General features: G+C 46.1%; 1 protein-coding gene across 1 annotated transcript; it reads right to left on the bottom strand.

Moving 5' to 3' along the window:
• Positions 1-5856: 5856 nt before the first annotated feature.
• RAB11FIP4 (RAB11 family interacting protein 4) lies at positions 5857-74171 on the bottom strand. Its single transcript, XM_030208380.1, has 13 exons — positions 73986-74171; positions 47590-47798; positions 36819-37010; positions 32275-32409; positions 28495-28530; positions 27087-27186; positions 26778-26881; positions 23241-23381; positions 22616-22697; positions 16714-16851; positions 13588-13746; positions 12544-12687; positions 5857-7501 (listed from the first exon to the last, which is right to left on the bottom strand). The coding sequence occupies exons 1-13, from the start codon at positions 74061-74063 to the stop codon at positions 7385-7387; spliced, it is 1635 nt and encodes a 544-aa protein (XP_030064240.1). The 5' UTR covers positions 74064-74171; the 3' UTR covers positions 5857-7384.
• Positions 74172-127409: the final 53238 nt, after the last annotated feature.

Below are 127409 nucleotides of genomic sequence, written 5' to 3'. Positions count from 1 at the left end.
CCAGCACAAAATTCAGAGTGATTCTCTAAATATATCAGTATTTAAACATACTGTAGGATGCAGCTTTTACTGCCTTGGAGAATATTAAAAGGGAGTCGGAATGAGAATTGGTGGTGAAGAGCCAACCATTCATACTTTATATTCATGACAATAATTAACGTTAACTTAAAGAATAGCAAGTAAAATGTACACACGCTTACACTGATAGGTTTGAAATCAGGGCCGTGCCTAGGGTCTCCGGCGCCCCCTGCAGTTGGCCTCTCCGGCGCCCCCCCCCCCCGAAAACGAGCGCTACACTACCCGCGCTCTTCTCCCCAGATCCTTTTTTTTTTTGTTTAAATTTACCTCTCCGGCACTTGCAGCGTAGGCAGCGTTAGTGAGAAGGAGGCGGCGCTCCCCCGCCCCAGTTGGCCTCTCCGGCGCCCCCCCCAAAAACGAGCGCTACACTACCCGCGCTCTTCTCCCCAGATCCTTTTTTTTTTGTTTAAATTTACCTCTCCGGCACTTGCAGCGTAGGCAGCGTTAGTGAGAAGGAGGCGGCGCTCCCCCGCCCCGACGTGTCTTGCCTTCGCTGTGTCCCGCCTTCTTCTGACGTCAGAAATGACGTCAGAAGAAGGCGGAACCGAGCGAAGGGAAGACACGTCGGGGCGGCCGGGGGAGCGCCGCCTCCTTCTCACTTACGCTGCCGCGCGCCGGAGAGGTAAATTTAAACAAAAAAAAAAAGGATCTGGGGAGAAGAGGGCGAGGTAAGCATGGTGCGGCGGGGCGCCCCCCAGAGGATGGCGCCCTCCTGCCATGCTTACCTCGCTTACCGCATCGGCACGGCCCTGTTTGAAATGATATCCAAGGTTCTGTGTCCACTGGGATTTCAAAGCTCCTGGAAAGGAACATGCTTTTCTGGCTTTTATTTTCTCAAGTCAGCGAGGAAGCACCTGCGCCCCTAGCCTCAACTTGAGAATCTAACACGTGTTGTCTGCAGTACACCTGAACACGATCATTGTTTTCTAGTTCCAGTATTTAGGCTCATGCATACTAACCTAATTGGGTCCAGTGTTCAGCTGGACTTCTCCAAGGAGACCAGTCATTCTACGATCAGGTCAGAGAGGGGTTTTCAGAAAAGAAGGACAGTGTCTGAAATTATGACTTAAGTATCTATAGCTCTATATTTTACAAACCCAATTTCTAAACTATTTATGTGGAAACAAATTTAAAAAGTAGTCAATCCAAATGGGAGGAATACCAGATGGCCTATTATTGATAACGCCTAAGATATTGTAACGTGTAAAACTTGATAGAGGACTGTATTTAGGAGAACTGTAGTGTTTCAAATCTGGTTTTGTATAATTTTGAAAAATGTATAAATAAAACATTCAAAAGAAAAAAAAAAGTTGTCAATCCGTTTCTTATGTGTCAGTGTAGGATCTGGACTATCATTAGATTTCTCACTTTCCATTTCCAGCGTTTGCAATAACCGTGGATTGACATTTCTGTACCAAAGAGGAAAGAGCATGTAAAGAGTGTGCTCAGCTGGATGAGAATGGCAGCCATGTTCAGAAGCATTCTTCACACCTAAAACCAGGGGCGGACTGACCGGGCAGTGCCTGGGGGCCCAGAGGCTCTAGGGCTCTGCCCGGATGCCTGCCACATACTACAGCCCTCCCCGGTCTTACCTTTAAAGGCACACTGCTGGCTGGTGATCTAGTGGCCTCTGGTGGGGTGAGAGGCATGTTTTTTTTTTTGTTACATTTGTACCCCGCGCTTTCCCACTCATGGCAGTTCCCCAGGACCAAAGTCCACCACCCTAACCACTAGGCCACTTCTCCAGCTGCCCCAGTTCTTTCTTGCTCGTTATGCTGCTGCTATTCCCCCATGCCCAGCATCGCCGTACTTTAAAAATGGTGTCCGCGACGAGACCTGTGAGACTACAGTGGAAGTATCGGCTGCCATTTTGAAAACTCTGCAGTACCAGCAGGCAGGGTAATAGTGGCAGCACAGCGGGCAGGAAAGAACATGCTTGCCACCCCCCCCAACCCCACAGAGACCACTAGACCACCAGGGCCCTTCAGGTAGGACCGGGGCAGCTGGGGCGTCAGCTGCGGTGGTAGTGGGGCAGGGGGGGCCCAGGCCACTCTCAGTCCGCCCCTGCCTAAAACCTGGATAAGACCACTTTTCTCTAAGCTACACCCACTGCAGGCCAGCTGGTCCCAATATGCTACACACATTCCTTTCATGTTAAGCAACTCATTCTCTGCCTATTGCAAACATCTTAGGGCACCCCCAAAAATGTGTTAATAAAAATTAGGTTACCTGAAGTAGGGCATTGTGTTTGCACCAGAAAGCTGACAAATCTCATCTTTTCATTTTTAATGATCCTAAAATAATCAGTGCTACCCTTGCCTGGTGATTTTTATAAGTCCTGATGAGAGATGTGGCTATTAACGTACCTGTAACAGCAGTGGGTTCTGGTTGCTGTTTGTAAGGTTTTGTGCATTGCTTCTGTGGTTTGTGTTTTTATCAGTTTAAGGATGGCGCAGTTTTTTTGATTGCTATACATCGGATTGCGGGGGACTGAATCGTCGGATTTCAGTTTCTGCCTTCATTTTGGTTCCTGTCTTTGTGCATACAGGCAGGCTGAAGTTTCAAATTAAATACCATAGGCAATTATTCAGACTTCAGATATCTTTTTTTTTTTTTTTTTTTTTTTACTTTGGCCCCATCTTCCCTCCTGAGAACCTGGATCTGTGTACACTCTATTCACTTCATTACTTTGTTTGGGACTTGATGTTTATGTATTTGCTGTATTAATTTATTTATTTGAATTAGCTCACATTTTTTTTTCAGTAGGAGCTCAAGGTGAGTTACATTCAGGTACAGTAGACATTTTCCTGTCCCTGGAAGGCTCATAATCTAAGGGGTCCTTTTACTAAGCCACAGCAAAAAGTGGCCTGCGGCAGTGTGGGCCAGGGGCGTAGTTATGGGGGGCCCCTGCAAATTTCATCCGGGCCCCTGGTTTGGCTGGCGGGGTCCTCAACCCCCCCACCCGAAGCCTTGTTCAGCGCAGTCTCCAGCGCAGCCGTGTTTGCTGCCTGCCCCCTGCTCTTTCTTCTTGCTCCTCTTGTGCACGCTGACGCTGAGCAGGGGGCAGGCAGCAAACACGGCTGCGCTGGAGACTGCGCTGAAGAAGGCTTGAGCTGGTGAGGATTGGGGACTCCCGCCAGCAAAGGTATTTGTTTGTGAGAAGGCGAGGCATGGCGGTGAGGGGGCGGCAGGGTGGCACTCAAAATGTGCCCCCAACCTCAGGCTCTGGCCCCCTCCCAGCATGGTGTGGGTGAGTGTTTTTTCACCGTGTCTGGGGAAAAGGACTTTTTTTCAACGGGCCAGGAAAAGGGCCTGCGGTAAAATTGAAACCAGAGCGCCTATTTATGGCCTGAGCCCTTAACGCCACCCATTGATCTAGAAGTAAGGGCTCAAGTGTTACACGTGCAGTGACCAATCGGCGCACACCAACTGGCGATTAACGCCGGAAACGCCATAATTTGTCCCAGCAGTATAGGCATGCACCAAATCCAAAATGACCGCCGGGGGGGAGGGGGGACGGGGACAGTAGCCTGGCGGCAGTCTCATTTCGGTATGCGCTGCACACGCATAGAGCCTACCACACCTTTGGAAAAGGGCTCCTAAGTAGCTGGCTTTGCTGGTTGCCCGCCTGGTCCTCTAACCTCTAGGCTACTCTTTTATCATACTGGACTGAGCCATTCCCATCAGGATCTATTTTGTGTAATCCTGGGTAGAAGCTTAAAACTAGTGCCTTCTTTAGTGCATCCAACATTACGCACCCTAGGCAAATACTCTTGTGCCTCTGCTGGTTACACACTTACCTAATATCCTTGCACTGGTCCTGCCTCCAATCTCCTCCTGCTCTCACCTTTTTCACAATCGCCATATCTTTCTGGGACCTCTAGGGCGGCGACAGCAATGGCAATAACAAAGAAGAGTGGTGCGGGTGTCTCGGAACCCCTGTTGCTGCACTCAAAGTCCGGCTGGTCCTGCCCCCCTCTGACACAGACTTCCTATTTGCATCAGGGTGAGACTGGCTGGAGTGCAAAAGGTGACCCTGTTATAACCACTGGGGCCCTTAAAATATTGTGGGAGCTGTAAAACACGATAGTGCTTATTTTAGTGTGCTCGTTGTTCCCCGCACTAGAGTCTCTGAGTATTCTGTGCTCAGTAATGCAGTCACTAGTCTGGAGCTAATTGCTTCCGAGCTTCAGGGCCAGTGTGTTTGATATTTCAGTTGCACCAAGTCACACATTTGCCTTTAATCTTGGACACAATGCAGTCAGCTACACTTGAATGAACGGCACTCTAGGGCAATGTGTTTCTTTTTTACGGGTATAATCGAAAGCAATGAGAAATTTTTATTTTTGCTTCTTAAGAATTATGCATTTTGGAGATACCTTTAAAAAAAGCATTTTCACAGGTAATGCAGGATTCTCTTTGGGCAAGCATGAGCCACACATGGGTGATGTCACCAAGCTCGAAATGCATTCTTGGGAGATGGTGTTGGGAAGAGTTTAGCGATCACTTGTTAAAGTATGTGCTTATGCACATAGAATAAGTAGCGACATTTCTAAATAGCAGGTGAAAATATGCCCACATACTTTCTGTGGTGTAATTTTCAAAGGGAAAATATGCACATGTAACTTATGTGAACTTATGTGTACATCTGCTGTTCAAGTTAGATGGGCCAGAGGTGTAGCCAGACTTGGTAGTTTGCATGGGCCCTTCCACGTGCATGTGCCCCCCCCCCCCCCCAAACCAACCACACACCACAAATATCGTCCCAGAGCTATTTGTTAAGAACATAAGAGGGCTTTTTCCACCTACCCCACATCTTCTCTGGCATCTGCGCTCCTGTCTCTGAACTCTGTCCTTCCCCTATGTCGGTACAGGCGTCCTTTGGCGCCCGCAGCGGTTCACTCTCGCTGCTCGCGCCGGCCCTACAGGCTTCCATCTGCCATGTCCCATCCTCGCTGATGTCATTGCCTGTTTCCTGTCTGGCGGAACGCAGCAGATGGAAGCCTACGGGGCCAGTGCAAGCAGCGAGAATGAATCGCTGCAGGCGCCAAGGACACCTGTACTGACACCGAGGAGGGAAGGTGGTTCAGAGACCGGAGTGCAGATGCTGGGACGCCGGGGAGAAGGGGAAGAGAACAGTGTGGCGCTGCAGCTCCACCCAGGCCCACCCGCAGCTACGCCACTGAGATGGACTGTTATAAAGCTACCCTCTCTATAACCACAATGAACTGAGAGATTCCGACAGCTAAACCGATGCTTCTTCAGGTGCTAAGAACGACTGGACATTGCTATTATGCCTTTGTCTGATGTACAGTATTATATGTTTGTATCATGCAAAAAAAACAGCACAAAGGGCCTTTAAAAACAAAAGGGAACACAGTTTTTGCATTAAAAAAAAAATCCTTTAATAGTGAACTTTGATTGAAGAAAGACCCGACACGGGCCGTGTTTCGGTGCTACCACTCACGCTGCTGCCATGTGAGCTTCGCACTACATTTTATCCGGAGGAATATATCACACAAAATTTTGGAAAGCATCAGCCTTTTGAAATTAGTCTATTGAAGCCTCCTTGGTCATTGGTGTGACCCCTGACGCAGGTGCGGTAGCACCGAAACACGGCCCGTGTCGGGTCTTTCTTCAATCAAAGTTCACTATTAAAGGATTTTTTAAAATGCAAAAACTGTGTTCCCTTTTGTTTTTAAAGGCCCTTTGTGCTGTTTTTTTTTTTTTTGCTTGGTCTTCTTTTTCTGTACTGTGCACACACAGAGAAATTTGTGCCTACCTGAAACAATTTTTCCCCATGTGCGACACTGGAAAACATCAAGTTTGCTCTGTTAACTAGGTTTTTACTATATATATATGTAAGGAAACTATTATAGCACTGGACAGCAGTTAACCAGCTCCTTAAATGCAGGATTCTATATACTACGATACTGAGACGGAATTTGTTTTTCAGGACTAATAAATCACTAAAACCATCCAAGTGGACCATCTACCAACCAGAAGAAATGATCTGCTATGTAATTTTTAAAGAACTTTTGAACAAGTTTCATCTACGGGGAAATGGCACACTGCAGTTAAGTGGTTTGAATTATTTAAAGGGTAGCAAGAGGTTTTTAACAAACAACGATTTGATTTTTATCACCTTAAATACGTTAGTAAATAGTCATCTCTTTCTTTGCGTGTCTGTTGAAATCTGTACATTAAGAGGCTCGTTTCAAAGCACATAAGTCTTAGAAAGTTACATATGTTACTATGAAACTCTGCGAGTCTATGTGCTTTGAAAATGAGCGTCTTAAGTCTCCAGTGCATTACCTATCGTTTCATTTTCTTATTTTTTTTTCAGTATTTTTCATCGTATTTACTTTTTTCCCTACTAGTAAACACTGCATGTGATAAAATATAAGCAGTGGAAAAATATATATTCATAACACATATTTTTTCCATATATATATATATAATATATTTTGGATACAATCAGTGTACGTATCCTTAGTGCATTCAGGTAAAACGATCTCTCCAGTCACAGTGGGTAATATTTAGACGTGAATACTCTATTCCACAGCACTTTCAGCTGACAAAGTTACTAAGATCATCTGAAAGGCATCCTTGTATTAAAGGTTATCCACTTCTTCACTGCTTTCTCTGGCCTGATCTACCAATGTGCCATTACTGAGTAACAAACGGCCAGTGTACTAAGGAGCACAGCAATTCACAGAGACCCCGTTCGTTCTATACAGCTGCACACCTCAATTATTTTGGGATGGATAAAGCCAAAATGGCCAATTAGACTGAGCAGTTTGTGTACTGACACTTCTGCACTGAGATGGATGGGGCAGTATGTGGCTGTGTCATGTGAAAAATCCCCCACCTCCCTCCTCCAAGACATGCTTGCAACAGTTCCTGTTGGGTGGGGGGTCACTGGCCAAGACATCTTTGTCTGTCTTTTTTCCCTTCTAAAGAGAGGTAGAGTGATTTCCAGTAGCATCATGTTCCAGTCTTATTCACAGTTCAGTTCTAATCATCATCTTTAGCATAGAGTTGTAATTATTATTATTTTATATAAATATTAAAAGTGCATGTAAAGTCGACTGAAAACAAATTGTATATTTTGCCAAAAAAATACCTCCAACACATCACACAAAATCTAAACACACAGGTACCTATGCACACTCGTACTCATGCACACTCACACGCTGTATTTCTTCTGTACATATCTGTATATGATAACGTGACGTTCGGATCCAGTGGCGTGTGACTGTGGCTGTTTCCGCTTTCATACATTTGTTTTGCTCTCTGAGGTCTCTTAATTTTTAATCTCCAAGATTGATGGATTGTGGTCCAGGATTGCTAGAATAATCTTGTCCATGTACTGGCGAAGTCGGTAGTTTATCTCTTCCTGTTCTTTAAGGGCTTCCATGAGCTAAAAACATACACAAGCAGAGGCTGAATGAAGATCAAATATTCATAATAAACCCACCAACGATGGCCCTGGGGGGACACTGTTCCCGCTAAGCTGAGCGAAAGTCCTCCAACTGCATTGCTACCAGCAGGGGGTGGTGCTTCAATATTGTGTTCAATCTCTAGGGACAGGCAGGTTCCCTGGAGTCCTGCAGAACTTGACTGCCCCAAACTAGCGAAAGTGATAGTGAAACAGCACCCCCTAATGGCAGGACTGTACATGGAGGACTCTCACTCAGCTTAGAGGGAACAGTGCCTGGGGAGCCTCAACTATTAGGAGTCAGATGTATAGGGGGTAATTTGATAACACAGGTGCTAAAATTTATTTACCGATTATGCACATAAAGATATCTCCCCAATACTCAGCGCTATTTAACCGGCTAGAACAGCTGTTAACCGGTTAAATAGTGCCTAACCGGCTATCCGCTGATATTCAGCAGGGAATAACAGGCTATCCCCGTTTAGTAGATAGTAGATAGCTGGTTATATTGCCCGATATAACCAGCTATCCACCTATTTTTAAAGCCGGTTTAGCGGCCATATCCACGTGAAAAGGCGGGATATCCTTTTCTGGTTTAAAAATAAACTGGCTAAATTTTAATATTGACTTAGCTAGTATCTTTAAACTGGTGAAAAACAAACCGGATATTCAATGCCGGTCATCAGAAACGGCTCGGCATTTAATACCCAGGCTCAGCGCCTACTGTGGTCTGAATATCAGCATTTAGGCATGAATATGAGCACATATACACACAACTACCAAAATTCACCTAAGCGCTATTCTGTAAATACATGTACTTACATACAGGGGCAGAGCTAGACTTCGGCGGGAGGGGGGTCCAGAGCCCGAGGTGAGGGGGCACATTTTAGCCCACAGGTGCCACCGACCCCTCCCCCCATTGCTGACCCCCCCCGCCGCCACCACCAACTTTGCCGCCCCTCCCTGCCGCCAACCTTCTCGACTCCCCCTCCTGCCGCCAACCCGCCGTCGCCTACCTTTGCTGGCGGGGGACCCCAACCCCCGCTAGCCAAGGTCCTCTTCTTCCCGCAAAAGGCTTCCTTCTGTTTCTGATGTCCTGCACGTTGTACGTGCAGGACGTCAGAAACAGAAGCCAGCAAAGACAGGCGACGGCGAGAGGGGGGGTTCGACAGGGTCGTCGGTAGGGAAGGTCCAGGGCCAAATCTACGGGGGCCCAGGCTCCCCCTGGCCCCACATAGCTACGCCACTGCTTACATAGCATGTATTTGCAATGGGGGAGGGGGTGTATTCACATGGACAGAGATTGAGCGGGATTCTCATGCATAACATAGAATATTATAAGTAACTCATGTATCTGCTGCAATAAGGTGCCTAACCTTTAACCGCATATAATATCTGGTTATGCTAGTGCTTCTATAATGGAAAGGAGGTGGGAGTAACTAGTGAAGTAATTACATTTGCCAGCGACACAAAGTTATTCAAAGTTGTTAAATTGCGAGAAGGTTGTGAAAAATTACAAGAGAACCTTACGAGACTGGGAGACTGAGCATCCAAATGGCAGATGACATTTAATGTGAACAAGTGCAAAGTGATGCATGAGGGAAAGAGGAACCCGAACTATAGTTACATGATACAAGGTTCCACATTAGGAATCACCGACCAGGAAAGGGATCTAGGTGTCATCGTTAATGATACGTTGAAACCCTCTGCTCAGTGTGCGGCGGCAGCTAAGAAAGCAAATAGAACGTTAGGTATTATTAGGAAAGGAATGGAAAACAAAAATGAGGATGTTGTAATGCCTTTGTATCGCTCCATGGTGCGACCGCACCTCGAATATTCAATTCTGGTCGCCGAATCTCAAAAAAGATATAGTGGAATTAGAAAAGGTGCAGAGAAGGGCGACGAAAATGATAGCAGGGATGGGACGACTTCCCTATGAGGAAAGGCTAAAGCGGCTAGGGCTCTTCAGCTTGGAGAAAAGACGGCTGAGGGGAGATATGATAGAGGTTGTTGGTGCCGTAGGCAAGCAACTATGAGGCCCTAGGTAAAGGCAGTATCTTTCAATCTTAGTCAAGTCAATGACACAAAAAATTATGACAGACGTTTTCACAGCATTAAGGAGCCATTCTAGTGAAGCCTGCGATCAGGTGACAGCGCTGTAAAAGATTAGTCACTTACTGACTAACCTCTACTAAAGCACTACTAGAGGTACTCAGAACATAAGAGACAGACCCTGTCCCGTGGAGCTTATTACAGACAAAGCAATCAGGAGACGGAAGGAAGTAGCTTGATTCCTTTTTCCTGTGGTGGTTTCTTAGCCCACTCCTCTGCTCCGCTCCCAGCCCGCGGTGGTCGGTGGACACTCGTCCTATCTAGTTTTTCAGCGGTTATTAGAAGTTATTCGTTATTGCTGATATTTAGCAGTGGTACTCGGAGAGCTAGCAAGGCAGGGTAAGACAGCTTTTTATCCAGCCTCTCTCACCCGGAAAGTTATCTGCGAATTGGCGTGAAACATGGTGGTTCCTGGATAGCGTCTGGCTCCACATTTGCTCCACTCCTGGACCTCCTTGGCATAGGTGCCGACTCTGTGGCTGCTCAAGCACCCCCAATAATTTGGGGCAGTGGCATAAAGTGCCTGTGTTTAGTCACTATTGGCTGCCCTCCTGCTCCCTGCACCCCGTCCCGCTCCCTGCCCTGCATCGCTTTCCTTCAATTTTCTGGGCCATCGGCAGAGTCAGTGAGGTAAACACGCTGCCTTCGGTGGCCCGGAAGCTTTCCCTCTGCTACAGTTTCCTGTCCCGCATAGGAGAACGCTGCAACACAGGGAGAGCTTCCGGGGCCGCCGAAGGCAGTGTGCTTTCCTCACTGACGCCGCTGGCGGCCCGGAAAATTGAAGGGCAGCAGTACATGGAGCCAGAACAGGTGACGTTAAAAAGCTGCAATTAGGTAAGTCTACTTTTCCCTCTCCTCCGTGCGGCTGTCGGTCATCCCCGTTCACACAAAACAAAGCGAGCGAACATACGAGCTGCTCTATCCACATTCTTCTTTATTGTTGGTAACATTTTTATTTGATCTCGCTCATTTTTTTCAAACATGCTGACGTTGCAGCATATGGATGTACACAGGGGAAGTATTGAGTAATTAAATTCTAAATTGTAAATCATTGTGTCATTTGAAGGGGCTGGTTATAGGGATTCTCTGTATTATTACAGAGATGTTTTCACCTAGTAAAGGGCCACCAAAACAAATACCATGAGAATCAGGCTTATTTATAACTACAATTTTAAAAAAATACAAAAAATTAATTAGGTTGAGACCTGGGAGCAGTTAACGTCTTTTTTTTATTCCTGTGGCTGCATCAAAAGAAAAAAGATGGCATGGGGAAACTTGCTCCTTTTTGTTTTGTGGAATGCAGTGGTTAATATAAAAATGCACTTGCCTTTTTTACTACTACTATTTCACAGAGAGGTATTGAATAATGAGGTAGGGGCTTCCTTCATGCAGAAGTTCTGTCCAGAGGCAGTCTAAATGTGCCAACATTGTCCAGTTCAGCACACTCTTAGCCACCAAGTTCATACAAAGTTAATTATGCTCAGTGGAAAATAAATCTGTTGGCTCAGGCTGCCTGCTATGTGAATATTCCATTACTAGTAAAAAAAGCCCCGTTTCTGATGCAAATAAAACGGGGGCTAGCAAGGTTTTCTTCTGTGTGCATGTGGGAGTGTGTGTGTCCCTGCCCTCTGCCCTCTCTCCCTTCCCCTGTGCTGTCTGTTCTCTCTGTCCCCTCCCCCCTCGGACTCCAGTCCCTCAGTGTTTCCTGCTGTGCTGTGTTTATGTTACAGAGATAGTAAGGGTTTCTGCCCTCTCTCCCCTCCCCCCTCTGAGTCCTTCACTGTTACAGAGAGAGCGATTTGATTTCGTGCTTTGCTGTGTTTTCCTTCACTGTTTGTGTTACAGAGAGAGCGAGGGCGGGGCAGACACTCATGGGGAAACCGGATATCTCTCCCCCTTCACACTTCCGGCTGGAGGCTTCATTTAGAACGTTGGTGGTGCCTTTTATATATAGAGATTATTGCTACCAAGTATTACATATTAAGGGCATTTACTTTACACTTTGTTTTAATTCATTTCTCCAGTCCTTACTTGCACATGGTTTTGCTTTATAAATCCAAGGTTGAATCCTGAGGGTGGTTGAACAATTAGGTATAAACTATGTTTATTTTTAATTAATTAATTGGAATATGTCAGTTTTTGGAAATGCACATCTCTGATGTTTTCCATTTTAGTTGGTTTCTTGAGGTTTCTAGTTCAGTTCCTTTGCCTTCATACTGATCTCTGGTCCCTTGTGATATATTTGTTGTGTCATGTGTTTTTCCATGTATGACCACAGTGTGCTATTCTGAATAGAGATCTTGTTTTTTTTTTTTCCATTAGGTAGTGTATTGGTGTTTTAGGGTCCAGTGTAATATTTACACTGCTGCCTTTTCACATATGAGGTTGTAACTCTTCGTGTCCTGGCAGTTAGTGCTATTATGGTATGGTAATGTTCTGGGTGTGTCTTTGCCCACGTTGGTATATACTGTTAAAGATGTCTTAACAAGATGTGGTTTGGATTTTAAACGTTCAGGAGACAATGCTTTGATTGTGTAGTAATGTCTCAGGAATAAGGAATGGTATTGCAAGCTAAAGTTCAGGAAATGAAGCCTCGTGTTATCTGTGAATGCAATCTAGGACTATTTCTTTTTTTGGTGCTGGCAGCCAGAGGGAGAATATTGGGTTATGTTCAGCACACCCAATCATTTTGAAAAGTTGGCTCCTATACTCCCTAGCACTACCGGATACTGGCGTGACAGGATACTCAGTGGCACTATCTGGTTAATTGCTGATGAATAGTTAGCCAGGAGCCCGTCAGCAGGAGTTAACTGGGTAGGAAATATTCTGAGCATCAGGAAAGGCATAGGCAAACTTACAGTGAGAACGTAATAATAATAATAATTTAATAATTTTTGAAGCAGATCCGTTACCTCATCCCTTGACGCAGAGTCGATTTCTGCAGCTAGAGACTGTGCCTTTGTCTGTGTGGCAAAAAGATTCTTTGCTTCATAAAGGCTAAGACTTAGGATCTGTCCATTGAGGTCATCATTTTGGTCTCGAAGTTTCTGATTCTCCTGTTAAAACACCACAAAAATCTCATGTAACTGTTGCCTATCTTTCCAAGTCTGCAGGGACATGTTATCCTCCCCCAAAAAACTTTTGCCATACTGTAGCATACAAAATATACTGAAAGATTCTTGATATTGTCATTTTGTGCCATCCTGGTTATCCATTATAACAATCTACTTTCTTTTCTTGGGATTGACCATGCCGCCTCTGTGGTGCTTTTGACCCCAACTTCATCAAAGAAGAGACTCAAACTCATGGTTCCTTAGGCCACGGAACTAGAGGTTGACTACATTTGGCCTTGTTTTGGTTTCAGACGAAAATGCTGGTGCATTTTCAGCCAAAACAAACTTTTTGTGCATTATCCTGTAGTTGCTCTCCTCCTCCTCAAAACCAAAGGAGCTCATACTTGCCCGGACCCACCTGTGGGCATCCCTCCCAGACCCATCTTACCATCCTGGTGGTCTAGTGGCTATTGTTTTCAGAATCAAAATGGCAGCCATGACTTCCAGCGGCAGTCTCATGAGATTGCTGTTGGAGGCAATAGCAGCCATTTTGAGACTGGAGCTGGCATGGGCAGGACAAATTGGGTAGCGGTGCAGGAGAGAGGGAGTGAGGGGCTGCTTCCTTTCAGGAGCAGATTGGGCAGCCAAAACCGAAAAACAGTTTTGTCACCCTCTACACAGCACTGTGGCATGAGCCAGGAAGCCTGGCCCTATTTAATTCAATTTTAAAGCACCCATCAAGTCACCATATTTCAGGCCAGCGATGAGAGCGCTTCAATCTTAAACTGCGCCTGTAAAATGGATCTTTATCAGCCTCCTTATATGGACCCGAGCCAGGTTTTGTCTGGAGACAAAGACCCTTAAATAGGTTATGGGTACGCTCGAGAATAAATAATCCCTTACCAGTTTCAGCCGCTTGATTTCCTGCTCCAGTTCCATTTCTCTCGTCCTCGCATTAAACTCGCTCACAGTGGAGCACGAGCTCCTTCCCCGCCCGGGGCGTTCACAGTCCAACTTAAATAACTGCAGATGTTCCAACTCCTTTCGTAAATCCTCGATAAGCTATTGAGAAATGGGAAAATTAATGTATAGTCACCACTGGGATACTCAAGTGGGCCAAGAAAACATCCTGCTTATTCCATTTCCAAATGTACAACAGGCTTTGCACATTGCAAATGCTTTATAACGTTTAAGGATAGATTCTCAAAAGGTCACCGACATTTAGGTGCTGGGATGATGCTCGCTAAGTGCGAATTCTATAACGCCAGTTGTGCGCGCAACTGCCGTTATATAATACATTAACACCCCCCCCCCCCCCCCCAGGGGTGTGCTGGTAAATTTTTAACAACAGGCTCTTTCTCCGGATGTAGGCAGCTCTGCAGTTGGAAGGGCCAGGGGTTGCTGGGGGGGGGGGGGGGGGGAGCAATACTTGCCTCTCTCTCCTTCCTCCCTTCGTACGGGCACGCTAGGCATACCTTTGCTGGCAGCCAATAAATGGACTGCCACCACTCCCAACGTCTTGCTCTGAGCAGCATGCTGGAGAAGTCCCAGCCTGCTGCTCAGAGCTGAAACAAGGAGCGGGGAGCAGCAGTAGTCTATTTACTTGGCTGGCAAGGCTCAGCATCCCCACAAGCAAAGTAAAAGAGAATTCAGCAGGGGGCCCAAGCCCACATTTTGGGAGCCAGTTGTTAAAGTAGCCATGGAGGGCCCTACTTTAACAACCGGCTCCCAAAATTCTTAAAAACTTAACAACCGGCTCTTGCGAGCCTGTGAGAGCCTGCTCCAGCACACCACTGCCCCCCCCCCCCCTTTTAGAAAGGCGCGCTAGCAGCTGCGTGTGGTAATATTGACACAGCCCCTTCAAAGTGAATAGGCTGTGTCGGTATTGCCGTTAGCTTTGTAAAAAAAAGGGGGGGAGGGGAAGTCTGCATTTACGTGCCTAACTTTATGTGGGGGACTTATGCCAGCTCAATGGCTGGTGGAAATGCTCATGCCTAAATATAGGTAGTTAGGCACATACCCCCCCCCCCCCCCCCCCCCCCCAATATTCAGCGCTATGGCTCCTGGCCGCTTAAATAACACTTAACTGGCTATCCACTAATATTCAGTGCATTGCCGGCTAAATAATGCCACCGAAATAGCAGGTCTATCTTAGGCTACTATGGACTAGATTCTCTATATCACACCTAAAAAAAAAAAAAATAGTGCACAAATGAAATTAATCATTATTTTATTGGATCGGTAGGGTATGTCTGTTCAAAAAGGCATACCCTACCGACCCAACTTAAATGCCTGTACCCTGCAACACAACGAAACCAAAGCTCGTAATGGACATATAATAACTCTTCCTCTCTACGATTCCCTAATGTGTCTGTTACACATGAACCTTATTCTACCACAACATTACTGTATTTGTTCATACCGGAATTGGCGAACGCCTTTACGGTATTATGTAAGCCACAATGAGCCTGCACATAGGTGGGAAAATGTGGGATACAAATGTAACAAATAATAATAATAATAATTTATAGAATAATTCTAAAATTTCCATACGGAATATAAAATACGCCAAGCGCTGATACATGCGACTAAATTTAGTCACGGGCAATTAAGCCAAGTAAAACTATTATGCACGGAACAGGTGTATTCTGTAACAACGCGTATAGATTTTAGAAACGCCCATGACCCACCCATTCCATGCCCGTGGCCACGCCCACTTTCAACTAGGCGACTTTGAATTTACGTGCACCACGTTACAGAACGCAACTTGGAGTGCCGTTTATAGAATAGCACTGAGCGCTCATTTTTTTTGTCATCCAAATTTCGGCGACATTTACCGAGTCTAGACCTTTTTGACAAGCTTTTGAAGGTATAGCTTTCTTCAGGCCAGTTATAAGCGAAAGAGGTCAAAATCAAAATATTTATAGTGAATGAAAAGCATTCCAATGACAGACTCGAGGGAGAGGAAGGGGTGGGGGGGGAGAGGAATAAAACAGGGGAGGTGGATGAGTAATCAGAAAACAACAAAGCGGTGTGATTTTATGGTTTATCATATAACTAGTAAAAAAGGCCCGTTTCTGACACAAATGAAACGGGCGCTAGCAAGGTTTTCCTCGGAGTGTGTATGTTTGAGAGAGCGTATGTGAGAGTGACTGTGTATGAGAGAGAGAGTGAATGTGCGTGTGAGAGAGAGTGAGTGAGTCTGAGTGCGAGTGTGTCTGTGAGAGAGAGAGTGTGTGTGTGAGAATGAGAGTGTGTGCAAGTGCGTTTGTGAGAGAGAGAGAGAGAGTGTGTTTCACACAGATACAGTGTGTGTGAGGGAGAGAGAGTGTGTGAGACACAAGACTCTCTGTGAGACTGAGTGTATGAGACCAAGAGAGTGTGTGAGTGACTGTGTGACACAGTGTGAGACATAGTGTGCGAGAGACAGTGTGTGAGAGTGAGAGAGAGAAAGACATTGACTGTGAGAGAGAGAGAGTGTGTGTGTGACAGATACCTCCCCCCCTCTCTGGTGTCAGGCCCCCCCTCCCTCCCTCTCTCTGGTGTCTGAGCGTTACTGTGCAGGACGCTGAGCTCTGGCTGTGCTTCAAGGAACTGACCAATCCTATTTAATAGAATGCACCTTCAACATTCTGAAGCCGAGAAACCTCGTGTGGTTGGTCACTTCTGCTTGTGACGAACCCGGAAGTACGTGATGTCAATTCAGGAGATGGATACAGAGAGCAGGAATGCCTCAGCCATGCAGTCAGCTTCAGAATGTTGGAGGTGCGTTTTATTATATAGGATATGGAACCCATAACCTTGTTAAGTCTTATCTGGTGAGTGTCAAAATATTTTTTAGCCTACCATCCCGATCTGCATCAAATGGATTCACTGTATACAACAATGGAATCAACTGACCAAAGGGAGTTGGTTGCATGTTGCTCGTGCGTATGTTGTACAGCAGATGTTAGAGGAGATTGTTGGGAAATTTTGCCTATTTCCGGCAAGGAAAATATACTTCCCTTCAAAACGTCCAAAGGCACTGACCTCATGAGTAGCCTCTCTCTCCTTTTGAAAATGTTGTCGATTCTGCCTCAGTTTGTCCATCATCTTTTTGTACAAATCCATCTCGTCCTTCAGCCGCAGACTGGTATCTTCCAGTTTGTCCGACATTCGTTGCCTCTCCTGGAATGAGTAAGGTAGCATCAAGGAATGCGGGCCATGTCCTTCTTATATCATTACAACCCCTCCCTCCCTTTTCCACCATGTTTTCCTTACAGTTTTCAAAGAAATAGCTCTGCAAAATTTCACCCTATGGATCTTCCAGTTTTTCTACCACTTTGGGAAGAAAGAACTTATAGCTACATTTTGGCGTAACTAATTCCAAATCTGCAAAGTTTACTTGCGTCCCTGTGGGAAAATAATTTTGTCCGACAGGGACTGCTGTGCTTCATAGCAATGATTCTCAACCCAGGCCTTGAGGTACACCTAGTCTCATCAGGTTTTCAAGATATCCATAATGACTATGCGTGAGATAGATTTACATATCAAGGAGGCAGTGCATGCAAATCTGTCTCATGCATAGTCATTATGGAGATGGTGAAAACCTGATGGGACTAGGTGTACAAGGATTGGTTTGAGAAGCACTGCCTTAGACTGCAAAATATAACGTTCCAAAAGAACAATTACTTCAGCTCTCTTCTTTCAGGCCTCTGTAAGATGCTGCACTTCTGGACATCCATCACGGTATGTGAGCTCCAACACCTTATAGAGTTTTAAGAAGGGAAAGGGAAATGGGACTTGATATACTGCCTTTCTGAGGCTTTTGCAACTACATTCAAAGCAGTTTACATATATTCAGGTACTTATTTTGTACCAGAGGCAATGGAGGGTTAAGTGACTTGCCCAGAGTCACAAGGAGCTGCAGTGGGAATTGAACTCAGTTCCCCAGGATCAAAGTCCACTGTACTAACCACTAGGCTACTCCTCCACTAGCAACATTCCATCTAGAAGCCTGCCCTTGCAGATCAGCAATGCGGCCGTGCAGGCTTCTGTTTCTGCGAGTCTGACGTCCTGCTAGTGGAATAGCAACATTCCACGTAGAATCTCCAATAGTAGCAACAGAATCTCAATAGTAGCAACATTCCGTGTAGAATTTTCAAATAGGGAAAGGGAACTGGGACTTGATATACCATCTTTCTGAGGTTTTTGCAACTACATTCAAAGCGGTTTACATATATTTAGGTACTTATTTTGTACCAGGGGCAATGGAGGGTTAAGTGACTTGCCCAGAGTCACAAGGAGCTGCAAAGGGAATTGAACTCAGTTCCCCAGGATCAAAGTCCACCGCACTAACCACTAGGCTACTTGAAATATTAAGGAATGCAGTTTATAATAAGGTGCTTTCACTATAAAATGTGAAGGGTAATTATATAAAGGGAGTGCCTATTTTTGGGTGCCAAAACATGCCTATCTGGAGCCTATTCTTTAAAGAAAAGTAAAGTGTGGAGGTGTAGCCTAATGTTTAGTGAAGTGGCCTGAGACCCTGGGGAACTGGGTTCAATTCCCTCTGCAGCTCCTTGTGAATCTGGGCAAATCACTTAACCCTCCATTGCCCCAGGTGCAAAAAAAAAACGTATTCTGTGCCCACTAGGTACAAAGAACCTTCCTGTCTATAATAAGTAAACTGCTTTGGTTGTACCACAAAAAGGCACTATATCAAGTCAATGATCCTTCTAATACTTAATAGTGTAACAGGTCGAATATACTACAATATTTTAGGCACATTCATACCAACCATACAGTTAAATAACACACCATGGAGTCCTTTTACAAAGGCGCGCCAAAAAATGGCTTGCAGTAGTGTAGGCGCGGATTTTGGGTGCGCGCCTGTAAAAAAGGCCTCTTTTTTTTTTTTTCCCGAAAATGGACGTGCGGCAAAATCAAAATTGCCACGCATCCATTTTGGGTGTTTGACACCTTACCGCCAGCTATAGACCCAGCAGTAAAGAATCTGGGCGGTAGTGACCTACCCGTGTCAAATGTCACTTGGCACGCGTCCATTGCGCATGCCAGAAAATAAAAAAATATTTTTCAGACTCTTGTAGTGGACACGCGCCAAAATTGAAATTACCGCAAGGGTCACGCGGTAACCAGGCAGTAACTCCAATTTGGCGCGCATTTGGCACACGCAGGTCCCTATGATGGTTAAAGTGTGTAATTGAGAGCTCTGCCCATGCTCCACCTAAAGCACCCATGTGAATGCCCAGTACGTGTTATCAAAGACTGGCGCAGATTTACAGAATAGCATGCAACTGGAATACGGTGCTTTACGTGCACAGGTGTCCACATATGTGCATAAAAAAAAAATAGAATTCTGGCATTGTGTGCATTCTCATTGCCTATATCTGGATCAGGGGTTCTCAACCCAGTCCTCAGGACACACCTAGCCAGTCAAGTTTTTTCGGATATCCGCTATGAATATGCATGAGATAGATTTGCTTATAGTGGAGGTAGGGCATGCAAATCTATCTCATGTATATTCATTCATACTGTACAGCGTCACTCTGTTTGATGCAAGACCAACGGCTTCCAAAGCTAACAAAAAAGTGGAGAAAAAAAGACCTCGCTATCAAAACAATGTTCACCAAACTACAGCATCAAAAAAAGCTCTACTTCAAAATATATCACAAACATATCAAACAGAGTGAGAACTGCAACACTCAGTGCTCTATGCTGATAAATCACTTTCCATTTCCAATGAAGTACAAGTACATTACAGAATTGTTATACTTCGTTGGAAATCGATTGGATGGGTGGCAGAGCTGGTGGTTGGGAGGCGGGGCTAGTGCTGGACAGACTTATACGGTCTGTGCTGGGGCTGGTGGTTGGGAGGTGGGACTAGTGCTGGGCAGACTTATACGGTCTGTGCCGGGGCTGGTGGTTGGGCGGTGGGGATAGTGCTGGGCAGACTTATATGGTCTGTACCAGAGCCGGTGGTGGGAAGCAGGGATAGTGCTGGGCAGACTTATACGGTCTGCGCCAGAGCTGGTGGTGGAAGGCGGGACTGGTAGTTGGGAGGCGGGGATAGTGCTGGGCAGACTTATAGGGTCTGTGCCAGAGCTGGTGGTTGGGAGGCGGGGTTGGTGGTTGGGAGGCGGGGACAGGGCTGGCCAGACTTATTCGTCTGTGCACTGAAGAGGACAGTACAAATAAAAAAGTAGCATATATGAATTTATCTTCTTGGGCAGACTGGATGGACCGTGCAGTTCTTTTTCTGCTGTCATCTACTATGTTTACTATGAAAGTGAATTATCAGCATAGCAGATTAAGTCCTGTTTGCAGTTCTCACTCTGTTTGATATGTTTCTGATATATTTTGAAGTGGAGTTTATTTTTTTTCTGATGCTCTAGCTTTGTTAGGGTTAGCATTTGTACGGATTTCCCCGGACATGTCCTCTTTTTGAGGGCATTTCCGGGGTGTCCGGCGGATTTTGCCTGCACGCACGTTTGTCCAGATTTCTGGACAAACTTGGGCGTGCGTGTATGCGGGCGGGCGATCAGCGCCGTGGGTCTGGTCTGGTCTCCCCTCCCCTTCCCTACCATGTTCCCTGGTGGTCTAGTGATGTCTTCGGGGCAGGAAAGAGCCCCCTCTTTCCTGCCCGGAGCGCTACCTCCCTTGTCCATCATCCTTCTCGGTTGGCTGGGGATTCAAAATGGCCGCCGAGAGTTGAAGTCTTGGGAGGCCGCTTCAACTCTCTGCGGCCATTTTGAATCCCCAGCCGAGACCGAGGAGGATGCAGGCAAGGGCAGGCAGCGCTCCGGGCAGGAAAGAGGGGGCTCTTTCCTGCCCTGAAGATGTCACTAGACCACCAGGGCTAGATAGTAAGTGAGGGGGGGCGGGGACGGGGTATGGCTGTGATGGGGCGGGGCAGGGGGCGTGACACGTGTCCTCTTTTTCAGAGGACACAAAATGGTAACCCTAAGCTTTGTGAACATTCTTTCGATAGCTCAGGTCTTATTTTCTCCACTTTTTTGTTAGCTTTGGAGGGCGTTTCTTTGGGTCTTGCATCAAACAGAGTGACGCTCTATAGTTGGTATACAGAAAAAACTGAAGTGAGTTTTCTTATTAATGCTTCTAGCTCATGTTGATAGTAGGTCCTTATAGAATTACCCATAGTGCTCTGCAGTATAGAAAAGAGGGCTGTGGGTCAATCAGGGACAGATTAGACTTGATGGACGTCTGGTCTTTTTTCAAGATAAACCAGCTGTGTAACAAGAGACTCTGGCCGAGGCACTTCAGCAACACGTAAAACAATCGTTTTAACTGTTTCATTTATTTGTATTATTATTTTTCCTTTGTTTTGTGGAGTGATATAATTTTAAGTTCTTATTTTCTATTCTCATGTCTACTTTACCTATCTTATCGGATTAATAGTGTTCTTTTTTAGTCTGTAAACAATTTTTGATGTGGTGACACCAAAGGCCGTATAGTAAGTTCGCAGTAAACAACAAACAATTTGTTTTTCAGAATGATTAGAAACTGAAATTTTTTTTGGTTATTAGATCAGACAAATAATCTAACTCAGCCTTTAGACCACAATGTTACACCTGAATTTTCACCAGCCTGGTGGTTTAATTTTGACATGCTTCTGATTAGCAAAACTGTGAAGATGTGGGTACTGACCTGTAAGTTTGCGATATTTATTTATTCTTTAACTTGAAACTTTTTATTATTTTTTTTTAAAGCAGATTTGTAGGCTGCAAGCAGTTCAGAATACTGCAGCAAAATTAGTAGTAAGTGGTATAAGATTTGACCATGTGACCCCTTACTTGATATGGCTACACTGGCTCCCTGTAGGAGCTAGAATTGAGTTTAAGGTTTTGCTTTTTGTTTTTAAAATTCTTTCTGGTTTTAGCCCTTGTTATTTGACTGATTTGGTTAAACTTTATATTTTGTGTTCAATGGTGAAAATAAACCTGGCTAATCAATCTAAGGCTCAACAACGAACATTAGTAGGTCCGGAGCTCTGGAATCTGCCTTCATCTTCTATTTGCAACATTAAGAATGATATGACTGACGCAGTTTAAAGACCCAGGGCCCTGTTTACTAAGCCGCGCTAGAGGCACTTTAGCGTTTTTAGTGCGAACTGTGAAGGCGCCCACATTATTCCTATGGGTGCCTACGCAGCACGCGCTAATTTTGTGCGTACGCTAAACATGCTAGCGCACCCTAGTAAACAGGGCTTGTGGTTGTTTAACAAATATTTGGTCAAGCCTAAATCACTAATTCCTCATTCTTTAGAATGATATGGTTTATAACAGCTGTTTTGATTCGTTTGATTGTTCTGATTTTTTGGTTTTATGTCCTTTTTCTGTAATCCATTCTAAACTGGTTGGTTGAGCAGAATGTAAAAGACCTGAATTAAATTAAAATTATTTATTGATTGGATTGGTGTGGTCCTTTCTGTACACAGTGTCCTATTGGGCAAAACTACTACTACTTAGCAAACCAGTGATTCGCTATGCCTTCCCCAAATACTTTGAGGCTGATTTTCAGACCGTGGGAGTTAGACCAATTAACTCTTGCGGTCTGCGCTGAGACCCGATATTCAGTGCTGGGCCGTTTCCGGTGACCGGCACCGAACATCCGGTTTATCTTTGGTTGATCAGAATTTAACCGGCTAAGCTGATATTCAGCCCTGGCTAGTTAGATTCAGACTGGCCAAAGATTTTCTAGGGTTGCATGCAGCCAAACATGGCCGCCAAATTTAGCCAGTCAGTTTAAAAAAAAAGGGGCGAATAACTGGTTATGGTTTTTCCGGAATTTAACTGGCCAGGTGCTCATCCTGGTTGGTCAAATACTGCTGAACATGGGGGGGGGGGGGGGGGGGGGGGGGGGGGGGGGGGGGGGGAAGGGGTTGTGTTTTGCTCTCAATCCAGGCCATTACCTCATCTAATTTCTCGGATTGCGACCTCAGTTTGGCCACCATGGTTATAAGCTCACAGTTTTCCTCTTCAAGTTCTTCAACCCTACGAATACAATACCAGAAAGAAAGGCACGCATGAACGATCTCGCCGTCAACAAAGAACAATAAAGTGTAAATGCAACAATGATTTTCTGGCTTTAAATTGATCAAGTACCCCTCTTGATACTCCTATAGCATCTATAGTGACAATAAAGGTACGGCACCTGTCAATCCGTAAATTAACAGGGGGGGGGGGGGGTGCCACGGAGACCCATGTGGCCAGGGGGTGCCGCAAACCGAAAAGGGTTGGGAACGCCCTGGATTAAGTGCTGCTGAAATCCCTAAATAACGCCGCGCACATGTAATTTATCCGGCTAGGAGCCAATCCTGGTGGGCTTACATCGCTTTGAATATTAACCTGACCTCCCCCCCCCCACCCCCCCCAAGCATGTTCCCCACAAATGCTTCCTCTCAATGTGGCTAACGTTCACACAAACATTTAACAGCATTGAAGCAGGGCACGTTCCAGACAGCTAAGATGCTTTACATACATCATTTTGAAAGCTGACTTCACAATGACACTCATGTTTCGCATTCGCTTCTTCACCTTTCATTTAGCAGCTCAATTTCCACACTTTTTTCCTTCTCAAGTCTGCTGTACGTTTCTCGGTGTCTCTTCATCTCATCGTCCAGGGTTTGGTCTGCTTTGGTCTCCTGGTCTTTCAGCAGCTCTTCTAGCTCATGGACTCTATAGAGGTCATTATATTTCAATAAATTATCATTTCCAGGAAGAACAGATAAAAATCTGATCAGTGCACTCAAAATTTGCAGATGAAAATTCATATTTCATTTGTGCTGTAGCGATGAGAACCACTGCTTACAGAAACAGAAATTATGATAGGCCATAAGCTCCATCTAGTCTGTCCGATTCCCAGTGGTGTACCAAGGTGGGGGCGGTCTGCCCCGGGTGCACGCCGCTGGGGGGGGGGGGGTGCCGCGCGCCTGTTGGCCGAGTCTGCTCGTTCCCTCCCTGCTGCTCCCTCTGCGCGGAACAGGTTACCTCCTGTTCCGGGGCAGAGGGAGCAGCAGGGAACGAGCGGACTCGGAGCAGACAGGCGCGCGGCACCCCCCCCCCCCCAGCAGGTAAAAATGCACTCGGGGGGGGGGGGGGGCGCATCGGCGATCCGCCCCGGGTGTCAGCCAGCCTAGGAACGCCACTGCCGATTCCATTACCAATGTGCCACCCATAATCCCCAGCTGAACTTTCGCTCTCTCTCCTCTTTTCATCATAGTTGGAAATCCTCCCTGTGCTTATTTCTAGGCTTAATTCTGTTACATTTTTCATGTTTTCAACCACCTCCACTTCCAAATCTGTATCTACCACCTGCTTTATGATATAATTTCTGACTTTGCTGTTGACTCTAGCCCACTGGAGCTTTATGCTGCGATCTTTTGTTCTGGAGCATTATTTCCTGTGAAAAAAAAAAAAAGATTTCTTTTCTTTTTTCAGAAGAAAGGCTGATCGAGAACCAGAAGACGTGGTAACATACTGACTTGCCTGATCCATTTCGGTAGACTGAAGCTCACACTCTTACTGGCGCTGAAAATACCACAAAAATACTCTCAAAAGCTCTCTAGTTAAAGACTGAACATTGTTTTTTTTTTACACCTCATTTTCAGTCAGCAAGGCACTTGTATCTGATGAGACCATGGGTGGAGTTTGGGGAAGGGCCTGGGGCACCAGTGCTGGGGGCAGGAGGGCTTGAACGGGGCACCTGTCCTTACATTACTTTCCCGTAATAGCAGCAGCTGCCAGAAATTCGGTGGGAAGGCCTGAAAACTGCACAGGCCCTGCCCCTTGCACAGGTTTCCTAGGTAACAGGAGGGGCGGGTCCAGAGCTTGTGCAGTTTATAGGGCCTGCACTGAATTGCTGTTTTCTGACGATTGAGGTTCTGTGATCAGCTACATTGGATTTGGTTCTGGTAATGAAACAGCTGGGTTTTGCCACATTTGGACTAACGCAACGTGTTGCTATTTGGATTCCCAGAGAGAGACTTCTACCATTTGCAGTTAGTCCAAATCACAGCAGCAAAACTGGTTCATGGCTAAAGGATGCTCAGTCACGTTACCCATTTCAGTAAAGTACAGGGGGTACAGTACAAAGTGCTGCTGTTACTATTTAATTAAGATTTTGCAAGGCAAGGTGCATTCTATTTGGTCTTTATGTTAAATCCCTATAGGTTGGGTTGGGTGTTGTGATCCCAGGGGGAGGGTCTGTTTAGGGTTACCATATGTCCGGATTTACCTGGACATGTCCTCTTTTTGAGGGCATGTCCGGGCAACCGGGCGGGTTTTGCCAAGCTGCCCGTTTGTCGACAAACGGGCAGATTGCTAGCCTCCCCTCCCTTACTTGTGCCCTGGTGCTTTAGTGGCCTCTTCCACCTTCGGGGCAGGAAAGAGCCCCCTCTTTGCTGCCCGGAGCGCTGCCCTGCATGCATCCTTCCTGTTCCTGATCCTCAGCGCCGATTCAAAATGGCCGCCGAGAGTTGAAGTGACCTTGCGAGACTTCAACTCTCTGCGGCCATTTTGAATCGGCGCCAATGATCAGGAACAGGAAGGATGCATGCAGGGCAGCGCTCTGGACAGGAAAGAGGGGGCTCTTTCCTGCCCCGAAGAGGTCACTAGACCACCGGGCCAGTAGTAAGGGGAGGTGGGTGACGGGGGGGGGGGGGGGGGGGGCGGGGCGTGGTGTGTGGTGGGGCAGGCATGTGTCCTCCTTTTTGGGGGACAAAATATGGTAACCCTACTGTTATCTATTCCAAGTCAAATGTTTGTTAGGAAGGTGGGACGTTGGTATGCCTTTTCAGTCCAATGTGGAATGCTCTCCCTATTCACTTACTGATGGAACAGGATCCAAGGGTGCTTTGGTGAGATTTTAAAATGTGTTTATTTAGGAAGGTGTACAGGAGGGGGGGGGGGCTGATAGGATTAGTTACTACTGTATGTGTTTGGTAGTATGTTTTAATGTCATTGTAATGTGTTGCTTTTACCTTCGTTGTACTCTGCATAGAGTGTCTTTCAGGGCTATAGTTTATAAATGTCAGTAAATAAGGGAGGAGAAAGAAAGGTGTAAGGAGAGAGAGAGAGAGAGAGAGAGAGAGAGAGAGAGAGAGATAGAGATGTTGCAAGGAGGGGCCAAGCAAGTTTTGGTTTCAGTTTCAGGCCAAAACCAGCCCAAAATCTGGATTCAGCCATGCTTCAGTTTTGGATGAAAATACCAGCGCATTTTCAGCTGAAACTGAACTCCCCCCCCCCCCCCCCCCCACCAAAAGTGCCACCCTCCCACCACTTGTAGGTCCTCCCTGGGCCTAGTTTAGAAGCTCTGGTGGTCTAATGACCACATTCAAAAAGGCTGCTGCGGGACTGTCACTGGAGGTCCCAGAAGCCATTTTGAGATTAGAGCCAAAATGGGCAGGAGTGACTGGGGATCACATCTGCCCTGACTAGGCTGTAAACAGGTGGTGGCTGTGTGTGTGTGTGGGGGGGGGGGGGGGGGGGGGGGAGGGGAGGGGCAGAAGTCCTGCTTTACAGGCCCGCCATGCGGCCTGCTTTTGGTCTGGGGGCCTGATGATTTTAGTTTCAGCAGAAACTGTGCAGATGCAAAATGGGGAGAGACAGGAAACAGGACAAGGGGTGAGAAGAAGAAAGGAGGAGAGTGCTGGGCTTCAGAGGGAAAGAGGGGGAGGCAGGACAGCGTTGGGGATGGTGAAAGGCGAGGGTGGCAACAGAAGTGTGGGGGGGGGGGGGGAGTTTGCACACCTCCACTTGCCCATCCAATCTCCCTAGCACCTGCTGCCTCAAATTAAACAATCAAACTACTTCTGTACACATAAATCTGTCTGTTAGAGGGGGGGGGCGGCATTAAAGCATGTCTAACTCTGAGCTCCCCAGATCCTGACATTCTTTTATGGCAGCGATACTTAGCTGATTTATTTCTGGGCTGCAGTTTCAGTACACTATAGAAACCATCTGCACAAATGTAACTTATCTTATCCCCATGGTAGTCCCCGTCTCCCTGGAATCCTCAGCAGGTGCAATTAGTTGGTAACGATGAAGCTGTAATCTACTTGCATGGTTTATTACCTGTGAACCAGCTGCGTGTTCTCATGTTTCAGCCTGCTCTTTACATCTACGCTTGTCAGGCTATCGTTTTCCAGCTCTGTCACTTTTTTTTCTAAAAATGTGACCTAACATACAGAAAAGGAAAACAGCGTTACACTGCAAGCATTCTTTGCCATTTGTAATGAGCGCCTAGTGGGTAGTTCTTAATTTATGTGCGCCATGTGTTGTAGTTAGCAGAGAAGGGGGGGAGGCTGCGGATACAGGACAGAATTTGTCTCCCACCGCCGGAAGAATAAAAGTGGAGAATTTTGCAACCGTCTCTTCCCTTACCTTTTCGGTGATATCATTGTCACAAGAGTCTATACTGTCCCGAAATAGGTCTTCCGTGCTGCCGTTGCTGCTACTGAAATTGCTGTTCTGAAAAAGCTGCCTGCATTAAAAAAATAATAAATCTCTAAAACCTGTCATATTTTAATATCTGGCAATACAAGATGATTAATGCGGCCATCGTTAATAATCTGCTGAATGGACATTTATCAGGGGAACTTGAAGGCTTTCTTGAGTACTTTTATGCAAAATAGCTACTGCAGTACGACAATGGACAAATAACAAGAGAGGGAATATAGTTACACCAGAATAAAGGCTATCGCATAACTGCTTCTATCAAAAAAGGCAGGGATTTGTAGCTCTGATCAAACACATTTCAATGAGATACTATGATAATATCACATAAAAGAAAATTAGCATAGAGAACAGCTAACAGATCTAACTAACCAGTGGAATAGCAAGGGCGGGGCGGTGGTCCGCCCCGGGTGCACACTGCTGGAGGGTGCAGAGAGCAGCTGCGCGCCTGTCGGCTCCGCTGGTTCCCTGCTCCCTCTGCCCCGGAACAGGTTACTTCCTGTTCCGGGGCAGAGGGAGCAGGGAGCCAGTGGAGCCAACAGGCGCGCAGCTGTTCTCTGCACCCTCCAGCAGCCAAGAATGCACCCGCAGGGGTGGCTTGATGCGCCGAGGAGGGGGGTGTCATTGCGCTGGGTGTGTGTATGTGTGTGTGTGTGTCATGCTGCACACCCTGGAGGGACGGACGTTGTTGCACCCGGGGGGGGGGGGGTGCACGCAGCGGCGATCCGCCCCGGGTGGCAGCCGACCTAGGATCGCCACTGTAACTAACCAAAGCAGCACAAATGGAACAGAATTAACATGGATGATAAAGACCCAGAATATGAAATCGTCCCTTCAGTTCCTGACGGAGCTCACAAAGGGGCATGCCCCTTTGGCACATCCCTTTGGGGGTGCCCTGCCTATCAATGTGCTCTTTTTCACAAATAAGCCTGTGATTTTATAAACATTTATCACAGGGCTTCCCAAACCTGTCCTGGAGACCCCACATCCAGCTGGGTTTTCAAGCTATCCACAGTGACTACACACGAGACAAATCTGCATACATGCTATTGATCTCATGCATATTCATGGTGGCTTTCATAAACTTCTGACTGGCTGTGGGGTCATCAGGAGAGGGTTGAGAAGACCTGCTTCTCCCTGAATGAACAGAATTGAGCAAGATTAACTTGTTCTTTGGACGGTCAAATAGAGCATCAGGGCTGGTTTATGTCTTAGAAAGTGGATTATGTAGGAGTTGTGGGATTGGCCCAATATAAAGCACAAAGCACAGTCAGGGAATAACAGGGCCATCTCATCCCCCCCCCCCCCATTAAAGAAAATAAATAAAAGTTCTTACCTTCCAAAGGCGGTGCTTGATATTTTTCTGTTGGGGCTAAATGGAAGGCAAAAGGAAGACAAGAAAAGAGGGTCACTAGCTAAACTTAAAAGGTCTGGGTTCCGAATCAGAAGAATGTAAATCTCTTTCAATTTCCGCTCACAGCAAAAATGGTAACCTTATGGAACGCCAGTTGTCCCCCTGTGTGATTCACGTTCATTCGACTGCAGTGGAATTCCTTCTTATAATATCAGAGAATCACTACTGAAATCAAGTGGAGGAGGGGCAGAGATACTTCATGGGTTAATTCCCCTCTCAAGTTGAAAACTTTATTGAGGCATCCTGTCATTGCCACCTCAACGTGCAGGATGCCTGTAAATAGGGGGTGCATAATTTATGCAGTACACACCCACTTTGGATGTGGCAACGTATGTGCATAAATGACCTCGTACAGACTCCTGACTAGTTGAAAAGCACACGCCTTGACATGACACCACTTACTTTGCCAGTGGGGTGGACTTCAGGAAGAGGAACAAGTACGCACATGGATTAGAAATTAATATTTGTCAGATACATTCATAATTTATAGTAGTGTGGACACTTACACTTGGATGTAAACATCCACACCAGCCACTTATGCCAGTATCAACCAGAGGCGTAGCCAGACTTCGGTGGGAGGGGGGTCCAGAGCCCAGGTGAGGGGCACATTTTAGCCCCCCCCCCCCCGGTGCCAACGCCACCACCAACTTTGCCCCCCCCCTGCCGACGACCCTCTCGACCCCCCATCCCACCGCCAACCCTCCTCCGCCGTCGTCACCTACCTTTGCTGGTGAGGGACCCCAATCCCTGCCAGCCGAGGTCCTCTTGCTTCCCGCACAAGGCTTCGTTCTGTTTCTGACATCCTGCACATTGAACGTGCAGGACGTCACTCACTGAAACAGAACAAAGCCTTCCGCAGGAAGCAAGAGGACCTCAGCTGGCGGGGGTTGGGGTCCCCCGCCAGCAAAGGTAGCCCACGGCGATGGCGAGGGAGGGTTGGCGGCGGGAGGGGGGTCCAGAGGGTCGTCGGCAGGGAGGGTCCAATCCACGGGGTCCCAGGCCCCCGTCACCCCACGTAGCTATGCCCCTGGTATCAACCCTTGAACCTTACGTTTAGTGAGTGTTCTTACATGTTCCTTAAGATGTTGGGGGGGGGGGGGGGAATGTGGGTTCCTTATTATTGTAACCATGTTGAACTGTTAGGACTTGTTTGGTTTCAGCATCTCTCAATAAAGACATTTTATAATAAACAAAAGAAAAGCACCAGCTTTTCCTTATAAAATAGTAGCAAAGTAGGTGCCTTCTTACCCTCTTATCTTAGGTGCCCTGTTATAAAATTACCCTCTTAGGGGATAATTCTCAAAAAGTTGCCTAAAGGGAGGCGCTGGGATGATTTTTATTTTATGCACATGAATGACTCAAATACACATCTATTTGTTGCCTAAATATATGTAGCTCCTTACCTCTTATCATTTACAGAATTATAGCTCTCTACTCTCTAAACCGGTGGTCTTCACTCATTTTTGAGTTGGGGGCCATTTTGGATCCAATGAACTGAAGGAGACCCATCAAATAACTTCCCATGTGAATTTACAACACTGCTGACCAACGTATATCAATGACATCCACCCCACCATCCCGCTTTCAAACTGTTTATTGGCCGTATCCTTAAGGAGGTGGGCATTTTCAAATGCATTGTCTTCATCTATTGAGAAATGTCTTGTCCCTCAAGCATGTGGCTCTTCCTCCCTCCTGTCATGAACTTGGTTAGAAAGGCAGAGAGAAGCAGAAGAAAAAGCCAGATTGATGATGACGGCTACCTCAGAGGACTCTAAGGGCCGCCACTGGGCCTTGCACTGAAGAGCACTGCTCTAAACGGTCAACTGAATATTTCAATCTAGGTGACTTTGTTTGAGGGCACAAGGAGGTGGGGTGAGGAAACAATTTAAAATTCAGGAGGTATTGGCAAAAACCTTATTCCAAAATCCTGGGGTCAAAGAGCAGCAGTGTATTTGTGTAGCAGGGAAATAAGTCAGATATCAAACTCTAGTTAAATTTTTCAGGCTGTAGCAGATTGCAGAAAATGCAACTTGTTTATAGGTCGATAGCAGGTATGAATGTTTGCACCCCATTGATTTACTTTTAGAGCTGGGTTCCATGTTGGGGCAGGATTTATGAATGTCTTCTACAACTGCGAATTTGAGACCAATAACAAAAAGGAGGCAGCTATTACAAGGGACCTTTCCTTTTCTTTGGAACTCTATCTTTGTCTCTTAGACAAGAACAAGATTATATGAAATTCTGAAACCTTTTAGAAACATGTTTATTACTTTCTCAAGTATTTGGGAGAGCGCTCTTGGCTGTGCATTATTTTTACTATTTATTGTAAACGTTGTTGGATGCGTCATGGTACTTCCTGTAATAACTCTTGCACTGTAAACCGCCCTGAGCTTGAAGGCGGCAGTGCTATATAAATATTAATTTTTATGTTAACTGAACACTAGCTTTCAGAAATAGCCAACACAAAAGGGTTGTAGATTTTTCTGCTAAGGGAAAGCAACCCTGCTTCAAACTACTTCCCCCAGACACCAGAAAGATGCATTATTCTGATCCGAAAGTACTATGCCTTTCTATCTATACCTTAGTGATAAGGCCAGAGCAATAGCTGAAATCTCCACTGGAACTGGCGCTGCCATTTTGAAAGCAGTGCTGGAAGAGGAGAGAGTGTGTTACTCCCTCCTCCACCGCGAAGGTATGGGGGTGGAGAGGGGGCTGCTAGACCACCAGGTGGGAGGGGAGGTTAGGGAGGCTGGAGATCCACCAGATGCACGCACGCAATAAAGCTACAAAGTAGTAAATTTAAAATGAATCAGAGGAAATATTTCTTCACTCAACGTGTAATTAAACTCTGGAATTCATTGCCAGAGAATGTAGTAAAATCAGTTAGCTTAGCGGGGTTTAAAAAAAAGGTTTGGCTAGGTTCTTAAAAGAAAAGTACATTAGCCATTATTAAAATGACTTGGGGATGCTTATTTCTAGGATAAGCAGCATAAAATGTATTGCACTTTTTTGGGATCTTGCCAGGTATTTGTGACCTGGATTGGCCACTGTTGGAAACATCGGTCTGTCCCAGTATGGCAATACTTATGTATTTAAGCAGTGGTGGAATCAGACCCTGGGCCTTCAAGTTTTGCAGTTCTGTGATCTACCTATTAGAATACACTGAAAATTCAACAGAGGGTATTTGGGCACCCTGTTCTTCCTACCTGCACAGTGGCATCACCTTTCTACCACCTTGTTTATTCCCTTACCTCCCCCTTGCAATGTACCTGTCTTCCCCTGATGCTTTGCATAGCCCATCTTCATGTACGGACACCACAGGCATGCCCTGGTCAGAGCCAACACGCCACAGTATGCCCAATGCATGCACTGTGCAGGTGACAGCTCTCCTGAGTGACCACGTGAAGAACAGCAAGGACAGTCAGAAAGCCGGCACACTGCCCTCAATGCTATTAAATAGAGAGATTGACACCCTAATCCAAGTGTTAATCTCACTACTGAAAGATGCCCTGGAACCGAACTAGGGTCCAGTGGGCAAAATGACCGATTTCAGAACCTCTTGGAGAGCCTAATGGACCATTATTCTGGGTTACAAAGTAGCTGGTGCACAGAGATGGAAACTCAGGATCCTAACTTCTTCAGGGTGAGCTATAAAGGAAAAAAGAAATGAGTATTACGGATTAGTTCTTTACTCAGTCTCACCTGTTTGCTTTCATGTTCTTCAGCCTGGCCTCCAAGTCATTCAGCAGGTTAATTTTTTTACAGCACTGAGAACAGTACACGTCCAGTAGCTCGTTGTTATAAAGATGCCTCATTTTTCTTGGCGTTTGTCCAGCACTGTTTTGTTGGGGAAAGAAAGATGCATCAATACTGAAGAGTATCTGACCGTGAAGATAACAGAGTGGAGAAAATCCAGGCTAAAAGCCCACCTCTTTAATGCTGATTTTGACTCCCAACCACTACTCACTTGCCCTGTACCTTTTATTCCCACCTATTTAATTCCCTTACCTCTTAGTTGTTCTGTGTGCCTGTATTTAGATTGTGAGCTCTTTGAGCAGGGCAGTGGCATTCCGAGGGGCGCTGACACCCGGGGCGGATCGCCGATGCGCCCCGCCCCCGGGTGCAGCGCCCCCACCCCCACGAAAGAAACCCCCCTCCGGGTGCACGCCGCTGAGGGGGTGGTGCCGTGTGCCGGTCAGCGTTATTCGTTTCCATGCTCCCTCTGCCCCAGAACAGGAAGTAACCTGTTCCGGGGCAGAGGGAGCATGGAAACGAACGACGCTGACCGGCGTGCGGCACCCCCCCCAGCGGCGTGCACCAAGGGCGGACCGCCCCCCCCCCCCTTGGTACACCACTGGAGCATGGACTGTCTTACATGTGTATGGTGTACAGCGCTGCGTATGCCTTGTAGCGCTTTAGTAGTGATAAGTAGTAGTAGTAGAAGGAGACTGCTCTAACCTGCCTACAAAAAGGTATCAAAGTGTAACTGCAGCAAGAAACCAAAATTTCCACCAAAAACATCCAGAACTGTCCACGGCACATAATCTGGAGAGCCATCGACTCACCCCACAACAGGCGGAATGCAAGAGCTGCCTAGTGTTTAGAGGACAGTGCATCAGTGGCGTAGCCAGAGGTGGGCTTGGGTGGGCCAGGGCCCACCCATTTATGGCTCAGGCCCACCCAACAGTAGCACATATTTAGTGGTAACTGGAGGGAATCCCAAGCTCCGCCAGCTGAAGATTTTCCCCTGATGGTACTGAAAATGCTACTCTCCATGACACCGGCACCTGCGCATGCTCAGTTTTCAGTGCATGCCTGCTGCCAGCTGAGATCATTTTTTTTGGGGGGGGGGGAGGGAGAGAACACTTGGTGCCCACCCAATTTTTGCCTAGGCCCACCCAAAATCTGTTGTCTTGCTACGCCCCTGCAGTGCATGAAACCAGGGAAGCCAGGGTTCAAATTGTGCTTCTGATTGATGCTCCTTGTCCTTCGACAACCCAATTCAGGGAAGCCCAGTTGAATTCCCACTGGAGCTCCTTGTGATTTTGGGTAAGTCACTTAAACCTTCCATTGCCTTAGGTACAGACTTGGAGGTCCTTTTACTAAGGTGCGCCAAAAAATGGCCTGCGCTGTTGTAGGCGCGTGTATTGGACACGCGGGGGTCCATTTCTCAGCGTGCCTGCAAAAATGGATGCGCAGTCAAATTTAAAAAATTGCTGCGTGTCCATTTTGGGCCTGAGAACTTTACCCGTTGACTTAGTGGTAAGGTCTCAAACGTTAACCTGGCGGTAATCGTCAGCACACATACACTGTCCATTACCGCCCAGTTAGCGCCACATGGTAGAAAAAACGGATGTGCGTAAAAAATGGAATTACCGCCCAGGGTATGCGGTAGCTGGGCGGTAGTTCTAAAACTACTAACGACCACCTAAACTTCTGGAAAACACTTAAAACTAACCTGTTTAAAAAGGCATACCCTACCGATCCAACATAAATGCCTGATCTCTGCAACACAACAAAACTAAAGTACAGTGAAACCTCGTTTTTCGTTGACTTCAGTTATCGTGGGCTTCGGTTTTCGTTGATTTTTTCAGTGAAAAATTTATCTCGGATTTCGTTGGTTGCCTCAGTTTTCGCTGCTAAGTTTGCGAAAACAAAGGGCAACCCACGCGTTCTCTTGCTCATTGGATTTACATTGATTCATATGGAAATAATTGCCTCGGTTTTCGTTGATTGTTTTCGGACGGATTATCAACGAAAACCGAGGTATCACTGTACGTAATGGACATAACACAACTCTTCCGTTGTACGATTCCCTAGTGTGGCTGTGTCATATGAACTTTATCTTACCACAACATCACCCTGTATTTGTTCACACCAGAATCTGTAACGCCTCTCCGGTACTATGTAAGCCACAATGAGCCTACAAATAGGTGGGAAAATGTGGGATATAAATGTAACAAATAAAATAAAAATAAATTGATGCACGTTGGACGCGCATAGGCGCTTACACGCCTTAGTAAAAGGGCCCCTTAGATTGTAAGCCTCCAGGGACAAACAGATTGTGAGCCTTGAATGTAACTCATCTTGAGCTACAACACAAAAAAGTGTGAGCTAAATAGAAAAATTCACCCTTCATTGCTTCAGATACAAATGTAGACCAGATTATTTACCACAGATGAGATCTGCTTACTAATAACATTAGAAAGCACTAATGCAATAGTGAGTTTTAGTACAACTAGCTTTAAGGAGGCAGGGAAATATCTACTATACCTGACTGCAACTCCATTTGGCATTGGAAAGGGGGAAAAAAAATCCATACTGTGAGGTCTGGACAGTATGAGCTATGCTCAGATTCCAACTGCAGCTCCTTGTGACCCTAGGCAAGCCACTTAACCCTCCATTAATCCCACCCCCCCACCCCCGCAGGAGGTAGTGGAGATGAAAACAGTAATGGAATTCAAACATGTGTGGGATGAACACAAAGGAATCCTGTTTAGAAGGAATGGAGCCACAGAATCTTAGCAGAGATTGGGTGGCAAAGCCGGTAACTGGGAAGCAAAACCAGTGCTGGGCAGACTTCTACGGTCTACGCTCTGATTGTAACTGAATAGATATGGATGGGCTGGAGTGTAAATTTTAAGGGGCTTCAACGTTAGCTTCAGAACTTTTACTGCAAGAACAGTGCTGGGCGGACTTCTGCGGTCTGTGCCCTGAGAAAGGCAGGGACAAATCAAACTCGGGTATACGTATAAAAGTATCACATACCATGTAAAATGAATTTATCTTGTTGGGCAGACTGGATGGACCGTTCATGTCTTTATCTTACCAACCAGGAACACAAAAAGATCAGCACGCACATTCTTGAACCTCCACTACCCCAGTTGCAAAGGACTTAAATAGAAATCAATATATGCATCCAGCTTCTCCTACATCAGCACGCAACTGTGGAATGCACTACCAAAGGCCTTAAAAACAATGCACGACTTAACAGCCTTCCGGAAGTTACTAAAGACCAACCTGTTCAAGAAGACATACAATAATGAACCATCATCAATGACCCATCATCAAAACTCTATCAGAACCAGATAAAACCGAATTCTCTACACCTGATTGCTTCAATCAATTTGTCACTAACGAACATTATTATTATTAGTTACATTTGTATCCCACATTTTCCCACATATTTGCAGGCTCAATGTGGCTTATATAATACCGTGAAGGCATTCGCCAAATCCGGTATGAACTGTTTATCCAACTTACTTTATAATTCACTTTAACATTTATGACCTTTAATATAACACTACTTTGTATTTCTCATTCCGGAAATGGCGATCGCCACTCCGGCACAATGTAAGCCACATTGAGCCTGCAAAAAGGTGGGAAAATGTGGGATACAAATGCAACAAATAAATATATAAATAAATAAATCTGCTGTCATTTCATTTACTATGTTACACTACCCCAGGTACAAAAGCTTAGATTGTGAGCTCACTAGGGACAGAGAAAGTACCTACATACAATACATGTAAACCACTTTGGTTGTACCACAGAAAGGCGGTCTATCAAATCCATGACCCAAACAGATGTGAGAGACCAATATAAATGGAAAGCAGTATTCCGGTCGTCTTACTTTCCGATCTTTTAAAACTAGGAAGTCTGCAATACAATCACAATTGTATATGTCACAATAATCTGAAATGGTTCTAGAAATTTCCAGATGTCATTTTGCTTATTTCCGATCTGAGGAAGAAGGGCAACCTTCGAAAGCTAATCAAGAAATGTATTAAGTTATGTCCAATAAAAAAGGTATCATCTTATTTTCTTTTCCATGTTTTATTTTGTTTGATTTCTAGTGATAACCTTAAGAGTGGACTAACACGGCTACCACACTCCTCTACTTAAGATGGAAGATACCGCATACAGCCGCATGAAAAAGCAAATGAACAAACTTTTGGAAGATTTTGCTTATTTCCGATCTGAGGAAGAAGGGCAACCTTCGAAAGCTAATCAAGAAATGTATTAAGTTATGTCCAATAAAAAAGGTATCATCTTATTTTCTTTTCCATGTTTTATTTTGTTTGATTTCTATTGATAACCAGATGTCACAGATAATGAGTAAAGAGTGTTGAAATTAAAACAAGGGTAATGTGTCACTGAGACTAAAGGAAACTGGGGTCTGATGGGATGTATGACAAAGCACTCCGCCAGAGTGTCTCTGGGCTTCAAAACATTAACGCCGTTACCTCGAGGACACCGATGATCCCAAATCAGAAAAGGCATGGGTCCTGCGTTCGTCGTCAGGACACGGGCTGCTAGGAGTGAAATCCACATCGTGCCCTTCCCCGTAGTCCTCGAACTGCTCCTCGTTGCTGATCAGAGATGCTGTAGAGTGGGTTGAAAAGTCAGATGCTAACGACGCATTGTGCCTACCAGACCTAAAAGAAAAAGGACAACAGGTTTTGCAAAGGATGTGTATTTCACAACAGGTTATGCGTTGTACACTCTCCCACAGTCAGTCAGAATAAAGCTGTTTTTTTTTTTAATTTTTCTTTTAGAATCACTAGCTTCCTCTTGCTTTTTGGATGTCCAGCTCATCTGGAACCAGGGATGAGGCTCCATGACCCTTCTGTCACAGCTACCTTGGGTTTTTAGTAATTTTAGGTTTGCATTTAAAAGGTAATTCTCAGACATGAAGAGCTAAACTCTAATGGCCAGGTATACAGTTTGTGAAACATTTTCCCTACAAATTGAGGAAACATCCCTTAGTATATCTCACCGTATGGGAATTATTGTCAGAAGGATTATACCTTTGACAGAGCACTGGTAAAGGGGAAAGGGAAATGGGACTTGATATACCACCTTTCTGAGGTTTTTTGCAAATACATTCAAAGCGGTTTACATATATTCAGGTACTTATTTTGTACCAGGGGCAATGGAGGGTTAAGTGACTTGCCCACAGTCACAAGGAGCTGCAGTGGGAATCGAACCCAGTTCCCCTGGATCAAAGTCCACTGCACTAACCACTAGGCTACTCCTCCACAAAGTCTTTCTGAAAGTAATTTAACATAATACGATGCTTATTTTAGAAGGGATATGTATGTTTTAGATGTCCATAAACTGGCATTTAGACATTCATAGTGTATAGACATCTAAATTCAGATTTTACAAAGCATCTATATGGCAAGGGGTGTGGGTGGAAGGGTGGAAGATATAAACCTCTATAGCCCATTTCAGAAAGAGAATGAACATCAAGTTTATTAGATTTTGCTAACCCGCCAGTCAGAGGCACCACCTAGGTGGTTTACAATTTCAATAATAATGTCATTATGAGTGAAATAAGACAGACATTGACAGTGAGGGAAGAGGGAACAACTCCAATATTAGAGAATAAAGGGGGGGGGGGGGGGGGGGGGAGGGAACACTAGGATGCTCTTGAGTACTCCGAAAAGAAATGAACAGTTAATAATCTATGTCCAAAATGATGGATATGGGGATTTAGACCTGCTACCTGGGTCTAGTTGTTGGAAAAGTGCTCCACTGGATTAGGGGACGTCACCTCCCAGCGGTTGTTCTCCCCCTCCCCCACAAAAAAAATAAAACTGGCAAGGGCTACTGGGCTGTGGGTCAGCTTTGGGGGAAAATAGCCATTTATGTTTGTTAAAAATGACAGAGACAGTCGTGTTCCTGTTTTGCTCCTGGCTATTTTAAAAATTCATTTTTCTAAATCGGACATTCCTGCCACATGTAGCAGGGTTACATAAACATCCATTTCTCCATTTTCCTTTTTAGACCAGGCTCCATGTCAGCAGATCCTGTTCTAAGATACTAGCAGAACCTGAGATGTCCTGACCTAGATGTCTCAAGTACCAATTGTACGTCCTTTGTACAATGCCGCTCCGCATTTTTAATTAATTAATCACGTCATGGGACAAGCAAAGAGGACCTTTAGTTGCAGAGAAACAAAAGGTAAACCTGGAGATTGATTAGGTTGTGCGATTGGCCAGGGAAATGGACTAAATGGTCTTCGTTGCTTTGATATCCTCTATTTCTGTGCTTGAGATATGACCCTTATGGTGTAATCACGCTTGTTTCAGCTTTTGCCCAAATGGCATTGATTATGGGGTCCTTTTACGATACCGCATTTAGCGTTTACCCCCTAATTTTATGTATGACACTAAAATTTGCACGCACGAATTTGGGCATGTGTCCAATTTACTAACTGCATAACAAGCCAATTGGCGCCAATAATTGGGAACTGGCAATAATTAATACTTACGTGCACATGCATATTATTCTATAAAGATGTGCATGTAAATTTTTGCATGAGGGTCAAAAAGTAGCTGTGGACTGGTCATGGGCGTTCCTGGAATTTGCTCCCTGTGTTACACAATTAGGCAGATCTTGTGCCTAATTTAGGCATGAAAATTTACACCAGGTTTCAGTTGGTGTAAATCCTTGTGCCCAAAACTGAGTGCGGATCCCAGCGCCAAACGCTATTCTGTAAGCGGCACCCAACTCGGAGCACTGTTTGTAGAATAGTGCTTAGCACTCATTTGTTTTGGCGTCGATACAGAATTTAGTCCTTAATGCGCGGTAAATCATGTGGTAACTACTAACACAGAGGTAAATTATTTGTTACATTTGTATCCCACATTTTTCCACCTATTTGCAGGCTCAATGTGGCTTACGTAGTGCCAGAGATGCGATTGCAGACTCCGGTGTAAACAAATACAGAGTGATGTTGAGATAAGATAAGGATCATGTGGCATAGCCACAAAGGGGCGTCGTACACGGAAGAATTGTGTTGTGTCCATACTGTAATTTGGTTTTGTTGTGTTGCAGCGGTTGGGCTTTTATGTTGGGTTGGTAGGGTATGCCTTTTTAAACAAGTTTTTAGTGTTCTCCGGAAGTGTAGGTGGTCGTATATGATTTTCAAGGCTTTTGGAAGTGCGTTCCACAATTGTGTGCTTATGTAGAAAAAATTGGATGCGTAGGTCGATTTGGATTTGAGTCCTTTGCAGCTTGGATAGTGCAGGTTTAGGTACGTTCGTGTTGATTTTGACGTATTTCTGGTTGGTAGGTCAATCAGGTTTGTCATGTATCCCGGGGCTTCACCGTAGATAATTTTGTGAACCATTGTGCAGATTTTGAAAGCAATACGTTCTTTGATTGGGAGCCAGCGTAGTTTTTCGCGGAGGGGTTTTGCGCTATCAAATCGGGTTTTTCCGAAGATAAGCCTGGCTGCCGTGTTCTGGGCGGTCTGAAGTTTCTTTAAAGTTTGTTCTTTACATCCCGCATAGATTCCGTTGCAGTAGTCCATGTGACTTAGTACCATAGATTGTATAAGGTTGCGAAATGTTTCCCTCGGGAAGAATTAATTGCTTTGTGGTAACTTAGCAGTTACTTAATGGTAAACTGTGTATTAAGAGCCCCTTCTACCAAGCTGCGGCAAAAGGGGACCGGCGCTGGTATTGGCGAGTGTTTTATATATGTGTGCCGAGGCCCCCTTTTACTGCAGCTGGTAAAAGGGAAGTCTTGACTTCCTGCAGGAAATGGCAGTGGGCAGGTAAAGCACTTGCCACGTGGCCATTTCGGGGAGGGGGAGCCCTTATTGTCACTCATTGAGGTGGCGGTAAGGGCTCCTGCGTTAACCCGGTGGTAACTGGGCAGCATGCGGCACTGCACAATTACGGTTGGGTACACTCTGGCGCTACAAAAATAAATACATTTTTGTAGTGCCAGAAATGACGGCGCACTAGGAGTGGGAAGTAGCACTGGGCTACTGCGGTAGTTCCTGTGTAAAGGCAGCACCTAAATTTACATACAACTCCAGCGTGTAAGCGTTATTTTATAAACCATGCCCAAATTTAAGCTTTTTGTATCGGGGGGGGGGGGGTGGCACGGGTGGAGAGTGGACAAGAAAGCATTAGCCAGCAAACACATTACACTTACCGCCCACTAACTAATCCACAGTTAATGTGGGAGCGGTTACCACCCCCTAAACAGGAGATGGTAAATGCTGCCGTGTTAACTGCGGCCATGCATCGTATGCTAACTGGCACTTTTCACGCCAAATCGGCATCAGAAAATGATGGTTCCCCCCCCGCCCCCACCGATTACTGTTTAAAATTTACTGCTACCATGCAATATATTGCCAGATTAAATTGCAGTAACTAGGAATTTTACCAGGGTTTAGTAAAAGGGCCCCATGTTTCATACTTCAAAAGAGATTCCACTTACAGGGAATTATTAAAAAGATCTCTTTGTTAATGTTAATTAGATCCTGTCTTTTCTTTCCCAGCTTCTCTGTGCAGCCTGCACTCAGTCAAGAGCTCTTGACACAAAGAAGAAAATAACACAAAAATGGCAATTAAAAGCTTTATTATTGAAGAGCCTTCTGTGATGTGCTTTGGGTGCGTGAAAAGAACCAAAACTTGCATAAACAATTGTGTTCTGATCCACTTTCTCTGATCTGCTTATCCCTAAATCTTTTGAAAACATGACACCTTCTTACTCGCCCTCCAAAATATTTTTATGCTTCTTCTCTGTTAATTAAATCTTTTACTTTTGGCAATCTTTTCTTTACAAAGAGCACAACACAATATTTTATTTTAATTTTTTTTTTGTTACATTTGTAATGTACCCCGTGCTTTCCCACTCATGGCAGGCTCAATGCGGCTTACATGGGGGCTGCCTGTGCCTGAAGTGGGAATGGAACTCAGTTCCTCAGTTCCCCAGGACCAAAGTCCACCACCCTAACCACTAGGCCACTCCTCCACTGTTGCTACTATTTGAGATTCTACATGGAATGTTGCTATTCCACTAGCAACATTCCATGTAGAAGTCGGCCCTTGCAGATCACCAATGTGGCCGCACAGCGCAGGCTTCTGCGAGTCTGACATCCTGCACATACGTGCAGGACGTCAGACTCACAGAAACAGAAGCCTGCTTCTACATGGAATGTTGCTAGTGGAATAGCAACATTCCATGTAGAATCTCCAATAGTATCTATTTTATTTTTGTTACATTTGTACTCCGCGCTTTCCCACTCATGGCAGGCTCAATGCAGCTTACATGGGGCAATGGAGGGTTAAGTGACTTGCCCAGAGTCACAAGGAGCTGCCTGTGCCTGAGGTGGGAATCGAACTCAGTTCCCCAGGAGCAAAGTCCACCACCCTAACCACTAGGCCACTCCTCCACTCCAATTTATAGCACTTGATCTACCGCAATTGATCCCTGAGGTGACCATGCAGTTTACAATTTCTATTACAGGTACTTTGCACTGTCCCTCCCAATCTATGTTATATATTGTACCTGGAGGGCTAAGTGACTTTTTTTTTTAATGGAAATGGGAGGAGATTGGATATACAGCTTTTCTGTAGTTATAAAGCACTTTACATATTATATACAGGTCCTTATTTTGTACCTGGGGCAATGGAGGGTTGACTTGGCCAGAGTCACAAGGAGCTGCAGCGGGAATTGAACACAGTTCCCAGGATCAATGTCCGCTGCACTTCCTCCACTATTCTTTGAGATTCTGGAATCTTGCTGTTCTTTGTGGTTCTACATGGAATGTTGCTACTCTTTGAGATTGTGCATGGAATCTTGTTAATGGGACTTGATACACTGCCTTTCTGTGGTTTTTGCAACTACATTCAAAGAGGTTTACATAGTATATACCAGGGGCGTATCTGGACTCCAGCGGTAGGGGGGGCCAGAGCCAGAGGGAGGGGGCACATTTTAGCCCCCCCCCCGCCACCGCCACCAATGACTCCACCCCCCTCCCGCCGCCAACCCTCCCCCGCTGCCGTTCTTACTTTTGCTGGCGGGGGACCCCAACCCCCGCCAGCCGAGGTCTGCTTCCACCTGCCGCAAAAACTTCTTCTTCAGCCGGCGGGGGACCCCAAACCCCCGCCAGCCGTCCCGCGGTGTTTAAAATTGATCTTCGGCCTCCGTGGCCGTGCTGCTGTGATAGGCGCTGTTGAAATCCACTTCGGAGTCTGATGTCGCAGCACGTACAACGTACAACGACGTCAGACTCCGAAGTGGATTTCAACAGCGCCTATCACAGCAGCACGGCCATGGAGGCCGAAGATCAATTTTAAACACCGCGGGGTGGCTGGCGGGGGTTTGGGGTCCCCCGCCGGCTGAAGAAGAAGTTTTTACGGCAGCGGCAGGTGGAAGTAGACCTCGGCTGGCGGGGGTTGGGGTCCCCCGCCAGCAAAAGTAAGAACGGCAGCGGGGGAGGGTTGATGGCGGTAGGGGGGTCCAGGGCAAAATCTGCGGGGGCCCAGGCCCCTGAGGCCCCACGCAGATACGCCCCTGGTATATACTGGTATTTATATGTACCTGGGGCAATTAAGCCACTTTGAGCCTGCACACCTGTGGGAAATAAACGTGCTAAAAATAAATAAATAAATAATTAAGTGACTTGCTCAGAGTCACAAGGAGTTGCAGTGGGAATCAAACCCTATTCCCCAGATTCTTAGGCTACTGCACTAACTATTAGGCTACTCCTCCATTGTTAATTTTAACAACCAACTTTCATTCATTCATTTATATACTGCTTAGACCTAAGTGGTTTATAGTTTCATTTCACAGGTACTGGGACTGTCCCTAGTGGGCTTACAATCTAAATGGTATATTGTACTACTGTTGTAGCTGGGGCAATGGAGGGTTAAGAGACTTTGCCCAGAGTCACAAGGAACTGCAGAGAGAATTGAACCCCAGGATCTCAACGGATTGTCAGGCAGCAGCGGGAATCGAATCCAGTTCCCAAGGTCCGCAACTTGCTGCACTAGCCATTAGGCCACTCCTCTATCTCTCCATCATTCTATAATCTTGCGGTCACATTTTTGTGCTTACCTCCTAATTCTATAAAAGTTGCCAAAAATTGCATGCCCAATTTGCACACGCAATGTAATTGAATAATGAGCCAATTAGTACCAATTTGGGTTTAACAAGTAATTCTTGGCAATCATTAGATTTCGTTGGCACCTATGTGCCAAACCTTTACACACGGCCCCAAAAAAGGAGCGTGGAAATGGGAGGGTCATGGGCATTTTGGGGCAGATCGGGGGTGTGGCTTTGCACGTAATTGGGGCTGCACCCAAGTTTAAGCAAGGCTCATAGAATAGCACCTTTTTTGGCGCCAATGTTTTTAGGCACCTTATATAGAATCTAGCCATTATGCACCAATGCTCAAAACTCCAGCACTGTTCCGAACAGCGCCGTAAAAATACCACCAGAACAGCGCCGAACAACTCCTTAATGCTCAAATGATGCAAATATAGGCAGTCTCATTGCGTTAAGCATTAGTTCGCCAGGAGGACTGTGCTTGGCACATGTGCAGAAGAATTCCGTGGTAAGCTCTGCTCCTGAATGCATGTGCCTGGCAAATCCCGAACATCAAGCACACATTGGAGACTCCTTTCTATGTAGGTTATAGAATGGTGCCAGTTACGCATGTAACCTCTCAAATTAGAAAAGTGTGATGCTAAACATATAGAAACAGAGGCACTATAATTGGATGCCGTCGACCAAGAAATTGGACAATTGAAAGTTAAGTGGTTTACAATACACTCTACTACTACTTAACATTTCTAGAGCACTACTAGGGTTACGCAGCGCTGTACAATTTAACAAAGAAGGACGTTTCCCTGCTCAGGTGAGCTTACAATCTAAAGGACAAAATGTCAAGTTGGTGTAGTCTAGATTTCTGAGTATAGGTGTGGTGGTTAGGTGCCAAAGGCGACATTGAAGAGGTGGGCTTTGAGCAGTGATTTGAAGATGGCAGGGAGGGGGCTTGGCGTATGTGCTCAGGGAGTTTTTGTTCCACGCTTGAGGTGAGGCGAGGCAGAAAGGGCGGAGCCTGGTGTTGGCGGTGGTGGAGAAGGGTACTGAAAGGAGGGATTTGTCTAGAGAGCGGAGGTTACGGATAGGAACGTAAGGAGAGATGAGTATAGAGAGGTAAGGAGGGGCTGCAGATCGAGTGCATTTGTAGGTTAGTAGGAGAAGCTTGAACTGTATGCGGTACCTGATCGGAAGCCAGTGAAGTGACTTGAGGAGAGGGGTGATATGAGTATATCGGTCCAGGCGGAAGATAAGACGGAAGATAAGCCTAAACAGCTGGATATATTGTACCTGCCAATCAGAGTCATATGTCTTATGAAGGATTGTGCATTGCTAAAATACAAGCACATAAGAATCTTCAATTAATAACGATAGAAATATTTGAAATAGAAAACTACATAAGACAAGGAAGGTTTTTCTGGCCGATGATGGAGAGGATCAATAAGATCCGTTTAGCTCATCTCTCTATATAAAAGGCAACATCAACGTTCTATGAAGCCTCCAGCCGGAAGTGTGAAGGGGGCGAGATATCCGGTTTCCCTATGAGTGTCTGCCCCGCCCTCGCTCTCTCTGTAACACAAACAGTGAAGGAAAACACAGCAAAGCACGAAATCAAATCGCTGGCTCTGTAACAGTGAAGGACTCAGAGGGGGGAGGGGAGAGAGGCCAGAGGGCAGGGACACACACACTCCCACATGCACACAGAAGAAAACACTGCTAGCCCCCGTTTCATTTGCATCAGAAACGGGGCTTTTTTACTAGTTTGAATATAATACGTCAAAGAGCTCTTTGAGGCCTTTTCCTTCCAGAAAGTAAGGATTATATGATTTTGGTAGATACACATCAAGTAGTGGGACATATCATAATTGTAGTTATCTAGCGATTAGAGTTTCCCACACCCATCAAATACGTTTAGTTGACCTTTCAAATTAGGCTATAATTGGCAGTAACTACCAATAATCAATTATAATTGGAGTTAATTAGTGCTAATTGGCATTAATTTTCAGTTATGCATGTAATTGCGCTTAGTCATAATTCTATAACCTTGACATGGACATCCTTTAGGAAGTAACTGCTGTGTGGGGAAGGGGTGGACATGGGAGGGGCATGGATGTGTCATGGGTGTGGACAGCACTTATGTCCTAAGGTTCTAGAATACTGATGTTTACGCAACTGCAACAGTCGCAGACATGGTATAAGGGGCTGTGCCTGTATTTTGGCAATACCAATTTATGCTCATATTTTATAATGATAATTACACATGTAATTACCAATACAGAATTAACGCTTAGTGCGCAGCATCCAGCGCCTAACTTTAGGTGATCTGGACTGAATTACCCCCTAAGTGTTTCTAATAGGAAAGTCTACATCCTAATTTCTTGCTTTGCCACTAACTCTGCAGACTTCACTTACCTAAGGAACCAAATGGTGGAACTCCTTACCACCCCAAAAGAAGAAATATATTTTTATTTTATTGTTACATTTGTACCCCGCGCTTTCCCACTCATGGCAGGCTCAATGCGGCTTACATATTGTATACAGTTACTTATTTGTACCTGGGGCAATGGAGGGTTAAGTGACTTGCCCAGAGTCACAATATACAGGAACTAGCCGTTGAGCCCATTAAAACAGGCTAGTATGGGGTTTTGGCAAGGCCCCCTCCCCTCGCCGCTGCCCCCCCCCCGGAGTCGCCGCCACCACCCCTGCACCCGGCCCTCTCTTCGGTATTGAACTTACATTGGCGAAACGCAGGCAGCACACAGATCAGCTGAGCTCCCATCGGCCTTCCTTCTCTGCCTGTGTCCCGCCCTCATGTGACATAACGTCGGCGAGGGCGGGACACAGGCAGGGAAGAAAGGGCGACGGGAGCTCAGCTGTTTTGCGTGCTGTGTTTCGCTGATGTAAGTTCAATACCGAAGAGAGAGCTAGGGCCGGGTGGAGGGGGGGTGGCTGTGGCGACATCGGGGGGGGGGGGGGGGGGAGCGGTAGCGACGTCGGCGGCTTTGCGCAGTTTCCCTCTCTGTCCCGCCCCCCATCATCACGTATTGACGCGGGGGCGGGACAGAGAGGGAAGACTCTACTGCGCATTTGCGAGTGAGTACGGTCACTCGCCATTTATATGTTTGATATACTAGACTCCGCAAAATCCTCAAATCGTTCCTATTCAAAGAAACCCTCACAAAGAACAACCATATCTCAAACAACTAATTATTGCCTGAAATGGTTATTACTCTATTTACCATTAACTTTCTCTTTGCTTCATGTACCATTTCTCATTCATAATAGATTTTCTAAAATGTTAAACATCCATAGCTATTCCAGTAGGTTTATAATACTGTATCGTAATATTGGATTCTTACAACAAATTACTTTCTTATGCATCCTATACTGTTTATTGTAAGCCACATTGAAATCAAACGTGTTTGGGATAATGTGGGATATAAATGTCACAAAATCAATCAATCAATCTCCAAAAGTGATCAGATTCAATATTGTAATTATTGGCCAGTGGAGCAAATACAAGAAATACTGCAAGATTATATGGTGTGGTGCACAGTCAAGGTTCAAGAGGCAAAGACAAAGGCGTATGTAAATTAACCCAGTTTGGATTGAATTCACCATATCCACATTTTTATTTGAATTAGGTGCATGGTATGCAGCGTTATCTGGTCCGAAGTTCCTTTACCCCAGCAGTCTGAACACAAATGACCCCTTTTGCTGCTCATACATTTGAAATGAATGTGGAGGATGGGCACAGGGCAAAAATGTTAATTCATAAGGGCTTTTTTTTCTGATTTTTGGATTCATTTCAGAATTTGTTTTTAACATGCACTAATTGGCTTAACACTTATCAATTCACAAGTTAATGCATGTTAAATCTATTCAGCAGGCACTAAACGTTTGTAAGGCTTGCTAACAAACTGAATGGATGCTAATGAATGCACATCTCTAATGGGCACAATGAGGTTACAATCTGCGCCTAAGGGTGAAGGAGTGGTCACTGCTTAAAGGCTCCTTTGGCTCAAGAAACGAAACTATAATCCAATGCCGTGTTTCTCTAGACAAGCGTCAACAAAACTGATTAGATTTCACAGATAATCACTACGCTGAGGATGGTCTCTTCATTAGGTAGGAAAATAAGGATCAGCAACCATTACTCACTTGTCTCCGGGCAGAAAAAGTTCTCCGAGTGCCCTTTCTTTCTCATTAATTCTACACACGTCCGAGGCTTCGGAGCTCTGCGCCCTCTCAATGGCGCTGTCCATGTCCGACTCTTGATGGATCTCTTGCTGAGCCAGGGTCATGTTGTCCTCATCCGGGAAAAGCTCAGGCTCACTATAGCCACTTTCACTGTCTGTGACCTCACTAGCCTGCAAAAGAAAGATATTTCCAACCTAAACACAAAGTACTGAAGACAGAGAGATCACAGACTGTTCCATACTGCTTGGCAAGTCCTACAAGCTGTATAAGTAAGTGAAATTGATGCGATTAAATAATTTACCCCAGCCTACTCTTAATCATGACATTTTGCTATCTTTTACATACAGTCAAATGTCATCCTGAAGAGAATAATTTTTCTACTTAAGCATAAAGCAAAATGAATTCACAAAATGTCTCTACAGAGACATTTAAGGATCTAACTGACAAAGAAAAAAGGTTTTCAGAAGCAGAGTACCATGGTTGACTGTGCTTAGGTTATTTGTGTTAAAAGAGCAAGATCGCCCCTTGCTGCCTATAATTAGGATTCTTGCAAGGGACAGCATGGTTTGTGTTGAGCAGGTCTCATTTAAAAAAAAAAAATTCTAGGTCAGAAGAGCAGACATGCATTAAACATCTATTTGTATATGCCCCAGTCTTAAAGCAGAGCTTCTTCCTCTAACATCAGCAAAATTCGCCCTTTCCTCTCTGAACACACCACCCGAACTCTCGTCCACGCTCTCATTACCTCTCGCCTGGACTACTGCAACCTACTCCTCACTGGCCTCCCACTTAACCACCTATCCCCCCTTCAGTCCGTTCAGAACTCTGCTGCACGTCTTATATTCCGCCAGAACCGATATACTCATATCACCCCTCTCCTTAGATCACTTCACTGGCTTCCGATCAGATACCGCATTCAATTCAAGCTTCTCCTTCTTACCTACAAATGCACTCAGTCTGCTGCCCCTCACTATCTTTCTACCCTCATCTCCCCTTACGTTCCCGCCCGTAACCTCCGTTCACAGGATAAATCCCTCCTCTCAGTACCCTTCTCCACCACCGCCAACTCCAGGCTTCGCTCATTCTGCCTCACCCTATGCTTGGAACAACCTTCCTGAGCCCTTACGCCAAGCCCCCTCCCTGCCCGTCTTCAAGTCTTTGCTTAAAGCCCACCTCTTCAATGCTGCGTTCGGCACCTAACCCTTACCGTTCAGTGAATCCAGACTGCCCCAATTTGACTGCCCCTATCGGACCGACCGTTCACTTGTCTATTAGATTGTAAGCTCTTTCAGCAGGGACTGTCTCTCTTTGTTAAATTGTACAGCGCTGCGTAACCCTGGTAGCGCTCTAGAAATGTTAAGTAGTAGTAGTAGTAGCTTTTAGTCTAACTCTATAACACGTAACAAGCAACTTTCATGTTTAAAATGTTATCTTCTAACTCTGGGATGAACTCTGGACATTGGTGTCTGGGTTGAAAAGCATTTAGTCTGCCCAATTTGGTTCCTTTTGTAGTGCCAGAGACCACAATTGGTTTTTGTTTTTCCCTTCACTTATCATGGCAGCCATAACGTCCCCCATCTATTCCAATTCCTCCCTTCATTCCCCCCCCCCCCTTAGAGTTCCTAGTCTCTTCATAACATCAAACCTAATGATAAATGGAACATGGCTGCAGACATATGACGTACAGACACATGACAACAGGTGCTCAAGCCAGTACCACTGTTTCCCCCCTCATCTGCTACTTCCAGCCTGCCCTGCTTCCTGACGGGCTGACAGTCCCGACTGGTGAATGGTGAGCTGAGTGCAAAAAAGAATAGAGCATTTGAGATAAATACGTTTTCCCTGTGATCTGGGTCGGGGACCGAGATGAGCCGGTTTGGAGCGTGAGACGTGTTCGTTTACTACTAACTCAAGCAATTTTAGCACGGGTCCCATTTTATGTAATGAGACCCAGTTACTAATAACTGGGATTAACAGTAAAATAACACATCTTAACTGTAGCCTAAGTTTATAACATCTCTCTCCCACCCCCCCCCCCTTAAAAACTTTATTTTTTGTTATGTTCTCAATTAAACTTTCTAGAACATTCCTTAGTTTTTTTTTTTTTCTTTCATAATTACATTTGTCTGGGAATAAATTTCTCTCTGGAATGATCTTGTACATCATTATCCTGCTCTTACCTGTCATTTTTACCAGTCAGATAAACATGACTAGGAAACAGAAACTATAGTCCATCTACACTGTAATGATATATGTCCTTATTCCCTATGGATCTTTACAGTACAGAAAAATAATATGGTCAGTTTTGGCAAGGAAGTGTGAATACAATTGTGCAGTCTATAGGGATGAACAAAATACACTTAAAACTGAGTAAATGACAGCTCAAAATGAATCCATGCATCTGAATACTGTCATATTAACCCTTCTGTGGATAATGCTTACAAAGCGAACCTTCCTCTACATCTCTAGGTTTGTGAAGTGGTAGTAAAGTGCTAATTCAGCGGTCCTTCTTATACAAATGTTGAATCAAAGAACACTGAATAATGAATGTTAATGGACTGCACGTTCCAGATCTAAAGATGGCAGCCCTCTAGGCTCTTTTAGGAGAGGCAATAGTGAGAGAAAGCATGAGCTCTTTTAACTTTCACGTGATAATTTACTAGCGCACAGGAATTCTTTTGTCCCAGAAGAAAGACAAATTGATATAGTGATACTTTATATGTATACCCCAGTTTGATTTGTCCATGCCATTCTCAGGGCACAGACCGTAGAAGTCTGCCCAGCACTGTTCCTGTACTAAAAGTTCTGAAGATTCTGGAATCCTAAAGTTACAAGATTCCGGAATCCCAATTAGTAGCAACATTCCATGTAGAACCCCAAAGAGTAACGTGGAGGGGCATAATCGAAAGGGACGCCCAAGTTTTCCTGGGGACGTCCTCGCAGGACGGCTCCAGCAAGGGGTGGGGAAACCCATATTAGCAAAACAAGATGGGCGTCCATCTTTCGTTTCGATAATACGGTGGAAAGAAAAGGTAAAAGATACATGAACAGCATCCCTGTAGCAGAGTCAGTATATGGAGGGCAATTCTACAACTGTCAACGTCAATACAGGACAAAAGCCTTCGCAGTCAGAAAGACACACACAGTGAAGAAACACTAAGATGATGTTTCAAAAGTCTAAAGCTGTATTCATAAACATCCCAGACCCAACATGAGTCATGTTTCAGCCTCTCTCTTTCCGGCTCTGAGCAGCATGCCGGGACTTCTCGTGCAAGTCCCAGAATGCTGTTCAGAGCCAGAAATAAACAGTGGGGAGTGGTGGCAGGCCATCTATTTGGCTGGTGGGGCTCAGCATCCCTGCCAGCAAAGGTATGCCTAGCGCGCCTGCCCCAGGAAGGGGGGAGGGAGAAAGAGGAATGCATTACCCCCCCAGTCCACCTCTGCCCCCCCCCCAAATTGTAGAGCTGGCTATGCCTGAAGAGCCCGTTGTTAAAAGTTTACCAGCACACCACTGCCCGCAATCAAAGATACGCTCATTGTTACAGAAGAGCGCTCAGGCACAATATTGGCATGAAAGGGCAAAGGTTACATTTGTTAGTATTGTAAACATTTACGTGTGGAATTGGTCCATAAATGTTAGTGCTACTTTATAGAATTAATCCCTAAGGGATCCTTTTACTAAGCCATAGTAAAAAGTGTCCTGCGGTAGTATGGGAAGGTCGTTATGCCCATATCAGCCCTCTTCTGAAGTCACTTCACTGGCTCCCTATCCGTTTCCGTATACAGTTCAAGCTCCTCTTATTGACCTATAAGTGCATTCACTCTGCTGCCCCTCACTACCTCTCCACCCTCATCTCTCCCTACACTCCTTCCCAGGAACTCCGTTCACTAGGCAAATCTCTCCTAATTGCACCCTTCTCCTCCATCGCTAACTCCGGACTCCGTTTCTTTTATCTCGCCGCACCTTATGCCTGGAATAGACTTCCTGAGCCATTACGTCAAGCTCCATCCCTGGCCACCTTCAAATCCGGGCTAAAGGCCTACCTGTTTGATGCTGCTTTAAATTCCTAACTTGTCACCTGCTCGTAACCTTTATCTTGTCTTCCTCTCTTCAATAGTCCCTTTTCCCTATGTGTCCTATCTGTCTGTCCTGCCCTTATCCCTTATTTGTCCTGTCTGTCTGTCCTGATTTAGATTGTAAGCTCTTTTGAGCAGGGACTGTCTTTTCTTCATGTTCAATTGTGAACATAGTTAACACAGTAACATAGTAGATGACAGCAGAAAAAGACCTGCATGGTCCATCCAGTCTGCCCAACAAGATAAACTCATATGTGCTATTTTTTGTGTATACCTTACCTTGATTTGTACCTGTCCTTTTCAGGGCATAGACCGTATAAGTCTGCCCAGCACTATCCCCGCCTCCCAAACACCAGCCCCGCCTCCCACCACCGGCTCTGGCACAGACCGTATAAGTCTGCCCAGCACTATCCTTGCCTCCCAACCACCAGTCCCTGCTGCGTACGACTGGTAGCGCTGTAGAAATGATTTATACTAGTAGTAGTAGTTTTTGGTGTGCGCCGGACCTTTTTTTTTTTTTTTTTAACCATAGCTAGGAAAAAAGGCTCTTTTTAATAAGGGCAGGAGTGTGATAGCCGTGTTAGTCCACTCTTAAGGTTATCAATAGAAATCAAACAAAATAAAACATGGAAAAGAAAATAAGATGATACCTTTTTTATTGGACATAACTTAATACATTTCTTGATTAGCTTTCGAAGGTTGCCGATCTGAGGAAGAAGGGCAACCTTCGAAAGCTAATCAAGAAATGTATTAAGTTATGTCCAATAAAAAAGGTATCATCTTATTTTCTTTTCCATGTTTTATGTTGTTTGATTTCTATAGATTCTAAATGGAATGTTGCTATTCTACTAGCAACATTCCATGTAGAAGTTGGCCCTTTTAGATCACCAATGTGGCCGCGCAGGCTTCTGCTTCTGTGAGTCTGACGTCCTGCACGTACGTGCAGGACGTCAGACTCACAGAAACAGAAGCCTGCGCAGCCTTCTACATGGAATGTTGCTAGTGGAATAGCCAATACACCAAACCAAAGACAAAGAACTGATGATATACACCCTATATACCTATAGGAATTCATTTACTTATTTTATGTTACTTCTGGGGTTTCCACCAGGCCTTGATAAAAAACTATTACCAAGGTTGTATTTTTGTTGATACAGTGACGTCATGATAACGAGACAGCATCGTGCAGCCTTTAAAAAGCGCCTATGAAGAACAATCGAGTGCATCTGGAAGAATTATTGATGTCCGGAAGTACAGACTGTTGTGAAGGGAAGATGGGCGAGTGTTAACCCGAGTCCCTGACGAAAATGTTGAAACCCGCGGTGTCGGGCGTTCATTTAGGGAAAGCCAAAGAAGGACTCCAACAGTATTTGACACGGAGAGGAACTTAAGATAAGTCCTTTTAAACAGTTTTTGATTTTGATTTAGAGCACTTGTAGCAGCGAGCACATGTAGCTTTGAGCACTTTTTGCAGCGTGTGTTTGCAAAAGCACTATAAAATAGTTACCTAAGGGATTGTCCGATGAGGAGACGCTATGCCACTAGGCTAAAAATAATCATTATTGAATGTGCCGGAAGTGGTGTCTTCTGAGGATTCCCAAACATATTCTAGAGTATATTCATGCTTTTGAATCTTCAGATGTTTGGGCTTATGTTATTTTACAAGTATAGAAAATTAATACAAAATATAGAAGAATTCCTATAGGTATATAGGGTGTATATCATCAGTTCTTTGTCTTTGGTTTGGTGTATTGACAAGTTGAATTTACCAAAGATTCCTATATTTAGGAGATTTTGAGTGGTTTCGCTAGTGGAATAGCAACATTCCATGTAGAATCTCCAATGGTATCTATTTTACTGTCATAGTAATGCTTGAATGTTTCCACTTATATGCACTGTCAGCTAGCACATTTGCTTATTTCCGATCTGAGGAAGAAGGGCAACCTTCGAAAGCTAATCAAGAAATATATTAAGTTATGTCCAATAAAAAAGGTATCATCTTATTTTCTTTTCCATGTTTTATTTTGTTTGATTTCTATTGATAACCTAATAGGGGCAGTAAATGGCCATGCTAAAATTAAAAGTAGCATGCGGCTATTTACTGCCTGAGCCCTTACCACCACCCATTGACCTAGTGGTAAAAGGTCACGCACCGTACTTGCTGTACTCATGCAGCGTGCGCCAATGTGGCCACGCAGCCGATTACTGCTGGGAACGCCCCCTGTGGTAGAAAATAGAATAATGTGAAATACTTAAGGGTGGGTTGGTGACCGTTTTTTTTTTTTTTATATCCAAATGTTCATGTTCCCAGTAGTTGATGTTCTGTAGTTCGAACTTATAGTAGCGAAAACGGTTGCCGATAGACAGCTTGTAAATTGCTCTGAGTCAATAAAGATATATATATTTTTTTATAATAGAAAAATATTTTTTAATCACGGGAAACAGCGCGCGTGCCAACTTCAAAATTGCCACCAGGTGGGCGCACTAACCAGGAGGCAGTGTCGATTTGGCGTGCGCTACATACGCAGTAGCCTTAAGTGACTGATCTGTACAATATATGGAGAAAGAAAAGCTTTTCAACTATCAAATAATGTAAGAAAATGTGGCAGACAGATATACAAGTTACCCCAACTGCATTGCGCACCACTGGTCGTCTTGTTTAAAAATTCCAAGCACACCTATATATAAATCGACAGTATATCCTACATCTTATGATCTCCAAATGAGTCGGCTTTGCAGATACCATGACACGGATGAACTTCACTCCTAAGCCAGGGCGTGTGGAGTACGATCTCAGGCTCTCAATTTACCGCTAGCATTTCCATGAGTCTAGAAGGAAGCTCTCTTCGACACTACGCAAGTATTAAGGAAGGAAGTGACAGTAAATCTGAGACATTAAGGGACCCTTTTACTAATCTGCATTAAGCACTAATATGCGCTTAATGTGGGGAAAGAAAGGTTTACTGCAAAACACATTACAGCATTTTGCGATGAGGAGTCTTCTCTCGAACACTTCATAATTTGTCAGGTAGGAATTGTCACATCTCTCATGATGCTCTACTTTTTATTTTTGATCACCGGAAGCCATAAGAAACCAGGCTAAACGTGACCGTTTTATTTGGTTTGGGGTGGGGGGGGGGAGGGAGGGAGGTTAAAAATAGCTAAATTGGTGAGTTTCACTATGTTTCTTATCTTCTATGTTAATAATAACAGTAAATATTTTCATTGTGTACTCTGAGTGTAATATATTATACTTAATGTTTACTCACATAGTAACATAGTAAATGACGGCAGATAAAGACCTGTACGGTCCATCCAGTCTGCCCAACAAAATAAACTCATTACTTTATATGTATACCCCAGTTTGATTTGTCCTTGCCTTTCTCAGGGCACAGACCGTAGAAGTCTGCCCAGCACTGTTCCTGTACTAAAAGGTCTGAAGATTCTAGAATCCTAAAGTTACAAGATTCCGGAATCCCAATTAGTAACAACATTCCATGCAGAACCCCAAAGAGTAACGTGGAGGGGCATAATCGAAAGGGACGCCTAAGTTTTCCTGGGGACGTCCTCGCAGGATGGCTCCAGCAAGGGGTGGGGAAACCCGTATTATCGAAACAAGATGGGCGTCCATCTTTCATTTCGATAATACGGTCGGGGACGCCCAAATCAGCAAATTTAGGTCAACCTTAGAGATGGTCGTCCCCAGCACAGACGGTCGTCCTCAGGACTTGGTCGTTTCTGATTTTCAGCGATAATGGAAAGCAAGGACGCCCATCTCAGAAATGACCAAATCCAAGCCATTTGGTCGTGGGAGGAGCCAGAATTCGTAGTGCACTGGTCCCCCTGACATGCCAGGACACCAACCGGGCACCCTAGGGGGCACTGCAGTGGACTTCACAAATTGCTCCCAGGTACATAGCTCCCTTACCTTCAGCCAGATGCACTAACTGAACGGTAAAAGCCCTTCCCTTACCAATTTGGAAAGGAATGGGCATGCATGAAGGACATCGCATGCAAATGAGCTACTCGCTGTTAGCTCATTTGCACACGATTTCCTTCCTAAGGAGGGGAAGCCAGTGCAGAGCTGCCAAGCATCGTGGCTGCTCTGCGCATGCCAAAGACAGCTTCATACATGCAGACAATCTGCATGTATAATAGTCGTCTACAACCTTAAATAAATTAATGTCTACAACCTTAGAAAAACACAAGTCCAGGTAAAAACGTCCAAGTGCGCGTCAGGGACGTCTTTCTTTTTTTTTTTTAAGAGTATGGGTGAAGGACGTCCTTCTCTATGCCTCTGTCCCTGAGACGGCAGTTGAGGATGTCCAAAATGTGGATGTTTTTGTGAGAAGGATGTCCATGCCTTTGCTATGCCTCTGTCATCCCCTTTATTTATTTGGATTTTGGATCCAAAGTAGCAGCAGTGGGATTTGAACCGGCCACCTCTGGATTGCAAGACCAGTGCTCTAACCACTAGACCACTCCACTCCCTTGAAATTTGGCCATCCCTGTGGGGAGGGGGGGGGGCAGTTCAGGACGTCCAAAATGTTTGAAAGAAGGACATGCATGCCTTCGCTATGCCTCTGCTGACACACACATACCTCCCCCCCCCCCCCCCAAGGGACCTGCATATGACATTTCAGGCTGGCAAAAAAAGTTTTTAAAGTTGTTTTTTTCAGGGTGGGAGGGGGTTAGTGACCACTGGGGGAGTCAGGGGAGGTCATCCCCGATTCCCTCCGGTGGTCATCTGGTCAGTTCGGGCACCTTTTTGAGGCTTGGTCGTAAGAAAAAGATGGACCAAGTAAAGTCACCCAAGTGCTCCTCAGGGACGCCCTTCTTTTTTCCATTATCGCTCAAGGATGCCCATCTGTTAGGCACGCCCCAGTCCCGCCTTCGATACACCTCCGACACGCCCCTGGGAACTTTGGTCGTCCCCGCAACGGGAAGCAGTTGGGGACACCCAAAATCAGCTTTCGATTATGCCGATTTGGGCGACCCTGAGAGAAGGACGCCCATCTCCCGATTTGTGTCGAAAGATGGGCGCCCTTCTCTTTTGAAAATAAGCCTGATAGTAACATAGTAAATGACGGCAGAAAAAGACCTGAATGGGCCACCCAGTCTGCCGATAAGTTAAACTCATTTACATGGTATGTGATACATTATATGTATACCCGAGTTTGATTTGTCCTTGCCTTTCTCAGGGCACAGACCGTAGAAGTCTGCCCAGCACTGTTCTTGTACTAAGTTCTGGAGCTAACGTCGAAGCCCCTTAAAATTTACACTCCAGCCCATCCCTATCTATTCAGTCACGATCAGGGCATAGACTGTAGAAGTCTGCCCAGCTCCCGTTTTGTTTCCCAATTACCGGTGTTGCCACCCAATCTCCACTAAGATTCCGCGGAACCATTCCTTCTAAACAGGATTCCTTTGCGTTTATCCCACGCACGTTTGAATTCCAATAAAATTGGAATTGTTCCAATAAAATTGTTTAAAAGTAAAGCATTTTGTGGTAATCTCCCTGTTAGTGTGCTAATCGTACATTAAAAAAAAAAAAAAAGGTTTGTGGGAGTGGGCGTGTGCTAGGCGGGGAATGGGCATGGAAGGTTAACCAGCTAGTGTGTTTGTATTAGCGCGTGCCAAGTGGTTAATGCAGAATTAACACAGGAGCAATAAATAGAAGGTGGTAAGTGCTCCCACGTTTACATAAGTATATAATTGTTGCCATACTGGGACAGACCAAAGGTCCATGAAGCTCAGCATCCTGTTTCCGACAGTGGCCAAACCAGGTTACAAGTGCCTGGCAAGATCCCAAAACAGTACAATACATTTTATGCTGCTTATCCTAACATAGTAGATGACAGCAGAAAAAGACCTGCACGGTCCATCCAGTCTGCCCAACAAGATAAACTCATATGTGCTACTTTTTGTGTATACCTTACCTTGATTTGTACCTGTCCTTTTCAGGGCACAGAACGTATAAGTCTGCCCAGCACTAGCCCCGCCTCCCAACCACCAGCCCCGCCTCCCACCACCGGCTCTGGCACAGACCGTATAAGTCTGCCCAGCACTATCCCCGCCTCCCAACCACCAGTCCCGCCTCCCACCACCGGCTCTGGCACAGACCGTATAAGTCTGCCCAGCACCATCCCCGCCTACCGCCACCGGCTCTGCCACCCAATCTCGGCTAAGCTCCTTAGGATCCATTCCTTCTGAACAGGATTCCTTTATGTTTATCCCATGCATGTTTGAATTCCATTACCGTTTTCATTTCCACCACCTCCCGCGGGAAGGCATTCCAAGCATCCACCACTCTCTCCGTGAAAAAATACTTCCTGACATTTTTCTTGAGTCTGCCCCCCTTCAATCTCATTTCATGTCCTCTCGTTCTACCGCCTTCGCATCTCCTGAAAAGGTTCGTTTGCGGATTAATACCTTTCAAATATTTGAACGTCTGTATCATATCACCCCTGTTTCTCCTTTCCTCCATGGTATACATGTCCAGGTCAGCAAGTCTCTCCTCATACGTCTTGTAACGCAAATCCCATACCATTCTCGTAGCTTTTCTTTGCACCGCTTCAATTCTTTTTACATTCTTAGCAAGATACGGCCTCCAAAACTGAACACAATACTCCAGGTGGGGCCTCACCAATGATTTTCTCCAAGTCTATTTTAATAATGGTCTATGGATTTTATCTTTAGGAAGCCATCCAAACCTTTTTTTATTAATTATTTCTTTATTGAATTTTTCATTTTTACAAGATAGACTTATAAATGGAAATACAGTAGTAAAATTGTCATAGGTTAACATTACCATGAAAAAATTCAACATAATCTCAAACTAATAAGTATTTCAATATACCTAACAGATATTAACTATGAAACATAGAGGGGCATAATTGAACAAAAACGCCTATCTCCATGGGCGTTTATCTCCAAGAACGGGTCCGTGAAGGGGCGGACTGAACCGTATTTTGGGAAAAAATAGACGCCCATGTTTTATTCAACAATGTGTGAGCTGGGCGTTTTTGTTTTTCAGCGATAATGGAAAATGAAAGCGCCCAGCTCAAAAATGAATAAATCCAAGGCATTTGTTCGTGGGAGGGGCCAGGATTCGTAGTGCACTGGTCCCCCTCACATGCCAGGACATCAACCGGGCACCCTAGGGGGCACTTTTACAAAACCAAACAAAAAGGTAAAAGAGCTCCCAGGTGCATAGCACCCTTCCCTTGTGTGTTGAGCCCCCCAAATCCCCCTCAAAACCCACTGCCCACAAGTCTACACCATTACTATAGCCCTAAGGGGTGAAGGGGGGCACCTACATGTGGGTACAGTGGGTTTGGGGGGGGTTGGACGACTAATAAGCATTAAGCAGCACAATTGTAACAGGTAGGGGGGATGGGCCTGGGTCCACCTGCCTGAAGTCCACTGCACCCCCTAACAACTTCTCCAGTGACCTGCATACTGCTGTCAGGGAGCTGGGTATGACATTTGAGGGTGAAAATAAAAAGTTGAGAAACTTCATTTTTTGTGCTGGGAGGGGGTTAGTGACCACTGGGGGAGACAGGGGAGGTCATCCCCGATTCCCTCCAGTGGTCATCTGGTCATTTAGGGCACTTTTTGGGGCCTTATTCGTGAAAAAACAGGGTCCAGGAAAAGTGTCATAAATTCTAGCTAAAAACGCATACTTTTTTCCCATTATCGGTGAAATGCGCCCATCTCTGTTCGGCAGATAACCACGCCCCAGTTCCGCCTTCGCCACACCTCTGACACGCCCCCATCAACTTTGTCCGCATCCGCGACGGATTGCAGTTGAAAACGTCCAAAAATCGGCTTTCGATTATACCGCTTTATTCGTTTTTGTGAGATAAACGTCCATCTCCCGATTTAGGTCGGAACTTGGGCGTTTTTCTCATTCGATTATAAGCAGGACTGTCTACTTTCTTAGACCACAACAATGAGAAGGAGGGAGAGGAGATAAAGCAATTAAGGAGATAAAACAAGATAGACAAAAAGTAAATAGCCTGGCTCATATTCCCCCGTCAATTTTCCATTTTCTTAATGTCTTCTACACATTTACTTGGATAGCTTTTTAGCATCTATAAACTTTTTTAGCTGGTCTGGTTCAAAAAATATATATTTATTCCCTAAATACTTGATACAGCATTTGCAAGGATAAGCCAGCAAAAAGGTAGCGCCCATAGTTTTAACCTCTTCTCTGTAAGCTAGAAACGCTCTCCTACGATCCTGAGTAGTTTTTATCACGTCTGGAAAAATCCAGATTTTTTGACCATGAAAAAGTTTAGTAGCATTCTTGAAGTAAAGTCTTAATAATGCATTTAAGTCTTGGTCGAAAACAAAAGATATCAATAGAGTCCTTCGACAAGTTATCTCTGAAATAGATTCTTCCAGAAATGCTGATAAGTCTTTCAAATTTATTTCTGGACCTTGATTATTATCACATGGATTCGCTTTGGTGATTTTATCAGGCAAATAATAAACTTTGTTAATAAGTGGTATTGCTGATTGAGGGTAAGCCAAAACTTCCATTAAGTATTTTTTAAGGAAATCCACTGGAGTAACTCCAATTTGAAAAGGAAAATTCAGTAACCTCAAATTTAGTCTTCTATTATAGTTCTCTAAATGTTCCAATTTTAAAGAAGTTTTCATTTTGTCTTTTATCAAAGCATCCGTGACAGATTTTAACAATGTTATTTCAGTTTTTTTGAGCAAATTGTTCAGTCTTAACAGTTTCTAAGGTTAATGTTAAAGAATCAAGCTTATTTACCAGCAATGCTGTATCTCGAGAAGTTTTTGTGACCGTAGTTGTTAGTTGTTGAATTGCTGCCCAAATAGAATGTAGAGTCACCGCTTGGGGAGCTTGAAGCTCTATGTTCGAACCATCTGCGTCCTGGGGAAGAGTTCTACCATCTGAGGCCCTTTGGTTACCAACTTCCGGTCCCATCGAGTCCTCATCGCTCATCCGAAGGGCTGCAGGGCAAAGCGGCGGATTAAGCTCTGGCGGGGATAATGATGTCTCCGACCCTAGTGGAAACGCCGCTCCTTCGGCGGACCCAACAGCGGGTTTCCTCATGCCAGTATCCACAGGGGTGCTCGTGGCAAACTGTAGGAGCGTTCGCTGGCCCGGAGGGAGTGATTGGGCTGACGGTAAGACACCCTTCACTGCACCTTTTCGCTTTGTATGCGGCATATTGAAAGAAGGTAATAATTGAACAGAGCTCAGCGTTAGCCTCCACAGAGCCTCAAGCTCGAGCTGCCATCTTGAAGTTACAGGCCAAACCTTTTTTTAAACCCCGCTAAGCTGTTTTTACTACATTCTCGGGCAACGAATTCCAGAGATTAATTACACATTGAGTGAAGAAATATTTTCTCCAGTTCTTTTTAAGTTTACTACTTTGTAGCTTCATTGCGTGCCCCCCTAGTCCTGGTATTTTTGGAAAGAGTAAACAAACGATTCACGTCTCCACTCATTATTTTATAGACCTCTATCATATCTCCCCTCAGCTGTCTTTTCTCCAAGCTGAAGAGCCCTAGCCGCTTTAGTCTTTCCTCATAGGGAAATCATCCCATCCCCATTATCATTTTGTCGCCCTTCTCTGTACCTTTTCTAATTCCACTATATCCTTTTTGAGATGTGGTGACCAGAATTGAACACAATATTCGAGGTGCAGTCGTACCATGCAGCGATACAAAAGGGTTTTCCATTCTTTTCCTAATAATACCTAACATTCTATTTAGGTAGTGCACACTAATGTGAATATTAGCACATGACCTGAAAAACAACAATTTAAAAAAAAATGCCTGAAACGCTGTTCTGTTAGACATGGGCATAGTGTGCAAGAAAGTTCCTGTTAAAATGTGCCAAGTCTATTTTCTAATGCAAATTAGTAGAAGGGCCCCTATGATTGTACCCAACATTCTGTAAATCCATCTGGAGATAAGAATGGAAACATTGTAACATTAATGGCTACATTCTATATTCAAATTACCTCTATACCCTGCCTAATCCTATATAATAAAATGCACCTCCAACATTCTGAAGCTGACTGCATGGCTGAGGCATTCCTGCTCTCTGTATCCATCTCCTGAATTGACATCACGTACTTCCGGGTTCGCCACAAGCAGAAGTGACCAACCACATGAGGTTTCTCAGCTTCAGAATGTTGGAGGTGCATTTTATTAAATAGGATTGGTCAGTTCCTTGAAGCACAGCCAGAGCTCAGCGTCCTGCACAGTAACACTCAGACACCAGAGAGAGAAGGGGGGGGGGCCTGAAACTAGAAAGAGGGAGGGAGGGGGGGGCCTGACACCAGAGAGGGGGAGGTATCTCTGTCACACACACTCTCTCTCTCACAGTCAATGTCTTTCTCTCTCTCATACACTCTATGTCTCACACTGTATCACGTTCACTCTCTATCTCACAGAGAGTCTGTGTCTCACACGCACTCTCTCTCGCACACTGTATCTGTGTGAAACACACTCTCTCACACAGTGTCTCACATACGCACTTGCACACACTCTCATTCTCATACACACTCTCTCACACACTCGCACCCAGATTCACTCTCTCTCTCTCTCACACACACACACTCGCACATTCACTCTCTCTCACACACACAGTCACTCTCACATACACTCTCTCAAACATACACACTCCGAGAAAAACCTTGCTAGCGCCCGTTTCATTTGTGTCAGAAACAGGCCTTTTCTACTAGTCAAGCCATAATGATTGCCCTAAGTGACTACAAACAATAACTACAGTCAAAGCAAAGGGGGGGGGGGGGGGGGAAGGACTCCACAGCCAGAAAAACTCCAAGCACCAAGAGTGCATACTTTTACCCACTGGGAGGGTGGGCAGTTTTCAAATAGCTCATTTACCCAGGTAAAAGGTGCCCTTAGTAAGTAGATATACACAAAAGTACAATGTTTACAGTACTGATCTGGGAGGAATGTGCTGAGGTGGTCATAATTCTTGAATTTAACTATCAAAATGTGGAGGGGGAGGGACGGAGGGTAAGCCTGAAGGTTTGCCCTAGGGTGCCTCTCACACTGGTTTTGATGCAATGGGTGTGGAAATCAGGAGAGGCTCAGTCTACCTGTTTGACACGCAGCTTTGTGGTGATCCAGAAATTTCAAATCTAACACCAAAAGGTGTCCAAATAACTCACATACCCTGACAGTAACTCTCCCCTAGTTCAGATTTTAAAAATATGTGTGCAACAAATCTAGAATCCAGCAGCCAGTGCTGGGAAGGCATCAAGCTTTACAGCAGCCCACTACGGAAAACTTGGTCGTTTGAAACACAGGAGACAATTTCTGGTGTGCATAATGGAGAAGGAAGTACCTAAAACATGTTTAGCTCGCTTGTATGTTCATGAACCAGTTCTTGGTGTGAAAAAGACAGAAGATAAGTCTTTAATTGATTTAAATGCATTAAAGGTTATAAACTTGTTCCTCAGAAAAACCATTGTTCAGATATCTGCAAGTTCCTTTCAGTCTAAAGGCAAAATCAACAAAACAGAGATTCTGCAATAACAGCTTGATAAGGAACAGACTGAGTATTACCAGCCAAATTTTGCTAGAAGCCCTGATTTACAGGAGTACTTCACATGCTAAAATAAAAGGTGACATGAACTTGGATTCTCAGAAAGAATATATAAGCCTGTGAGTTCTGATATTCAGTGCGACAGATGTAGTTAGATAGATGCAGCGTGTTTACATCTGACTTGTCACCTTCATGTGAGGTGGGGTGGGGGACTCGTCTGTTCATTTGAAATCAGTGCTAGGGGGTCTGGTGCCATGAGCCCTCATAACTAACCTGGGGTCTTCCCTCTGTTTTAAAGGGACCTTCCTCCCTCTGTTCCTAGTCTGGTCACTGTAACAATGGTCCAAATTCCAGGACCAATGCACCGGTGCTCCCTTCCAGGATCCTGGGTTTTGGATGCTAAGTACAGTCAAGAGGTACTGTCCTTTTTGATGGCTCCAACTTTCTCCTCCCCCTACACCCACCACCACCACCACATTCCTGACCTTTTTGCATGAAGTGCACAGTACTTGCCACTGAGCCACCCCAATGATGGAGCATTTAGGGCAGAAAAAGCATATTTTCTGCAAAAAGGGCAATTGTATAACCGGGTGGTATAACCTAAGGAGTTGATATTCAGCTGCTGGCACTAAACCTGTAAATTCAATGCTGAGCCACTTCTGGGCTCCGGCATTGAACTTCCGGGTATGCGGAGCTGGCTAATGCATAGCTGGTTAAGTCCAATATTGAGCACCTAATCGGCTATGGGTTACTACATAAGGGGAAAGGGGATGGGATTTGATATACTTTCTGTGGTTACAATCAAAGTGGTTTACATATTATATACAGTTACTTATTTTGTGCTTGTGGCAGTGGAGGGTTAAGTGACTTGCCCAGAGTCGCAGGGAGCTGCAGTGGGAATTGAACCCAGTTCCCCAGGATTAAAGGCTACTCCTCCACTAGCAACATTCTATATAGAAACTCAAATTGTAGCAACAGAATCTCAAATAGTAGCAACATTCCATGTAGAATCTTATCTTCCACTAGGAGTGGCCTAGTGGTTAGGGTGGTGGACTTTGGTCCTGAGGAACTGAGTTCAATTCCCACTTCAGGCACAGGCAGCTCCTTGTGAATCTGGGCAAGTCACTTAACCCTCCATTGCCCCATGTAAGCCGCATTGAGCCTGCCATGAGTGGGAAAGCGCAGGGTACAAATGTAACAAAAATAAAATAGATACTATTGGAGATTCTACATGGAATGTTGCTACTATTGGAGATTCTACATGGAATGTTGCTATTCCACTAGCAACATTCCATGTAGAAGGCTGCGCAGGCTTCTGTTTCTGTGAGTCTGACGTCCTGCACGTATGTGCAGGACGTCAGACTCACAGAAGCAGAAGCCTGCGCGGCCACATTGGTGATCTGCAAGGGCCGACTTCTACATGGAATGCTGCTAGTGGAATAGCAACATTCCATGTAGAATCTCAAATAGTAGCAACAGTGGAGGAGTGGCCTAGTGGTTAGGGTGGTGGACTTTGGTCCTGAGGAACTGAGTTCCATTCCCACTTCAGGCACAGGCAGCTCCTTGTGACTCTGGGCAAGTCACTTAACCCTCCATTGCCCCATGTAAGCCGCATTGAGCCTGCCATGAGTGGGAAAGTGCGGGGTACAAATGTAACAAAAACAAAACAATTTGTTTTTGGAAATGCCAGAATTAGGTGAAATTAAGTTCCAGTATTTATTTATTAGGATTTATTTACCGCTTTTTTGAAGGAATTCACTCAAGGCTGTTTACAGTAAGAATAGATCAAACATGAGCAATAGGCAATTACAGCAGTAAAAATATTTGAACAGCAATACAAAGTATGGCATGGTATACTAGCAATGTCAACACAATACATACTAGAACATTATAATTGGTAGTGAAGGGTAAGACAAAGTTGTAACATATAGATGAGTAAGAAAGTAGGAAGAATTAGAAACAACAGTAGTCACACAAAGGTTCAAAGAAATATATATATATTTTTTAAGGCAAGAGGGGCACTGGCACCGGAGACCGAAAGAGGAACCACGGCCTTCTTACCTGCTTTACAACTTAAAACTAAATGAGAAAATTAACCTTCAAGATCAGCGACTTGTGAAGGGCACTGTTTGTGGTTCAGTGCCTGGGTCAGGGAAAGCTATTAGTTAATGACTCCAGTCTGCATATCCTGCCTGAACCTTAGGACTGCAAATACCACATTTTTCTGCACACTTAAATCTGCTGTTAGCTCACCCATGACCTAGTAATGGTGGAAAATCACCACGTTATTGTTTTTCTACCACGTTCCTGTTCTAGAAGAAACAACGTAACCTGGAAATACGATCAGGTTCTGCTCTCTTTCTCCACCTTATTTCTTTTATCTTTCTCAGGCTCCTTGATTACTATTTAGGGATGGATGCCATAGGAGCCAGCTCTGTGCTGAGCACCTCTCAATAAGCTCCTTCATTTTTTGTATCCAGGGAGGGCTAATTTGTACCGTATTTGACATGCCCAATCATTTTGAAATGTTGACACCTATGATTGATGCTCACGGTGGAATGGAGGTAGGATGGTGACCAAAGTTATTCTGGCCATTTTAATTATTATTTGTTACATTTGTATCCCACATTTTCCCACATATTTGCAGGCTCAATGTGGCTTACATAATACCGTGAAGGCTTTCGCCAAATCCGGTACGGGATAGGTACAAAATGTTGTATTGGGATAGGGAAGATAAGATTCAATCAAGTTGGGGGTGAGGTAAAAGAGTTCATTAATGTCCAATACGATCTTTAATAGTGAAGTGTTGCAGGGTTGAGTCATTTAGTTGGGTCATTCGGATATGCCCTTCTGAATAGGTGAGTCTTTAATGACTTTCTGAATTTTAGGTAATCATAAGTTGTTTTCACCACTTGTGGCAATGCGTTCCACAGGCGCGTGCCTATGTAAGACAAGTTGGACGCATGGGTTGTCTTGTATTTTAGTCCTTTGCAATTTGGGTAATGGAGATTCAGGTAAGACCGTGATGAACTGGTACTATTTCTGATTGGGAGATTGATTAGGTCAATCATGTAATCTGGGACTACTCCATAGATAATCTTGTGGACTAAGGTGCAGATTTTGAAAGAGATGCGTTCTTTGATAGGAAGCCAATGCGGATTGGTGTGGCACTTTTTAATTTAGTTCATCTAGTAGTACTCCAACTTCTGGAAAATCTCAATTTTGCCATAAGGAGTCTGCATTTCTGCTTTCTCATGCACCCTCTCTCCTGGCTCCTGTAATGACACCATCTTCCACAAAGGGGATATAAACCCCTGCCACAAGCACCTCGGTGGAGTGCCCAGGCTGTGGTGGGAAGAGTTTCCCCACCCCAGGTCTGGGTAGCCCAATGATCTCCCACCTAACCGGGTGTGGGTTGTTCTGGTGTTATAGGTGGTTCCGTGTACCTGTGGACACTCCACTTTATTTTCTCAGGCAACATCTCTTTATCTTAAAAAATTTGTGTGGGCCACAGTAAATACCCTCAAATACCTACTTGTGTGTCCTGAACGTCAGCTGACATTGTACTTGCCAAGTACATTTATTTATTTATGGTTCATTTGTATCCCACATTTTCCCACTCATGCAGGCACAATGTGGCTTACAGAAAATTAAGAACATTACAATAAAGGAAATATTGCAAAGGGGACAAAGAATAGACAGAAGTAGGGTTACCATTTTTTGTCCTCATAAAAAAAAAGCGGACACTTGCCCCGCCCACTTTCACGCCCTCGTCCCCTGTCGCATTTTCCCTTCCCTTGTCACCCCCTCACCTCCCCCTGTCATCGGTGGATGACAGATCCGGCGAGACAGGAGAAGGGTAGGTCTGTGACGGGATAAGGAGAGACCAGAGGGTGAAGGAAGAAACCAGAGAGTAGAAATACTAGAAACGTGCAGATAAAACTCAACTCCCTAAAATGCCAGACTAGGCATGTGGTGCAACACAGGAGAAAAAGAAACAGAAATGCGTTTCCTATTGCGCAGTAAGAAACATAAAGATATCAAACATAAAGATATCAAATGAAAGAGAAATTCAAAGACTAAGCAGGAGAACCTCTATATAATCCCCGGTGAAAACAGCAGCAGTATCTTACTATTCTGCCACTTGGCTCCCCCCCCCCCCCCGTCACCTCCCCTCCCCTTACTCTTCTACTATCCCTGGTGGTCTAGAGGTACCTCTTCGGGGCAGGAAAGAGCCCCCTCTTTCCTGCCCGGAGCGCTGCTGCTAGCTGCCCTGCATACAGTGAGTCCGGCTCTCGGCGTTTCAAAATGGCCGCCGAGAGTTGAAGTCTCGCGAGGCTGCTTCAACTTCGGCGGCCATTTTGAAACACCGAGAGCCCCGAAGATGAAGAGGTACCTCTAGACCACCAGGAATAGTGGAGTAAGGGGAGGGGAGTCCCACCCCCGCCAGCCAGTCCATTTGTCCAGAAATCCGGACAAACGGGCAGGCTGGCCAAATCCGTCCGGACATGTCCTCAAAAAGAGGACATGTCCGGGTAAATCCGGACGTATTGTAACCCTAGACAGAAGGAGCAGTAGCTAACAATGGGAAACCAAGCAGGGTGGGGATCATGAAGGGTGTATCAATCAGAAGAGTAACTAGGGGAGTAAGTTTTGGCAAAGAAGTAAGTCTTCAGCAACTTCTTGAAGAGGATGTAGTCCACTTGCAATCTGAGGTGCTGCGGGAGAGCATTCCAGTATTTAGGGCACCAGTAGCGGAAAGAAGAGGTGAAAATCTTCTTATACTGGACACCCTTACAGTTTGGGAAGTGTAGATGGAGATATGACCGTGCTGCAGGCGTGGTATTCCTGGGTGGAAGGTCGATCAAGGGGAGCATGTAGTCTGGAGCAAGCCCATAGATGATTTTGTGGGTTAAGGAGCAGAGCTTAAAAATAATACGCTCCTTTACAGGTAGCCAATGGAGTCTGAAGCGCAGAGGCTCAGCATGCGCAAAACAATGTTCTCCCAGAATCAGTCTCGCGGCAGTGTTCTGGACTGTTTGGAACCTTTTCAATAAAGAGACCTTGCAGCCTGCATAAATTCCACTGCAATAATCTAGGTGGGAGAGGACTAGCCAATGCACAAGTGTACGGAACAGATCTCTGGTAAGGAAACATCGTATGCGCCGCAGCCTCCACAAAGCACTGAACATTCTTTTGGAGACCAAATGCACATGATGATCCAACTGGAGGTGTATGTCCAGGTGCACTCCTAAGAGCCGCAGACTGTTGGTAATTGGAAGAACGTAGCCCTTTACTGGAAGCGTTGTGTCGGTTATTTGGGTATAGGTGGACGAGAGTATGAGACATTGAGTTTTATCCTTGTTTAGTTTAAAGCGAAACACCTCAGCCCAATGCTCAATAGCGGAGAAGCAAGATTCGATGAGATTAGCGATTTCTGATACGGTGGTATGAAAGGGGATGTAGACGGTAATATCGTCAGCACAGATGAAAGGATTTAGGTCTAATTTTGCTAGAGCTGAGGCTAAAGGCATCAACATAATATTGAATAAGGTTGGTGAAAGGGAAGAGCCCTGTGGTACTCCGCAAGAAGCACAGAGAGATCTTGCTGGTGGGTACCAGTCCCAGAGACCCTATGTGACCTCGGAGATATGTATGACATTAGTCAGAGTCTAGAGCTATGGCTCATCAGTTGTAGCTGGATAATCATAACAGTTTAGATGGATAGCACTTTCAGCAAGGAACCGGGCTGAACAATTTTCTTGCATACTGCCTAATGCATTATCAGCACTTTATGAACTCTCAAGATAACAAGAAGATGCGTTTACCGAGTCCAATCTTTTAAAAACACTATTTTTGTCTTACAAAAACTCAGTACATAATCCTTTTTGAAATCTGAATAATTTACCACTTCTGCAGAGGGTAAATCATAAACTGAACTCTTTTATGGCCTGTTTCACAGGCAAGTGATGAAACGATTCTGGTAATGAACAGTGAAAGCAATTACAGCCATCTGTGTATATGATGTGAAACCTTATTACTTTCCTAGCAAGGAAAAACAAGCATGGAAAGTGAAGTAGCCAAAGGCTTCCGTAGATCTGGGATCAATGGAGATCAGGATGTGCTTGCTTGCTCTCCGCCCACCCCACCCCCACCTCTTCTCTTCCATTACCACCCAACTTTTAAACATAAAGCAATGATACCAAATCCTTTCTAAGCTAAGAGGAACAATTAGCACACAGTGGGAGGTGGGTGGACAAAAGGTTTGGCCACACTGAAACCTCCTCTTATTGTGGTCTGGGGGTCCCTGTCCCAAAACACTGCAAACAAGTTTGGAGCCCATCCTCCCCCCACCCCACCCCTTACAGACTGAAAGCCTGCAGCAAGACCACCAAGGTGGAGAATCCTTTAAACATCCAGTCCCAATGGGAATATGCTAGCATTTAATCAAGTCAGAAAATCTGATAAGCTTGGAAGCCTGGTTGGAGTGGAGGAGTAGCCTAGTGGTTAGTGCAGCGGACTTTGATCCTGGGGAACTGGGTTCAATTCCCACTGCAGCTCCTTGTGACTCTGGGCAAGTCACTTAACCCAACCCTCCATTGCCCCTGGTACAAAATAAGTACCTGAATATATGTAAACCGCTTTGAATGTAGTTGCAAAAACCTCAGAAAGGCAGTATATCAAGTCCCATTTCCCTATTGGAGATTCTACATGGAATGTTGCTATTCCACTAGCAACATTCCATGTAGAAGCCTGCCCTTGCAGATCAGCAACGCAGCCACGCAGGCTTCTGTTTCTGTGAGTCTGACAGACTCACAGAAACAGAAGCCTGCGTGGCCGCATTGCTGATCTGCAAGGGCAGGCTTCTACATGGAATGTTGCTAGTGGAGGAGTAGCCTAGTGGTTAGTGCAGTGGACTTTGATCCTGGGGAACTGAGTTCAATTCCCACTGCAGCTCCTTGTGACTCTGGGCAAGTCACTTAACCCTCCATTGCCCCAGGTACAAAATAAGTACTTGAATATATGTAAACTGCTTTGAATGTAGTCGCAAAATACCACAGAAAGGCGGTATAAAGACCCATTTCCCTTTCCCCCATTTAAATTCCACTGCTGCTTCTTGTGATCTTGGGCAAATCACTTAGGGCTCCTTTTACCAAGCTGTGGTACATGAGAGGCCCTGTGGTAGTGTCAGCACGTGGATTTGCCACACAGAGGCCCCTTTTACCACAGCGGGTAAAAGGCTAAAAAAAGGAAATGGTTGTGCGGTAAATGCACACTTGCCACGTGGCCATTTAGGAGGCGGTAAGGGCTCCCACGCTAACCCGGTGGTAACTGGGCAGTGCGCAGTGGTTTAAAAAAAAAAATCTTCCTGTCGCACCAGAAATACAGCATGCTGGGGGCGGAACTACTGCCGGCTCCTGCGGAAGGCCGGGGGTAGTACCAGATTGGCGTATGATGATGCTGCGGTAGCTCTACCGTGGCATTGTAAAAGGGCCTCTAAATTCTTTATTGCCTCGGGTACAAACTTACCCCCCTGTTTACAAAGCCACGTTAGCAGCTGCCGCGCAGCAATGCCGACACAGCCCATTCAAAGTGAATGTGCTATGTCAGCATTACCGGACTGGCAGCCACTAGCGTGGCTTTGTTAACGGGGGGGGGGGGGGGGGGGGGGGAGGAACCTGTTTCCCCAAAATGCTGCTAATCTAAGTACACAGGTTATATGCAGTTCGTACAACAGTTTATTTAAATATTATTGTCAAAGAGGTTAAATAATGAAGTATGTTATCTTGTTGGGCAGAATGGATGGACCGTACAGGTCTTTATCTGCCATCATCTACTATGTTACTGTGCAATCACAAAAGATATTAAAACCCTGTTTTTCTACTTTTGCAGACCACTCGCGTAGTGATCTCAAGTACATGTGACTTGTCCCATTTCAGATATCGGCAATGTGTATGTCCTGACATTGGCCTCCCTTTATTTCCACGTGAGAAGACCCCTGCAACCAACCCCCTCATTCCATAACTTGGTACCTAAGTGTACACTGATGTGTTTAAGTGCTAGGTGAATGCTCTCTACTAGGGCGGCCCTGCCAATAGGCCAACTGAGGCGGGGGCCTCACGTGGCACTAATTATGGAGCGGCATCTTTCCCCTTCCTTCCTCAACCCCCCCCCCCCCACACACACACACACACACAGCCTACCTTCTTGTTTTGTTTTTCAAAAGGCTGCGGCGGTGGCAGCGATCGCCATTTGCTGCCCTGCCGGTGGCACCGGTGTCTCCTCTATACTGCGGCCCGCCTCTCTGATATAACTTCCTGTTTCCTCGGAAGTGGGCCACAGTACAGAGGAGACAACAGTACCGGCGGCAGGGCAGCGTATGGGGATTGCTGCCGCCTCTGATTTTTGAAGAAAAAAAAAAAAAGGCAAGCTGGGGGGCGGAAAGGAGTTGGCAGGGAGGGGGCACAGTGCTGAGGGTGCCGGGGTGCCATTTTATCCGCCCCTGCTCTCCATCCACTATTCTATAAATGAAATACAGAACTTGCTTAGTGCATAATGCAAGGCAGCATTCACAGGGGAGGAGCCTAGGTGGGGCATGGGCAAGTCCAACATCAAACATATAAATGACAAGTGACCGACTCACTCGCAAATGCGCAGTAGAGACCGAACGTTGAGAGTGCAGAAGTCCAAGCCCCACCTCCACCAGCAGTACAGCCCAATAGGGAGGGGGGCATGGACATGGACGTGGAAATCGGAGGAGGAGGGAGCAGGGAGGGAAGGAGGGAGCGGAACTGAGGGAAACGGACGCAGCGATGGAGGAGAACTGACGACACGACAGGAGGAATCACGGGAGGTAACGAAAGCAGCTGGAGGAGGACACAACGACAGCGGAAAGAGGGGGGTGATGCCGGGGGGGGTCAAAGGTGACGGCGGGTGAAATGGCGGCAGAGGGGACGGCAGGGCAGAGGAGGTCACAATCGCGGTACACTTAGGAGATGGGTGGACATGGATGGGAGCCAGAGGATGGAGGGTAGGGGAGAGAACAGTTGATGGACACGGGTGGATGGAGCGGATGGGAGGGGGGAAGAGAGCAGGGTTGGTGGATGAGGGGAGGCCATAGGAAAACAAAAAACGTGCCCGTTGTTACAGGCTTAACGGCTAGTTTACACATATAACTTACAGACTACTGTAAGTTAAAAAGTTAAACACTAAAGTGCTGCATTTAGATGTACTATTGACACAATGTAAGCGTTAGCATCTAAAAGTATGTCGACTTAGCACTTACACGTGTTCTTTTATGGAATAGTGCTCATCGTGCATAAAACACCTATATAATGAAAAAAAACCTCAAAACCTGAGGAAATCCCCACATTGCCTTATTTAACCTTGATCCACTCTGAAAGTGGCTTTGTCCAGCTTTAGCCAATGGGAAGCAGCAGTGAGCCGCATCCAGGCTGATACACAAGGCTTCTAAAGAGGCTTAGATTGCAGGTCTGGGGAGTGATGCATCAGTGAACTTGGCAAAAACTTTCAGAAAAGAAAGAGGCCAGCCCTCCCCTCCCCCCACCTCCACACAAGCCATAGCCAATACAGATCAGTTTCAGGGCCACTTCCCTAGAATGCAGGATCCTGCCAGCCTCAACCCCTGCCCTCAAGGGCCAGAAAAGGTCACTTTTTCTCAACCTCCTGGATTGTTTTGGCCTTTCTTGGAAAATTAACAAGGCAGCCACAGTCCTCTGTAGTGCAGTATTTCAGAAAAGAAAACGATAAAACTGAAGCTCTATGACTTTGTAGGACTTCATCTACTACTTCTTAGATAATAAAGGTGGGAAAGATGTTCGATTTCGCATCGGAACAGAGTCAGCCAGATCAGGTAAGAAAAAGGGTAAAAGAGACCCATCTTTTACACTAGCCAAATGGCATCTTGAACCATGTGTGCATTCTCTTTGCAGAGAAGCCGTCCATGGCCAATTGACTTTCCAGTGGAATTGCCTTTTATTCCGTCTGTCCAGTTAAGGAAGATTTAGTGATGATGAGTTAACAAGTGAAAAGAAAAAGGTCCAGGTTTCATTAATTTTGATTTGGAAAAATTACAGTGGATTAAAGTATCAGGTGCCCACTTTGTTTTGTAAACCGCTTTGATTGTTTCCACTGAAAGGCGTATATCAAGCACAGAATAAACATAAATACAAGCAGTAAAGAAATGTACTTCCTCTACCAACTGGCTGCTATTCCACTCCAGAAGGCAACGAACCCACAGCGTGGCTTCCTGCATCTGAAAATCTTGCAAATGTGTGTGCACACAGTAATAACCAAACTGATCCCACGAAACGATTACATTTAGAAAATGTATCTTAGTCCCAATGACTAGTGCTACAACGTTTCTCGCTTTTTTGAAAACTGAATACATGCATCTATTTTATTTCTAAAGCGCCACTGTTAAAAGTCTCTCCTGCCTGTAAAGTATCTGAGCTAAGTGGTTAGTTAGCTAAGTGACTACGGGGGAAATATCCAGTTTTGCAACCACTCTGAATAAGTAGGGCACCTGCCCACGCTTGGCTGAGTTTAGGGAAATGTAACCAGTTTCAGTTCCGAATCGATGGTTTTTTCCTTCTTTCTCTCGGCTGATCTGCAATTCGGATTCAGGTAAAACGCGGATCCCGTCTTTCTTTACCCCCCCCCCCCCCCCCCCCCCCCCCACTAAAGCTGTCCTTACCTGGGGAAGGCAAGTGGACAAAGCCTCATTTCCCAGACCTTCAGCGTTCGGTTCAGGCGCAGAAACCAAGGACGACATTCACCTGAACAAAAGGAAGCCCGGGGAAATCCGAAAAAGGGAGCTGTCCAGCGCCGCGAGCGTAAGTAAAGTCCCCGGCGAGAAAAGGGTTATAGAGGACGCGAGCGCGAGCGCGAGCGCAGGCGCGTGACACTGGCATACAATCCAATAGCACAGACCCTCCCTCTCCCCGCCCCTCCAGCTCGCGCGACCCCGGCACACTACAGTCTGAGAGCACACAGACCCGCCTTCTTCCCGTTCCTCCTGCTCGCGCTCCGTCAGCAGTGGGCAGGAGGTATCCCTGCCCCTCTGTTGCTAAGATACCAGCGTTGGCCGACCTGCCTATCATGGGTGACGTTGGCAAGCCGGTGGGAGGGAGGCGATCACACACACGGAAGGGGGGGAGGAGGGAGGAAGGAAGGTGCCGCTTCTTTTATCTGCAAGAGGAAAAGAAAGCGACCCCCAATTATACCCTGATTGGATTATGAACGTTATTTTTAACAAATGCAAAACCTGCTTTCACTGTCTGGTTTCTTTCTGTGGGAATTCAGTTCAGAAAATCTCTCTTAACAACGCAGGTTATTGTCTTTTCTCCAGTTTCCCGGGGCTGAAACCCAAGTCCAAGTTTTAATTTCATCATTGACGGGATCCGAGGGACGTCTCGTCTCTTAACCGTGGGTCATCCGATTGCGAGATGCCTTTGTGTGATTTATTTTTGGATATGAAAGATTAAAAAACAAATCTTATTTTTTACTGGCACCCGAACGTTTTAAGAGTAAAACAATAGAATCAAGAACAAAGCAATCCCATAGATCGTTAATGATAGCATAAACACGTCCTAATGCTAATGCAGTTACTGCCTGTTAAAAACATATTCAAACACAATAAAATGTCCTGTACACATTGGCGGTGCCAAACAATATGTCACATCCTGCCCTAGACACAATGAAGAGAATAGGTATTGGAGGTGTTCAGTACCTGTGCTATTGCATCAGACAGACTTAAAACATATTTGTGTCTTAGGTCAGGGGTGGCCCAAGGCAATCTGCTGCCTGATGCCCAGATGATCAAAAGCCCTGCGCACAGTGGTGTGCTGGAGCAGGCTCTCACAGGCTCTGGAGAGCCGTTTGTTAAGTTTTTAAGAATTTTGGGAGCCGGTTCTCCAAGGCTACTTTAACAAATGGATCCCAAAATGTGGGCTTGGGCCCCTCCTGAATTCTCTTTTACTTTGCTGGCGAGAGAGAGCCCCCTGTTAACAATTTACCAGCACACCCCTGCCTGCACAGTTCCAAACAGCGCTCTAAAAATAGCACTGGAACAATGTGGGGCTTTACCGCCCCTAGGATCTGAGATAATAGCATGCAAATTTATGCACACTATTATCTCTGATCATAGGGTTAAAGTGTGGGAGGACTGTGCCTGAGCCCTCCCGCACTTGTTTGACATGTCCAAGCTGTCAAAAGCCCAAACCTGGCAAATACAGGGGCTGGAGGTCTGTGGGACCACCAGATCCCCGGAAACACCAAGGCCCTGGTGGCTTAGTGCCCCACTGAACCCCCACCCCAAGCCAGTGACACGGGGGGGGGGGGATGGAAGTCCGGCGGACCTCCAGTACCCCCAACCCCCCCCCCGACACAAATTCCTGGAGGTCTAGCGGCCCTCTTCTCCGCCCCCCAGTACCTTTGTAGGAGGAAGTAGTAGCACACTCCCTCCTCTTCCAGTGATGCCAGTGATGAAGGGCACCAAAATCCTGGTCTGGCATCTCTCTTTGCTTCCCCCTTGTGGAGTGGGGAGGGAGATGCTGCTGGACCAGTATTTGGGACTTTGTTGCTCTTTATCACCAGCGGGGTGAGTGGGGGGGGGGGGGGGGGAAGGACTTCAGGGAGTAGAAGAACTATTGCAGGTGGGGAGGGAGGTGCTGATGCAAAAGTTGGCTCAGGCTACCCCAGTCCCTTAAGCCAGCCCTGAGACTATGACATCATTTTTGCAAGTCCCAATTTTGTCAACAGTGTGGCATTTCTTTTTTTTTTCCAGCACATCTCCTCCCTCAGTTCCTCTTCTTCAAAGAAGCCAGAAAAAGTTCTTTATGCTCACCAGGAAAGAGAAGAAACAGTCATAAAATCCTCACTAGTGCTGATTGCAGAATGTGTTAACCCTTTACTCCACATCAGGGCTTCTGTTAAAATCCCAGTACTATGTTACTGGTCAATACTCTTTCCATACTAATTATCTCTCTATTAATAGCCACTCAAACACCCCACTATGGGGCAATGTACAGTTCTCAGTGACCTATACAGACAGCAACTATATCTTAAACTTTGTCAGATTTCCTTTGGTTTTCAGTTGTAAACCCTCCTTTTGGATTCATGTTGATTACGTGAAATAAATATTTCCTCTAATAGCATTCGGCTTCTCAGCTCCAGCAGTTGTGGGGCTCTTACTTTTGGTAACCTGATACTGATCCAGGGGGCCGATGTTCAAACGTATTGCCGGTGTTAACAGGCTGTGAACTCCGGGTTTGCGCCCAGGTTAGATAAGGTGTCAGAACCTTCCAGCATCAGCCCCCAAGTACAAAAGTCTGATCTCATGAGGTCCCCCTGGTTAGCAAAGAACCAAAGGCATATTTCAAACACAACAAATCTTTCCTGGCATAACTTTTACACTCAAAGTCATTTCAAGGTAACTCTTAGATTTATGTAATTGTTTTTGCAATTTAAGCAAATTGAGACTTTATTTACCTTATGTAAGTAAAAAGTGAGGAAAGAAGGGGAGAAACGAGAGATTCTGTAGCATCCTTCTCAGTAAACATTACATTTTGCAATCCGACAGAGGACTGCCAGGAGTGGAAAATTGCTATAGAGCTGCAGTTTCTGGGTGTATCAGTAGACACCCATCTGTAACAGATCAGGGGCACTGCATCCAGTTCTGCTGTTGGAGGAAGGAAGGAAGGGATGGGATTTTGGGATTTAGTTCACAGCTTTTTCAGTTGTAGCTCATGGCAGTTTATACTACTGAAGTGATCAAACTTTTTTTTGACAAATGATTTTGTTTTTTAAATTGTGAGTGAAAGCATATTACTGCAAAACAAGTTCATTTATCTTTGTGACCAAACACAGAATACGATCCCTCCTCCTGATCTGAGTTTTGCCTGAACTCCCACAGAAGTCTTAGTATGTGCTACCTTGGTATTACCTGCCCCAGCTACCTAATAAAATCCGCCCCCCACCGCTTCATAGCAGACCTTACATCCCACTTAAACTACATGCTTCAACAAGGTCTAGGGTTACCATACGTCCGGATTTCCCCGGACATGTCCTCTTTTTGAGGGCATGTCCGGGGCGTCTGGCGGATTTTGCCCGCGCCCACGTTTGTCCGGATTTCTGGACAAACGTGGGCGCGGTTGCGGGCAGGCGCGTGCGTGCGGTGGGCGTGTGGGCGGGCGATCGGCGCCGTGGGTCTGGTGACCTGGTCTCCCGTCCCCTCCCCTTCCTTACCATGTTCCCTGGTGGTCTAGTGACATCTTCGGGGCAGGAAAGAGCCCCCTCTTTCCTGCCCGGAGCGCTGCCTCCCCTGTCTATCATCCTCGGTCTGGCTGGGGATTCAAAATGGTCGCCGAGAGTTGAACTCTCGCGAGGCCGCTTCAACTCTCGGTGGCCATTTTGAATCCCCAGCCATACCGAGGAGGATGCAGCAGGCAAGGGCAGGCAGCGCTCCGGGCAGGAAAGAGGGGGCTCTTTCCTGCCCCGAAGAGAAGACGCTACTAGACCACCAGGGCTAGACAGTAAGTGAGGGGGGGGTATGTGATGGGGGGAGGGGACTATGTGACGGGGGGGAATAGGGGCATGAGGCGTGGCGGGGGCGGGGTAGGGGGGCGTGACATGTGTCCTCTTTTTCAGAGGACACAAAATGGTAACCCTAACAAGGTCTCTTCCCTAAGGAAAATGGTAATATCCTACTCACTCCGATACCAAAAGATCCCAAGAAAAAATCAAACAAAATCACTAACTACCGCCCAGTAGCATCAATCCCACTGGTGGTCAAACTGATGGAAAGCATGGTAACCAAACAACTTACTGCTTATATAAACAAATTCACAATATTACATGAATCACAATCAGGATTTCACCCCCTCCATAGCACTAATTACCCTCCTAGCCAAATTCAAGCAGGAAATAACAACAGGCAAAAGCATACTTCTCCAATTCGACATGTCCAGTGCGTTCGACATGGTAAACCATAAAATACTACTAAGACTCCTAGATTACTTCAAGATTGGCGGACACATACTTAGTTGGATCAAGGGTTTCCTAACCACTAGAACATATCAAGTGAAATCAAACTCAAACATATCACCACCGTGGAAAGCAGAATGCGGAGTACCTCAAGGATCACCACTATCACTGATCCTTTTCAACCTACTGATGACCCCACTAGCCAAATCTTTATCCAACCAAGGTCTTAACCCTTTCATCTATGCAGACGATGTCACAATATACATTCCTTACAAACGTGATCTGACAGAAATCACCAACGAAATCAAGCTGAGCTTGAATATCATAAACTCATGGGCAAACGCATTTCAACTAAAACTCAACACAGAAAAAACACACTGTCTCATCCTCTCATCGCAATACAATACGAACAAACCCACAAACATAAACACCCCAGATTATACCCTCCCTATCTCAGACAGCCTGAAAATTCTCGGTGTTACAATCGACCGTAACCTCACACTAGAGAACCAAGTGAAATCTACAACAAAGAAAATGTTCCACTCAATGCAGAAACTCAAACGCGTGAAAATATTCTTCCCGAGGGAAACATTTCGCAACTTGATACAATCAATGGTACTAAGCCATGTAGACTACTGCAATGGAATTTATGCGGGATGCAAAGAACAAATTATAAAGAAACTTCAGACTACTCAAAATATGGCAGACAGGTTTATATTTGGAAAAATGCGATTCGAAAGTGCCAAACCCCTCCGAGAAAAACTGCACTGTCTCCCAATCAAAGAACCTATTGCTTTCAAAATCTGCACCCTGGTTCATAAAATTATCTACGGCGAAGCCCTGGGATACATGACAGACCTCATAGACCTACCAACCAGAAACACAACAGGATCAACACGAACATACCTAAATCTCCACTACCCAAGCTGCAAAAGACTCAAATACAAATCAACCTATGCATCCAGCTTTTCCTACATAAGCACACAACTATGGAACGCATTACCAAAAGCCGTGAAAACAACTTATGATCATCTAAACTTCCGGAAATCATTAAAAACTAACCTGTTCAAAAAGGCATACCCTACCGATCCAACTTAAATGTCTGTACCCTGCAACACAACAAAACCAAAGCTCGTAATGGACATATAATTACTCTTCCTCTCTACAATTCTCTAATGTGTCTGTACACACGAACCTTATTCTACCACAACATTATTTGTTCATACCGGAATTGGCGAACACCTTTACGGTACTATGTAAGCCACATTGAGCCTGCAAATAGGTGGGAAAATGTGGGATACAAATGTAACAAATAAAATAAATAATAAATAAATAAATAAATATTCAATGCATTAATCAAATCTGCTATCCAATCCCAAAATAAGTCTGTAGTTTTGCTAAATGTAAATTCTAATCTCAGACTGACACATAGGCATTGGATTGTGGGGGAAGGGAGGGCACATGGGCCCTGGCTCCACCAAAACTTTTCTTACAACTGTCACCTTCTCTTACCTGCAGAGCGACCAGAGCTTTCTTTACGCTTCTGCCACTCTGCTACCCTTGGCCAACTCTGGCCATTGGCACTGAGGCGGCCTTTTACCAAGTGTTGGTAAGTCCAATGTGGGCTTACTGAATGCTAAATTGGGACTACCACGGCCCAACATGGCCGCTGGCAGTAGTTCTGCCCTGAGCATGTACCATTTCCGGGGGAAAAAGAAACCCCCTGGAAATGGCTTGCACGACAGTAACACAGTGGTAACTGGGCATCGCCGCGCACTGCCCGGTTTCCACCGGGTTACCGCAGGAGCCCTTATCTCCATCTCGATGGGTGGTGGTAAGGACTCCCCACTGCATGGCCATGTTTGTCTGGGGGCTTTTTACCTGCTGCGGTACAAAGGGCCCTGGTGCATGGGAAAAACAGCCCCCGGTGCAAGCGCGGGACCCTTTTTCCTGCAGCTTGGTAAAAGGACCCCTGAGTGCATATTAAAATCAGACAGCAACTACTTCCTATTTCTCACAAAAAGGAGGTTGGGAGACTGACAAGGGGACAGGTGGGAAGCGTGGGTTTGGGAAGGTTGGAGGGGGCTATGGTGAAAAAAAGAAGGATACTGGAAGGACGGGGGTTGAGAGAAGCAAGAGAATATACAAGGTAATGTGAAGATGGAAGAGCAGAGGGATGGATGAAGGAGCAGAGGAGTTGGGTTAGGGGTACAGCTAGGGGAGGGTTCGGGGCAGAGCATAGCCTCCCAAACAAAAAGGTGTTTTGCTGTCTCTGGATGGACACATCTACTAATAAAGTTGTGTACTTTGTAAAACACGGTAATTGTGGAAACGACTGAGGAGCTGCACAACTCTGTCAATTTCTCAAGTGCATGCTTGGATCCACAGGAGCCAACTTTTCAAAATAATTAGGGGGTGCTCTAGCCAATGGAAATGACCCAATCCCTGGATACAGTCCAGGAGTTTGCTCAGAATTGAGATGCTCATGGTTTATAGTTTATTAAAATGTACTATTCCTAATGTGTTTAGATTATATTTCCGCCACATTAATGCTTTATTCCTAGGATCTAAGATACAGATTTTTCCGGACTTATTGAGGGCCACTCAAAAAAAGAAGAAAAGAATTTCTGGTATTAAAACCAAGATTGCTTAGCTTAGGAGGGACTTTCCTCCTTAAATTTCCTTGCAGATGTATTGTTTCTTTAAATTCTTCTATATATATTTTCCTTGAACCTAGGAAACTATTAGAATTTATCATTAGTAAAGTAAGTTGTTGATATTTTTTGATTGCATTAACGCTACTCGGCTGTGCACCCTTACCTCCTTCCACTCTAAAGATTAACATATTACTTTAAGTAGCTTATATGTGTATAAAAGATATTTCCCAGTACTTGAACCAAAAAATTGTGAACAAAGAATTTAAATTTAATTTCTTCTTTTATTTGTGTTTCCATTTCATCTGAAATAGGAAGAATTTCAAATTTCATATGTTTATGTAGTTGCATGAATGTAATTGAAAAATTCATAAATAAAAAAAATTAAATTTACTATTCCACTGAAACTGTAATCAGAGCAGAGCAGTTTACAAATCTCAAATACAGAAGGAACTCCATAAATTATAGGAAAGAAACACACACACGCTACCAAAGAATAGACCAGAATATAATGCAAAGATGAAGAAAATAGATCAAGAAAAATGGGTCCAATGGATCGGTGTCAGATGGTCCCCAAAGTTAATCAGGAGCATCAAATGCATCTTTCAATAGCCAAGTTTTGAAATCGGCCTTAAAACTTTTGATTAATGAATTTGCATGTAAGGATAAATGTAAGTTGTTCCATGTAAAAGGTGCCAAGAAATAGAAAGATGTACGTCAAGCAGTGGCGTTCCTAGGGGGGCGGACCCCGGGTGCAGCGCCCCCCCTGATGCAGCGCCAGCCCCCCCCCCGGCGAAAGACACCCCCCCACCGCGAAAGAGCCCCCCCCGGGTGCATGTCGCTGGGGGGAGGGTGCCGCAGCGCGCGCCTGCTGCAAGTTTACTAACTTTGCTCGTTTGCTGCAGCTCCCTCTGCCCCGGAACAGGAAGTAACCTGTTCTGGGGCAGAGGGAGCTGCAGCGAGCGAGAGAAGTTAGTGGAACCTCATCATATGTTTACAGCGCTGCGTACGTCTAGTAGCACTATAGAAATTATAAATAGTAGTAATATTTTAAAAACAACGTGAAAATCATTAACAATAGTTGTTATGTCATTTTCCATGTCAAATGATGCAAAAATATGTTGTGTTGCTTGTAAAACGGAAAGGGGCCAGAAGTGCAAGTGCTGGAAACATCTAATGCCCACTAACATGAAACAGACAGTCTACAGGGAAAATGAAATCAAAGAAGTGACATAACAATAAAACAAAGGGGGCCTTTTACTAAAGCTTAGCTTGCGTTAACAGAATTAGCACGCGCTAAAAACTGCTCCTTCAATTTTATACCTATGGGTCCCTTGGCTCTTAGCACCTTCTAATGCTCGTTAACATGTACCAAGCTTTAGTACAAGGGCCCCAAAATGACTTAACCACTCAAAATAATATTTTGCTCACACACTGTACTCCAGAATGGCCAGTCCACTCCAAGACTGGCCACTGGAAGAAAGACGAGAGACAGGAGATATGAGGGAGACATTTAAATATCTCCACGGCATAAATGCATAGGAGGCAGGTCTCTTTCAACTGAAAGGAAGCTCTGGAATGAAAGGGCATAAGATGAAGTCGAAGGAGGATAGACTCGAAAGTAATCTAAGGACATACTTCTTTATGGAAAGGGTGGTGGATGCATGGAATGACCTCCTGGTGGAGATGAGGACTCTATCTGAATTCAGGAGAGCATGGGACAGGCACAGAGGATCACTTAGGTGGAGGAAGAGATAGCAGATGACATGGATGGGCCAAATGGGTCTGGCCTTTATCTGCCATTCAGTGGCGTAGGAAGGGGGGGCGGGAGGGGCGGTCCGCCCCGGGTGCACATGCTCGGGGGGTGCCGGCCCCGCTGGTTCCCTGCTCCCTCTGCCCCGGAACAGGTTGCTTCCTGTTCCGGGGCAGAGAGAGCAGAGAACCAGCAAGGCCGACGCAGCTCCAAGTGATGTGCACTCGGGGCGGATCGGGCCTCCCGCAGGTAAGAATGCAGTCGGGGGGGGGGGGGGTTCCCCTCCGGGTGGGGGGTGCACGGTGCACTGCAGAGGGGGGGGGTCGCGCCGTGCTGCACCCGGGGGGGGGGTGCGCAGCGGCGACCCGCCCCGAGTGCCATTAGCCCTCGCTACGGCACTGCTGCCATTATCTCCTATGTTTCTAAAACATGTTTGATAATCTGTTATCTCATTTGCTAACGGCACAAATAGACCATCTTTAAATAATTTCAGCTCAAAAACACTTCTACCACGAGTGGCACCGAAGCACAACACATTCACTGAATTAGTGTTTGACACAATTAGACAAAAAAAAAAAGGTTATAAAAGGTACAATCGATGCAGAAATAAATAATTCAGCGCTTGTTGCTGGGGATGAAAATTTCCTGCAGGTATTATTACTGCTAATGCAAAATGCATGCACAGAGTCAAGAAGAACCCCCTGATCAGCCTGCTGGTGCCTGCCTTCCTCCTCTGATCCCAGCCCTTGCAAAGACGAGCTATAAATTTTAAATCTATTTTAAGCGATTTAATTCCACGCCCCAGCATGTAAGCTTGGAGCGAGTTTACAATAAAACATACACAGAAAAAAGGTACCTAAACTACACTTCAACTAAAACCAAAAGGTGAAAAGCATTTAGAGGACCTCAGATAGAGAGGTGTGGTAGCCGTGTTAGTCCACTCTTAAGGTTATCAATAGAAATCTATTGAGGACCTCAACAATTATGCTTGTGCCATGTTCACCAAAGATAAGACTGGAGAAAGGCCACAGACAGAAGGCACAGTACGTACAGTAGAGGGGTAGATACAACCAATCCAGGGTGGTGGACTTTGGTCCTGGGGAACTGAGGAACTGAGTTGGATTCCCACTTCAGGCACAGGCAGCTCCTTGTGACTCTGGGCAAGTCACTTAACCCTCCATTGCCCCATGTAAGCCGCATTGAGCCTGCCATGAGTGGGAAAGTGCAGGGTACAAATGTAACAAAAATAAAATAGATACTATTGGAGATTCTACATGGAATGTTGCTACTATTGAGATTCTGTTGCTACTATTGGAGATTCTACATGGAATGTTGCTACTATTGAGATTCTGTTGCTTCTATTGGAGATTCTAAGTGGAATGTTGCTACTATTGGAGATTCTACATGGAATGTTGCTATTCCACTAGCAACATTCCATGTAGAAGGCTGCGCAGGCTTCTGTTTCTGTGAGTCTGACGTCCTGCACGTACGTGGAGGACGTCAGACTCACAGAAGCAGAAGCCTGCGCGGCCACATTGGTGATCTGCAAGGGCCGACTTCTACATGGAATGTTGCTAGTGGAATAGCAACATTCCATGTAGAGTCCCAAAGAAGAATGCCAGGAATGGGAACTTACTGCAGTTTCTGACTATATATCTACTGACATATAGAGGCAGATGCAGCAACCAAACGTAAAAAAATCTAAATTGTTAAAGTCCCTAACGATTTTAAAATAACGAAAAATGCACCAAAAAAAAAAGTCACACATGCTGAGATCGGTATTGAAACGTACAATGTATCAAAGAATCACAATACACATCGTTAATCGGCCCCCAAATCATGTACATACATAAGTAGTGCCATACTGGGAAAGACCAAGGTCCATCTAGCCCAGCATCCTGTCACCGACAGTGGCCAATCCAGGTCAAGGGCACCTGGCACGCTCCGCAAACGTAAAAACATTCCAGATAAGTTATACCTAAAAATGCGGAATTTTTCCAAGTCCATTTAATAGCGGTCTATGGACTTGTCCTTTAGGAATCTATCTAACCCCTTTTTAAACTCCGTCAAGCTAACCGCCCGTACCACATTCTCCGGCAACGAATTCCAGAGTCTAATTACACGTTGGGTGAAGAAAAATTTTCTCCGATTCGTTTTAAATTTACCACACTGTAGCTTCAACTCATGCCCTCTAGTCCTAGTATTTTTGGATAGCGTGAACAGTCGCTTCACATCCACCCGATCCATTCCACTCATTATTTTATACACTTCTATCATATCTCCCCTCAGCCGTCTCTTCTCCAAGCTGAAAAGCCCTAGCCTTCTCAGCCTCTCTTCATAGGAAAGTCGTCCCATCCCCACTATCATTTTCGTCGCCCTTCGCTGTACCTTTTCCAATTCTACTATATCTTTTTTGAGATACGGAGACCAGTACTGAACACAATACTCCAGGTGCGGTCGCACCATGGAGCGATACAACGGCATTATAACATCCACACACCTGGACTCCATACCCTTCCTAATAACACCCAACATTCTATTCGCTTTCCTAGCCGCAGCAGCACACTGAGCAGAAAAGCGACAAGAAAATGAAATTACATTTCCTAAACTATTTTCTTTTTCTACTGAATCATGCATAGATTCCTCTTAAAATAACTAGCAAGTATGAAGAAAACATATCCCACCCAGCTCCTAAAGGAATGTTTTGATGGGGCTGCAATCAAGAGCTTAGTCTTACAAAGGCAAAGCTGAGATTGGTTTATGTTTATCCACTCCTACCCTAGCTGAGATAATATTTAACCATATCTCTGACCTCATGTGCAAACAGTCAAAACACAGTCAAATCACAAGCACATGGCTCCCAAATCAAAACAAAAATAAAAAAAAAGGGTCGGGAGGGGGCAAAGGCGCTGGTCAGGAGCGTCCTGTATGGCCGTCCTTGCCCCCCCCCCCACCCGTGGTCGCCGTTCCCCCCGCCCCACTTCCCCCTGCATTCTAAATTAAAAAGCAAGAAGAAAAGCAAACGTACCTTTAGCAGCCCCGGCCCCCCTCCCTTCCTCACTACTCTGTCTCCCCTCAGCTCCGCCTCCCGACATCCTCCGCCCTGTGCCCCGTCCCCTCTTGGGGTCGTCACCGCCATTCCCCTCCTCCATCGGGCCCCCCTCCCTCTTACCGGGCCCGTGCAGCGCCTCTCTCCTCTGTCTGAAGGCGCTGCACGGGCAAGAAGAAAGCTGATGCCTGCCTTCGCCCAGCTTCTGTCGCGCGTCTCTCTCCTCCTGGGCCCGCCCCTGTCTGACATCGGTAACCTACGTAGGTCCAGACCTCTCGTTAGATTTCCTGCCTTTTTCCTGCGTAAAGGCAATCGGAAAAGGTTTGTGCATCTCGTTTCAATGGGGTTTTTACACTAATTGCTCATCTCCATTCCGTTTTCGTTAGCTGCTGGCTTCCTCGGTAAAAGCCCTTTGATGCATGCAACGGATCAAATTTTCCTCGTTGGAGGGTCATTAAAGGCTCATTTAGCTTTAGTGCATCTGCCTCTTTGTCAGAAACTGCAGTAAGTTCCCATTCCTGGCATTCTTCTTTGGGACTCCCAAATGTCAAAACCACATTTTAAGGAAAGGCAAAGAATAACCTTCATAGCCAAAGCAGATACAACTAAATTCCCTCTCTTCAGTGAGCACCTTTAGTTCAACGATTCTCTCCCGCTCAGCATCAGTGGGGGATCCTTTGGATGGTCCCAGCTCTGGGAATCCTGGGAATTAAGTCTTCAAGTTTGTTATACAATAGTTATACAAAAATATTTGAGAGAAAAGAAAGAAACACATTCTTGGATAGGGCAGAATAGGAGAGCAAAAATTATGCAGAGCAGACTTATCAACCACCACCCCCCCCCCCCCCAAGATTCCCTAACGCAGGCAGTGAAATGCCAGAACTGATAAGTAAGTGACCGAATGCATCATGGAGAAGAAAAGATTTTAGTCTGATTTTGAATTTTCGAAAGACTTTTCCAAATTGAGATGAAGGGGAAGAACTTTCCACAGTGAGGGGCTTGCAACACTACAAATTTTGCTCTTGACAATGTCAACACAGATGTGACTAAATGATGGAACTACCAGGCAGTTATGTTGGGAGGACCTAAGAGTTCTGGATGGAGAATAGGGAGTTAATAGGTGGAACGGAAGAGGAACTACCCCTTGAGTTCCAGCCATCTTTCTAGAACAGGTGATAGAGGAGAAGAACAGAGAACCAAAATGGGCTCCTCGGTTTTGTAAACCCACCTCTTCCTACAAGCCACCTCCAACTGAGGTGTGTCTGAAACAGAACACACACCCTTCATCTGACATCATCACAGGGAAGAGGTACTTTTCAGGACCCCCTTACAATTGATATTGTCAAGGGACTACTTAGGAGCATGTATCTTTTCAGAAGATACCAAGATCTGAAATAGAGTTGGTAGACACTCCAGATGGAATTTAAAAAAAAAAAGAGTAATCTAACAAAAGCTTAGTAAATGGTGGCGATGCTTGTAGCGGACAACTAAAAGTTAATGCAAAAAAATGAATAAGTCAGTATTCAAAGGGACTTCTACAGTACATTTAGGGGGGAAATTCAATAACTGGCCACCACAATTTAGGCATGCTGATGCCATGCACTGACTGCCATTTCTGTAACAGCATCTAAGCATCAGGATGCTGTAACACTGGCATCAGCACTCCTAAATGTAGGTGTGCCCACTTTCACCAGGTCTATGGCAGGCATACATGGGTGTTGCCTAATAGCAGCAGTTACATGTGTAGCTTACATAAGGAGTGGAGGAGTGGCCCAGTGGTTAGAACACCAGTCTTGCAATCCAGAGGTGGCCGGTTCAAATTCCGCTGCTGCTCCTCCTTGTGATCTTGGGCAAGTCACTTAACCCTCCATTGCCTCAGGTACAAACTTAGATTGTGAGTCCTCCTGGGACAGAGAAGGTAACTCACCTTGAGCTACTCCTGAAAAAGGTGTGAGCAAAATCTAAATAAGATTCTGGAAGAGTGACAAGATTCCATGCAGAATCTCAAAGAGTAGTGACATTCCATGTAGAACCCCAAAGAATAGCAAGATTCTGGAGTGGAGGAGTGGCCTAGTGGTTAGAGCACCAGCCTTGCAATCCAGAGGTGGCCAGTTCAAATCCCACTGCTGCTCCTTGTGATCTTGGGCAAGTCACTTAACCCTCCATTGCCTCAGGTACAAACTTAGATTGTGAGCTCTCCTGGGACAGAGAAATATCCAGAGTACCTGAATGTAACTCACCTTGAGCTACTACTGAAAAAGGTCTGAGCAAAATCTAAATAAATATATGGAATGTTGCTACTATTTGAGATTCTAGATGGAATGTTGCTAGGGGAGGAGTGGCCTAGTGGTTAGAGCACCAGTCTTGCAATTCAGAGGTGGCCGGTTCAAATTCCGCTGCTGCTCCTCCTTGTGATCTTGGGCAAGTCACTTAACCCTCCATTACCTCAGGTACAAACTTAGATTGTGAGCCCTCCTGGGACAGAGAAATATCCAGTGTACCTGAATGTAACTCACCTTGAGCTACTAATGACAAAGGTGTGAGCAAAATCTAAATTAATAATGACAGTGTCCTACAAGCAGCAAATGAGGCCAACCTTTAGGTGACCAGTTATAGAACGAGGGGATTTGTGGCTGCTGCTAAATGTTTAGAGTCTTATCCAACATATAAAGAGGAATCCAATAAAATTTATATGACAATATAATGTTTGATTTTAACAAAATATTTCTAAAAAGCAAGGAAAAGACCTCAAAACGCCCGACCGCTTACTTTCAGTTTTCAGCGGCTTTAACTGGGGGCGTGGTGTTCATCACTGGTCATAAAAACCTTGCTTGGAAAGAATTGTTTTAACTTTTAATTTATTTCCAAATAGATTTTAACAATTTTGCTCTTTTTGCAAGAAAAGTTTTTTTTAAATATATTGACAATATCAGTGCTAACTTCAAATTTTCTTTGGTTCATGAAAACCTTCACTGATTCTCATGAAGTGCTCTAAACTTTACAAAGATAAAGTAAAGTCGAGCACTTATCTGTTGCTTTTTACTTTCGCTTTTCAGCACAAAGAGAAAACTCTCCATAGAGCTATATCTTTGCTATTGCGGCGAACGGCGATATATTTTTTCATTATACGCTGGGGCACTGAGCTGATTTCAAGTACATCTAACTGTGACCCTTCTAGACCCCTGAGGCAGGCGTTGTTTAGCGCCGAAACACGGCCCGTGTCGGGTCATTAATAAAGAACTTCATTGTCCCAGTCTTGAAGGCCCAGTGTTGCTTTTTTTGATTGTATACTTTCTGTGAGTGCTGTATCACCCTCTCCATTTCTGTTGCATTTGTATCCCACATTTTCTCACCTATTTGCAGGCTCAATGTGGCTTACATAGTACCGTAGAGGCGTTCGCCAAGTCTGGTAATGAAATAAATATAGGTGGTATTGTGGTTTAGTAAGGAACATATGTTTCAGTTACAATGGGAATCAAGGAGAGGAAAGATTAGGTAGTGTCCATTACGAGCTTTGGTTATGTTGTGTTGCAGAGTGCAGGCATTTATGTTGGGTCGGCGGGGTATGCCTTTTTGAACAGGTAGGTTTTTAATGATTTCCTGAAGTTTAGGTGGTCGCAGGCTGTCTTCACAACTTTTGGCAGTGCGTTCCATAATTGTGTGCTTATATAGGAGAAGCTGGATGCATAGGTTGTTTTGTATTTAAGTCCTTTGCAGTTTGGGTAGTGGAGATTTAGGTATGTTCGAGATGATCTGGTTGTGTTTCCGAGTGGTAGGTCTATAAGTTCTGTCATATATCCTGGGACTTGGCCGTAGACAATTTTGTGGACTAGGGTGCAGATTTTGAAAGTAATACCGTTCTTTGATTGGCAGCCAATGCGATTTGCCATGGATCCCCCTAATTCTATAACAACCCCCATAAATTTTTGTTATGCCCCCAACCCATCCATGCTCCTCCCATGGCTGTGCCTCCTTTTCAGACCCACTCACTAGAATTCACGTGCACCTCTATGTAGAATACGCTTAAAAAGATGCACACATAAACTCTAATTATTGCCAATTGGTGCCGATAATTGCTTGTTATTGCCCAAGAATCTGCGCTGATTGGCTCGTTATTCAAGTTGCACTTGGAACTCAAAGCACCATATACAGAATCTAGGGGGGGGGGGGTAATTGTCAAATTGAGCACGGAAGTTTACACAATGAGGGGCCCTTTTACAAAGCACATGTAGAGTGTCCCAAATCGACAGTACTACCCGAATAGCGCCCACCTGGAGATAATGTCAAAGTTGGCACGCATTGTTTCCCGCGGTAGAAACTAGTTTTCCGTTTTCTACCGTGGGGGCATTCTCAGCAGCAGGGGCATAGCAGGGGGGGTCCAGAGCCTGAGGTGAGGGGGCACATTTTAGCCCCCCCCAGTGCCGCTGACCCCCCCCCGCTATTGCTGAACCCTCCCCACCACCAACTTTGACCCCCCCTGCCATTGCCGAAACCCCCCCCCCGCCACCAACTTTGACCCCCCCCCCCCCGTCACCAACCCACCGTTGCATACCTTTGCTGGCGGGGGACCCCCGCCAGCTGAGCCGAGGTCCTCTTCTTCCCAATCCCGCGCAAGGCTTCATTCTAGTCTGACGTCCTGTGCGGGATTGGGAAGAAGAGGACCTCGGCTGGCGGGGGTTGGGGTCCCCCGCCAGCAAAGGTAGGCGACGGCGGGTTGGTGGCGGGAGTGGGGGTCGAGAAGGTCGTCGGCAGGGGGTGCTGCTCAGTAGTAATCGGCAGCACAGCCACATTGGCGCTTGCTGCATGAGTACTACGCGTGTAGCATGTGAGTCCTCACTGCTAGATCAACGAGTGGCAGTAAAGACTCAGGCAGGAAATAGCCACATGCTACCTTTAATTCTAGCGCACGGCCATTTACTGCTCCCATTGAAAAAAGCCTTTTTTCCCAGCTGTGGTAAAAAAATAGCCCAGCATGTGCCAAAAACACGTACCCACACTACTGCAGCTTAGTAAAAGGACCCCTTAGACAGACAGTATAGCTGCTGTGCTAGTCTGCTTGGAAACGCAGAAAAGAACATCACCCAGCAAAGTATAGGTGACAGTTTGTTTTACTGGACTAACTTCATATATTTACTCTGACCGGATGAAAGATTTATTTCTAAGAAAGGATATGAAAGGAACTATCAAAACTACATATCTCTCCTATAATAAATGTCTTAAATCAAAAAAGATGATATTTAGGCGTCTTAGCGAATCATCAGGGAGAGATATTGCCAAACACAAAGACACTGAAACTTGGGTGTAACGTATTGTTATATAAATGCATGAAATTTTTAATCGCAAAAGCCACAGATATTAAAACTCTGGAGTACCATATTGATGTTATATAGTTTGTAAAAGTTTTAATCACAAAAGTAGATCACTCTTGATGCCTCGTAAAATAACCTCATAACTTTTACTGGCCTTTAGCTGTGCCGGTCGAGTATCCTCACACCCCTGGGGCTTCTCAACTGTGGGCACCGCAGGGAATTATGAAAGCAGGCCCCCCATTCCCCCCCCCCAATACAGCCCCCTCCAAGCAGGAGCAGGAACCCCGACCCCCCCCCCCCCCCAGTGACACAGGGGCTGGAGGCTTTTCCCTTATACGGCGTGAAGCCCTGCCCAGAATGCGCTGGGCAGGGCTGGGCACCGCCATTCTTGAGGCGCGCTGCTGGAAGAGGAGAGAGTCTATCTCCCTCCTCCAACAGAGGTGGGGGGGGGGATGGGGAAGAGAGCTGTGGCTTTACTTAGGGGGATGCTAGGGGGTTAGGGGGGCTGGAGACCCACCGGATCTCCAGCCCCCTGAACTTGTGTCGGGAGGTCGGGGGGACTAGAAGTCCACCAGAACTCCAGCCCCCATGTCACCGGCTTGGGGTGGGAGTACTAGGCCACTAGCCCAGACCTGTCAAACAAGTGCGGGAGTATTGGGCCTGAGCACACGCTCAGGCGCAATCCTCCCGCACTTTATCCTATGATCAGAGATAATAGCCCACATAAATTTGCATGCTATTATCTGTGATCCTAGGGGTGGTAAAGCCCCATGCTGTCCTAGTGCTATTTTTAGAGCGCTGTTTGGAACCGCGCGGGGTTTTCGAACATCTGGGCATCAGTGACGAACGCATACCCCTGGCACTGAATATCCCTGGTTAGGTCAGCCTGCGGCTGGAAGCGGTTTACAAGCTGCTTATTGTCGGGGACTGAATATTTTCCCCATAAAATTGTATCGATTACCTGTAGGAGTGGAGGAGTGGCCTAGTGGTTAGGGTGCTGGACTTTGGTCCTGGGGAACTAAGGAACAGAGTTCGATTCCCGGCACAGGCAGCTCCTTGTGACTCTGGGCAAGTCACTTAACCCTCCATTGCCCCATGTAAGCCACATTGAGCCTACCATGAGTGGGAAAGCGCGGGGTACAAATGTAACAAAAATAAAATAGATACTATTGGAGATTCTACATGGAATGTTGCTATTCCACTAGGCTGCGCAGGCTTCTGTTTCTGTGAGTCTGATGTCCTGCACGTGCATGCAGGACGTCAGACTCACAGAAGCAGAAGCCTGCGCGACCACATTGGTGATCTGCAAGGGCCGACTTCTACATGGAATGTTGCTAGTGGAATAGCCGCTTCACAAATCCAAAGATAAGAACTGTGTGAATGCCCACAGCCTACCTGTAGGGAATTAATTTGCTTTAATTGTTGCAAAACCCAAACATCCATATACCATATTTCAATACATGTATAGATTTACTAGTTTGGGAACTCTCGTCAGAAGGAGGCGGGGCCTAGGCCAGGGAAGAAGAGACGTCATGGAGACTCTACAACCAACACAATAGATATTCCTGCCCGTGCAGCGCTTCAGAAAGAGGTGAGAGGCGCTGCTCGGGTCGTTAATAGGGAGGGGGGTCTCGGTGGAGGGGGGGAGCGGCGTAGTCGACCTCAGGGGGGGCAGCGGGGGCGGGGCACGGGGCAGAAGAATGACGGGAGGGCGGAGTTAGCTCTGCAGAACACAGGAACAGGAAGGGAGGGGGACCGGGGCAGCTAGCATTTTGCTTTTTCAGGGGGGGGGAGCGGCGGAAAGTGGGGAGCAGCAGGGGGGGGGGGCAAGGCCGTCCATACAGGACGCCTCGGACGAGCGCCCTTGCCCCCTCCCGACCCTTTTTTAATTTTTTTATTTGATGTGTTTTCTGACGTCCTTTGGACCAATCACAGCGCTTTTAGCTCTGCTAATGCGCTGGGATTGGCTCAAAGTTTGTTTATTTTTTCACTTAATGATTTTTCCTGGCACAGAGCTGTCCTAACGAGAGGTCCAGACCTCTCGTTAGATTTCCTGCCTTTTTCCTGCATAAAGGCAATCGGAAAAGGTTAGTGCATGTCGTTTCAATGGGGTTTTCACACTAATTGCTCATCTCCATTCCGTTTTCGTTAGCTGCTGGCTTCCTCGGTAAAAGCCCTTTGATGCATGCAACGGATCAAATTTTCCTCGTTGGAGGGTCATTAAAGGCTCATTTAGCTTTAGTGCATCTGCCTCTGAGTTGGATTCCCACTTCAGGCACAGGCAGCTCCTTGTGACTCTGGGCAAGTCACTTAACCCTCCATTGCCCCATGTAAGCCGCATTGAGCCTGCCATGAGTGGGAAAAGCTGGGGTACAAATGTAACAAAAAAAACAAAACATGAAAAAAAAAAACTAGTGTGCTATGCTTAAGACCCCTTGGGAAACAGCTTAAAATCCTGTGTATTACGTAACACAAAGAGAAAACCTTCTGTAACATTTGGCTAAAATCAGGCCTGATGGAAATTCAGTGCGGGTGGGGTGGCAGTGGAAATTTGAAACGTGACTAGGCGTTGTCAGCTTTCAGTGTCCTTAGAAGGGCACATTGCCTTCTCTGGCTGTGACATCTACAGGGTCTTTGAAAAGATGCACCTCCTGTACAAACTTGTTCCTTGAAAAGACACGGGGAAAAAGTTTTCAATTAACTGCGCCACATAAGAGCTACCTCAAACCACTTGAAAGTGCCAGAGAAATGCAGAGTTAGCGAGACATCTAGCCAGCTGGAAAACTCCTAATTCTTAGTGCAAACTGGGAATCTCATCCCAAACCCAAGTTCACTATTACTAAACATCAAGCAGAGCTGCAAAATCGTGTTTACACGTTCACATTTGTGGTAAATGCTAGCAGCTTAAAAAGGCTTACCGTAGGATGCGCTGCGGCATCCTATGGTAAAAGAGTAATGTGCGTGCGCAAACCACGCGCTAAAATGTTTCTTTATTTTTCTTGGAAGGGTTGTGCTTAGGGGTAGAGAGTGAGCGTGACAGTGCGAGTCAGTTAGCGCAGCCACATTACCACGTGCTAATAGGCCAATGATCAGAAGCAAACGCAGGCGCTAGAGGCCATTAGCACCAGAGTAGGTGCTCGGATTTGCCTGCGCCCCAGGATCAAACCTTGTGAGTGCATGAAACAACGTGCTCGCTGGCTCTGATCGCTAATTGCAAGCAAATGAGGGTCTCCCGCATTCCTCACTTATGATTAGTGGGCAGCGCACCAAACAAGGTTGCTGATCCCACTGCAAACCGTATGCCAGCTCGGAGCTGGAGTTAGGGTTTGCCAGCAAGCATAGGCGCCGACTCCGTGGGTGCTCGAGCACCCCCAATATTTTCCCGGCTGTCAGGCATCTGAAGTTCCAGTTCCAAAGTCCCCAGCCCGACCTACCCGCCCCTCTTCTCCCTCAACAGCCCTCCTTGCTTTCCTGCCGCCCAGCCAGCGCTTAAAACTCATTTTACCTGACTGAAGTCGTGACTGCAAAAGAAGCAGAATAGAGCAGACTCGCCTTCAGCCTTCCCCTTCTCTCTCAACGTCCCGCCCTTGCGGAAACAGGAAATGCTGGACATGGATGGAGGGGAGGGAAAACAGAGGAAGGAGATGCACATGGATGGAGGGCAGAGAGGAGAAATACTGGACATGGATGGAGGGGAGGGAAGAGAGGAAGTGAGATGAACAAGGATGGCGGGGCGGAGAGAGAGGAAAAATGGTGGACATGGATGGAGGAGAGGGAAGAGAGAGAGGAAGGAGATGCATATGGATGGAGGGGAGTGAAGAAAGAGGAAGGAGATGCATACTGACACAGATGAGGGAAGGGGAAAAGAGGAGAAAAACTACACATGGATGGAGAAAATAGATGCTGGGTGGAAAGAGGGAAGAGAGGGGGCAGACGCTGGATGGAAAGGGGGAAGAGAGGGGGCAGATGCTGGAAGGAAAGGGGAGAGAGAGAGAGGGGGTAGACACTGGATGGAAAGGAGGGGGAAGTTAAAATTGAGGAAAGAAGAAACAAGAGCTTGGGACCAACACAATTAGAAACAGTAAACAGCCAGACCACAAAGGTAGGAAAAAATGAATTTTATTTTTAGTTTAGGAGTCTGACGTCGGTGCCGGGCAAGATGGTGGAGGCTATTATTAAGAATAAAATTGCAGAGCATATACAAAAACATGGACTGATGAGACAAAGTCAGCACGGATTTAGTGAAGGGAAGTCTTGCCTCACCAATCTAATGCATTTTTTTGAGGGGGTAAGCAAACATGTGGACAATGGGGAGCCGGTTGATATTGTATATCTGGATTTTCAGAAGGCGTTTGACAAAGTGCCGCACGAAAGACTCCTGAAGAAATTGCAGAGTCATGGAATCGGAGGTAGGGTATTATTATGGATTAAGAACTGGTTGAAAGATAGGAAGCAGAGAGTAGGATTGCGTGGCCAGTATTCTCAGTGGAGGAGGGTAGTTAGTGGGGTCCCGCAGGGGTCTGTGCTGGGTCCGTTGCTTTTTAATGTATTTATAAATGACCTAGAGATGGGAATAACTAGTGAGGTAATTAAATTCGCCGATGACACAAAATTATTCAGGGTCGTCAAGTCGCAGGAGGAATGTGAACGATTACAGGAGGACCTTGCGAGACTGGGAGAATGGGCGTGCAAGTGGCAGATGAAGTTCAATGTTGACAAGTGCAAAGTGATGCATGTGGGTAAGAGGAACCCGAATTATAGCTACGTCTTGCAAGGTTCCGCGTTAGGAGTTACGGATCAAGAAAGGGATCTGGGTGTCGTCGTCGATGATACGCTGAAACCTTCTGCTCAGTGTGCTGCTGCGGCTAGGAAAGCGAATAGAATGTTGGGTGTTATTAGGAAGGGTATGGAGTCCAGGTGTGCGGATGTTATAATGCCGTTGTATCGCTCCATGGTGCGACCGCACCTGGAGTATTGTGTTCAGTACTGGTCTCCGTATCTCAAAAAAGATATAGTAGAATTGGAAAAGGTACAGCGAAGGGCGACGAAAATGATAGTGGGGATGGGACGACTTTCCTACGAAGAGAGGCTGAGAAGGCTAGGGCTTTTCAGCTTGGAGAAGAGACGGCTGAGGGGAGATATGATAGAAGTGTATAAAATAATGAGTGGAATGGATCGGGTGGATGTGAAGCGACTGTTCACACTATCCAAAAATACTAGGACTAGAGGGCATGAGTTGAAGCTACAGTGTGGTAAATTTAAAACGAATCGGAGAAAATTTTTCTTCACCCAACGTGTAATTAGACTCTGGAATTCGTTGCCGGAGAACGTGGTACGGGCGGTTAGCTTGACGGAGTTTAAAAAGGGGTTAGATAGATTCCTAAAGGACAAGTCCATAGACCGCTATTAAATGGACTTGGAAAAATTCCGCATTTTTAGGTATAACTTGTCTGGAATGTTTTTACGTTTGGGGAGCGTGCCAGGTGCCCTTGACCTGGATTGGCCACTGTCGGTGACAGGATGCTGGGCTAGATGGACCTTTGGTCTTTCCCAGTATGGCACTACTTATGTACTTATGTACTTATGTAGGATAAAGTAGTGTGGTACAGGGCCATAGCTACGGGTGGGCCTGGATGGGCCCAGGCCCACCCAGTTTTGTCTCAGGCCCATCCTCACCTTCTCCCACCCCCGCCGTAGCGCTGCCTCCTCTCCTGCACTTCGCGGTCTCTGTCTCCCACCCCCGCGGCAGCGCTCTATCGGCGCTGCCTGCCTGACAGCTGACAGACCCGGTGCGACGTCCTCCTGCTCCGGGGCCTTCCCTCTGCCGCGTTGATTCAACTTCCTGTTTACGCAGGGTGGATTGTACGCGGCAGAGGGAAGGTCCCGGAGCAGGACGTCGTCGCGCCGCGTCTGTCAGCTGTCAGGCAGGCAGCGCCGATAGAGCACTGCCGCGGGGGTGGGAGACGGAGACCATGAAGTGCAGGAGAGGAGGCAGCGCCACGGTGGGAGAAGGTGAGTGGAGGCAGCGCCGATTATTTTAAAATGTGCTGCGCGCTGCGTGTGTGTGTGTGGGGGGGGAGGTTGGGGTTGTAGTTGTAGTTGTAGTGCCCACCCATCCAACCCGCTGGCCCACCCAAAAATTGTCTTCTGGCTACGCCACTGGTGTGGTAGCTGTGTTAATATATACAGAAAATGGAAGTAAGGTGATATCTTTATTGGACTAATTTTAATACATTTTTGACTAATATTTGGAGACCAAACCCTCCTTTCTCATGTCAGAACAGAATACCATAACAGCAGTATACTGTCCTGACCTGAGGAAAGAGGTTTTGGCCTTTGAAAGCTAATTGAAAAATGTATTAGTCCAATAAAAATGATATCATATTTTCCATTTTTTGTTTTATTTGTTAACCTATAGTATAGTGATTGAAATATGTCAGTTTTTGAAATTTGCATCTCTTTATATTTGCGCAGTACAGGGGGACTGAGGGGTGGGACTGTTCAGGGAACAAGTCCTGGTGCAGGTTGCAGGCAGCCTATGAGTGGCGCTGCCACTGCCCAGGTGGGCCATATTCTATAACTAAGCGTATAAATTTGGGAACGCTCACAAAATGCCCATTTCCCCATCCATAACTGCGCCCTTTTTATCTGTGCGAGTTAGAAATTAGGAGTACTGCGTTACAGAATACACTTAGCGAGTTGTGCACGTAAATTCTAATTAGTGCCAATTAGTGCTCATTATTGCTTGTTAAGTGCTGATATCAGTGCTAATTAGCTTGTTAAGCCAATTAAGTTACATGCAGTATTATAGAATCCACTTGGATTTCAGCGTGGATCTCTAGGTGTCTGTGTGTGTGTGTGTATATATATATATATATATCAATACACACACGAATCATATATTTATTATTATTTTCTATTTATATTGTATGTTTTTACCTGCATGGCTGTTTAGTAATTTATTCATGTTCATTTGTTTTTTTTTATTAATTTATGTATATAAATTAGTTAAAAAAGTAAAAAAAAACCTTTAGTATTCAATCATATCATATCAGACTTAAGCTGTAGCACAGGAGTTACTTACCTGTATAGTTTATCATTTTAAAATATCGTTTATAGGCAAAGCATGGCCACATCAGGTGCTTGGTTATAATATTAGTGCATGGCCATTAATTCGGAAAATTGGCCATTTTCCCGTTGCAGTAAAAACGGTCTTAGCACATGGGAAAATCTCATGTAAGGGCGCATTAATGCCACTTTATACCACAGCTAAATAAAAGGACCCCTTAGTGCCTTTACAAAGCCAAAACTGTGCAAGAATTGTGCAGTTCCAATGACGTGAAGTTGAAAAGTGCAAACTTTATCAAACCATTCTTTTTTGTAAAGACATCCTGAAACTGGCTCACAAACAATCCCAAGAGTCTAAATCTGTCTTTGAAACCATGGAAAGCTGAGGCAAAACAGATGTGTCCTTATCAAGAGGTTTAGATTAACAAAAAATAAACCCTCACTTATCTTCAAGAATTTCTGCCATTGGCATGAAGTGGGGGGGGGGGGGGGGGGGGGGGGAAACAGAGACTTGATAATTTAAGAAAATATTTGTGTTTCTCTTTGGTGTGGTGTTGTGTGTTAACCGGAAAATCACATCCAAAATCACAATAGTCCCATGTCATATGTTCTATGGAAGTTAGTATTTGGGACATACAGTAGAATGTCTCCTATCGGTGACTAAGCTATGGTGAGCGTTAATCCGGGTTTACTGCAGTTTAAAATGCACTAGCATGGGGCAGCTCAGACATCCAGTGGTAGTTTTTGCATGTGCATGCGCTACCCATGTGCTTGGGGGGCAGAGACTGGGCGTGGCTATGCTAATTGGTTAGCACATAGGCATTGCCACGTGCTGATCGCTGCAGGTTTAGCACATGAACCCTTACCACCTTCAAAAAAGTGTCAGTATGTGCTCATGTGGGAATGGGAAAATTAGCAAATGGCCATTATTGCAGAAATAAGAAATTTGGTCATTTACCAGAAGCGCTAAAAGTGGCCTTAGTGCATGGGATAAACCCACCCTGGGGGTAACGCGGGCTACTTTTTAGCGCTATGTATAACTCATTTCTCAAAGTGGAGATTCAGACTGGCAGGTTTTGGGAAACCTTTCCTCTCTGTATGGTATCTAACATGATTATCTCAGGTACCAGCCAAAATTTCTGATCACCATTAGAAAGTATTTCTTTTTACCTAAAGGAACCAATCAAATAAGTCCCCTTAAAAAAAAGAAGCTTCAGAAAAACAATGTACTTGAGGTTTTCAGCATCACTAAATATTAGCGGTTAATACTGGGTATTGTAACTAGTTTTGGGCATTGGAGTTTTCTATTCGATTCAGGTTCCTTTCCCAGAACAGGGAAATATGTTCCAAGCTGATTGCAGAAATAAGCAGTGGATTTTCTGCAAGTCCATTTTAATAATGGTCTTCGGTCTTTTCCTTTAGGAAACCGTCCAAACCTTTTTAAAACCCTGCTAAGCTAACCGCCTTTACCACATTCTCTGGCAACGAATTCCAGAGTTTAATTACACGTTGAGTGAAGAAAAAATTTCTCTGATTAGTTTTAAATGTACTACTTTGTAGCTTCATTGCATGCCCCCTAGTCCTAGTAATTTTGGAAAGAGTAAACAGACGCTTCACGTCTACCCGTTCCACTCCATTCATTATTTTATAGACCTCTATCATATCTCCCCTCAGCTGTCTTTTCTCCAAGCTGAAGAGCCCAGATTTCAGCACACTTTAGTAAAGGGGCCTCATAATTATGAAGGAATTAATTCCACGGTAAAGAAAATTTGAAAACAGACTGCTATGTTCAGTGGCGGCTCTACCATTAAGCCAACTGAGGCGGGGGCCCTCAGGCAGCACACCAGGAAGCGGCATATCTCCCCACACCGGCCGCGGAAGCCAGACTCCCCCCTTCCTTCTTCAGTCCCCTTCTAAGAGCCTACCTATGTTTACTAATGTAACTTCCTGTCTCTTCAGAGACGAGACGCAGTAGAGAGAAGAGGCTGGTGCCGGTGGCAGGGTGGCCTATGGGAATCGCTGCCGACATCGCCTTTTGGGAAACAAAGGTAGGCTTTGGGAAGGGGGATGAAGAAGGAAGGGGGGAGAAGCCAGACCGTGGCCGGAGGGGGGAGGGTGCGGCATCTCAGCCCTCGCCTCAGGTGACAGATTGCCCTGGACCTTTAGTGTTCACTCTGGTGGATCCTCTTCTACTTCTATCCCTCTGCCTGTCGGCGTACCTCAGGGTTCTGTTCTTGGTCCCCTCCTCTTTTCTATCTACACTTCTTCCCTTGGTTCATTAATCTCATCCCATGGCTTTTCCTACCATCTCTATGCTGATGACTCCCAAATCTACCTTTCTACCCCTGATATCTCACCTTGCATCCAAACCAAAGTTTCAGCGTGCTTGTCTGACATTGCTGCCTGGATGTCTCAACGCCACCTGAAATTAAATATGACCAAAACCGAGCTTCTCATTTTCCCCCCCAAACCCACCTCCCCGCTCCCCCCGTTTTCTATTTCTGTTGATGGCTCTCTCATTCTCCCTGTCTCCTCAGCTCGAAACCTTGGGGTCATCTTTGACTCTTCTCTCTCCTTCTCTGCTCATATCCAGCAGACCGCCAAGACCTGTCGTTTCTTTCTTTACAACATCCGTAAAATCCGCCCCTTTCTTTCTGAGCACTCTACCAAAACCCTCATCCACACCCTTGTCACCTCTCATTTAGACTACTGCAATCTGCTTCTTGCTGGCCTCCCACTTAGTCACCTCTCCCCTCTCCAGTCAGTTCAAAACTCTGCTGCCCGTCTCATCTTCCGCCAGGGTCGCTTTACTCATACTACCCCTCTCCTCAAGACCCTTCACTGGCTCCCTATCCGTTTTTGCATCCTGTTCAAACTTCTTCTACTAACCTATAAATGTATTCACTCTGCTGCTCCCCAGTATCTCTCCACACTCGTCCTTCCCTACACCCCTTCCCGTGCACTCTGCTCCATGGATAAATCCTTCTTATCTGTTCCCTTCTCCACTACTGCCAACTCCAGACTTCGCACCTTCTGTCTCGCTGCACCCTACGCCTGGAATAAACTTCCTGAGCCCCTACGTCTTGCCCCATCCTTGGCCACCTTTAAATCTAGACTGAAAGCCCACCTCTTTAACATTGCTTTTGACTCGTAACCACTTGTAACCACTCGCCTCCACCTACCCTCCTCTATTCCTTCCCGTTCACATTAATTGATTTGATTTGCTTACTTTATTTATTTTTTGTCTATTAGATTGTAAGCTCTTTGAGCAGGGACTGTCTTTCTTCTATGTTTGTGCAGTGCTGCGTATGCCTTGTAGCGCTATAGAAATGCTAAATAGTAGTAGTAGTAGTAGTAGTAATGTCTTGATTTGCATTTATTTATTTATTTATTAGGATTTATTTACTGCCTTTTTGAAGGAATTCACTCAAGGCGGTGTACAGTAAGAATAGATCAGACATGAGCAATAGGCAATTAGAGCAGTAAAAATATTTTCTTTATCGTGGAATGTGTTCACCAGTAGGGCCTAGCTTTGAGAGTAATTCTGTAAGGAAGGTTCCAACATGCAAATTCCAAGAGCATTCATAAGTGACCAGAGCACCAGCCTGTTTTCACATATGTGTGCACATATTTATGTAAATGACAATATTCTGGGTACACACTATTCAACAAAATGGCACCTAAATGCAATGGTGCATAACTTGAAGGTGCATGGCTGGAGTGTGGGCAGAGTATGAGCAGGGCATAGGGAGATACAATTATTTTTATTTATTTATTTGTTACATTTGTATCCCACATTTTCCCACCTATTTGCAGGCTCAATGTGGCTTACATAGTTCTGGAGAGGCGATCGCCAACACCGGTATGAACAAATACAAAGTGAGGACAAAGTAATGATCAGGTGTGATAAACACATTGGGGGTCATAAGGGGAAGAGTTAGGTTGTGTCCAGTACGAACTTTTATATTGTTGTGTTGTGGGGTTAAGGCATTTAAGGTTGGATCGTTAGTCTTTAGGAGTTTCCGGAAGTTTAGGTGGTCGCATGTTGTTTTCACGGCGATTGGTAGTGCGTTCCATAGTTGTTTGCTTATATAAGAGAAGCTGGATGCATAGGTTGATTTGTATTTGGATCCTCAGAAGCTTAGCTGAAATTGGGTGGCGGAGCAGGTGGGGGGAAGAGGGGTTGGTGGTTGGGAGGCTAGGATAGGGGAGGGCAGACTTATACGGTCTGTACCAGAGCCGATGATGGGAGGCGGGACTGGTGGTTGGGAGGCGGGAAATACTGCTGGGCAGACTTATCCGGTCTGTGCCCTGAAAAGGACAGGTACAAATTCAAGGTAAGGTATACACATATGAGTTTGTCTTGGGCAGACTGGATGGACCATGCAGGTCTTTTTCTGCCGTCATCTACTATGTTACTATGTTACTATGTATTTGAGTCCTTTGCAGCTTGGGTGGTGGAGATTTAGGTATGTTCGCGTTGTGCACATAAATTACAGGATGCTAGAACTTACATGGGGACAGAGGAGGAGCATCAGGCTCGGATCCAGAAGACCCAGGTTCAAATTTATTTATTTATTTATTTGTAGCATTTATACCCCGCTCTTTCCCGCTCGATAGCAGGTTCAGTGCGGCTTACAAAGTATCACAGAGATAACATAGTTAGGATAGTAGATCTAAGGAGTGGTTGTGTTAAGTAGGACAAGAGGGAGAGCTGTGGGGGGAGGGTAAAGGTACGGGTAAAGTTAGTGGCGTGGAATGGGCTCGTAAGTTAAGTCGGGTCATTTGGGTAGGCTTGTTTGAAGAGGTGAGGTGGTGGAGAGGAAAACGGTAACGGAATTCAAACATGCGTGGGATAAACATAAAGGAATCCTGTTCAGAAGGAAAGGATCCTCAGGAGCTTAACCGAGATTGGATAGCAGAGCCGGTAGTGGGAGGCGGGACTGGAGGTTGGGAGGCAGGGATAGCGCTGGGCAGACTTATACGGTCTGTGCCAGAGCCGGTGGTGGGAGGCGGGGATAGTGCTGGGCAGACTTATACGGTCTATGCCAGAGCCGGTGGTTGGGAGGCGGGGCTAGTGCTGGGCAGACTTATATACACAAAAGTAGCACACATGAGTTGTCTTGTTGGGCAGACTGGATGGACCGTGCAGGTCTTTTTCTGCCGTCATCTACTATGTTACTATGGGAGTTTTCAGCAGCTTTCGGAAGGTTAGGAGTTCGTTGGTTGTTCGGATGGATCTAGGTATCCCACAGCAGTCTCCTGTGTCACCCCCCCCCACCACCCCAGCATAGGCAGGACAGTACCAGCAACCCACCCCATGCAAGACCCACCGGGAAACAAACCACCCCACTTGTGTGCCAGCCCTCACAAGTCATTCACAACCCAGTGCTGGTGAGCAGGGGGAGTTCCCATACCATACACTTTTTAGCAATCTAGGCAGAGTATTTCACCAGCTCTGTACCTGAATTAAATGACTGTGCCTAAAATTTACATACATATTTGCCCTGCTATGCTAGTATTGTACAAAAGAATAGATTAGATTTCCGATAAACACCTTCATGGCTTCTAAAATAAGACCCTCTCTATGGAAAATACTTTGGGCAGTTACAGGGCTAACTCTGTGCTCACCACGAACAAGCAGGGTGAGTCAGACACATCTATTGCTGCTGTCCACGGAGAACCCCCGTTACAGGTAAGTAACCCAACTTTACTTCAACTTGGCTATGTTGTTTGAGTTAATGAACAAACTGAGGGTTAGATTACCCTGTGCTACTGCCATTAACATGCATTATTAATAAACTGGTCCTATTGCATAAAATGGGACTCATGGTAAATAATGCACATTAATGCATGCTCACACAGTAATGCGATTTAGTAAATCTAACCCTCAGTGTGGTTGAATTTTGATAAAACAGCCATCACAGACTCAAGATTAGGAATTTGCCACATGATTAACTACAGATAAAACAGATCATCTTTTCCTTGGATGAAGAAACTGTGAAGCCACTAAACTAATCCTGGTAGATTTTTTGTCTTTGTTTTCCATCCAGACTGATCAGTGGCTTACTTTGAACTGGTGGGTTACTAGTCAACATTTTCAAAGCATAAACTGGTCTGTCTGAAAACTGCCATCCTCTGTCTGGTTAAAAATATGTGTGCACAGGGAGGGCAGTAAAGCGACACACATTCATGGGATTTCCAAAAGCCTTTTGTAACCCCATCCCCTTCCCTTCTTGCAAAAATAGAAAGCGCAAAAGAGCTGAGGGGTGAACTGTGGGGGTCATGTGCAAAGACTCTCTGTGGGATTCATTTGTAGAAGTATTTCCATAAATCAGCATGGACTGAAAAGAGGACCGTGTGTGAAAAACATGGAGGAGTGGCCTAGTGGTTAGAGCACCGGTCTTGCAATCCAGAGGTGGCCAGTTCAAATCCCACTGCTGCTCCTTGTGATCTTGGGCAAGTCATTTAACCCTCCATTGCCTCAGGTACAAACTTAGATTGTGAGCCCTCCTGGGACAGAGAAATATCCAGTGTACCTGAATGTAACTCACCTTGAGCTACTACTGAAAAAGGTGTGAGCAAAATCTAAATAAATATATGGAATGTTGCTACTATTGAAGAGTCTACATGGAATGTTGCCACTTTTTGAGGTTCTGGAATGTTGCTACTATTTGAGATTCTACATGGAATGTTGCTATAGTAGAGGAGTGGCTTAGTGGTTAGAGCATCTTGTAATCCAGAGGTGGCTGGTTCAAATCCTGCTGCTGCTCCTTGTGATCTTGGGCAAGTCACTTAACCCTCCATTGCCTCAGGTACAAACTTAGATTGTGAGCCCTCCTGGGACAGAGAAATATCCAGAGTACCTGAATGTAACTCACCTTGAGCTACTACTGAAAAAGGTGTGAGCAAAATCTAAATAAATAAATAGTCTTCATACATAGGGTCAGCCCTGCAAGATCTGTTGGCTCGTGTACATTACTTCAGCTAAAAGCACTCTATGGGGGCTCTTCAAGGATGGCTTCCCCCCCCCCTCCTCAATTATGTATACTCACTAGTAAAAGAGGCCCATTTCAGAGCAAATGAAACAGGCGCTAGCAAGGTTTTCGTCACCAACACCCCCCTCCCTGGCCAACCCCTTCATTGTTTGTTGTTCTGCCATTGCTCCGCCCCCAACATCATGACGTTTGATGCGAGGGCGGGGCCCGGAGTGATTTCCCCCCCCCCCCCCCCCCTGCGGGGCCCAGAGCGATTTTGGTGGCTTCACCACCACAAACCTTCGAACCTTTTTGAAGGAAGTCAGGGCTTGGCTTCACTGACATCAGTGTCCTCAGAACGTTGAGGGTGAGTTTTATTATAGTAGATTAGGGAAAGGGAACAAGCCTTGATATACCACCTTTTGCAACTACATTCAAAGCAGTTTAAGTAGTATAATACAAATACTTACAGTATTTGTACCTGGGGTAATGGAAGGTTAAGTGACTTGCCCACAGTCACAAGGAGCTGTAGTGGGAATTGAACTCAGTTCCCAAGGATCAAAGTCCACTGCACTAACCACTTGGCTACTCCTCCACTAGCAACATTCCATGTAGAATCTCAAATAGGGAAAGGGAAATGGGACTTGATATACAGCCTTTCTGTGGTTTTTGCAACTACATTCAAAGCAGTTTATATACTATTTACAGGTACTTATTTGTACCTGCGGCAATGGAGGGTTAAGTGACTTGCACAGAGTCACAAGGAGCTGCAGTGGGAATCAAACCCAACTCCCCAGGATCAAAGTCCTCTGCACTAACCATTAGGCTACTCCTCCACTCCTTGGGATTCCGGAATCTTGCTATTCATTGGGGTTCTAAATGGAATGTTGCTACTCTTTGAGATTGTGCATGGAATCTTGTTAATGGGACTTGATATACTGCCTTTCTGTGGTTTTAGCAACTACATTCAAGGCGGTTTACATAGTATATACAGGTACTTATTTGTAGCTGGGGCAATAGAGGGTTAAGTGGCTTGCCCAGAGTTACAAGGAGCTGCAGTGGGAATTGAATCCAGTTCCCCAGGATCAAAGTCCACTGTACTAACCACTAGGCTACTCCTCCACTAGCAATATCACAGAGTCCTGGTGCTATCAGAGGTGGGCTTGGATCGCTGAAGATTTTTCAAAGTTTTGCCTTGTGAAAGTTACATTAAAGTCACTCATGGGGACAACTTCTCTAAATAGGTTAGTTTTGCACCTACCATAACAGTCCAGTGGGAAGGTTTTTTTTTATTTTAACCAATTTTCACTGTGCAAAAGTATCATTGCCACATCTCACCTGTTTGCTCCAAAGTCTGGTGATGTGACCAGGGTTTCTGCTCTAAGGGGTCCTTTACTAAGCTATGGTATAGCATTGCCTTTACTTGGGTTTCCCTGTGCATTAAGGCCATTTTTATTATGGCAGTAAGATGGTCAATTTTCCCTTTTTGTATTAATGGCCATGTGTTCATAGTAACATAGAGGGGCATAATTGAACGGCGCCGGCCAAATAGCTGGCCGACCATCTTCGGGGCCGGCGCCATAAGTGGGCGGAGCCAACTGTATTTTCAAAAAAGATGGCCGGCCATCTTTATTTTTTCGCTAATACAGTTGGGCCTGGCCAAATGTCAGAGTTCACCGGGTTTGAGATGGCTGGCATTGGTTTTCGGTCATAATGGAAACTAATCCCGGCGATCTCAAACCCGGACAAATCCAAGGCATTTGGTCATGGGAGGAGCCAGCATTTGTAGTGCACTGGTCCCCCTCACATGCCAGGACACCAACCGGGCACCCTAGGGGGCACTTCTAAAAAAAAAATAGCTTTAAGGTGTATAGCTCCCTTCTCTTGGGTGCTAAGCCCCCCAAATCCCCCCCAAAACCCACTCCCCACAACTCTACACCATTACCATAGCCCTTATGGGTGAAGGGGGCACCTACATGTGGGTACAGTGGGTTTTGGGTTTTTTTGGAGGGCTCCCATTTACCACCACAAGTGTAACAGGTGGGGGGATGGGCCTGGGTCCACCTGTCTGAAGTGCACTGCACTGTCATCCCCGATTCCCTCCGGTGGTCATTTGGTGAGTTGGGGCTCCTTTTTGAAGCTTGGTTGTGGAAATGAAAGGGACCAAGTACAGCCGGTGCAATGCTCTACAAGCCTGGGTTTTTTTTTTTCATTATTGGGCAAAGCCGGCCATCTCGTGAGCATGCCCCCGTCCCTCCCCATCCCGCCTTCACTACCCTACTGACACGCCCCCTTGATATTTCACCAGCTCCGTGACAGAAAGCAGTTGAACCCGGCCAAAATCGGCTTTCGATTATACCGATTTGGCCGGGTTCAGGAGATCGCCAGCCATCTCCCGATTTATGTCGGAAGATGGCCGGCGATCACTTTCAAAAATGAGCTGGATAGTAACATAGTAAATGACGACAGATAAAGACCTGTACGGTCCAACAGTCCGCCCAACAAGATAAACTTGTCACCATTCGTGCGTGGCCATTAAAAAAAAATGACCACGGTAGCATTTAAGGGCTCACGCAGTAATCCCGCATTAATCAGTCAGTGCACGGTAATATAGCCCACTCTCCATCCCCAGACACGCCCCTCCCACAGAAAAAATTTTTAAAAATATTTTTTAAAAGGCAGGTAGCGCATGCCAATTGGGAACTTACTGCAGGATGCCTGAGCACGTCCCGCGGTACGCCCTTTCAAGATGCGATACACGTGTTCTAGAACTTACCACAGCTTAGAAAAAGGATCCCTAAGTGTCCAATTGTAGAGCCAGAGTCTTTCAGAGAATGGCATGGCCCAGGTCAGTGCAAATTTTAATTAGAGCAAAAATAAAATAACCCCCACACACAGATATAGAGACAGCTGAGGCAGATTTTCATATTCAGTTCAAGAAGATATTAAACAAAAACCATTTTTCCCAAATGAAGGCCCCTTTTCTGGGTGAGCTCTGGGTTACATAGCCCTGCTTAAAGCACAAACATTGGTCAAATGACGACAAAGACTTGGTCCTACTCCACAGCGGTGGCGTAGCTATGGGGGGGTCCTTGGGAGCCTGGGCCCCCCAAATTGGATCGTGGACTCCTGGTTTGGCTGGCGGGAGGTCCCCAACCCCCGCCAGCTGAAGCCTTTCTCCAGCGCGGTTCTCTGCGCATTGTCTGCCCTGCTTCCCCTCACATCGCATGCATGCTTGGTTTTAGTGAAAATGAGCATGCACAAAGTGTCGTATCTGCTCCGTTTCACCATAACCGAACGTGCGCGTGACGTGAGGGGACGCAGGGCAGGCGATGCGCAGAGAACAGCGCTGGAGAAAGGCTTCAGCTGGCAGGGGTTGGAGATTCCCGCCAGCCAACGTATACGGGGTTACGGTGGGGCTGGGGTTGCGGCAGGGAGGTGGGCCAAACTATGCCTCCCCCCACCACACTTTGAGCTTCAGACCCCCCAAACATTGAGGTCTGGCTACGCCCCTGCACCCCAGACAGTGAATCCTCCGTAAGAGTCTTGCTTTATAGAGAATTTAGAAGAGACAAATAAAACCATCGTCACACAGTCCTCACACCCAATCTACGTTAGTTATACCGATGAAAACAGAATCACACTCAAGCAGATCGAAAGAGCTTCCTTGGCATTATTTCATTTTTTGGCCATTTGAGAGGTGTTATTCAGGCTAATAACAAACGATCTGATTTAAGCAACTATGGAAACTACATGCAAATTGCTGCTCTCCTAAGCAACTATTATACGATGCCAAATTGCACAGCAACTCATTACGGTAACGCAGTTGTTCTTAGATATCCAGATTCAATATTCATTGCTAATGAAATTGCAGGCTACAGCATCCAAGCATAGGAGCATTGCAGTTCCCCTATCTCTCCTCCAACCCCCTCTGCTTCCCCCCAAAAGATGTAATTTTTAACGTTACTAAACATGGCTGCATAGTTTCAAACTCCTGTTATCTGAGTCCTTCGGTAAGCAGTAGCTTATTCCAGTTGCAACTCCTTCCACTCACAGGGAAACATTTCCAATTTCAACACGTGATAGTGGTATAGAATGAATGTTTGCTGCTGTTCTTCCAAGAAGACAAGCTTTCCACAACCTCTGGTTCATTTGCTGAAAACAGCACCGGAGGGAAGACGTCCCTGAGGTCTCTATTTATAACCAGGTCGAAAGACAACACAATTTTGTTTGTGAAGAGAACGTATCAGATTATAATTTGACAATTATGATCATTATATGGAGTAGGTGTACAGTGGATTGTCGCATGCAAGACTCTTGTAAGAAGTTTGGTTACAATAATTCTTCAGATGTGGGCCTCTGGGCAATAAGGGTCATGCCCCCCCCTCAGTCCCACATCTGTATCTCTCTCCATCCCCCTATATCCCACATCTTTCTCCCCTCCCCCTTCCCAGATCCAACATCTTTCTCCCCCTTCCCAGATCCAACATTTTTCTTTTGCCCCTCCCAGATGCAACATCTCTCCCTCTCGTTCTTTCTCCCTCCCCCTGGGTGCACCATCTCTGCCCCCTCCCCCACAACCGAGTCCAACGTCTCTGTCTCCCTCCCTCCCTTCCACAGGTCGAACATATGTCTCCCTCCCGAGGCCAACATCTCCCCCATTCTCTCTGTCCTCCACCCCCAGGTTCAGTTCTCTACCCCCCCCCCCCCCCCACACGTATACCTGAAAAGTTCCTTTCTCTGTACAGGGTCCCAGCATAGGCTGTCTGCCACTGACTGGAACCTTCTCTCTGTCGCAGCCCGCCCTTGCGGAAGCAGGAAGTTACATCAGAAAGGGACGCGCCTCAGCAGAGAGAAGGATCCGGTCAGCGGCAGACAGCCTATACCAGAGTCCTGTATGGAGAAAGGAATTTACATGTGTGCTGGGGAGGGGTGTCAGAGACAGGGGAAATGCCGGAGTGGGGGAGGGGGGTAAGAGGGGGAGTGCCAGACCCAGTGACAGAGGGGAGAGAAATCTCAGTCATGAGGGAGAGGAGGTACTGGACCCCCCAACTGCCCTGAGCTCTTGGGCACTATCCGGATGCTCAAATGGTCAGTTCTTCCCTGGTGGTCATCCCTGGCGATCATGTACATCAGGCAAGGACCCATAACGCTGACTTGACACTGCTGATTGTGGCTTTCTAATGTGTCTAACCAGATGTATTGCATTCAGGACTTTTGTCAGGTTTTGATGTGAGATGTGGGTGTGGCTGAAGGTATTATTAAACCATCTTGCATAGGACAGCCTGCAAAATGGTTCTGTCAGTATTAGACCAGGAATTGTGCTGAATAAAGTGAAGTATTACAGGGTGGAATAAGATAGATTCCTGGCCTCAGTAAGAATGCTTAATGGTTTCCACTTGTGACCACAACTCAGAAACTAGGGTAAATCTGGGACTAATATTTTAAACGGTTTTACCAATGGATGCAAATCAGTAGAAGATATGTAAGAAACTGAGGGGCCGATAATCAAATTTCCTGCGCTGTTCTGAACAGTGCTGAAAAATTAGCCCCAGAACAGAGTGGGGAATTAAAATTCCGATGATCAAAACTAATAGCAGGCAAATTTATGCAGGGGAAATGGTTTAATGCAGGACACACTAAAGCGTTCTGCGTTAGGTTTTCCATTTGCGTTCTCTAAGTGCACGGTATTTGTTTTTATTTTTTGGAGGGGACATGTCAGGGGTGGAGAGTGAGTGTGGAAATGCTATCCAGGTAGAGCGCTGCCATCACCAGCATGCGTACTGGTTAGCATGTCCATAACACGAGAGCCCTATATAGGAGGCGGTAAATTCTCCTGCGTTGATTTTTGTTAAATGGCCACACTCTAATGCTAACATTAGCACACAACTAGACACTCAACAAATAGAGAAATATCTCTTTTACAGACAAGTAGGAAATGGGCTTAGCACATGGGAAAGACTCATGTTAGGTACAATAAGCCCAATTACTAGTGCAGCTTGGTAAAAGGACCCCATTAGGTGTAAAAGTGACCTCTCACCAGTGGCGTAGCCAAGGGTGGGCTTGGCTGGGCCCATGCCCACCCACTTTGGGATCAGGCCCACCCAGTAGCAGCATACCTTTGATATGGCTGGCAGGGATCCCCAAGCCCCACCAGCTGAAAACTCCCAACAAATGTCCCTCCTGCATACCTTGTAAGTAGCAGATCTTCGTCTGCAGTGAGCAGTGACATACAGACTGCTCGCACTGGCCCCACAGCCTTCCCTCTGATGTATTTCTGCCTAGGCGGAAACAGGACGTTGCATCAGAGGGAAGGGTGTGGGGCCAACATGAGCAGTGTGTATTAGTTGCTGCTTGCTGCTGGTGAAAATCTACTATTTAAAAGGTATACGGGAGAGGGAGGATGTTTGAGAGAACCAGATGGCATGCAGGTGATAGAAGGAGAGACCAAATCACGTGTGGGACGGGGCGAGGTTCTTCTGCCCACCCATCTTGGGCCCAGGCCCACCCAAAATTGGGTGTCTGGCTACGCCCCTGCCTCTCACAGGATGTATAAACACCCCAAAAATAAAAAAGAAGTATTGTACTGTGGTAAATCTGTCTCTCCATTAGCCCTCAGCCTGAGTAATGCGACACAGATACATCTGACATAAGGTCAAAATGGACTTGCTTCAGAACTGATTTAATTCTGGTGCAAAGGGCTCTTGACATCCTCCTCTATTCCAAATTAACTTTTAATACAATGCCAACGTCTTTGTGGTTTGGACATATGAGTAAAATGCCACACACGGTGCCACAGAAGGAGTTCATTTAATTTGTAAGCGCTGTATACATAGTAACATAGTAGATGACTGCAGAGAACGACCTGTACAGTCCATCCAGTCTGCCCAACAAGATAAACTCATATGTGCTACTTTATGTGTATACCTGACCTTGATTTGCATCTGCCATTTGCAGGGCACAGATCGTAGAAGTCTGCCCAGCACTAGTCCCGCCTCCCAACCACTAGCCCCGCCTCCCACCACCCGTGCAGCCACCCAATCTCCGCTAAGCTTCTGAGGATCCATTCCTTCTGAACAGAAGAGTCACCTCAAAAAAAAAAACAAGGAGACCTTTCAAAGAATTATTCCCTCAAGTTGACCTGTTGTATTTTCAATTGGCAAGTTCAAATACCGATGTCTGAGAAGACAGAAGGACAACAGGATGGGTACTAGAAAGAAGACCTGAGCAGAGCTAATCTATATATATAAAACTCACCCTCAACATTCTATTTGCACTGACGTCACTGAAGCCAGGTTCGTAAGTTCGAATCTCTGAAGCCACACAAAATCACAGTCTGTGGACCCCGCCCTCGCGTCAAACGTTATGACGTTGAGGGCGGAGCACATTCTCAGCTCCAACGTTGTACTGCACTGTAGCTCTGCTCCGCCCTCGCGTCAAAAAGCGATGACGTCGAGGGCGGAGCACACGTTACACTCTATCGGTTCCTACTGCAGGGGCATTCACAAGACGCAGAAATCTTCTCTTTCGGCAGGTCAGTGGGGTGGGGGGGCCTTTGGAGAGGGGGGAGCGCAGGCAGCGACGACATCGGTGGGGGTGGAAGGGGGTGCACTGGCAACACACACATCGGGGGGAACGGAATGGTCACGGACGCTGGGGGGACGTGCCAAAAGGGCCAGGGTCACAGCACATTCGCACGGAGGCTGCAGGGGGGCCGGCGACACATGGAGACACAAAGGGACGGAGGGGAGCCTTGCTAGCGCCCGTTTCATTGCGATTTGAAACGGGCCTTCGTTACTAGTATTTTATATAAAGTAAAATTGTGTGCATTGATTCAGGGGCTTAGAAAACACGGTGAGACTTTTTCACACGGTAACATTTCTTGAATTCATCTCATAATCTTAGGTCTTAAGAGCTCTGAGTCAACAAAAGGGCTTAACTGCATTTATAGCCCTGCAGAGCTTGAGCAATTGATGTAGAGATGTAATTATCTTCCCTTTCATTGAAACAGAGGCAAGGAAAGTCCTAGACCATATTTAGTAAATAATTTGTTTCATTTTGTACGGTGGAAAATCTTATCCTCTCTAGAAAGGAAGAACATTTTCCAGTAGGGATTTCTTTAATTGTTGTTACATCAGTGCAGAGTGTTTGGTAGGTGGATGTTTTTGGAGAATAAAGGGAGATAAGTCATTCAGACACGCCTCAAAACATCATCAGGGTAATTAGAGAGTCCTGAAGCCCATTCCCCAATAATTCACACCTGCATAACCCATCACGGCCATCATTCAACCTCCCAGGCTGCAAATTGAGTCCAACAACTTTCCTTTAGCGGGATTAAAAAGAAGAAAAGGCTAGAAAGAGCTGCCAATCTGACACTTTTAATTTAGCTTCAACTACATCAAGACCTAGAGCCAGATGCACTGAAGTCATCGGTAATTCCCGTTCCCTACTGATTCCATAGCGAATCGGTAGGGAACGGGAATGCATCAACAATAGGGAATGCAAATGAGCTACTCATTGTAGCTCACTTGCATTCGCTATTTTCCTCGGTTGCCAGACGGAGAATCGGGACGTCCCTTTCGATTATGCAGCTCTTCCTGGTCTCTTCAGCCAATCAAAGCGGGTTTAGCTGGCTGTTGTCAGCGAAACGCGCTCTGATTGGCTGAAGAGACCAGGAAGAGGTGCATAATCGAAAGGGACGCCCTGATTCTCCGGCAACCAGGAAAATAGAAAAGTTTTGCTGTGGAGGGGTAAGTGGCGCGGCGAAGACAAAATAGAGGGGGGAAAAAAACACGAGCGCCGGCAGAGCGAAAAACGGCGAAAAAAAAAGACGTCTCTCACAAGCGCAGGGAGAGTACGTCCATAAAGGACGCCCCTCACATGCGCTCCCTGCTTTTTTTTTCTTTTGTACCTTTTTTGGGGGGCCCCTTTTCCTTTCCGATTCCCTCACAGGAGCCCTAACGAGAGGTGCAGACCTCCCGTTAGGGTTCCTACGGTAAGGGAATCGGAAAAAACGGTAGTGCATCTCATTATAATGGGCTGCAACGGTAGTGCAGCTCATTATAATAGCTTTTGAATAATTTGCATTCCGTTTTCGTTGCCTGCTACCGTGGCAGGGAAAATGCCCTTAGTGCATCCCCCCCCCCCCCCCCCCCCCCCCCCCCCCCGGTAAACTACTTGCGTTTTAAACTGCTGGAACCAGTTTAAAACGCAAGTTGTGGGCTCGTTAGGTTTAGTGCATCTGGCCCCTAGTGAAAAGAGATTGGGTGGGGTAGGCTTTTTGCACAATGGTGCCATTGTTTAAATTAGTAGGCAAAGCAGTTCTTACTAATAATGCCCCCTCCCCTCCCCCCTAAAATTTCAAGGTCACAATTAATTGAATAAAGTTCTGTTCTTACCAGCCAAGAGAAATGGTCCAGTATAAGGAACTGCACTGCACATGTGGCTTTTGAGAGAAGAGAGGAAAGGTCTTTCCCTGCCTGTGGCCACAAGAGGTCCCTTGGGTACAGACCTGGGACCTGAGGAAGGTTTTCCACTGTGCCTTGTTGCCAAGAGACCAGCAGCGGCCAGGGAAGCCTTTAGAATCTTGGCCCGCTCAAGGCATTCCCAATCGAATTCCAAGAGGACCCCTCAAGCTTGCCAGTGGAGCCATTCTGATGGACTGCTGCCCCCAGAATAAGACCTGGTAAAATTACAGGGTTTTCCTTTACACTGAAGGTGTTGCCTTTGAAAGCTAATGAAAAAAATGTGTTGTGAGTCCAATAAAAATTTATTACCTTTACAAATGGACTAAACATGGTTACCACACACTGTTTTATCCTTTTGTTTACACCGAGAAAGCTCTACTCTGTGCACCATCATCTTCTACTGTAGCTATAATAATGAATAGGGAAGGTTAAATAGACAGTTTTATTGGGTTTTTTTGTTTTTTTCATATTGCTTTAATTTATTTTGTTTCTTTTCATTTATTTAAAGTAATAGAAATGAAAGAAAAAATGCAAATGAAAATCAATGTGAGAAAAAAAAATGTCAGTCTTCACCACAGCTTCTCTCTACCATGTCCTGCCTGTAAAGGAAACAGGAAGTGACATCGGCGAAGGCAGAACACGGCAGAGAGAAGCCTATGGGGCTGGTGTAGGTGGCAAATGTGAGTTTCTGTTGCCACCAGTGATGCTTCAGAGGTACACTGAGGAGGGGTGGAGGAGGGAGAGAGAGAGATATTTCAAAAAAGAGGGGCAGATGCTGGTCCATGGGCATGGGGGGGAGAGGAAGAGAAATGTGGATATGTTGGGATCAAGGGCAGAGAAGGTGGGAGGGAAGAAAGAGGGAAAGATGTTCGATATAGGAGTGGAGGGGAAGGTTAAAAAAAACCTCAAACCCATACTTTTTATCTACTGGGGGAAGGGGTTTCGGAAGGGCAGAGGAGATGCTGAGCTATGGTGGGGGTCAGAAGGACCTACTGGGTCCATCCAAAATAGAAGGTAAGACTACACCAGTGTGCTGATCACCTCTGGCTAATTTAGATCCAGATATTCAGTGCTGAGCAATATCTGGGTACCAGTTCTGAATACCTGGAACTTATTCAGCAGAGCCTTATGTAAAACAGGGGCGTAGCAAGACATCAGATTTTGGGTGGGCCTAAGGAAGAACTGGGTGGGCACCAATTGTTCTTCCCCCCCCCCCAACCACCACCCCAAAAATGTCGCAGCTGGTGGGAAAACGCTTGTTTCCACCTTGGCAGTCTGCAGCATGCGCTGAAAACTGAACATACGCAGGAGCCGGTATCATGGAGAGCAGCATTTTCGTTACCATCAGAAGGAAGTCTTCAGCTGAGCTTGGGATCCCACCAGCTACCACTAAACGTCTGCTACTGTTGGGTGGGCCTGAGCCCTAAGTGGGTGGGTCCCGGCTCACCTGTGGCCACACCACTGATGTAAAATACTACCACAGTTTTCCACATGTTCCAGCCCGCACTTCTGAATTCTGATCTCAGGTGATTCAGGTGTTAGAAAATCACCTGCTGTGTTTTCGTGTAAAGCAACATTTGTGTCAGCTATGAAGGTGGTGTTCTTCTGACTACTTCTTCTTCTCTCCAAGAATTTGGAACTCCATCGCTAACTCCAGACTCCGCTGCTTCTATCTCGCCGCACCTTATGCCTGGAATAGGCTTCCTGAGCCATTACGTCTAGCTCCATCTCTGGCTGCCTTCAAATCCGGGCTAAAGGCCTACCTGTTTGATGCTGCTTTCGACTCCTGACTTGTCACTTTTATCTTATCCTTATGTGTCCTTCTGTCTGTCCTTCCCTTCTCCTTTTTGGTCCTGTCTGTTTGTCCTGATTTAGATTGTAAGCTCTTTTGAGCAGGGACTGTCTTCTTCATGTTCAATTGTAAAGCGCTGCGTACGACTGGTAGCGCTATAGAAGTGATTTGTAGTAGTAATGTGAACAGCAGTTCTTCTGACCAGATTGCAGTTAATAAGTTCCTAATGACTGGCTCGGCGTTTCTGTGAGAGGGAAGGAGGCTGTTGGTCGTGTTGCCTGAAGCCTCCATCACATCTGGATCTAGAAGTCAAAGGTAGGTATCCAATGCTGAGAAACTGCTAAGCGCACGGCCGGCATTAGAGCAAGGCAACCAGAACAACTGCTCTGGGCTTCCATGACCAGGGGGCTCTAAGCCTGCCTGAAACTGACAGAGGCACAGCCATTGGTGGGTATTGGAGTGGAGGAGTAGCCTAGTGGCTAGTGCAGTGGGCATTGATCCTGGTGAACTGGGTTCGATTCCCACTGCAGCTCCTTGTAACTCTGGGAAAGTCACTTAACCCTCCATTGCCCCAGGTACAAATAAGTGTCTCTATATGCTATGTAGAGGAGTGTGGTAGCCATGTTAGTCCACTAATCAAGAAATGTATTAAGTTATGTCCAATAAAAAAGGTATCATCTTATTTTCTTTTCTATGTTTTATTTTGTTTGATTTCTATATGCTATGTAAACTGCTTTGAATATAGTTGCAAAAACCACAGCAAGGCTGTATGTCAAGTCCCATTTCCCTTTCCCTGTTTGAGATTTTACATGGAATGTTGAAAGAGGAGTAGCCTAGCAGTTGGTGCAGTGGAACATGGAATGTTGCTACTTGCTACTATTGGAGATTCTAGATGGAATGTTGCTACTATTGGAGATTCTACATGGAATGTTGCTACTATTGAGATTCTGTTGCTACTAACTGAGATTCTACATAGAATGTTGCTAATGGAGGAGTAGCCTAGCAGTTAGAGTAGTGGAACATGGAATGTTGCTACTGTTGGAGATTCTAGATGGAATGTTGCTAGGGGAGGAGTAGCCTAGTGGTTAGTGCTGTGGACTTTAATCTTGGGGAGCTGCGTTCAAATCCTACTACAGCTCCTTGTGACTCTGGGCAAGTCACTTAATCTTCCATTGCCCCAGATACAAATAAGTACCTGAAGTACCTATATATACTATGTAAACCACTTTTGAATGTAGTTGCAAAAACCACAGAAAGGCTGTACATCAAGTCCCATTTCCCTTTTTGAGATTCTACATGGAATGTTGCTAGTGGAGTAGTAGCCTAGTGGTTAGTGCAGCAGACTTTGATCCCCACTTCAATTCCCACTGCAGCTCTTTGTGACTCTGGGCAAGTCACTAAACCCTCCCTTGCTTCAGGTACAAAATAAGTACCTGCATATAATATGTAAAGTATATGTAAACCACTTTGACTGTAACCACAGAAAGGCAGTCTTATCCCCTCCAGCCAAGTCATGGGCCCCAACACTAGCCATAAGGATCTATCTTTTGTTCTCACCTTGACTCCACCCAATTGTCACCTACCATTCTGGTACTTAAATTAATTGTCTAGTAATTATCTAAGGAATTGATCTAGGTGCTAACTCTGGCCTTTAGCATGCCCTTAGGTGGGGTTTCCCCATGTGCTAAGGCCATTTTCAATGCAGCACTAAAATGACCAATTTTCAGTTTTTCCTATTAATGGCCATATGCAATTATCAGCACTAATTGGCATTAATTAAGAGTTACACACACAACTCGCTAAGTGTATTCTGTAACGTGATGCACATAAATTCCAAGTCATATAGTTGAAAAGGGGGCATGGTTGTGGGTGTGGAATGAGCAGGTCATGGGCGTTTCGAAAATCTATGTGCATTATTATAGAATGCACTCGCTCTGTGCCTAATTTAGGAATCGGGATTTATGCCGAGTAGAACATGGCCTCAATAGATGTGACCAAATTTGGTTGCATGGAGTGACACTCAGTGTATTCTATATACTATGTGGAAATTTAAGCAACTAATAGCCTCATTTATAAAGCCACACTACCAGGGGCATAGCTAGGTGGGGCCATAGGGGCACGGGCCCCTGCCGCTGACCCTCCCCCACCACATTCGAGCCCCCCACCTCCACCGCTGCCAAACCTCACCCACCGCTGCCGCTGTCAGGTACCTTTGCTGGAGGGGGTCTCCTACCCACGCCAGCCGAAGTCCTCTTCAGTGCCGGTCTCCGGCGCGTTGCTGATCTGGATTCTGTTTCTGTGAGTCCTGACGTGCAGAATCCAGATCAGCAAACGTGCCAGACTCGGAGACCGGCACTGAAGGGGACTTCGGCTTGCGGGGGTTGGGGACCCCCGCCAGCAAAAGTACCTAATGGTAGCGAGGGAGGGTTGGCGGCGGCGGGAGTGGGGGTCAAAAGGGACGGAGAGGGGCGGTGGCGACAGCGAGAGTGGGGGTCGAAAGGGACGGAGAGGGGCGGTGGCGGCAGTGAGAGTGGGGGTCGAAAGGGACGGGGAGGGGCGGTGGCGCCGGAGGGGGGGGTCAAAAGTGGCAGGGGGCGGCCGCGCCAGGGGGGCTAAAATGGTCCCCCTCACCTCGGGCTCTGGACCCCCCTCCCACCGAAGTCTGGCTATGCCCCTGCACACTACCAATTCTTGGTGCGGCAAATGAGAGGAAGCCCATTCAATCCCTATGGGCTTCCTCTCATTTGCTGCGCGGGAATCGGTAGCGCGGCTTTGTAAAAGAAGCCCAAAGTGAGCACTCTTTTATCAAAGTCTTCCAGGTGCAATTTGATTAAGTTATTGTCACAAATGATACGCTACAATGTATCTAACACTGAAAAATACAAACACCATCCCGGGCACTGCTCTAATTCTGCATTCGGCTAGTTTGGCCTAAGCAGAGCGGTCCTTTAAAACTGGGCTTTTGTGGACCTGCATTGTGTTGGAAAAGGGCTTCAATGCAGCTCCTCAATGGCTCTCAGAATGCCCTGTAGTTTGGGTTTCTGGTGCTAAAGGAAATCCATTGCTTTTTAAGAGGATATCTTATTTCTTGGCTTGAATAGAAGGTTTCAAAGATGGTCCCAGAAACACAATGGATTTGTGTCAGCTAGCAGCACAGCTAAAACTATCTTGACTTCTTTGCTGTTTTCAAGTTATTTATGCTTGATGGCTTGTTTTCACAAAGAGCTCTCTGGGTGCAATGTGAAGCGGCAGCAGGGCTGGGCAAGCACCCCAGGAGAATACAAGACGATTTTGAGTTGTTTAAAGAGCCACCAGCTAAGGAAGCTCACACACATTAGTACTACTACTACTACTACTATTTAGCATTTCTATAGCGCTACAAGGCATACGCAGCGCTGCACAAACATAGAAGAAAGACAGTCCCTGCTCAAAGAGCTTACAATCTAATAGACAAAAAATAAAGTAAGCAAATCAAATCAATTAATGTGTACAGGAAGGAGGAGAGGAGGGTAGGTGGAGGTGAGTGGTTACGAGTCAAAAGCAATGTCAAAGAGGTGGGCTTTCAGTCTAGATTTAAAGGTGGCCAAGGATGGGGCAAGACGTAGGGGCTCAGGAAGTTTATTCCAGGCATAGGGTGCAGCGAGACAGAAGGCGCGAAGTCTGGAGTTGGCAGTAGTGGAGAAGGGAACAGATAAGAAGGATTTATCCATGGAGCGGAGTGCACGGGAAGGGGTGTAGGGAAGGACGAGTGTGGAGAGATACTGGGGAGCAGCAGAGTGAGTACATTTATAGGTTAGTAGAAGAAGTTTGAACAGGATGCGAAAATGGATAGGGAGCCAGTGAAAGGTCTTGAGGAGAGGGGTAGTATGAGTAAAGCGACCCTGGCGGAAGATGAGACGGGCACATTAGCTTTATCCAAGATTGTTATAATCATTAAAACACTTTCAGACGTCTTTCCTTTCTCTGTGGATTATTTAGTGCATCACACAAAAATGGGTGAACTAGTTTTATACTTGAAATCTAGAAGCAAAATACACCAGTTGCCTTGGCTTTAAACTCCCTTATGGCTCTGGGGCTCATAAGATTAATGAACCATTTTTCTGGATGCAGTAACATAGTAATTGATGGCGGATAAAGACCAGTGGGTCCACCTAATCTTCCCACACTAGATTCCTCCCTTATGATCAGTGCTGATGAAAGGGAATCTTCAGCTTTGTACCCCCTCCACCTCATTAATCTTTAACCTCCTGTGTGCCTCCCCCCACACCACCCTGGTTGAAAATTTGCTAATTAATTTCATCACGATCAACCCAAGGCTACGGTTACCACACGTCCGGTTTTACCCGGACATGTCCTCTTTTTGAGGACACAGCCAGGCATCTGGGTGGGTTTTGCCAGCCTGCCCGTTTGTCTGGATTTGTGGACGAATGGGCAGGCTGGTGGGCGGGTGGGCTTCAGGGTGTCCTATTCTCCCCTCCCCTCCTTTACCTTAGTGTGGTGCCCTGGTGGTCTAGTGATCTCTTCGGGGCAGGAAAGAGCCCCCTCTTTCCTGCCCAGCGCATCTACAGACTATCTTGCTCCCGGCGCAGCTTCAAAATGGCTGCTGAGAGTTCAAGTGGCGGCCTCGCGAGACTTCACCGCAGAAGTCTTGCAGTGGGCAGGGCAGAGCACCGCCATTTTGGAGGCAGCGCTGGAAGGAGGAGGGAGTGCTACTCCATCCTCCATCATCTCAAGATAAGAGGGGTTCGATGCTGCTAGACCACCAGGGGGTTGGGCACTAGACTTCCAGCCCTCTCTTCTGTCAGGGGGTGGGGGGAATGGGGCCTTCCATTGGGGGGGAGTGGGCGGGTCAGGTCAGATTGGGGTTTGGGGGGGGGCACTAGACTACCAGGGTCTCTGTCCAGGGGGGCAGTTTGGGGGGGTCTTGAGGTCCAATGGACCTCCAGCCCACATCTGTATGTTTGACAGGTCCAGGCTTTTTTTTGACAGCCCAGCCTTGTCAAACAACTTCTGCAGGAGGACTGTGCTTTGGGCCTGGGCACATGCCCAGGCACAATCCTCCCGCAGAAGTAGCCCCATGATTAAAACTAATAGCGTGCACAAATTTGCATAGTTTTGATCATCGGGGCGTTGCTTCCCTGCGCTAAGTTTACTGCACTGTTCAGAACAGCGCGGGTAGGGTTACCATATGGCTCCAGAAAAAGGAGGACGGATTGAGCCAGCCGGGTTTTACTTCCATTGCTTTCAATGGACTTCTGATCATCTGGATCTCAGTAACTCACTTAACATCAGTTTTGGAAAGTTCCATGTTGTTTGCTTCCTTTGATTTTGGCCACAGAAACTTACTCCCATTGTGTTTGTAATTTTGTAAAAAGCTCTCTTGTCTGCTATTAAACTGAGGGATGTGCTTTAATATACAGTCATGATGATTTAAAGCATTTCGAACACTGGCTCGATAACACTAGTGCTCAAACCTCTGAAGAATCCATGAAATGCAGACTTACAAAGGAACAACTTCACCCTTCTGCTGGGTGGACAGAACAAGCAACAATCCATAACCAAGCCCCAGGTTTGGGTTATAACAGGGATTTAGCAGTGTCAGTCCAGTGAAGGGACGGAGCGGGGTTTTGACAGAGAATGTATTTATGACCCGCTGAGCAAAAAGGTACCAAAAGTGGGCTTACAAATAGAAGAGATAAAGGCCATAAATGTTTGGAGGGGCAACTTTCATTTTTTAAAGTTTAGGGGCCCTTTTACTAACCCGCGTGAGCGCCTACACGTGCCGAACGCGCGCCAATTCTGAGTTCCTGCCCTGCTACCGCGCGGCCCAGGTGGTAATTTCATTTTTGACATGTGTACGATATGCGCATCAGAAAATATTACTGCCTGGTTAACACGTGAGACCTTACCACCATTAGATTGTAAGCTCTTTGAGCAGGGACTGTCCTTCTATGTTAAATTGTACAGCGCTGCGTAACCCTAGTAGCGCTTTAGAAATGTTAAATAGTAGTAGTAGTAGTAGTCAATGGCTGGCAGAAAGGTCTCAGACCCAAAATGGACATGCACCAATTTTCATTTTGCTGCACGTCCATTTTAGGCCCCCCCCCCCCCTCAAAAAGGCATTTTTTAGAGGTGCGCTGAAAAATGATTCTGCACGCGTCCAAAACACACGCCTAAACTAGTACAGGTCATTTTTCAGGTCACCTTAGTAAAAGGACCCCGTAGAGGGGCATAATCGAACGAAAACGGCTATCTCCATGGGCGTTTATCTCCGAGAACGGGTCCGTGAAGGGGCGGACCGAACTGTATTTTCGAAAAAAATAGACGTCCATGTTTTATTCGACAATGTGTGAGCTGGGCGTTTTTGTTTTTCAGCGATAATGGAAAATGAAAGCGCCCAGCTCAAAAACTAATAAATCCAAGGCATTTGTTCGTGGGAGGGGCCAGGATTCGTAGTGCACTGGTCCCCCTCACATGCCAGGACACCAACCGGGCACCCTAGGGGGCACTTTTACAAAAACAAAAAAAAAGGTAAAAGAGCTCCCAGGTGCATAGCACCCTTCCCTTGTGTGTTGAGCCCCCCAAATCCCCCTCAAAACTCACCGCCCACAAGTCTACACCATTATTATAGCCCTAAGGGGTGAAGGGGGGCACCTATATGTGGGTACAGTGGGTTTGGGGGGGTTGGACGACTAATAAGCATTAAGCAGCACAATTGTAACAGGTAGGGGGGATGGGCCTGGGTCCACCTGCCTGAAGTCCACTGCACCCCCTAACAACTGCTCCAGGGACCTGCATACTGCTGCCAGGGAGGTGGGTATGACATTTGAGGGTGAAAATAAAAAGTTGTGAAACTTCATTTTTTGTGGTGGGAGGGGGTTAGTGACCACTGGGGGAGTCAGGGGAGGTCATCCCCGATTCCCTCCAGTGGTCATCTGGTCATTTAGGGCACTTTCTGGGGCCTTATTCGTGAAAAAACAGGGTCCAGGAAAAGTGCCCTAAATTCTAGCTAAAAACGCATACTTTTTTCCCATTATCAGTGAAATGCGCCCATCTTTGTTCGGCAGATAACCACGCCCCAGTTCCGCCTTCGCCACACCTCTGACACGCCCCCATAAACTTTGTCCGCATCCACGACGGAGTGCAGTTGAAAACGTCCAAAATCGGCTTTCGATTATACCGCTTTATTCGTTTTTGTGAGATAAACGTCCATCTCCCGATTTAGGTCGGAACTTGGGCGTTTTTCTCATTCGATTATAAGCAGGTTAGTGTACTGTGGGGTCAGTAAAATGGAACTATGTAATTTTTTTCACAACTTTGATGTTTTTCATGTTCTACAGCCTAAAACCTGCAGGTCCCTAAAGTGGGGTATGTGATTTCTGGGGTTAATGACTTTTTTTTTAATTGATGCACATTTCTCATTTTTTAAAGATATAATTAGTCCATACCTGAGGCTGAAATTTTGCAAGATTATGCAGTGAGATCCCTCTATCTTGCAGTCTAAAACTCTGCAGCACGACTCATTTTCCGCCAGAGTCGCTATGCTCACATTAGCCCTCTCCTCAAGTCACTTCACTGGCTCCCTATCCGTTTCCGCATTCAATTCAAACTTCTCTTACTGAACTACAAGGGCATTCACTCTTCCACTCCCCAGTACTTCTCCACTCTTGTCTCTCTCTATGCCCCCCCTCGGGACTCCGTTCCGTGGATAAATCTCTCTTGTCTGTCCCCTTCTCCTCTACTGCTAATTCCAGACTCCGTTCCTTTTATCTCGCTGCTCCCCACACCTGGAATAGACTTCCCGAGCCTGTACGTCTAGCCCTGTCTTTGGCCTTTTTCAAATCCAGGCTAAAAGCCCACCTCTTTGACGCTGCTTTTGTCTCCTAACCACTACTCACTTGCCCTGTACCCTTTTATCCCCACCTCTTTAATTCCCTTACCTCTTAGTTATTCTGTCTGTTTGTCTGTCCTATTTAGATTGTAAGCTCTATGAGCAGGGACTGTCTCTTCATGTATGGTGTACAGCGCTGCGTATGCCTTGTAGCGCTATAGAAATGACTCAAGAAAAATGTCAGGAAGTATTTTTTCACGGAGAGAGTAGTGGATGCTTGGAATGCCCTCCCGCGGGGAGGTGGTGGAAATGAAAATGGTAACGGAATTCAAACATGCATGGGATAAGCATAAAGGAATCCTGTGCCGAAGGAATGGATCCTCAGGAGCTTAGTCAAGATTGGGAGGCGGGGCTGGTGGTTGGGAGGCGGGGATAGTGCTGGGCAGACTTATACGGTCTGTGCCAGAGCCGGTGGTGGGAAGCGGGACTGGTGGTTGGGAGGCGGGGATAGTGCTGGGCAGACTTGTACGGTCTGTGCCAGAGCCAGTGGTTGGGAGGCAGGGCTGGTGGTTGGGAGGCGGGGCTGGTGGTTGGGAGGCGGGGATAGTGCTGGGCAGACTTATACGGTCTGTGCCAGAGCCAGTAGTGGGAGGCAGTACTGGGAAGCGTACTAATCCCCAGCCTTGGCTGACCCCTTGCATCCGCTACCTTCGCTCCTGCGCACGATCTGCTGAATGCCTCTGGAGGAAATCTAGTACTCATCCAGACTTCCTTCACTATAAATTCATGCTATCCTCCTTCCACTCCTTCCTATTCCTTGCAAAACAGAACTATTACACCCAATTGACCAATTCCCTCAGCTCCAACCCCCGTCATCTCTTCGCCACCCTTAACTCTCTCCTCAAGGTGCCCCCCACTCCCACTCCCCCCTCACTCTCTCCTCAATCACTGGCTGATTACTTCCACGACAAAGTGCAAAAGATCAACCTTGAGTTCACTACCAAGCCATCACCCCCCACCCCCCCTCTTCACCCATTAACCCTCTCCCTCAACCAACCAACCCAGGCCTCCTTCTCCTCCTTTCCAGAGATCACTGAGGATGAAACCTCCCGCCTTCTTTCCTCCTCGAAATGCACCACCTGCTCCTCTGATCCCATCCCCACCAACCTACTTAACACCATCGCCCTTACTGTCAACCCCTCCATCTGTCGCATCCTTAACCTCTCTCTCTCCGCTGCAACTGTCCCTGATACCTTCAAGCACGCCCTAGTCACACCTCTCCTCAAAAAACCATCACTTGACCCTACCTGCCCCTCCAACTATCGCCCCATCTCTCTCCTACCCTTCCTCTCCAAAATACTTGAACGCGCCGTTCATAGCCGCTGTCTTGATTTTCTCTCCTCTCATGCCATCCTCAACCCACTCCAATCCGGCTTCCGCCCTCTCCACTCGACAGAATCAGCACTCTCTAAAGTCTGCAATGACCTGCTCCTGGCCAAATCTAGAGGCCACTACTCCATCCTCATCCTCCTCGATCTCTCTGCCGCTTTTGACACTGTCAATCACGATCTACTTCTCGCCACTCTGTCCTCATTTGGGTTCCAGGGCTCTGTCCTCTCCTGGTTCTCCTCCTATCTCTCCCACCGCACATTCAGGGTACACTCTCATGGATCCTCCTCCACTCCCATCCCGCTATCTGTTGGTGTTCCCCAGGGATCTGTCCTAGGACCCCTTCTCTTCTCTATCTACACCTCTTCCCTAGGCTCACTGATCTCATCTCATGGCTTCCAGTATCATCTCTAGGCTGATGACACCCAGCTCTATCTCTCCACACCAGACATCACCTCAGAGACCCAGGCCAAGGTATCGGCCTGCCTGTCCGACATTGCTGCCTGGATGTCCAACCTACTACTACTACTACTTAGCATTTCTATAGCGCTGCCAGGGTTACGCAGCACTGTACAAGTTTAAACATGGGTAGGGAGGGGGCTTGGCGTAGGGATTCAGGAAGATTGTTCCAAGCATAGGGTGAGGCAAGGCAAAATGAGCGGAGCCTGGAGCTGGCAATGGTGGAGAAGGGTACTGAGAGGAGGGATTTGTCGTGTGAGTGGAGGTTACGGGCAGGAACGTAGGGGGAGATGAGGGTAGAGAGGTAGTGAGGAGCAGCAGACCGGGTGCACTTGTAAGTAAGGAGGAGAAGCTTGAATTGTATGCAGTATCTGATCGGAAGCCAGTGAAGTGACTTGAGGAGAGGGGTGATATGAGTACATCGGTTCTGGCGGAATATAAGACGTGCGGCAGAGTTCTGAATGGATTGAAGGGGGGATAGATGGCTGAGTGGGAGGCTAGTGAGGAGCAAGTTGCAGTAGTCGAGGCGAGAGGTAATGAGAGCGTGGACGAGAGTTCGGGTGGTGTGCTCACTACCTCTCTACCCTCATCTCCCCCTACGTTCCTGCCCGTAACCTCCGCTCACACGACAAATCCCTCCTCTCAGTACCCTTCTCCACCATTGCCAACTCCAGGCTCCGCTCATTTTGCCTTGCCTCACCCTATGCTTGGAACAATCTTCCTGAATCCCTACGCCAAGCCCCCTCCCTACCCATCTTCAAATCCTTGCTTAAAGCTCACCTCTTCAATGCTGCATTCGGAATCTAACATTTCGAACATATAGGTTGCCTCAATCTGTCTGACCTTTCAGATTATCTGTACATTTGTCTTTTAGATTGTAAGCTCTTCGAGCAGGGACTGTCCTTCCATGTTAAATTGTACAGCGCTGCGTAACCCTAGTAGCGCTTTAGAAATGTTAAGTAGTAGTAGTAGTAAGTAGTAGTAGTAGGTAGGGATAGTGCTGGGCAGACTTATACGGTCTGTGCCAGAGCCAGTGGTGGGAAGCGGGACTGGTGGTTGGGAGGCGGGGATAGTGCTGGGCAGACTTATACGGTCTGTGCCAGAGCCAGTGGTGGGAGGCGGGGCTGGTGGTTGGGAGGCGGGGATAGTGCTGGGAAGACTTATACGGTCTGTGCCAGAGCCGGTGGTGGGAAGCGGGACTGGTGGTTGGGAGGCGGGGATAGTGCTGGGCAGACTTATACGGTCTGTGCCAGAGCCAGTGGTGGGAGGCGGGGCTGGTGGTTGGGAGGTGGGGATAGTGCTGGGCAGACTTATACGGTCTGTACCAGAGCCAGTGGTGTGAGGCGGGGCTGGTGGTTGGGAGGCGGGGATAGTGCTGGGAAGACTT

This window comes from Microcaecilia unicolor, chromosome 6 (assembly GCF_901765095.1).
Source record: "Microcaecilia unicolor chromosome 6, aMicUni1.1, whole genome shotgun sequence".
Taxonomy (NCBI): Eukaryota; Metazoa; Chordata; class Amphibia; order Gymnophiona; family Siphonopidae; genus Microcaecilia; species Microcaecilia unicolor.
This window is presented reverse-complemented; position numbering and strand designations above follow the sequence as displayed.

What these genes read in the sequence shown, in the direction of transcription:
- RAB11FIP4 (XM_030208380.1), bottom strand. Translation starts at nt 74,063, where the DNA reads ATGTCGTCCTTGGTTTCTGCGCCTGAACCGAACGCTGAAGGTCTGGGA. An exon ending in TGTCCACTTGCCTTCCCCAG is followed by an intron (nt 47,799 to 73,985) that starts GTAAGGACAGCT and finishes TTTCTTTTGCAG; the next exon opens with GCTAGTGAGGTCACAGACAG. An exon ending in AACACGCAGCTGGTTCACAG is followed by an intron (nt 23,382 to 26,777) that starts GTAATAAACCAT and finishes TGACCTCTATAG; the next exon opens with AGTCCATGAGCTAGAAGAGC.